Below are 131,016 nucleotides of genomic sequence, written 5' to 3' on the forward strand. Positions count from 1 at the left end.
CATCCAGCAGAAACGCCTCTGGCACTGCACCCAGGTACCCTGGAGCATTTGGGCACCCTGGGGACCTGCCCAGGCTTTGGGTGGTGCTGGGACATCCATACACAACATCCTTTGGTACCAATGTCCCTGGAATCTGGCACCCTACTCACACCTTTGAAATGCTGCCTTAGCAGAGATGCACAGCACCATGGGCAACAAAAAGCCACATCCAGCAAGGGAGTTCCTGCAGGTGGGCTGTCACAGTTATACCAGTGTGTCTTTCATGGCCATAAAATGTGGCTCTTCTACACTATGACAGTGCTGGAACACCTATGTTAGGAAACAGGATGGGCTGGTGGCCTGATGCCATGGTGAGGGAGCCCTGGAGCTTTCTGCACATCTCCCTGAGCTGGAGAGCAGCCCCGTGCCTGCAGCAGCCACCTCCTGGGACTATGGGTGATGACAGCAGGGACACGTCCTGGCTGGTGGCTCTCCGAGGACTTCACTCATCCACAGGTGCTGACTTGGCCTGGGATGAAGCTTGGGGATGGACATGGCACACGGAGCCACACCGTGCAGGTCTGCAACACAGAGAGGCACAGTGCCTTCGTTTGTATCTCAGTAAACGTTATGTCCCAACTTTTAGTCTACATTAGGCTGCTTTGAAGTAAATCTCTCAAACCCTGCTGTGTTCTGCAAAGGGCAGGACAAATCAAGGTTTCTTCATTGGATTCTTGGATAGACCACAGCGAATTATACTCTGGTGGTACCGACCTCTTGATTGATCATGGAGGTGATATTTTCCATTTGATCTCTCCTATTTATTAGGATCATTTGGCATTCCAGCCCTGTCCTCCAACATACTCGCTGTCCCTTCCAGCGAGGTATCGTCTGCAAATTCAATAATCATCCTTGTTATGTCATCATTCAACCGTTAATGAAAATATTGAATGCATTTGCCCCCAGGAGAGCCCCTGTCTGGATGCCCACTCAATCCATGCATCTGTTTTGACAGGGAGCTGCTGATAACCACTCCCTGGGTACCTCACCAACAGGTTTTTCACCCATCCTACAAGAGCTGCATGTGGACAAAGGTCCCCATGAGACAAAACCTCTTTGGTGTGACCGTGTTTGACACAGACGGGTCCTTGTCCCTGCGCAGAGCAGGGCTCCCGTTCACCAAAGGACTTTTGATTGATTTGATGCCTCAGTTCTTGACAAGTCTGTCAGGACCGATGTCCTTGTTTCCTTCAGGGCGCTTCCAAGCAGTGTGATTACTTCATCCAATATTTTTCTAGTTATTAAAGCAAATTGGGAGGCTCAAAGCACCCAGGTTCATCTCTTCCCACCTTCTCAAAGTGCCTCCACAGGTCTTCAAAGGGAACAAACGCTTCCAGCTGGCTCAGCCAGGCTTTTAATATGTTTTACTGGCTTCAGGTGGTTTGAAAACATCTCACCTTGGTGGCTCGCTCATGCCTCAGGTCCTGATTTAGCGCCTTGCCTGTATCCGTGCTTCTCTGTGACTCGGTGAGCCCTTGGGGCTGAGCCTTGCCCCATGCAGACCTCGGTGCCAGGTTTGACCTTGTTGCCTTCCTGCTTCATCGTCCTCCCCCGAGCACAGGAACAGACATGGGAGCTGCTCCCTCCCATCCTCTCCGAACTGCTCATCGCTCTCATCCTCAAGACAAATCGTCCCATGTCCTCCAGTTCCTTTTCCCAGACATTGGGCAAGCAAATTGTGAGAGCCCACATCATCAAAGTGCCTGAAAAGCCAAGCCCAGCATTAACCCTTTGGCTTGCTGCTATTTAATTCTTTCCTTTGAAGGCTGAGAGCCTCTTCCCACTCCATCTGGAGCACGTTAGTACCAAACAAATCATTTCAGTGCTTTCAGAACTCTCTTAAAACAGACTGGAAGGAATTGCTGTATTTCAGCTAATGAGCTTGTCATTATTGCTTTAGGGTTATTTATTCCTATCTCGGGTTCCAGGAGCTGCATATCAGCCAGGTCTCCCCTCCCCAAGCTCACTCTGAGCTGGAGGCCTCATGATCAGGGTGTTTTACCCCTAAAACAGTCATCTTTGGCAACACATCTTTTTAAAGCATGGACTCAGTGATCATCCCAGTTACTGAAGACTTTGGGGGCAGGTTGCCCAGGCAGTGGTGATGATCTCCATGCTCTTTCCTGTTCTGGGCTGGTACCTGAGGACCTTTCCCAGTGGTGTCCCTCCACCTATCAATTTGCAAAGTGAAGCCTCGGATAGGTTATTATTCTTGGATGCCCAACTCATCATGGAGATTTATGATGGGTCACTCACAGGGAGCCCATTTTGCTGAAAAACAAAACAAAACAAAACAAAACAAAACAAAACAAAACAAAACAAAAAAACACCACTGGGGCTGTTTGGGGTCATCCTCCCAAATCCTGGGGGGCTGCAGGGGTGCTGCGGGAAGGGAACTTTTCCATACAGCTGTTGGGGAGAAAAAAAAAAAAAAAAACAAAACAAAAAAAAAAAAAACACAAGGAATGGGGGTATAATTAGAGCCTGTTCCAAGCCTCCAGCCCAAATACCGACACCTCCCTGTGAGCAGTTATTCCCATAGCTCGTAGCAGCAGCTGGCTGAAGTCACTGCTGCTGGGTCTGGGGATGGTTTGACAGCCCGATTGGGTGGCCCTGCTGAATGTGAGATGCTTCTGGAGGCAATGAGACACCAAAAGTAGCTCCGAGGAGTGCACAGGGGCTGGGGGTGATGGGGACCTGCCAGGCTCCCCAGCCCGCACCAGCAGTGGCATTGCCCTGGTTCTCAGCATCGCTGCTGCACCCGTGGAGGTCTGTCCTCTGCAATGCAAGAGAGCTGGTTAAACACAGCCAAGACTCCTTATGGAGGCCAGCACATCGCTGCCAAACCTCTCACCACGTTCGCTTCCAGGAATTGCTTTGGAAAGGAGAGCGGGACCTGAGGCCAGCAGGCGAGGATGCTTCCTTCCACCTCCTGCTCACGGAGAGGCTCGTGGCCAGAGCAGGAGAGCTGGGCATAGCAGGGGGCTCCGAGCCAGGCACCCCCAAGGACCTGGGACAGTGGGAAGACCCCAGCAGGACACCCCAGGGATGGGGATCCCTTTTGCTGTGGGTTCACCCACAGCAGCTCCCTGTGCTCAGCCACTCACTGGTGACGGTGGTGGCCCTTGGGGACATGATGGCCCGGCTCTCGGCAGAGCTGGGGACACCCGCAGTGCTCACAGCCCCCCTGCACCCCGGTCCTGCATCAACGGGCACTGCTGGGCTGGCTCCTGCTGCTGCCGGCTCATCAGCAGCCCCGCAGCGTTGCCATGGAGACCTTTAATTAATTATCCACCAGCCCTCGCCTGACAGCATCACACCGAGAGCGAGTGACATCTCCCTTCACCCGCAGCCCCTCGGCACGACAAAAAGCCGGGGCAGGCGGGCGGCAGCAAGAAAGCAGGCGAAGCCCTGGGCAGATAATGTTTAAATGACTTTATTTTTTGTTCTTTGTTTTTTTTTTTTTTTTTTTTTTCCTTTTATAAATGGGCACAGCACAGAAATAATTAAAAAAAATAGACAGTACCATTACAGTGCTAGATCCGTTGGCAAAGATTATTTTTTATAGTCTTTTTTATTATTTTTAAAGTTTTGGCCATTGAGTAAGAACAAAAACAATTAACAAACATTTTATTTTATTTTTGTTTTTAAACAGACACTATGAAGCAATTTAAGTACTAAACTCTAGAAGAGTTATGTACATACAAAAAGAAGTTCTGTTTAAGATATGTTTCCTATTAAAAATATTTACATGCATTTTTTCCCTCCCATATTCATTGAAAGGTAAAACACTCGTAGTTTTCTTCTACTGTTAAAGATTTTTCATTCTCCTATTGGGAATTTAAACCAGCTCCAAAGAAAAAGTAAAGTGGGGCTCACTTGTTAGGTTTTCCTTTTTCTTTGAATTATTTAAATCTTCTGGAAAGGGATATTTTTGGACATATATCAATGGATCTTTTTTTTTTATTTTTTTTTTTATTTTTAATTTATACAAGAATGTCTCGTGTTTATTTACAGAAGAACCGATGGGCGGTGATTTATCCTGGCAACATGGTGGTGAGCGTTAGTGAGAGATAAGCACGTGATTTTAAAAAGTTCTATCAAACTGCAATGGATACGTATTTTTTCTAAAGTCAGCATTTCTGTCGGGTTTGATTGTCGGCTGTACATTTATGACTTAGACCAGGGGGACCCAGAAAAGGGTGGTTGACACATGTAGAGTCACTGGTACCCTTGAGGTCTTTGGAAATGCAGCGATGGAGCTGTCTGCAAGGTGTGGGGGGTTAAATCTGGGCATTGCGCGGGCGTCTCCTAGGGTGAGTATTTTTTTTTTTAGCAAAATAATAAAAAGTTATAAAAAACCAAAGCCCAAAACTATGCGTGCTCCAGACTGAGACGTCTCTATGGAGCCGGAACGTGGGTGCGGCCGTGGAGCTGCAGGCACAGGTACGTGGGGCAAAGCAGCGCAGCCTCGCCGCCCTTCCTGGGGCTTCGCTGCCCCCTCGGGCTCCGTTTCGGCTCCGGCCAGGGAAAGGGGCAGGCGGCAAAGGGCTCCTTCCCCCAGCCCTGGCAGAGCCCAGGGGGCAGGATCCGGCCCTCACTGCCATAGCTGGGGTGAAGGAAGGAGCCGGGAGCACAGGGACAAATCCTGCACCCCCAGCACTCCCTCCTCCCCATGAGGTGCAGTTTGCATTGAAGCTGTGCACGCGTGCGTGCTTTGCACACACACGTATATACATATATACATATATATTAATTACATACACATATATATACATACATACACGCACGCCACACACATCCCCGCCGCCTCGAGCGCAGCCGTGACACCGGTTAATCAGACAAATATTTCAGTGGTGGAAACCCCACGTCACTTTGGGAGCTGCCGGAGCCTCCTGGAAAGCTCCAAGCCCAGAAACTGTTATAACCATGAAAAGGGTGGTAGGGAAAAAATAAAATAAAATTTGTTCTGGTTTTTGGTTGATGGGTTTGCTCCCGGCACAGGCTCCGTGTTGGTGGCTCTCAGTAGAGGTTGGATAACTCTTGGGAACAGGAGCCAAGGTTTGCGTGGAGCAAAGATGGGTGGTCTTTGTCACCCACCCACCAGGCAAAACATGCTGGAAATGGGAAATTTAGAGGCAAAGCAACATGTGTCAAGTCCTGCTGCTTATTTTTGGAAGGTCCAAACACAAAGAGGTTGCAGAGGAAGGAGAGGGGTGACCCACTCCCAGGCCTGCAAAACCCACCTGGGGCTGGGTGCTGCCACCAGCTGGGGCCACCTCTGTCCCCTTGTTCTCCTAAAATTGAGAAGCTGGCACAGCAAAGGGTCTTCCTTCGGCTCTGCCATCTCACAGGCACACTAAAGGCAGGGAAAATCAGGAGGAACGTCCCTCCTCTGCACCCCAGGGCTCTTTGGGGCGTCCTCCTACAGGCGCACAGCTGGAGGGATGAGCACGTCTGGCCACTGCCCCAGCTGTGCTCAGGGACACAGCCCCACGGGGACACGGGACTGGGGACGGGGCAGAACGGCCACAGTGGTGCCAAACTGGCCGGGCTTTGGCAAGGGGCTTATGGACGAGATCCTCCTGTTACTGTTGGAATCAATTCCCCTAAAAACCTGCTCCATGGCCAAACCAACAGCTGCCTCCATACTCCCCCACCATGCTTCCTCGCCTCCTCCCCAGCCGTCCTGGCAGCAGGAAGCCCTCTCAAGCCTTGCAGAAGCTCCTGGATGGGGCAGCCAAGCCCTCCCATCCGCCTCCGGCCACCCCAGCAGCAGCAGCAGGCACCTGGGGTTTGTTCATCCCCTTCACAGAGAGCTGATGGAAGCTGCAGTTTTTGGAGCTGGGCTTTCCCCCCAAAAGCAGAGATGCTGCAGCCCCTGCTGGGGAGCCAGGCAGCAGGAAGGGCTCCTTTGGGGTCAGCTCCACACCAAAGCAGACCCCAAACCCCAAAGGACACCTCCTTGAGACCATACAATTCCTTGAGCAATACAGCAACTGCGTGGAAGAAGCAGGCAATGAACTGACTTTGGTCAATTCTAATTATTGGTTTAATTGACTTCACCTTTATTTCGCCCATGGTGGTCTCCTGCTTTTAATGACTACGAGGAAGCGCTGCCCTGCCTCCTCTCCCTGCCTGCCGTCCTCACTTGTGGAACTGTCACGGATTTAAGTGCCAGGATTACAACTTAACACCAGCTGAGCGAGCTGAGGTTAAGCTTGAGTGAATAAAAAATTGTATTATAGAAGTTCAGACTATTAAAGGAGAAAAAATGGAATGAAGAAGATTAGAGAAGCAGCTAAGAAAAGCAGCATTTAAAAGATTAAGCTGGGAGTTTGTTTTTTTTTAATGCAAGCTCACAAGATAAGTCCATGTTATTCCAAAAGATGGTGATTTGGGGTGGCCTTGATAATTGCCATGCCCAGCTCACGATGCCAAGAAGCTTGATCCTGCCACGCACCAAGAGCTGGGGCCCTTCGCGTGATCCCAATGGGACCAGACACACACAGCCATCAAACTCTCCCCTTCCAGCAGCTCAGAGAAAGCAGCCTTGGAGCAGGCACCAGCCTTCCTCAGCCACATGGTCCCCTTTCAGAGCATCCTCATCCTCATGCTGGCACGCACGCTGCCTCTGGGCGCATATACACACATGTACACCACCCTTCACCTTTCAGCATCACCATCCCAGGCATCCAACAGGACAGTCTTCCCCAAATTCAACCAAAAGAATGACTGTTTTGAGGCTGACATCTCCAGATTTGGCATTATTAAAGCTGGCCTGTGCACAGGGACTCTGCTCCCTACCCTGAAATCAGTCCAGGTTGGTGTTTGGAGCTCAGGGACCGAACGCCGATACCAAACCTCAGCTCGGCACAATCACAAAGTCCCTCCCAGCCATCAGATGCAGTGCAACGAAAATTTACAGGGATTTCATTTCATATATATATATAACTGTGTATGTATGTGAGTGTATATATATATATATATATATATATATAAAATATATGCGTTTGGCCCGTCAAATTCCTAACATGACAAGAAGCTCTGCTGTCTTGCAGCCTCCACCAGGGTGATAAATCCCTCTATGCCCCGAGGGGGACCAAGCATCTCTGTGTCTGTGCAGTTTAATTCTTGGTGCAACAGAGTCAAAGTAACCAATTTTTTTTGTTGTTTCCCAATTTAAATTGCTCTAAGGGTGAAGCCAAGGTCTCCACGGGACACCACTGAGATCGCAACCATCATTAAAACCAAGAGCCTTGACTGCACGGCGAGCAGTGCTTCAGCTAATTAAAAGCCAACTAATTGAAATATCTAATTGACTTTTCTGCGCAGAGGGCTTGCTCCAAAACCCAGCCTTTCTCAAAGGCACAGCTGGGGGGTCTGGATCAGGCCCTGCTGCTCTGCGCCCCGGGGACCATCGGAAGGGAAACCACTGCTCGGTGATGGTGGCTCCCAGCGTCTGCTGCCGGGCACCCCGAGCTGAGCCCCGGCCCTGTGGCTGGTGCTGGGAGTTTGGCAACAACAAATGGAACAGAAACGCTCGGCACTGGGGCTTGCCGAAGCAGAGCAGCAGCTGAGCTGCCCCACTTTGAGCCACCGCTCTGCCCCGCTTGGTGCAGACCCCCTGCGATTTATTGCCTCTGGTTCTTCCTTGCTGCTGTGTCTCATGGCTGGCTGAGCTGTGTTAGGCATCGCCCCTGCACGAACAGCTTCTTTGCTTCCCCTTTTCCTCCCTGCCAGGCCCCCACCGAGTGCCATCCCGTGCCATCTGAAAACCAGAGCCGCTGGTGGGGCTGCGCAAGCTGAGGTTTATTGGTCACAGTGAGAACCCAGCAAAAGCACGGTCCCTTCTCCAGCCACCCAAAAGCATGGTCCCTTCTCCACCACACCCCTCCACCACCGACACCATGGAGCCATCAGCTCTCCAGCCGTGCTTGGTGCTCTCGAGGAGGGTGGCGGTGGCCAGGGCGATGCCACATGAGGCACCCAAAGGTGGCTCCTTGGTGCTCGAAGAGGCGAGCTGGCTCCATTGCTCCTCCTGTACTGGCTGTGGTGGTGTTCATTTTGTCTTCCCCCACTCCAAGAGTAAAGCCCGGGGCTGCAGGTATTCCGGCCCCTTGTGCTTTTTTCAAGGTTTGAAGCGTATCTGAGAGTCGCATCCTCTTGTCAAACAGAAGCAGGGAGCAAGGTAACTCCTGCAAAGCAACCAGTCCCACTGAAAAAATAATAAAAAATAATAATAAAAAAAAAAAAGAGAGAGAGAGGGAAATAAACCTCCCTCCTTTCCAACAGGAAAAAAAAAAAAAAAAAAAGATAAATCCAAACCAACCCCCCTGCGCCCCAGGGCTGGTACAAGGTGTCCGGATCCCAGAGTCCGATGTGGTGGTGGGAAAAGCCCCGTGAGCTCCAGCCGCCGTCCGCAAAGCGGCACGTCCTTCATGCCGAAGATGCGGTTTCTCCTTTTGCATTTTTTTTTTTTTTGCTTTTTAAATTCACAGTCTGATCCAAAAGAGAGAGAGAGAAAGAGAGAGACGGGATGGAGGAGAGGAGAAGGGAGAGTTTGGAGCAGGAAGGGGAGCGCGAGGCACGCCGGGCTCTTGTCCTACGCGTAAAACTCCTCCTGCTTGTCCGGCTTCTGGTAGGTGACGTTGGCTTGCTTGGGTTCCTCCAGCGTGTAGCTGCCCTCGTCCTTCTTCTTCATCCGGTAGATGAGCAGCATGACGAGGAAGGCAGCGAAGAGGGCTCCCACCACGCCGCCCACGATCACCGCTGCAACAGAAAGGTGGAACGGCCGTCAGAGGTGGAACCCAGCCCAACACGCAGAGCAAACAACTGGGGAACCCTGCTGGATGCTTGCCGTGTGCTTTGGGAGATGAATCCATGCTCAAACTAAGAGTGAAGGTGTTGGCCTCATGCAACAGCATGATTCAAGGAGCTAAAACAGTTTCGTGATGTTGATGGATGGGCAGGACCCAAAGGACCAAGGCACCTCTGTCCTCTCTTGTGGTCAGGGTGGCCGGTGGCATTCAGCCATCACCATAGGACATCTTTTCCCTAAAACATCCAATTTCTTCCCATAAAATTCCTCCTAGCAAACACAAACTGTGCACAGCTCCGTGCCCTCCCTGCAAGGACGGGAAGACCCCAGGGAGCCCCCAGTACAGGCACTCGAGGTGTCTACTTCAGCGGGTGACAGGGGGTTACCCCAGGCTCAGCACTTCCCCAGCACCCTGCTGAAGACCAAGCCCTCTCCTGGGGTCTGTCCATCCCCCCACCAGCCCACGACCTCCGCTCTCACCTATCAACACCTCCTTCCTCTCCAGGATGTTCTTCTGGGGGAGCTGAGCAGCCGAGCTGCCCGACTCTATCGTGTTGTCGATGAGCCCCGGCTCCGCATTCCTGCCCGGCCCCGGTGCCGATGGTGGTGTCACCACCGCCACCACCTCGTTGCCCAGCTCAGGACGAGTTGTCTCCTCCTCCTCCCGGATCTCGAAGTCCCCACTGGGGCCACTGCTGACCGGGACTTCCAGGTCGCTGTCGAGGACCGTCGACACCTCCCCTGGCTCCACCTGGGAGAAAGGACAAAGTGGAGCAGCGGACAAGGACGTAGGGGTGGTTCCTGCCTCCAGCAGCACCAATGTGGCTAGAGGAAGGACACCAAAACACCGGTGATGGGGTGGCATGGGGGATATCCCTTTGCCGTGTCGTTGCAGTGGATGGTTGGATTGCAGAGAGCACCACAGCCCCACAACTTGGCAGTCACCAAAAAGGCTGAGCACACCCGGCCTGAGACCATTCTGGCCTGCCCCCACCCAGGTGCCCAGCTCTCTCCTCTGGCTTCCTCCAGAGACCAAAGGAGAGTCGGGGGAGGCCAAGTCCCACACCCTTGCTTGGGCTCTGTCCCCAGCACAGACCAAGAGCTGGCTGCAACATCTCAGACGCCTCCTTGAAAGGCAGGAGGTGGTGCAAGGCTTCGTGTTACAGCACCACAGCAAGGCTGAGGGTTGGATGCCATCAGATGAGCCCCCCCAAGCCCCATGGATCCCCTCCCTCTCCTTCTCTCCCTTCATCCTGCTCTCACGGCTCCCTCAGACCACTACAAATGCAGACGAGCAAAGAGCTCCTTGGGGATGAAGCTGGGGATGGCGAGACGGGGCCCTCTCCGTGTCACACTGCCCCTGTCATGAGCGCACGGCTCGCTGCTTCCGCAGGCACGCGGTTTTGTGACAGAGATTAATTGAAGGTCAGCGGGAGCCCGGAGCGCTACACACATATATACGTACCCAGAAAAGAGGGACTAGTTTAGACAAATCACTCCACCTCTCAGTCAAAGCGGTTTTCAAAGGGCCCCTCAGGGGCTCGGAACGAGAGATGGAACAGCGGATTAAATCCCCAGCTCAGGACCCCCGGCGGGCTGGAAATGCTCCATCACGCAGTAATTGCAGAGCATTTGGGACTCCCAGCGCCAGGCTGCGAGCCGGGCTGCAGTAGGATGAGCTCAGCAAGTGTGTCCAGAGGAAAGCCCCTCTCTGCCCCTAAACCCCAGAGGAAAGCCCCCAACCTCCGGCCCTGCTCCCCCTCCTGCTTCCTGGTGAAGATGCTCTGGAGCAGCAGTCCCCCATCAGCCCCATCGCTACTCGTGCAGGAGCTGCCCCCCCCTCCCATCTCCCCTTTCCATCTCCCCAAATGTTCAACTCTCTGCAGAGATGGGAAGACCCCAACCCGGCTTGACCTCCCGCTGAGCTGCTGGCTCAGGATGGAGCCACCCCAAAAGCTGCCCGTCACCATCGCTTGGCTTCAAATGTGGTCCACGGGCCCTTCACTGGGCAAAAAGGGCTCCAGGCTCCTACCTGGGGGGCTTCTGTGGGTGGCAGCGTGGTGGGGCTGGAAGGCAAGGCAGTGCTTTTTTCCGTGAGGTCTGCAGTCCTGGGGGTGCTTGGTTTTGGCAGGGACCTGGGCTTGGCCGTGCTGGAGGGGACAAGCTGTGTCGTGGCCACCTCCGTCGGCGTGCTGGTTTCGAGGACAGCCGTGGTGGGCGTCTCCAGGGTGGTGGCCCTCGTGGTGGCCGCCTTGGTGACAAAGGGGGGCAGGAACCTCCGGACGGTGGTGGGCTTGGCAGTGGCCACGGTGGTGGTGCTGGTGGCGGTGGTGGTGGTGGCCGTGGTGGTGGTGGTGGCAGCTGTGGTGGTGGTGGTGGTGGTGGTGGTGCTGGGGGCCTCGCTGGCAGTGGTGCTGGTGGTGGTGGCCTTCCAGCTGGGGATCACCGGTGCCTCCGTCACCCTGGGGATATACGAGGCGCCGGTGGTCTGCTCGGGGACGGTGTCCTCGGTGGGGGACGTTTCAAAGGGGGTAGCCACGGGCTGCACCGCGGTGACGGGCAGAGCGGCTGCCGTGGTGGGGAGCGTGACGGACGTGTCCGTGGTGAGGCTGACGGCCGTCTCCAGCCCCGATTCCTGCTCGAAGTCTGAAAGGGGGGAGAAGAGCAAAGGGTGAGGCAGGCGCTTCCCAGGACTGACACCAGCGTGGCCTCAGCACCCAAAAACCAGGGGGCATGGACCCGTTGTGGGTTCAGGAGGAACCAAGGGCTGCAAATTCCCAGGTGCTGAACAAAGCCCCCCTCTGTGTTCAATGAAACCCCTAAAGCACCAGCACAGGCTATCAGGGGAGGGCTAATCCTGCCTGGTAGGGCTGGAGACCTAAATGGGAAATGGAGTCACTCAAGCCCAACTTTTGGGGCCATTTCCTTTTGCTTTGGGCCAGGAGAGGGCAGAAAGGCTGCTCTGGAGAGGGGCAAGGGGCAATCCACCCCCCCAGCACCCAGGGCCAGGCTCCCCATGGCCCAGCACCCTTCCCCAGGAGTCCTGCAGCTACTCACAGCCCGAGCCAGAGCCCGAGTAGACATCATCCAGTTCATCGTCCCCAAAGGGGTCATCGTCCCCGGAGCCCTCCAGGTCCACTGGCCTCTCGTAGTTCTCATTGCGCCAGCGCTGAGCCTGCAAACAAGCAGGGAGAGCTGTGTTAGCTGGCCCCAACGGGGACAAGGGGGTCACCAAAGTTAGGCTGGGCCCTGCACGGCCCCCCCGGGGTGGGTTACATGGGACAGGATGGGGACAGCAAGGCCAAGAGAGCGGGACTGCAGGCAGTGCTCTCCGGCTGAGCTGCCCAGAAATGTTTCTTTCCCCCCAAATAATTCTCTGTTGCAAATCTTTCAGACAAGCTGACATTTTGTGGCGAGTTCACATTGGCACTGATAACATTTCCCATGGAAACGAGCCCTCTGGAAAAGGGGAAATATATGGTTTTGGAAACTGTTAGAGAACACATTATTTTAGTTCTCCAGCTCAGTATTGTTCTGTTTTAAACGATTCTCACTTAATTCCTGGCTTAGGTGTGACAGCAACGCACGCTATCAGCTCAGAAAGTCACAGTATGAAACAATGTCAGACTTCAGATATTCCACGGCTGCTAAAACTTGAAGAGCCCTTGCTAGTAGGGCTCTTCAGCATCTTGTTTTGCAGATCAAAGTGTCTGCTGTTTGTGTTGCAAGGAAGCAGTTTGACACTTCATTACAACCCAAACAAGGAGGCTTTGATCTGTGAGATAGCATCAGATGTTTCAAGACGTAAGGAGCCAGGTTAGTGCTTAAATGTAAAACAAGGGGGTAGAAGGGTCCCCCCTCCGCTCCTACAGGGTTTTACCTCTTGACAACCACTTCGAGTTTCTTTGTTCCCATTCCAGATTGGAACAAAAATGATGTTTGAGACGTCAAAAGGTCTCGTGATAGAGAAATGTGGGGCTTGGCTCAGGCTTTGCCCCCATGTCCCTTCCCCTGGCACCCATCAGCTCGAATAGAAAAGCCCCAGCTGCCATGGGGGAAATCGAGGTGTCGTTGAGGGGTGACAAGTGACATGAGCTCCAGCAGCTTCGCAGTCCTTTCCTCTGACCCGTGGAGGACCGAGCGCCAGATGCCGGAGAGGAGATGGTAAAAGCAGGGCAAAACTGATGCTCCAAGGACCGGTGCAAATGGCTTTGCTAAATAAGCGATGTCTGACCTATAAACCCGTGCCTGACCCCACAAGGACAAAACTGCCTGTGTCTCGCTCTGGTTCCCACACGGAGCACTCGGGTAGGGATCGGAGCATGGACGTCCTGCAGAACCTCGCATCCACTGGCCTGGTGGTGGAAGCTTTGTGTGTGCCAGAGGGGTTTTATGAGCCAGGTCTTGTAGTCAGGGCTGCGAGGGAGCAGCCTGCCCCTTCCCCAGGTGGGATTTCCCTTTCCTTTTTCCAGCCCATCCACTGTGACCAGCGTGGAAAAGCAAAGGGAGAGATCAGGAGATCACAGGGGACAAGACAGGGGCTGGTTCTGTGTCTTCTGAAGACTGAGCTGCTGCAAACACAGCACAGGAGGGCCTTGGGAGGCACTGGGGGTTCTATTACTGCCCCCCAGGCATCCATAAATTATGGGAAAGGCCACCAAAATTGACGGGAGGGCAAGGAAAAATTGCAGGGTTTGGGAGTCGGGAGAAGGAACATTTGGAGCTGCTTTTTTTGCCTTTTGATTTCTGTGCTTGTTGGATACGGCACGGTCAGACATCAAAGCTTTCCAAAGAAGACAGAGATGCCCAGAAACTTGCATCTGTCTTCTTTTATGACTTTTTAAAATAAATGAGGACTAATCCTGTCATTTAATCCCAGACCTTCAGCCAGCTTTTATTCTAAAAACATCAAGGCTCCCCAAGAAACAAGGGGCTCATAGCACAGGCGCTCCCCAGCCACCCCTCAGCCCTGCCGGCCGATCCGGGCGAGCTCCCCGAAGGTCACATTCTCTCTGCTCGACCTGCAGAGCCTCGCCGTAATGGGAGCCACATGGCCCAGCTCCGCCGAGCTCCCTTAAATTGGAACCAGACGAGGCAGCTCCAGCTGTTGGCTCCCCGGCTCCCCGTGCTTGGATGGGGAAAGGAAAAGGCAAAAGGCATGGACCCAGCATGCCCCCACCTGTCCTTCCATCCATCCATCCATCCATCCATCCATCCATCCATCCATCCATCCATCCATCCATCCATCCATCCATCCATCCCATGGGAAAGGAGAGGCTTGGCGTGTGCCCTGGCCGTGTTTTGCCCAGGAGAAGAGGCAGGAGCAGTGCAGTGTGCCACCACCCTGCTGCAGAGAACCAAAGCCAGCCAAGCTTTGGGTTGGGAACATCAAAGCAACTCTGGCAGCTGCGGGTGCTGTTTGCAGACTGGGCTTGGTCCTGGCGGCCCCGTGGTGACAAATCAGTGGGGATGTCCTGGAGATGATGGAAATCGCTGCACATTGCCTGGGCCTGGGTAAAGAGGGCAGCTGGGCAAAGAGTTCCTGCAGCTGATCACAGCACACAGCGCAGCTGAGCCCCCTACACCCCACGGTGACAGAGACAAATTACCCCTCGGCTGTGGGATGAGCCTCATCCACGCCATGCCAGGGCATGCCTGGTGCTCTCCCTGCTCCCCATGGCAAAGGAAATGGCCAGTTTACGTCCAGCTGCCTAAAACTCCTGCCTGCCTGGCCCACGTGGGAATTTCCCAGCCCCAAACCCAAAAGAAGAGCTTCCCATGGGAGCAACCTCACTGCACTTTGCTCGGACAGCAGCCGAGCCCCCTCCAGGGAGTGGGATCCGGAATGGGTGAAGGGCAGGGATGCTCCAGCTTCAGGATCTGAAAACCCTGGGGCAGGGAGGCAAAAGGCTGGCCCTGCCACGAGGACACCTCCAGGTGTTCCTGGTATAGAGGGGGACGTTCTGGGGACATGGTTGTTCCCCCAAAGCCCCACACACACCTCTTGATACCCACCGTTCCCCTTCCCTTACATAAAGCCCCTCCCGGCCTGAGCTGCCCCCTCTGCAGCGCTGACGCCATCGGTCAGGCTCATGCAATAAATCTTGGGGCCAGGCGGTGTTTATTTGGATTTATTGCTGCTTAGACTGTTAATGCTCCGTGTGTCCCAGCCCCCCCGGCATCGAGGGGGGACACAGCTGGGGGGAGCGCCGATTCCCCAGCTCACAGAGGATGAGGGCTCCCAGCCTGCTGCTCAGCAGGGATGCAGCTGGCTGGATTTGTCCTGAGGAAGAAATTTCAGCCAGGCTTTATTGCTGGTGCTCAGAGTAATGCTGTGGGGCCGGCTGGCAGCACCCCTGGGTGTGCTGAGGAGACACAGGGATGTCCCCGTGGTGGGAAAGGCACCCCCGGGCTGCGATGCTACCTGAGGTCTACAGCACGCCAGGATGGGGTGTACGACTGCCTGGCAAGCCTGCTGGTGGCTGGGCATCGTGCAAGCTGCATCCGAACCCTAAAACATCAATTTAGGGATGGGGATATGTGCACAGCCAGCTCGAGCCAGGGGCCAGGAGCTCCCATCCCTGCAACTCCAACTTCTCAGGCCTCATGTCCCTTGGCAGGGGGCTCACCTACCAGCTCAGCCCTGCTTTCCTGGGGCCCTGCTTTCCCTTTGGCAAGGTCTGGGGCTGTGGGAGGTATGCACTGGTCAGCTGAAACCACCCCAAATCAGTGCCAGGCGCACAGGATTCCTACATCACCAGCTCAGAACACAGAGATTGTAAGGGAGACATCTCCCTCTGCCCCCCTGAGCCCAGGGGACCCTTCTGCTCCCGCAGCCCCCCACGGGCACACGCCGATGCCGACCCAGCCTCGTGCTGTCCCCTCGATGCCTCCACACTGGGGCTTGGCTGGGCCAGCTGGGATGCGCAGCCAAGGGGCAGCAGCAGCAGAAATCACGGCCAAGTCTGGCGCTAAGAGCCTTGGAAAGCGAGCGAAAGCTCCAGCCCTTTGGCCTGGCCCCATCAGAGCTGAGCTGGGGATTAGAGAAGCTTCGGTCCCTCCGCGGTGCCTGTGCGCAGCAAACCCCCAAGGGGCAGGTGCCCCGTCCTCTCCCTTTATCAAGGTGTGTTTATCATGGTTTTTCACACAGAAAAATGTAAAGATGGGGAAGAGGGTCCCCATGGCGCACACAGCCCTTTCCATGCACAGCAGTTCTGGGTGCTTTGCTGGGGAAACCATGGCATGGAGGGGACCTGCCACCTCCTGCGGGTGGCCACAGAGCTCCCCACATCTCAGAACATGTCCTGGGGAACCAGGATGGCTGGTTCGAGTCCTCCTAAATCCCCCACACAAACTCCTATGCACACCCTGCTGCATTCCCACTCCATGGTGGGGTTTTTGGGGAGCCGGACCCTCACCCCAAATGCTCCCCCAAAAAGTGCTGCCATGGCAGAAGCGAGCTTTGCCACTCAGCATCTTGCAGTCACACCGGGTGGAAGGGAACCTGATAAATCAATCCATCTCTAACGGCAGGGAAAGGCTGGCGAGCCTCCTCGGGATGCTCTCGGGTCCTTCTCCGGTAGCCATCGGCATGGCAACGGTCGCCAAGGAAACCGCCTCCATGGCGACGCATCCCTGGATGCAGGCGATGGGCGATGTCCACAGGCACACACACCCCAACCCCGGGCTCTGCTTCCCCAGGGGGGTCGTGGGGAAGGGAATGGCACTGGGGGGGGCACAAGGGGTGAGCTGGGGAAGAGCAACCCCAAAAAGCACAGAGCAGCTCCCAGGCAGGAGGCTCTGTGAGCAGGGAGATCCCGACAGAAAGCCCCGCACACGCTTTCCATGGGATTTAGGAGAGGGTCAGGGGATCTCCCCGCACCCCTGGATGGGGTGCATCCACCCCAGTCTGGGTGCCTGAAGTTATTGAAGACTGTGGATGTGTCTCTGGACTTGAGAATTTCCCCTGAAGGAATCAGAAGGGAGATAAAAACTGAAACGTGGTGGTTTCTGAGGCAGCTGGGATGCACGGGGACAGGGCTTGCAGGCTTGGTTCATGCCCAGAGGCTGGGCTGGCAGCAATGGGGACGAAGCTGCGTGGTAAAATCCTTTCCCCAGCACACACCTGAGGCCCATCAGCAGCGTGCACAGCGAGCGGGGCTGAGCAACCCCAGGGGCTGCGTGAAGCAAAGCCCAGGGGAAGGGGTCTCCCAGCCCAGGGAGCCCACCTGCATCCCCCACAGGGTCTGGCCCCAGCACCTAGTGTCACGTGTGGGGTTTGGGATGGGAAGGGAGACCTGGTGCAGCTGGCTGCAGACAGAGGTGGTTTTACCCCAGAATTTGGATGTCCACGGCCATCCAGCAGCCTCTGGCACAATGTGGGGCACAACATGAGGCCGAGGGGAAGGGATGCACGTGGACGGCATCAGCAGGGGTGCAGGGGACCAGCCCACTCCATGTCCCTGTGGGCAGGCATTTAAAAAGGAAAAAAAAGATTGAATCGGTGGGAAGCAGCCTGGAGAATGGGATGGGGTGGCGTAGGGGAGCATGGGGACTGGACTGTCCCCTCCTAGTCCCTTGGTGCCAAACAGAGCTTCTCCTCCAGGTCTCTGCATCCCATCCCCTGCCCATGGCCAGGGAACTCAGCTTTTGCTTGCAAAATGAATGGGAAAAAAAAAAAAAAAGAAAAAAAAAAGAAAAAAAAAAAAAGCCGAAGGCCACCTGCTCTTTGTAAGGGTCTGTTTGCACTTCTACCCAGCGGCAGCCTCAGGAACCCCCAACTACCTGCTCCCAGCAGCAGTCCCCAGCCCTGTGAGGGGCGGGACGTGGGCAGCAGCCTCCCCTTGCCAGGATGGAGCGATGCACGGGGAGGTGGCAGCTTGCAGGAGCATCACTGAGCCAGGCAAAAACAGCACCGAGCATCCCCCTGCTGCCATCCCCACGACAGGGGCACAGGGACCTCTGGATGAAGCCGAGCTCCGTGTGCCCCCTGGGATCCCACAGCACCCGGGGAGGGTGACAAAGCCAGCAGTGTTGGGAGGCTCAGGACACAGCCCCGGTCACCAACCTGTCCATGGCCGAGCACTGTTTGCTCCAGGGAAGTGCACTGAACTGAGAACATCCCCCAGGAATAGCCTTGATTATTTCTGAGATATTTTCCAGAGAATATTTTCAATTAAATTGCTCCTTGAAAGCACCTTTCTGGTGCTTTCTACGTACAGCCTTAGTAACTCATTCCAGCACATGATTTAGCGATACTATAAACAGTTGAAATAATATTAACTTGCGCATAAAGCTGAAATGAAAACACTGTTCCTGAACCTTAAAGACTCCACGATTCTTTTCCCACTACAGAATCGCTGAATTTCCGTGCTTTGATCCAAGGCTGAGTTAAAAATAAACCTGTTGGGAAGCTGCTGCTGACAGCAGGAGGACTGGTGCTGGAGACCATCGGGGCTGCTCGAGGAGAGCCGAGGAGGCCGGGCAGAGGACAGCGGGATTTTGGGGGTGCAGGATGCTGGTGGGGAGCAGAGGGGCCGATGCTCACGGCCGGCACAGATCCACCTCGCGAGCCGTGGAGTGAGCTCAGTCGAGCAGCAGCCAATTATTTTTTTTTGTAACTTTATTCTTTTTCAACCTAATTAAGCCCCCGAATAACAGCTGCCTAAGCCCCGGCGCATTTTGATTTAATAGGCCGGTTACTTTATGCGAGTAAAATAATCATTAGCAGTTACCAAGTGGCAGCAATTATTCTGGCTCCGTACCGGCTCCGCACCGAGCAGGGTGCGGGCGCTGCCCAAACCCGAGCCCTGCACGTGTGTGAGCGCTGTCACCGCCGGGTGCACAGCCCCGGAGAGGGCTCAGCTCCTCCACCAGCATCCCCTCCTGCTCCTCAGGCTGCCTCCAGCAGCATCTTTTATTCCTGTTCCTCAATGGATTAGTGCCAGAGCTTACCCCGCTACACAATAAATATCCCCGAGCCAGGGCTGGCATGAAAAATAGCAAACCTCTCGACGTAAATCGTTGCTAACACCTCATCCCCCAGCACGCTCCGCTTTCTGCCTCTGGGGAGACGGAAGGGAAAAAAAAAAAAAAAGCAAACACAACAAGCCACAAACAAAGCACCACCTCCTGCTGTATGCAAAGCGCCAAACCATGAGGTACAAACGAGCCCAGCGAGGCCGCTGCTGATGGGATTGCATCAGGCACTCGAGGATGATTCCCAGGGATGGATTCACCCCAAGCGCCAACCACCCCAGGGATGATGTGTTTTTGGGGAGGGGAAAAGCCACGCTGGGCACTACGCCCCCCCACTGATGCTGCAGCCAGAGCACCAAGCTTTCTGCCCACTGAAAACCCCAAACCTCTGGTGCCTCGGTTCAGCTGGAGCATCCTGAGCTGCTGGAGGATGAGGGACCCACGCACCCACATCAGTGCCCATAAACCAGCACAGAGGGCTGGGGAGATGTGCCCTGCATGGGGAGCATCAACAATTCCCACAGGCAGCCCCAGAAAAATCCCAGCACGTGCTGTGATCTGGGGCTCGTCCCCAGGCTGGGGTCTCCCATGGGAAGAGTGCGGCGAGCTCATCCCCACGAGGTGGGCTCAGGGCTGCTCCTTCCCGGGCTCTGCACGTTGGAGATGGCCCCGGCGGCTGAAATGCACCGTGTGGGACCTTCCCCCCGCAGCCCAGAATTGATTTAATTTGCTCGGCTCCATAATCCTATTGCAGCTTAGCATGCAAAACCGTCTCGGGCTTTTCTCACCTTCCACAAAGGCACATTTCCAAGCTGGCTCTCCGGAAAGAGACGCAGCTCTCCAAAGAGCTGGGAAATAGGACTTCAGATCTGTGCCCCCTCCTTCCGCAGACACCACCCTGTCTGCTGAGCACCTCCCCAGCACCATCCCTGCTCCAGGACCATGCCCTGGGTGTTTTGCAATTTGCATGCCCCTGTCACTCCTCCAGCTCCCTGGGGAGTCCCCGCAGCACGGCCAGGCCCCAGGGGCTCGTGTTACCCAGTCTGGGGAAGCGTTTGGGTGGGACAAGTGTCACCCAGGAGCAGGGAGATGACCCTGCTTAAATAAATGCAATGTTTGCCTGCACCAGGGGCTGCAGCAGGGCTCTCACTGCATTGCCCAGCTGATTTATTGCTCCAGCCCCCTGCGTGCACACAGGTAACCCCAGCAAGGTGGAAGCAGCTAACAGCATCTCTCTTCCTGAGCTTTATCGTCTTTTATTTCCTTTTCCTTTTCAGTTTCCCTTCTCCATTGTTTTTTTGGCAAGTCTGTAAGTCCCTGCTGCTGCTGCAACAACTTCAGGCACAGGAAAACAGGCATTTGCTGCTTTTCACCCCAAAAGCAGCACAATTTTGCAATCTCTTCCTCTGGGCCATCTTTTTCTTGGCCGGCTGCTGAAGGTTCAGCTTTCACACAGCCTCCAGCAGCGCCGGCTCCAGCAGCATTTTGGCGAGCTGAGTGTTTTGGCCCCAGCTCGCGATGCTCCACGCATCCCAATGTCCCCAGCCAGCCGGTTTTGGCTGCTGACACGCTTGCAGGTTACACCAACACCCCCCAGGTCCACCAGCTCTCAAGTGAGGAGGAAATATTTACCATCCCAGCCTCAGACATGGAGGCTTTTGCACCACCAAGGCATGCAGCAGGGCTGGGAAAACATTACGGTGCCTCCAGGCTCCCAACGCAGTGATTTAATGCCTGGGGATAAGACCCCAAAACTGAGCCCTGAGGGGATGCTGATTTGAGTGCTCCCAGGGACAGGCACTGATTTACTGCCGTGGTTTGGGACCGAGGTGGTTTGGGACCGAGGTGCCGCTGTCACAAGAGGATGTGCCCAGGTTGGGGTTAACCCGGCAGCGCTCAAACAGCCCGCAAGTGGCGAGTGTTGCTTGCCTGACACTTTGATATATGAAGTTTTTGCACCTTAAAAATAGACTGATGCGTGATCAGATACAGAGAAACCTGGTGCTGGAGCTGCAAAGGTGGTGTGAAAACCCCCCTCGGGTTTTTCGTCTCTCCCTCTGCCCAGACCACTCCCAGCAATTGCCCCCAGACACCCGGTGTTCCTGTGCCCAGGGCCACCACGGAGCAGGGTAAGGCCAGGAGCCAGCCTGGGGCCGCATCCTGGCTCTACCCAGCCCTTCTGGGTCAGACAGCAGCGGGTCCCAGCTGGGAAATTCATTCCAGCTGCATCCTTTTGGCTGCGAAAGCAGCCCGCCTCCCTCTGCACGAAGCGCTCGGGAGCAGACAGACGTTTCCCACCCCCAGCAGATTGCCACCGGAGCTCCTCGATTTAGGGAAAGAAGAAAAGAAAAAAAGGTATTTCCTCTTTCTAGTCCACGCTCAAAGAGCCGTTAGGCTATATTTATCTGCCCTGAACTTTATCTGCCGCAGTTATTCATCTGGAAATGCAATCAATCTCCTTTCCGATGGCACCGGCCCATCCAGCCCCGCTCCCCACTCCGCATTGTGCTTTTCAGCAACCTCACGTGATGTGCAATAAAAAGTAACAGAAATGCAAGTAGGAGAAACCCAAAAGGCAGCTCCCCACATGGAGCAGCTCAAGCACTGGGTGAAACCTTGCCCTTTTGCAAAGCACGGGGGGGGCGGGGGGCTGTGCAGCGGGGACCACCCGAAAGGCGGCCCCCAGGGACCCCGTCTGCAACCGCTCGGGCTCTGCGCCGCGCCAGTAAGGCTGAGGTTTCCAGATGAAAGGCAAACTCCCGAACACAACCGAGAGCGGAGTCTTGACCCCGGCGTTGCCTTCTCTGGTTACCTTGCCCAGGAAGCGCCTCCATCCCCGCAGGGCTCATTTTACTATGAAAATAAACGGGCAGGAGGGCTCGAGCCTTGGAAACGAGCAAAGTTTCTGCCGATGGACAAAAGCGACCCAAGCTGTGGCCGAGCCTTGGCTGAGTCCTCACCAGGCACAGGGGATTTTCAGGATTTCGGCACACGATGGGAAAGGTTTCAAGTTCTCCCCTCCGTGTGTGTGTGTGTGAGCAGGGCTGCGGGCGCGTGCGTGCGCGCATGCACACACGAGGGGTTATGTTGCTGGAAAGCACTCTTCAAATATTTATACAGCCTAAGCCTCATTGTTTCCTGCCCCCAGATGAAGTCCTTTTAATGAAATGTAACTAAACAAGCCGTTTCCATTCTGCCTTTCCAATGATAATTACGGCTGATACACTAAAGGGATGGCAGAGTTTCAACACCGCGCTGCAGAGAGGAAAACCAGCATCCTCGAGGCAGCTTCTCCTAACACGCAGCTCTGGCCCCGGGGCTTTGGGAGAGGGTTTAAATTTGGGCTGTGAACAATCAGAGCAGCCCACGTGGACGGGATGCTCACAAGGCTGAGGTGGCATCACTGGTCCTGGGGCAAAATCCTGCAGGAGATGTAAGTGGTGGTTTTGGGAGAGCGATGCACGCAATGATGCCCATAACTCCGGAGGGGAGGAAGAAGAAAAAGAAGAAAAAAAAAAAAGATTAAAAAAGAAAAAGAAAAGAAATATCCAAGCTGCTTCAGACCCTCCTGGGACAGACCCTGCATGGCCGAAGAGGGGAGGGTACAAGGATGCTCTCGGTGCTGCAGGTTAACCCCAACACCAGCAGTGCCCCGATTGCTGCTCACCCTCTTCCCAGAGCCCGTGGGGGATATCACCCTAATCACAGCGGGCATTTCGTTTTGTTGGGGAATAAGCAGCTGGAGCAGTGGGGCTGTGGGCAGGAACGGGGCTGGAGGTTGCAGGCTTCGGAGCTGGTCTTCATTGAGCTGCCTGCAGTGAATGCAATGCGGGAGGAAGAGCATCCTGCTGGGCTTGGTGGGTAGAGGGAAACTGAGGCACAGCCTTGATCCTTCACCTTTCCTTCATGGGAAGTCCCGTGGGGAGATGAGCAGAGCAGGAGCCCTGCAGTGGGACTGGGCATCATCTGGGGTCACAGCAGTGCCCAAGCACCACGCAGCTCCTGAGCTGCTCCGTGCCTCCAAACAGTTGCCAAAGAGCACAGGGTTCCCAAAACCTCTAATTTCCAGGCTAAAAACACATCGGGGCACCCAGCCCTGCCCCACAACCTCAGAACAAACCAGGCTCTGGGAGGCTTTTGCTCTGCAAGGATCAAAATCTGCTGAAAAAAACGCATCAAGAAAAATGAGAGCGAAGCCACAGGCTTGTTGCAGCATTTTGATATTGATTTCCTGGCTGACATCCTCGATTTGGGCTGAAAAACTGCAGAAAACAAAGGGGTTACAGACAACCCGAGGCATCCGCTGTGCTGAGAAGGTCCAAGGGAGCTGCCCAGGTGGGGGCAGCCAGGCTCGCAGGGGAAACTGAGGCACGGCGCTCCCAAAGCCTGCAGCCACCTGGGAGAGCACCCGGCACTGCACACATCAAACCCAACGCTTGTGGCAGCGACAGGGCTCCCCAGCAAACAAAAAAAAAAATGTGGAAAAGCCAAGAACACAGGCAAAGCAACCCACAAACAGACTCTCAGCCCACCGCTATTTTTTTTTCCAGCTCTAAAATTGATTAAAATAGCCCCCGTGATCTGACTTAGCTGTTTCTATTTAGGACCCAAATAAGGACTTGTGAGCCCAAAAGCTTATCTGCTTGGGAGTATTTTTTCCCCAACTGTATCAGTTGCTCTAATAAAAGCTGTGACCTCTCCCTGCAAACCTCCCGTGCCCGTATCCTTCTCCTGGCACGGCTGCAGCCACCCGGCCACCACCACGCCGACCTCTCCGCCGTGCCCAGGCTGCTGTCAGAGGAACGACAAGATTACAGCTGGCCCAACATTTGGCCAGCCAAAAAAAATTTAAAAAGCCAAAAGTTTATGCCTAGAATCTGCCTCCCTCTCCCGGTTCATTCCCATGCTCAGCGGTGAGACCTTCCCAGCCTGACACATGGCTCAGTACAAATCCTGGGTGCCCGAAGCGGTGCTGGAAAATCCCCCAGGGATGTTTTGAAGCAAAGGAAGCAGCAAAATGTGGGTGTAAGCACGTTGTGAAGCCACGGGCAGAGCCCAGACCTGGCCACAAGCATCTGTCTCGTGGTGTCCGGGTCCTCTTTGGCTGCTTGGTGCAGGTGGGGACCGCAGGGGACCCACATTTGGGTGCTGGGACCCCTCCAGCTCACACAAACCCTCGCCCTGCTCCGGCAGATTTCGGCTCCATCGCTCTGCCAGGGCTTCTTGGAGAGCAAACTGGGAGCACTGGGCTCGCTCCCCCTCGGTTCAGCGAGGGACAGAGCCGGGATTAAGGCTGCGAGCGCAGGGATTACCGCAGCCCTCGGCCGGCTCCCGGCAGATTGTGCGTGCCGTGGGGGAGGGCAGCACAAAGCCCCAGTGCCTCTGCGTTTGGTGGATTTCATGGTGTAATAAATGCAGGATTTACCTGGGGAGGCTTTAAATGCTAAAATTACACCACTGGGGCGCACACGCCGTGGCAGAAGCGAGCAACTGGTTCGCAATGAGTGGGCAACGCTCGACCAAAGGATCAGAAAATCAAAGGAGCTCTTTTTCCCCGGGAACCCACAACCCAGCCCCCACGCCAAGCAACTCCCCACCGCCAGCCCCTTCTGCCCCAGGGGAAACTGAGGCACAGGGCAAAGCCCTGGCTGGGCTGTAAATCCCCTCTGCCATCAGCATCGCCACGAGCAAGGGGATGAGTGGGTTTCCCCTGCTGCTCCCTGCTGCAGCCACAAGCACCAGCCTGAGCCCCACACCCCATAAAGCTCCCCAACACCCAGCTGGCACTGAGCAGCCCGGGCTTTGTGATCCTCCCAGCTCCCCTTCCTGCTCGCTTCCCAAAACACACGCGCAGACACAGCGCTGTTCTTGGCACCCCACAGCAGCAACCTCCTGGGCTCGCTGCCACCCGAGGCGTCCCCAGGGACACGTCTCAGGAGGGTGCAGCAAACACTGGGGTGGGGAACGCACGCTTCCCTCAGCCAGAATAAAAGCAAGGAAGGAAATCCTGGCATTGCACGAGAAGGTGGTGCTCAGCCCAGCTCCATCCCCAGCCCCCAGCCCAACCAAGCCCCCCAGCACTTCCCCAGGTGCCATCAGGGTTTCCAGAGCCACTTGGTGCATACCCAAGGGCTGACCTGCAGCCCACATCTTCACTCAGGACAGCGATATTTGCACAGGTGGAAGCTGGGGAGGTCTCCATCAGGGCATTTCCACCCACCACACAGTGGTTTCAGCAGTGTGGGTGCAAGGAGCCCTCAGCCCTGCAGCCTCAGCGGGGTGGGAGCTGCCCCAAAACCACCAGGGTGGGCACAGCTCAGACAAACACCAGGGAGTGGGTGCAGGGTTTCCTTCTCCCAGGCGTGCTGGGTTCATGCTGTGGCAGGGATGCTGGAGGACACTCAGAGGATGCTCAGAGGATATTTGGCTACTCGAGGCTGCTCGCTGTGCCTGGCTCCACTCCTTGCCCAAGGAGCAGGGACCCCACAGCCAGGCTTTAGCTGGGGAGGTCAGGAATGCTGTGATCCCCCCACAGATTGCTCCTCCCTACCCAAAAAGATGCTTTTCAGTGCTGGCAGCCATCACCCTCTGTCCCCCAGACCAGCCTTGCACGGGGCACGTCCCCAGTGGGCGACGGTGGCAATCCAGCCCCTGGGGGTGACCTGCCCAGTGTCACCGGGGGGATGCCGATGTCACTCAGGGGGGCCCAAAACCTAATTACAAGAGTCCCAACTGCTCACCTCACCCCCAGGCCCCACCACCTCCCTCCGTGCCTCCTGTCCCCGTGGTTTATCTCCCGTAAGCCGATTGCTCCCCGCAGCCAGCCCCCGGTGCCCGCCGGCCCCAGGTGAAGGGGCGCTGCCCGCAGCCAGCCCAGCAGGATTACAGGGAATTAATTACAGCCGAAACGCGCCGGGGGCAGCGGGGCAGGAGCCAACGTGCCACCCCAGAGCATCCTCCCAGGGCTCCCCGTGGAGAGGTGGCCTTGTTCTGCACCTCATTCCCAGCCACAGCAGGAGGGCCAGATCCAAACCCTCCTGGAACGTGGGTGGGAGATGTCCCCAGGGGGTTCCCTCTCGGTTTCCACAAGCAGGAACGTGCCCAGCACCAGCACCCATCCCTGGCACCCACTGACCACGTCCCCAACATGGGACGTCCCTAATTACGGCCCCAAAAGGTTTGCTGACCCTGTTCCCCAGGGGTTGTGGCGAGGCAGGGGCAGAGCCGGGGCTGCTCCTGCAGGGAGCAGATGGCTCAGGAGCCAAATCCTGCCCAGTGGGGGCGAGGAGGGGTCCAGGACCTCATCTCCTGGAGGGAAAATCCCCAAGGGGTAGGAAGAGCCCAACCAAAGGGATGGCACCAAACCGCAAATCTGGCATTAAATCTGGAGAGGAGGATGCAGGAGGAAGGGCTCGGGGTAAATCCCTGCCCTGGGGGATGAAGCAAGGGAAAATCCACGGGGAAGCTTCCCCAGGCCGAGCGCTCCCCTGCGGGGCTGGCACCTGCCCTGTCCCCAGCCAGGGAGCTGAGGCCACTGCGAGCTCTGGCCACGCACCCGCATCCTTTGGAGGAAAACCAGCCCCTGTGAGCCACGTAACCCCCCTGCCCCATCCCATCCAGGCAGATTTGATGCGTGCCTGCTCTTTTCCAGGCTTAACCCCCCCAGCACAACACATCCCACCCGACCCACGCCTTGGGATGGCGCAGAGGGGACGGGAGCTGATGGACGAGGCTGGAGGTGGTGCTGAGCTCGCTCCGTGCCTGCCACGTGTCCCACCGTGGATTACAAAATCCCCTGGTGTCCTCCCCCAAATCACGGCCACAGAGGGTTTGCCACACCGGGGACCACTACAACATGGGGTGTGTGAAATACGGGTCAGCCGGCGCTGCTGTTAAACACCTGGACGGTTTCCTTTAATTAAGGGGGAAAAAAAAAAAAAAGGAGAGCTGGCTGGGAACCAGCTGGGGGGGGTCCAGCCCCAAAACCTTGCAGGTCCAATAGAGCAAAACCCTTCCCAAAACACTTCCAGGAAGGTCAGGAGCAGGAAAAAAAAATCCCAAAGCCCAGATTATTGAATGTGGGGTGGGGAGCGGGCAGCCACCAGCAAGCCCATCCTGGTGCTTTAGCTGCACCACCTCATCCCCTTCCTCGCTTCCCAGGGAGCACAATGAGCAATTGTTTTCTGGCGCCACCGGGGAGCCCAAAATGACCTCACTGCTGCTGGCGGGATGAGGTTTGGGGTGGAAATGTGCGGGCACAGGAGGGGAATTATCCACCCGTTACAGGACGTGGGACCTGTGTTTCCAAACTCTTTTCTGCAAGGCTTCCAACGAGGGGATGCAAACGCCCACCTCGGAGAGCCCTCATCTCTGCCCCATGGTTAGCTGGGGACATGGGGACAGCTCCTGCCCCCGGGGGGGATGCAGCCCAGGGGCCACACGGTGCAGGTGGGCGCTGCAGGGGCTGAAGCGCACCCGAGACCCCCCCTCGGGGGCTTCACAAAGAAGGGGCACGGGGTCGGTGTGTGCCTGGGGCTACTCTGCCAAAACCACAGAGCAAAAAGTGCCTTAATGACCACAATAAGCAATTGTGGGATGATTTTTTAATACCGTTTCATTTTCTGGGCTTGGTTTAATTGTGGTTATTTAAAAGCCACCAGAAAGCCCTGACACCAGCGGGCTCAGCACCGCTTGGGGGATGCAGGAAGCATCCTGTTCCAGGCTATAGAGCAAGCATAAAAAAGGCAAGAAATTCATTTTTTTAAAAAAAAAGGACTATGAGGGGCAAGGAGGGCAGCTTTGTCCATCCCACATTTAAGCACCTTTTAAAGGAAAAAAATGACCAGTGTCCTGGGTGAAGCATGCCACGAGAACCATCCCGTACCTGCTCCTAAAACTGCTGCAGCTCAATTACCGGAGCCCCGCTGCCCCTCCCAACCTGTTCCCATGCTGAGCTGTAGCTAACGAACCTCCTAATAATGATTAATCAGGAACACATCAGAGCCTCCTGCACGCAGCTTTGCTGCTTGGAGCCTTACACAGAGCCCCCGTCCCAAACTGCAGCTCCCCCGACCGCTGCTGGAGGAAGGGGGGGCTATTCCCAGGCCTTTCCCAAACAGCATTTAATTAGGAGTAATTAATCCAGGGGGTGCTTTGCTGCCCGCTGTCCCCAGCAGTAGGACGCGGCGTTTCTGAGCCTGCCTGCTCTCCGCAGAAGGAGCTGTGCCCACCTTCCCCGGAGTTGTCATGGAAATGGTGATGGATGGCGAGGATGCTGCGCCTCCAAACCCCTGCGTGCCGCAGCCCCGAGCCCTGCGCTGCTCCCCCAGGGACCCGAGCAGCTGCACTCACCCTGCACCGGCACAAACGGGCACCCCGGGGGGACACGGCCGGCTTTCGGGGATGGGGACGCAGAGGGAAACGAGCCTGGGCGGGCTTCATGCTTTGCAAATGCATCTTTAAGGGGATTTATTTATTTTTTTCAGCCACGTCACTCAGAGAAATTTTTTTTCCATGGGGAAAAGTGGCGCTGGAGATGTGCAGCGCACCTGGGGTGAGGAGGCAGCAGTGCGAGATGCCTGATCCCACAGCCCCATAAGTAGCCCCGGGTTACATCCCTGTGTTACAGATGGAGGACGGAGTCAGCACGGCTGGGAGAGCCCCACGGGGGGACCGGGGCTCAGCTCAGCCCCTCTGAGCCTCCCCAGCACCAATACCCAGGGGAAGGGGCCAAGGGGCTCTGAGCAGCCACCAGTTTCCACAAGGGAGCTCAGGATCCGGCCCCACTCGTGTCATGAGCTGCAGGGGCTCAGCCAAATCTTTCGCACAGCAGAGCACAGAGCGAGGAGCTCCTGGAGGTGCCTCTGGGGTGCTCCTTCCCTCAAGGACCACAGAAAGTGGCTCGTTCCCATACGAGTGCTGCTTTTTGCCATTTAAAAAAAAAAAAAAAAAGACACAACCTGCTGCTGCCACGCATTGCCCCGCTCGCAGGCAGGAGGGAGGTTTGTGCTCCACATCCCTCCAGCAGCAAAAAGATTCAGAGCAGCTTTCGCCTTCCCCAGGAGAGCCCCCTCCCCGGCACATTCAGCATTACTCAGAGCTGTGCAGTGCTCCCAGGCTCTGCTGTTGAAGAAAAACTTATTATTGAAAGGGGGAAAAAAAAAAAAAAAACATAGCTCGCTCTCAGCTTGAGTCACCGCGAGCAGGTGAGGAACAAACGGCAGCTGCAGGAGGCTGCTCCTCGGCACCCCTTGTCGGAGGCTCTTTTCCACACCCAGAGCACTTTGCTTCACTGCCCGGCTGCTGAAAGCACGAGAGGATGAGACAAGAGGAAAAAGAGATGGATTCTGCCTGGCTTGCCTCTGTGTCATGGCCTGGGAGGGGAAGAAATGAGTCTTTTTTCTGAGGGTGGGCGGTCAGTGCACTGACAAACACAGCAGCATCCCCGCGTGGGGACTGCCAAATCCAGCAGCATCCCTGCATGGGTTGGGTACCAGCATCCCACCAGGTGGGCTGGTGGCACACACCAGTGTCCCCACGCCAGCCACAGCCAGGACACGGCCTCGCCACCTCCTGAGACCCGCTGCTGTCCTCGCCACAGCCCCCAAATTGTCAGACCAGGAGGGAAACCAAAGCCGGGAGACCCCAGCGCTGCTTCTGCCTGGCGGAGCTTTGAAGGCACGGCCCCAAGGAGCTCAGAGCCCAGAGGGGGAAGGAAACGGAGCCCAGGTCTTGGTTTCTGAAGGAAAATGAAGGGGGTTTCACACACTGAGGGTTTTCAGAGAGCAGCTGTGACTGCATGGGAAAGGCGCAACGCTGCGAAAGCAAACAAAGTCGGGACGTTTATTAGCCTGAAACTCCAACCAGCCCCGGGTTTCGTGTCCCAACAGGCCACCTCGTCCTCATAAAGGGCTCTTTTTTCCTCCACTTCCCCACACTTCAGCAGCTCAGCACCATGACTTTCCAGGCGCCGGGTAGCAGCGGGCACCATCCCAGGGACGTTCACACCTCCCTGGGAGCCCAGGGGGTTTCTCCACATCCCCGGGGGGGGACACAAGCTTGGGTTTGCAGGCCTGGAGGTGCTGGAGGTGGGAGAGCTGGGCTTGGACCTTGCCCCTGCCTGCAGGGCACGGGGAGCAGGGAGGCTGCAGCCCCTGTGGATGGGAAATGCCTGGAAAAGAGCCGGGCTGCAATAACACAAACTGAGCCTTTTTTTTTTTTTTTTCCTCTCCCTCTAATTGCTCCAGCTATTTTAACCGAGACAGACATTTCCTTGACGATTTTCAAGGGCTATAAATGTTTTATGCCCCTTTCCTCTCCGCCCAGACACCAGCCTGGTGCTGATGCTTGGCGCAAGCGGAGACCCGGCGCGGAGCCACAGCCGTGCCACAGCACGGCACGGGGACAGGGGACACGGACAGCCCGGCCACGTCCCCTTCTCCTCCTCCTGGAGGGATGCAGGAGGTGCCACCACCACCCGGCCTCCTCGCAAGATGTCTTTCTGCTGCAGGGAACTAAATATAGCGCCCAGAGCCTTCGGGGGGCTGCTGCTTTCCGAGGTATTTATAGCTGCAGGCGAGCTCCGAGGACACGTGGGATGGAGCGGCTGGAATCACACCGGGAAGGGCAGGATGTGGCCTGCGCCTGCAGGAAGGAGGCACAGGGGGGACCCTGCCTGGTCCCCAAAATTCATCCACCGGGGAGCACAGCCCCATCTCCAGAAGCTCAGCACCCATCCTGCTGCTCAGTGGGTATCATCCCAGGGGCGATACGGAGGAGCCCGCAGCCCTTCCCCGGTGACTTTAGCCCAGAGCAAAACCAAACGCAAATGCCCAAAACACCCCAAGGAGACAGCCCCGGCGAGACCCCAAAATTCACAGTTTTAGCCCAGAAACTCACTCCTCCGGCAGCAGAGATGCAGGACACGGAGCCCTTCTTGCTTCCTCAGCCCCAGCTGCGCTCCCTTTGCGGGCGGGATAAATCCCAGTTCCTCCCCAGGCTGAGCCCAGCTGAGGCTGGATGCTGCACACACACAGCCTGGCTGGGCTTCGTCCCCTCTCTGCCAAAAATACGCGAGGAGCCTCATCTGCTCCAGATGTGGTCGGCACTGCCACTGAGGGGAAGCATCCATTGGGACGTGTGTGCCCCTCTAGGGACAATGCAGCCCCTGGTAGCCCCTACAAGCCCATAAATGCTCCTCAGACCCCCACATGCCAGCTGGCACTTGGTGGGGTCCCCTGATTCCCCTCTTCACCTCCCTCCTCCTCCTCCTGGAAAACAAAGGGATGGGGGCAGTTCTGCAGCCAGGACTCGTCCCCCCACCCCACATGGGGAGCGCCCACATCCCTGGGGCTTGCAGGCAGGGTGGCTTTAAGGGCATTTGGGACCCCCGTTGTGGGTCCTACATGGCTCTAAGTGCCACGGCCAGGAAGTGTCTGGGGTCAGAGGAGCACGGGGGTGCTGCAAGAAAAAAACAACTCAGCCCTGAATTTAAGGCAGGAGGGGGGTGAGGGAGGACTTACTGGGTTACCCCAATTACAGCTGCTAATTAGCACTCAGACTTCTGCAGGCCTTGCAACCCACAGCCCCACCGATGGCTGGAAACAGTCCCTGACCAGAGCAGTGCTGGGGACACCCCAATACTGGGGGGGACACCCCAATACCAGGCAGAGGGACACAGGGACACCCCAAGAGCCCAGCCAGCTCGCCAACCCTCCCGCAGCCCTCTCCAGGAGCCTAATTGCAGCCTGCCAGGCAGCTAACTACCAAGTTGCACCCAAAACAATTATCTGCTGATAAATGGGGAGAAACAGCTCCTTTCAGTGCCGGGAGCAAACAAAAACAACCAATTACGGAGGCCGGGCGCTGCGAGCGGAGGCAGCCGGGTGCTGCGGGGCAGTGCCTGGAGCTCACCTCTGGGTCCCAGCACCTCCAGCGCCTGTGTCCCCGGTGGGATGGTGACATCCCACAGCCACCAAGGCCAGCTCAGGACCCTGCTGCATCCCAGATCACCGCCTGTGGTATCTTGAGCCCCGATTTATGCCCCGTCTGCAGGTGGGTGCCAGCACGCTCCCACCGGTGCTGATGGATTTTAACCCACATCGGGAGCCCCCCGAGGTCTGCAGCCCTCCTGGGATGGAGGCAGTGGTGGACACACGTGGATGTGAGCCTCCAGGCACAGCTCAGCCCCTCGGGCAGTGACCTGCAACGGCTTGTGGCTAATTAGAGCCTGATTAGTGCTCACGGTGCAGAAGGAGCTGGTGGTCCGTATCGCAGCCCCGCGGCACAGCTCGCTCACCCGCCTTCCCTCATGGCAGGGAGAGGGAACAGCTCCTCCCCAGCACCTCCCCAGCTGGAAGAGGAAGAGGAGGAGGAGGAAGCAGTGATGCTGGTTCACAGAGCCACAACCCTGGCATTTCCCAGCCCCAAATCACCCCGATGTCCTCCCGGCACAGGTCCCCTCTCCGTCTGTCCCAGCTCGCCACAGCGCCAAAAAAGGGAACCCTGCGCTCTGCCAGGCACAGACGAGAGCATCGCTGCACAGAATCACCCCCTTCCAGCAACAAATACCTGGCAGCTCCGCGATTTTCCACTGGGACAGAGCCAGGGCTTCAGAGCAGGCTGAGCACCATCCCCAGCAGGCCCCCACCTCCTCCCCATGCCCCCCAGTGCCACCGCCGCTGTCACCCTGCTCAGATCTGCAGAGCCCTGTCCTGGGGGTGGGGGACCCCCACGAAACCCTCACCTTGCCTTTAGCAAATGGACGGGCAGCCTGCACAAGAGGGAGAAGGAAAATTAGAGGTTGGGTGATGCTACTTGCCAAAAAGCCTCCAAAAGAGGAAAAAAAAAAAAAAGTTCTACATTTCCTGGAAAAAAAAAATTAAAAAAATTATATATATATATAAAAGACCATTTTTAACCAGAACTCCCACTCTCCTTTCCCAAAACACAGCCCTCTGGTGTATTTTGGATGTTTGCTAACATGAGCATCACTTAAAAAAAACAACAAGGCGAGCACGTGCTCGGCAAGGCATGCCCTCCTCACAGCAGTTCTTCAGCCCGACCAACGCGGCTCACAAAATAGCTTCGGCCTCCTCCTCCAGAAAACAGCATTTTTTGGCAAAGAAACCCTTTTGCCAACAAGTTTTGCTCAGAGCTGCCCGAGGGACGAGGCTGCCCCGGCTCCAGCCTCCCCCAGCTGCCTCCACCCCGACTGCAGGAGGTGAAAGCGGCCGGGGGCAATCCTTCAGCAAGGATTTCCCCCCCCCTTGTCGCTAAAACCAGCCTCATTTCTCCCTTGGCCGGGAAAGAAGCAGCAGCCCCAAGATCACTGCTGTTATTTTTATCTGGAAATAACTCCTTTGAGCCACGTCCAAGCCTCTCCAAGGCAGGGAGATGTTTTGCAGCGCGGCCGCGGAGAGCTGCGGGGACGTAAACACAGCCGGGGCAGAGCAAATGTCCCGGCCCAGAGCAGGCAGGGCTCGAATCGCTCGTTTTGTGGGCTCAAATCGCTCGTTTTGTGGTGCTGAAGCACAAGATGGGGGATGCTCGGTTTGGGGAGCACCCCCCAGGGCAGGAGGTGGTGCCGCTGTGCTCCCCATTGCTGCCCACCCCCATCCAATGCCGCCCCCCAGCTCCGGGCACTGCTTGCAGCAGCACAGCTGGGTTAAATTCGGCTTTAACCAGGACTGGAATTAGCTTAAATCATTTTTTTTTTAAACAAAACAAAAAAAAAAGCTTTAAAATAACCAGCTCTGAAAACGCTTTCCCCTTCAAAGCAACAACAACAACAAAAGGCATCCTGTGCCACCCCCAAAACCCATTTCTTCCCCCAAACCTCACTGTTGGGGGTTGTGGGGGGGGGATGCTCCGACAGGACCGGGTTTGGCGACCCCAGGAGCTGCCCTTCGCCTTTGGGGGGCCCCATCCTGCCCCGCGGTGCTGGCCACAAAGGGCTTTTGCCCCGCGCAGCCCTGCACGGGCAGCTCGGCGTAAATGTCACATTAATTAACTGGGCGAGCTCTCCGCGCCGCCACAAAAAGCCTCTGTTCTGTTCTGTTCCCTCTGTTCCGCCCCGGCTCCCTGCCTCCCACCCCTGCTGTCCCCGGGGATGCTGAGGCTGGCAGCAGCCCTGCCGCTGGGTCCGCTCCTCCCGGGGGGAGGAATTCCTGCTCCCCCCTGTCAATGCGCATCGAGGGACCAGGGAAAGGCACAAAGAGAGGAGGGAAAAGCTGGAAAATGCTCCCGAGGCTCCGCTCCTCCCTCCACACACAAGCTGAGGCTCCGTCTCCAGCGCCGCGGTGGGCACAGCGACGTAACCCCCACACAACCCACCCCAAAAAAACCCAGCCCGTCCCTGAAGCCGTCCCAGGAGGGGCTGGGAGGGATGGAGCCAGAGCAAGGAAAGGTGACCACAGCCCTTGGCTGCTTCCTGAGACCCAACACGTGTCCATCTGTCCGTCCACCTCGGCAGGGCTCCAGCAGGGACACAGACCCGAGCCACCGGCACCTGCGAGAGGTTACGGCTGATCTGCGCCCTCAGCGATTACGGTGCCGAGCTGATCCCTAAGCTGCGGGCTGCCAGAAGGGGCCAGGACAAAATCCTGCCCAGGGGATGGGGTGGCAGGGGCTGGGGGCTCCTCTCGTCCCATCCCAAGCCGGGACTCCCATCACGGGGACGAGGCCGACCCGCTCCTCCAGGCGCCCAGCACCGGTGGCACCATGGTGCAGGGGTCACCCTCACCAATTAACACTCATTAACCCACCCTTTGCCTGCAGCACCCAATTAATGTGAGCCTGAGGAAGCAGCCCTGGATGCCACTTGGCTGCAAAAGCCACAGCTCTGCACGAGAAGAGGAGAAGGAGGAGGAGGAGGAGGGAGTGATCGCCAGCCAGCCCTCCTGGCACACAGCAGCCCCGGTGCCAGCACCACGCACGGCGTGCCCAGTGAGCTCGGTGGCCCCGCTCCTTCCCATCTCACCCCCATCTCACGCCCATTTCCCTGCCTGCCTCCACCTTCCAGCTGGGACCGGGCTCCTTTCCCTTCTGCCTGGCTCCCGGGGCCACGTTTGGCTTCTCAGGTGACTGCTACGGGGTTGAGCTGGTGGCCCCATGAGCAGGGTGTCCTCTCCGCCAAGCCACCTGGATTTCCCAAACAGTTCCAAACCTTCATCCTCTGCCCAACAGGGACAGAACCAGCTCCAAAGCAAAAACACGGGGCAGGGAGTGGGCAAGAGCAGCCAGAATCACGCTGCCACCTCCCCCAGCCTGGGGCCACCCACCCGCCACAGCCGGGCTCTGTCCCAGCAGGGGGGACAGGACGGGGACCCCGCTCCGTGCCCCGAGCCCAGCGCCCCGATGGTCCCATCCTGGGGCAGCTCCTCCTGGCACCCAGCCCGGGAGCTGGAGTTATTTGTCGGCTCGCTTGGTGCAAATATTAATTTGAATTTTAATAAACCTCTTCAGGAGAGCTGCTTCGTTAGGGATGACGGATGCTGCTCCGGAGAAGGCGCGGGCAGGGCTCGCTGGCACAGAGACAAAACAGGACGTCAGCAAACATCCGCCGGGCTGGGGACGGGGCAGGACACGGCGTCCCCAGGCTCGGTGTCCCCGGGGACAGCCGGGGCTCAGAGCACCCAGCCCCGCAGCATTCAGGGGATGGGGATGGGGCGCTCCATACCCAAGGAGGATTTCCATCCAAAAAGCATCCTGTGCGCACCCCGCGGCTCTCACACAGGTTGTGGCCCCGATGCCACCAGGCAGGTGGGGACCAGGATCCAGCAACAGCACAGGGACGGGCTTGTGGGCAGCCTCACGCTGTCCCTATGCACAAGAGGGTCCCCAAATCCATCTCTCAGCCCCCTGACACTCGGCTGGGGTGCACTGGAGCTGTTCCAAGTCATTGCCCCCATCCTGGAGAACCTGGGGAGAGGGGGCGGGTGAGACCTTGCCCAGCGCCACCAAACAGCTGTAAAGTGACCGTGAGGAGCAACAGGGGAGCAGCGAGGCCTCGGCCCCCTCCAGCTGAGGATGCTCCGTGCCCCCCAGGTCCCCAGCGAACCCCCCCAGCCCGGCAGCTCCAAGCCTCGCGTTTAACGAACCTGCGGCCCTTCCTCGCTAATTATCCTCAGCAAATGGCTGCACCGCCACCCGCCAGCTGCAGATCCCCAAATGGAAGGAATTAAGATCACCGAGGGGGGAGCAGGAGGCACACACACAACCGGGTGCTGGAGATGCAGCGCTCGCCACCGCGGGCACCCAGCGGCAAAAATGGGTCCAGTGGGTCCTTGGCTGTGATGGGCGAGGGACTGGGACCACCCGGCACTGCATCACCACGACCTGTCCCAGAGCTGGGCCTGAGCCCCCACCACGGCCCCCCCCGGGTTGGAGGCTGAACGCCTTCTTCCCCAGTGCGATGTTGGGTGCGATAAACGCCCGGTGCGCCGGGACCGTGCGGCATCGCGCCCGGAGCCACGCAGCGCTCGGGGCTGCTGGATCGAGGAAATCACAGCCCTCGCTCGGTGTGTGCCCGGCACAGCCTCGGCAGCCCCCTGGGAGATGCAGAAGTTGCAGCTGCTGCTTCGGGGAGATGCAAACGCCACCGCCACAGCCCCGCAAACGCCCCCGTTACAGCCCCGCACAGCCACTGCAGCGGGAACGGGGGTACCGGGACCCCCAGGGAGCAGGGCGGGCTCCGTGGCATTAAATCCAGCATTAAATCCAGCAGGGTGCCCAGCACCGAGCAGCCAGGCCCTGGGACTTTTTCACGAGGGAAGGGAAAGGCAGGGCAGGCAGCCTGCATCCCTCCCTGCCTGCTTCCCACACCCCGAGGAGCCGTGCGGTGCCACCATCGCTCCGCGCGCAGGGAAAGCCCCGTTCTGGGACCCGGCACGCACAGCATCGCCCTACAGCCGCCACCCCAAGAGCCACCCGGGTCCCTCAGGTGTCCCCATAACCAAACCACGGCACGGGGAGTGCAGGGCACGGGGAACCTGCTCGAGGCTGGCTCCGGCATTGGGGTTCCCCTGGCTGCACGGGGGACGGGAGTGCCACAGCCCTGACCCCTTCCCCCTGCCCAAATCCCTCTCCTGGGAGCGGGGCTGGAAAATCCTCCTGGATGGGGAGCCGGGAACCAGAGAGGGGATGGGAAACGTTGGGATCGGGGGGTCTCAGCCCCACAGGGGGGGCAGCACCGGGGCAGGGCTGGATCTTTGCAGGGTCGGGGCCAAACCCCACAAGTTTCTCTCCCCCTCCAGAAGCGGGGAGGGGGCACAGGTGGGATTTTCCCCCCGGCCGCCCATCGGGGCTGCTTCAAGGCGTGTTTCCCCATGACCTTCAAACGGCATCTACCTGCAGCCCCCCCCCGCGCACCCTGGCACCCTGCGCCCCCCCCTCGGCTGCCTGCACCCCAAAAACCTCAGCCTGCACCCGGCTGGGGGCGAGCATCACTTGGGGGGGGGGGGGGACACATCCCTTGGGGACAGGAGCATCCCTTGGGGCCGGGAGGACACACGCTGGGGGGAGGAACACGGCTTAGGGGGGCACCCTCTGAGGGGGGGGGCATCCCTTGGGGTTGGGGGGAGCATCCTTTGGGGGGGGGGGACTGTAGGGGAGGAGGTTGTAGGGGGTGTGGGGAGAGGTTGGGGTGGGGGGCTGCTGCTCTTCAGGGGGGCTGCAGCGGGTGGGGGGGGTGGGGGGGGGCTGAAGATATTTTTATAGCTTCGCTCTGCCCCAAAACTCCCCATCACCCCCCCAAAACCAAACCAAACCAAACCAAACCCGAACCCCACCCTCCAAAGACCCGCGCCCACCCCCCGACATCCAACATCGGGGTCCCCTTCCCCTCACCCTTACCCCCCTAAACGCCCCCCCCCCCCAGACCCCTCGCCCCCCCCCACACTCACCGCGGCGGGGCGGGCTCCCCCCCCCAGCAGCAGCAGCAGCAGCAGCAGCGGCACCGCGAGGCCCCGCGGGCCCCGGGCGGGCGGCGGCGGCGGCGGCTCCGCGGGCATCTTCGGGCAGCGGCGGCGGCGGCGGGGCGGGGACGGAGCCTTTGTTGCCGCCGCCGCCCGCGGGAGGCGGTGTGCGAGCGGGGAGGGGGGGGGGGCCGCCGCCGAGCCGCCCGGCACAGCCCCAGCCCCAGCCCCAGCCCCAGACCCTCCCCGGCACGGCTCGGCACGGCTCGGCCCTCCCCCGGCCCGCACGGCTCTGCCCCGCCCCGCCCCGCCTCGCTGAGAGGGGAGGGGGACGCCCCTAAAGGGGGGGGGGTATGGGGTATGGGGGGGTGTGGGAGGGTATGGGGGAAATTGGGGGTGGGGGGGGTATGGGGGGTATGGGGGGGTTGGGGGAATATGGGGGGAGTAAGGGGAATATGGGGTGTGGGGGGGATTGGGAGGGTTGGGGGGAATGGGGGGGTTGGGGGAAAATTGGGGGTGGGGGGGTTATGGGGTGGCAGGGGGGAATGGGAGGGTGGGGGGGAAATGGGAGGGTATGGGGGAATCTGGGGGAATCTGGGGGGTGGGGGGAAATGAGGGGTTAGGGGGAATATGGGAGGGGTTGGGGGAATAAGGGGGGCAGGGGAAATATGGGGAGTTGGGGGGAATGGGGGGTGTGGGGGGGATTGGGAGGGTTGGGGGGGTTATGGGGGAGTTGGGGGGAATGGGAGGGTGGGGGGGAAATGGGAGGGTATGGGGGATTCTGGGGGAATCTGGGGGGTGGGGGGGAAATGAGGGGTTAGGGGGAATATCAGGGGTAGGGGGAATATGGGGAGTTGGGGGAAATGGGGGGTGTGGGGAGGATGGGGAGGGTTGGGGAGAATGGGGGTTTGGGGGGAAAATTGGGGTTGGGGGGTTATGGGGTGGCAGGGGGGAATGGGAGGGTGGAGGGAAAATGGGAGGGTATGGGGGATTCTGGGGGAATCTGGGGGGTGGGGGGGAAATGAGGGGTTAGGGGGAATATGGGAGGGGTTGGGGGAATAGGGGGGCAGGGGGAATATGGGGAGTTGGGGGAAATGGGGGGTGTGGGGGGATTGGGAGGGTTGGGGGGAATGGGGAGGTTGGGGGAAAATTGGGGTTGGGGGGTTATGGGGTGGCAGGGGGGAATGGGAGGGGAGAAGGAATATAGGGGGTAAGGGGGAAAATAGGGGGTGAGGGGGAAATGGGGGGTTAGGGGGAATATGGGACGGGTGGGGGGAATGGGGAAATATGGGGGAAAATTGGCAGTGGGGGGAATGGGAGGGTGGGGGGAAAATGGGAGGGTATGGGGGAATATGAGGGGTGGGGGGGGAAATGTGGGGTTAGGGAGAATATGGGAGGGGTGGGGGGAATGGGGGCTTTGGGGGAAAAATTGGGGGTGGGGGGGTATGGGGGGTTGGGGAGAATGGGCAGGTAAGGGGAATATGGGGAGTTGGGGGGATTGGGAGGGTTGGGGGAATGGGGGGGTTGGGGGAAAATTGGGGTTGGGGGGTTATAGGGTGGTAGGGGGAATGGGAAATGGGGGGAATATGGGGGGTGGGGAGGTTATGGGGGGATTTGTGGGGATATGGGGTGGAGGGGAATAAGGGGGTGGGGGGGGGGGAATGGGGGAGCCGAGGAGTAGATGGGGGGTATGGGGTAAATAGGGGGATGCGGGGGTAGATGGGGGGGCGCAGGGAGTATATGGGGGGTATTGGGGAAGGTGGGGGGAGCCAGGGAGTGCAGAGGTGTGGGGGCTATGGGGTTATGGGGGTAGATGGGGGGTGTGCAGGGGTGTATGGGGGGAGGGGGACCCAGGGCGTATATAGGGAGTATGGGGGCAGATGAGGGGGTGCAGGGACAGATAGGGGATACGAGGAAGAGGAGGAGATCAAGGAGTGTGTGGGGGTTATGAGGAAGGTGGGGGGACCCGGGGGTAGATTGGGGGGAGGGGGGAATTTAGGGATTATATGGGGTGGAATGGGGGGAGCCCAAAGAGTATATAGGGGGGGCATGGGGAAGATGGGGGGACACAGGGACAGATAAGGGGGGCATGGGGAGGATGGGAGGGAGCCAGGGGTAGTTGAGGGGGGTCAGGGGGCACATGGGGACGGACACGGGGGGGGGGGACGTGAGGGTAGATGGGGGGCACCCAGGAGTAGGGAGGGGGAATGGGGAAGATGGGGGGGACACAGGGGGTGTATGGGGAGCTTATGGGGGCATCTGGGGGGACACAGGGGTTAGTGGGGGAAAGTGGGGCAGAGGGGGGGGACCCAGGGCAGAGAGGGGGCATGGGGCAAAGTGGGGGGAACGGGGGGAGAAGGGGGAAACCTGGGACAAATGGGGAGGTGCTGAGGGACCCCGGGGCAGCTGGGGGGGACCCAGGGGTAGGTGCGGGTACTCAGGGGAGATGGGGGGCAGCGGGCAGCTGGGGGGGGCGAGGGGCAGATGGCTCCAAAGGGGACACTGGGTCACCCCGACGGGCAGGTGGCAGCTGGGGGAGAGGTGGGAGCAGGGGGAAGGACACGGGGGGGGGTTTCTCTCTCGGGGCAGCCCTAGCGGGTTTCACACCTTTCCCGTGCAAATCTGAACAAATAAACCCACAAAAACCCCCGTCCTGAACTCCAAGCGCTGCGGTGAATGAATGCGGGTGAGGAGCAGCGGCCTGACCTGGGGTTAGAGGGGAAATCAGGCAAAATCGGCTAAAAAACGAGCCCCGGCCCTGGCTGGGGTCACTCCGAGGAGGGGTCAGAGCCCCCAGCCTGATCTGGGGGGCGTCGCTGCCCCTTCTGCCCCTCCTCATTGTGCAGTAATTAACGGGATGATGATGATGATGATGATGATGATGATGATGATGATGATGATGATGATGATGATGATGATGATGACAGCAGCACACGGAGCCGCGCTCTGGCCGGGCCGGGCCCGGTTGCTGAGGCTGCACCGCCCCGCTGTGGCTGCCGCGCTCCCTGCAGCCCCCCCGGCCCCGCCGCGTCCCCAAAAGCAGCCCCCAGCACCCCCGGGGGGGCACCCAGCGGGGGCCCCGCGGCTTGGCTGGGACTCGGGGGGGTCCCAGCGGGGTCCCCGGAGGGGTCTGGGCGCAGCCGCTGCCACCGGCCCCAGTCCTCGGCCCTGCTGCGGCTCCAGGGGCAGTGGGGATGCCGACCCCATGGGCATGCCGACCCCATGGGGATGCCGGCCCCATTGGGGTGGGATGTGGCTGAGCTGGGGGCTGGGTCAGGGCTCCTGCACCCCTCAGCCCCACGTCCCTTCCCCGGTGGTGGCAGCAGGGCCCCGTCCCCCCGCAGGGTCCCCATCCTGTCCCCCACCAGCACCCAGGGGCCCTGTGCCGGCACCCACACCCTTCTCCCATGGCTGGGTGTGGAGCAGAAGCCCGCAGGCCTGGGCAACACCAAAACCCCCAGGGTCGGTTCCTGAAGTCCCGCAGAGCCGTGCTGGGGAGCGGGGTCAGGGCCAGCACCGAGCCCCCTCTGTTTCTGGGGTGGGTCCCAAAGCTCAGGGACGCGGGGCCCCAGCACCACCCAAACCTCGTGGCCCCAAACCTGGTGAAAATAAAGGTGTCCAAGAGCCAAACCAGCGCTCAGCTGAGTTTAACGAATTTAAGGTGTGAAAACTGATTAAAGGCACTGCTGGGCCACGCGGGCACCGCCTTTTGGTGATGGGAAAGGGGCAGCGTGGAAGCTGCAGGCATTTGACACAGAAAAAGTAAAAGCCCCTTGAAAGGAGCGGGTGTTACTGGAGCCTGTGCAACCCTTCCAGCAGCATCTGCGCTCCCGGAGCAGCTCCGTGTGCTTTTGGAGTCAAGTTTGGTGCAGTGAAAGCCATCACACCGACGTCTGTGCTGGGCATCAGTTCTTTAAAAATGCTAATTTCAGATGGAAACAAGCAGCATCACGTTCTACGACAAAGATGTAAATGTTTTAACAAGCTAAATCAAAAATAAAATAAAAAAAAAATCCCACAAAATGTGACTTTTCCTCCCCTCCTCCATCAGGGGCTTTGCACAAGTGCTTTGAACTTCATCAGGATTTCCAGCGATGCTGATGGCAACCTTCAGAAAAGGGTTAAGACCCAGCAGCCCCTGAAGTGCAGCAGTGGCAGGGAGGATCCTTTATGCTCGTAAATGAAGAAAAATTGGTGGTAAGCAGAGGCCAATTTTCTCTCTGAGCAGAGGTCGCAGTCGGAGTCCTGCGGGGATCTGCGTTTGGGGCGGGCTGCTCAAAGCATCCAGAAGGGATCTGGCAAAGGGGATGGGAAACAGACACGGGGCTGCCTTGTAGCACTTAATTAGGGTAATAAAGGACCCTGAGGAGCCGCACAAGAAGCTCCCAGGGCTCCGGGACAGAGCAGCTGCTGCTGACCTCAGGGTCGGGGTGAGGAACGGTGCTGGAGGAAGAACGACCCCAGCGCTGCTCACCCAGCGACAGGCACGGGGCTGAACGCGGCCCCTGGGGAACCAGATCCTCAGAGATCCTCAGAGCTGGGGAAGTTTCCATGGAAACACGAGCTCGTGTTTTGTGTTTTAGCTGCAGCCACAGCAACTGCAGGCTGCTGGTTGTGGCGATGCTCAGCAGCCCCGAATTGCTCCTCGCACCGCTCCCTGCCCTTGGAGCGTCCCCACCCTGCCTGCTGGGCACAGCCCATGGTGCTGCTCCCCTGACCCTTCCTCCTGCACACACAAGCCAAAGATATGAAAAAAAGTATGAAAAAGCTTCTGCACAACTAGCAGCTCCCTGGAGGGACAGTCCTGGACTGCAACAAGGGCAGGGTGGAGAGGAGGATGACAAAAGCTGAGGAAAGTATGTGTAGAGTACAAGAGGTAATGGGGAAAATTATTCCCTGCCCTTCTCAGCAAGAGCTGCAGTGCTTAAAAAGCGACCAAGAGGCAGTTTACCTACAGAAGGTGGTCGTTCGGCTTGAACTTACCACCAGAGGATGGAAGTTGCGTTTGCTTTGAGTTGGTACAGGCTCCAAAGAGGTTTAGAAATCCCAAGAGCACAGGTCAGGCGCAGGCCAGCGAGCCCCAGACAGCAGCAGGACGGGTGCCAGAAGGGGGAAGCAGCACTGAGCCAGCACCAAGCACTCACTCTGCTCCCTCGTCTCCACACGGTGCTGCTCACAGAGGAGCTGGAGGCTTGCAAAGGAAGGCGAAAGCAGAGAGGGAGGTGTGGCGGTGGCACTCCACTCAGAGCGGCCAAAGAAAGCACCAAGCCAGATTCCAAAGTTCTGTATTTTTCAAAATAAAGATCACACGTTGTTTAGAGACAATCTACACAAGAGTTACAAAAAATAGTCGCCCAGGCATAAGCATACACAGGTTTGTTAATTATACACATATGGTTACAAGTGTGCTTGCAAAAAAGTTCATTGGAAATATACACAAGGCTCTGTAAATGTACACCGTGTAGTGTTACAATTCTATATTCAAACAAGGAAAATTGACAGTATGTTACATTCACTTACAAGTAGACAAAATGCAAAATACAGTTCATCTTCTGTACAAAAAGGGAAGGTGATTCACACTTTACAAGGTGAAAAGGGACTCTGATTGTAAGGAAAACTAGGGGATTCTGTACTTTTGCACTTTTTGTTTCTTACTGTCACAAAATAAGCAAAACATTACTTTTTAAGATTCAAAAAAACACTATTTTGAACTGAATCATTTTGTATAACATTTAGAAAGGATCGCTACTGTTCAACTAGGTGACAAATAAAACCAAGCAATTTTTTTTTTAAACATTAACTAGGCTGTATAAAGAGAACATTTCCTTCAAAAGAAAAAATTTACTTCTGGTTGAAATTACAATTTACAATATACAACACTATATGCTACGACCATAAAAGGTGTGAATATACACTGAAATGCACAGGTTTTGCTAATTCTTTTTTCTTACCAAAAAACGGGTTTATGTCGATTCAAACTTCTCCACATTTACATTACAGAGGTTTACAAATGTACAATTGTACAGTCAGAAGTATGTTCCACTACTAGGGTACATTATAGATACAGATCAGACATCAAAACAAGAAAATACTACAAATTTTTATATATGTAAAGTCTACACCAAGTATACACTATATATTTATAGAAGCAAGACCAAAGCCGAGTTGGATTTTTTTTTTCCTCATGCTAAATAATCAAATTGTGTCTCTCAATGTTAACAGAACAAACTGAGTAGGCAGTAAACAAGTACACCCGCCCCCCGCCCCCTTGCTTTAAAAACTTTCTGGGTGTGTACGTTTTCTTCCAAAAACGACCACTAAGCTACCTCCTTTAGCATGTTATACTCAAAAAAACAAAACAAAAAAAAGCAATTAAAAAGTTTCAAAAACTTAATTCTTTTTAAACTGAAGCTTTAGCAAGTTGAATTTTTTTATATTTATAAACAGTGTTAAAGGCATCCTTTGTGCCATTTAACTAAAATTCAAAAATTCTTGCTGACTTTTGACTAAAAGGAGAAAAAACAGGTATTTGCAAAAAAGTTGCCTGCAAGGCAGATGAATTAAAAACGTGTTTGTTTTTTTCTTCAAACCAACCACCCTGAAAGTTTCCACATTTGGAATATAGATACAACAGTGAACAAAAATGTGGCCTTCCATGTACATTTGATACCTATGTACAAGTATTCTATACACCAGTAAAACAGCAGGGCAATTAGTTAATTAAAAAAAATAATTAGTACATGTTATGCATAATAAAATTAAAGAAATTTACAAAGGCTTTTCTTTTTTTCTTTTCCTTTTTTTTTTTCTTTTAGTTGTTTAGCAACCACAGACCGTTTTCTAACTGTACTGGAACAAGGTGGGTTGCTGGTTGTGAACGAGTGCCTGCTGGCAGCGAGCCCCGCAGCGCGCCGCCTCAGATGATGCCGTTGGGGGGGCCGCAGATGGGCCCGAGGTCAACCCCGTTCTTCATGTAGTACTTCTCCAGCTTGGCCAGGATGTGTTTGCCGTAGGTGTACTTGCGCAGGGTGGCGATGTGAGGCCGGATCTAGGAGGCAAAAGAGAGGGGTTGGGGTTGGTGACCTGACCCACAGCCACAGCGATCCCGTCCCACGCCACGGCCCGCGCCAGCACAGGCGACCTGAAAATGCCTCAAACTGTAGGGTGCCTTTTGCTGTAACCACCTCAATCCGTGAACCAAATCAACGTTTCGTAACTCGCTGATGTTATTTTTCAGGTTAATGGCAAAATGAATTCCTGGTCAAGCAGGTGGGATCTTGAGGCCTAATACAGGATCAAGCTGAATCCCTGTCTCGTGGATGAACCTAAAGTGTTGTCCAAAGCAAGGCTGGCAAGACAGGGCTCCTGGATGCGCGAGCTTCCCAAGGGTGCTCTGACCCCCTGCCCACCTCCACCTCTCTGGCATGGGGGCAGACTGATTGCTACCACAGAAAATACACTGCAAGGGGTGGCTCAGCTGAGCAGCTTTTAGTGCACCTCAGCAGCCCCGAGAAGTGAGGCAGCTGAGCAGGGCCTCACCCTCCTTCCACGCTCAGCTTCTGAAGGGCTCAAAGCCCTGAAGGGCTCCCAGTATCAATTTCAGCAGTATATTTGGAGAGATACTGGGAAAGGCAAACAGCTGTTCAGCCCAGGCTGCTTAATTTCTGAACCTAAATACACTTTTTTCCCTTATTTTTAAGCAGACTTCACACAGTCATACTATTTCAGAATAAAAGTCATCTGCAGCTCCACCAGAATTCCTGTAGCTGGAGTAAAGCCACTTTTACTGGAAGAACCAGATGAGGAAAACCTCTGTAGTAGCTGCACTGACATCCTTGTGCTGCTGAAGTTCGAGACCTAAGAGCCATTTATTTTCATTACTGTTAGTATCCCACACCACCAGCAAGTTCCTCTGATAAGGCAACTACTACAGACTTTTTACTGCACGGTGGGAAGTGCAGACAGGACGAGGAGCAGCCAGAACACGACGTACAGCCCTCCCCTCTCCTCCCCTGCTCCTGGGGCGGACACATCACCATTGCTTGCCCTAGCCAGAGCTGACTGAACTCCCATGGGAAGTCCACCCCATACTCATCCTATTCCATCAGCTCAGTCACTAGCTGTTTGAATTCTTACTCGACTTCAAGAACCAGTTTTGTAAAAATTGGATTTATGTCTCGGCCCTCCCCACATCGCATTCCCAAGGAGGTCAGGCTGCTTCGCTGAGGTTACGGAACAGAGAACTTCCCAAGTCCAACAGTACTTTCTTTGTTCATCTTCATTTCTAAACCTTTTTTTTTTTTTTTTTTTTTTAAATGACAGAACTGACTGTTAAGATTATTTTTATTTAGAAAAAAGTGCTGTTAAAAGCATGATGCAAACTGCTTGTTTGCACTACGAACAATTTTTACAATCCCAAACCAACAGGCAATGCACTCAGTTTTCCCAGGCTTTCATTCAGCTCGGTAACGCAGCTAACATCTTCACATTCAGCCAGCCTTATTTAGCTGTCATCCTGCTTCTATTTTTGACAGCCACACTGATAACCTAATTAGCATATTATTCAAAAGACTCCGCTTGACAAGAACAGGAACGTGTCGGTAAAGATTTTAAATGTATGTGCACACATCTCACAGATTAGCAGAGCTACGGGTCATTTTGCTCCAGTGAGGCTGTACACTTTTGTTTATTTTTCTTCTGGACTAATACAGGCTTTGGTTTAAAATAACTACTGTGGATGACTCCTAAACCTAAGAAGTAGCCTACTTGATTATTTCAATTGCATATTTGTTGTTTATAAAGCAGGAAAATGAAGACATCACCTGATGTTTAGAGCCTCCCACCCTTGGGGAGCAGCCCTATAAGCCCTGGAAGGCAGGGCTGGCAGCAATGCTTACTGAATTCCCAAATGTCTTCATTTTTGACAAACAGGAAGTCCTCAAACTGTTACACACTCCAACACTGCAGCGTGATGCTAATCCCTGGAAGTCTCTCGTCAAAAACATATCCAAACCCGAGAAACATGGGATTTGATTAACGAATCCGGGCTCAGCAGCTACAGGAACACCACGCGTGCCCCATTAGCACGATGGGGACGGCTAACCTGACTTTCCTGATCAGCGCTGCAGAGCTGGGACACGAAGTGACAGGCAGAGCTTGGCAGCCCTTCGAGAGGCAGCCAGCAGTTCTGCGTTAGTGCTTGAGGTGCTCCGAGGTCTGGCTCAGCTCCGCTGAGTACATAACACATCTCTCATTAGCAAACGCTCTTCTCAGAGAGGGCAAGTGTGTCATCATTGCCAGACTTTCAAAAGGCACCTCGCCAGGCACCAAATTGGTGGCACTGCTACAGGAGATGTCTTAGTGTTTTTTATCATCGCTCACTACGCCATGAGTGCAGAACTGGGTTACTAGGTCAGAGAAGATTGCTAGAAGCAACCAGCTAGTTTTAAGTCCAAACGGCATCTCATTAATTCATATAACATGAATATATTCCAACTACTACTTTCCTGCAACTTTGAAATACCTGGGTCGTTAGGAAGTTCTAAAGGCAAAAACAATTATCTCAGCCTTCGTTTCTCCCTGCAATCAGTGTGGCAGTGCCACTTCTTCCAGCACAAGCCCTGTACCCTTATCAATCGACAGCAGCTGCTTACCTTGTGCATGACAATCTTGCGCTGAGATGGCTCTGCCACATCGATCATCTTCTGTACCACGTAGTTGGCATACTGATCTTTCATCATGGTGTATAAGGCACTGTGAGGGCCATCATTCATAGTGCACACCTCATCGATCAACATGGCACGCTCCGTGCGGGAGGCATGGGTAACACATTTCTCCACAACGTTGCTGTAACAATAAAAGGACGAGCACTGAGCACGCAACATCCCTACAGGGCTTTTCGTTCCACCCCAAGGAGATCTCCTCAAGCTTCTAAGGAGGGCAGACCATTTGGGAAAGACACATGTGCTGGTGCAGAAGTTGAGTAATGTGAAACAAACAGGTCCAAGGACCTCAGGATCTGAGTGAGAATTTGGGTAGAGGACCAATTCAGGTTTTATTTCACCCAGATTTATTTGTCTGTCTCTACAGTGACGCTGTAGTGGAGATCAATGTCTGTTCTCACAGCACGCCCATCAGAGAAGCAGATGCACTGCTCTTTGTTTGGCTTTCTCAGTAGTGGAGCTCGGCAGGAACAGAGGTCCAAGGTTATAACAACAGGGAAATATGATTCAGGAATGAAAGAACTTAGCAAAGAACTTCCCAAATTCCTGAATACATTAGATGACTAGTCTCTGCTCTCCAGAGAGCAGAGTTAAATAGGATATACGAAAGAGAAAAGAGTTTTGCTAGCCTTATCTGCTGCACCCCCTGAATCATAAAATCACCAAGTGATTTGCCACAACTAGCGCTCAGCTTGGGGGACGTGATACGCTAATTAACACTCCATCTGGAAAGAAGGTTAGAAAAAAGAGCAAGGCAAGTCGGGGAGAAAGAGGCTGAAATAACAGCGTTCAGACCGCACTCTTCTAATTCTTGTTAATGTTATACTTCCCTCGTGCCCATAAGAATTAAAGCACTATGTTACCCAATGCAAAGAGGGAGGTGTGTTACGCCTTTTAAGACATCAGCCTTCATGTTCGAATGGCTAGGAACACACACAAAAGGAATTCACAAATGTGGGAAGCATTACTCAGTTTTTACATCCATTAAGGTACCTGAATTTTGCTTCTACCCAAGACTAGCTCCATAGCACCTGGTCTAACAAGCTCAGACTGCTTCAGCTTCCCTAACAGGATATCCTCAGGCATGTATCTCAGGAAGGACCACAAGGCGTTGTGTAAGAAAAGCAGGATGAAAAAGAACTCTTGCTACATTGATTTCCTAAGCTCCCTTGTGGCTTGACACAACATCCCAGAGGTACTGAAAGGCTCTTAAAATGTTATCATTCAAGGGATAGTGATCACTTAAAAAAATAAAAAAATAAAACAAAACCACACACCACACAAACTGTCGGTCAAGTTCAGGAGCCTGAATTGGAACTACTCTTTTGCTTCTTCATCCTTCGTTACAAGTAAAACTTACCTTGCAGGTTGCTCATCCCAGTTTTTAAGCAGTTATAAATCACATTCTGCTGTTAAAAAGTTATTTATCAACTCCTTTCACCTACCTACACCCCACCTCTAACTTTTGCAACTCTAGCACACGGCCATGCTCCCACGGGCCATGAAGACTTTAAGAAACAAATTCATACCTAGCAAATTTATGTTGACTCAACACAAGCACGTTGCCTCTAATTTCTGCTACAATCTTGCTCTTATCCTCGGGCCGACCATGTTCTAGTACATGCTGGATAACGTAATTCCCATACTGATCCTGTTTGAGAGACAGCAGAAGTGTGAGACAAAATCTGGACAGGAACCATTAATACCAAGCTAGTTCCCAATGTGCATTAATTAAATCTTACAAACTTGGACTAAACACTAATTAAAACATCTACTGTTTAAATCATACAAATACTTTATACTTCTACAGAAACATGCACCCTAGATTTTCACCAGGAGGTAAAATACAACATCTTTGTCCTGATTATAAAGCTCAAAACAATTTCCTTTAACATGAAATGCCAATACTCTGCTCCTTTCAAATTTTCTTTGTTCTAGCTACAAGATACTGTTCTTATCTACGTTCATATTCTAGACATGTCTATATTCAGATAAGATACATGTTTATTTCACTCTTAATTCCAGAGGCATGCCTTGGATGCCTCACCTCCACACCCAACCTCTTCCCACTATCCACATGCTATGTATGAGCACACAGGACAGGGTTTGTTTGATGTTAGATCCACCATGCCCCAGTGCATGAACCCAAAAAAAAAAAAAAAAAAAAAAGGGGTTCTCAGAAGGACTGCAAAGAAGAGAAAAGGCAGGCAGGAAGGGATGTACATAAAAACACGTTTTAAGAACCCCTTCTGAACAGGATCCAACTCCAGCTTTGATACCTGCTGGATATTTGCACGTAGCCAGAACAATTAGTGACGATGCATTTCTTGCCTGCCATTTTCCCTTCCATCCCCCCTCAGGAACAGAATTGCTATGTTCACACAGCCCCACCAACACCACAGCTACAGTCTCAAATGTGCTGTTACCTTTCCTAATACAAAGCAGCACCCACAAATCTCACAGCACCCACATCCCCTCAGACTGACCTGCACAAGCTGCTCGGTGTGTTGGTGGAGTTCCTCCAAGATGGGAAGAGTCTGCTCAGGAAGACAGTGCTCTAGGATCCTCTGAATCACACGACAGCCATATGGATGTGTAGACAACGCAAAAACCTGCGTTCAAGGAGACAGGCAAGCACAGGCAGCAACACATCCGTTAGTCTTTGTGGGTCCTGGAAACCTTTCTGAATTAAATGAACGCGTGGTGGTTTTTCCTGGGCATGGTAGGCAATGCCAGCAGCAGAACTCTGCTTGCAGCACCAGGTAACGAACTGAAGCTGGATCATCTCGCTGCCCCAGGACTGCCTGGGTGACCACAGGCACATCACATCCCCACCCCTGCTTCAGCTTCTCCATCATGAAACAGGAACACAAGCAGCAAAGTGTCTTGATTAATGAAGAGAACACTTGGACAGCCAAGCATTACTGGAAGCAGTGTTAGAACAGTTTCAGAGGAATAAATCCAGCACATAGTTTGCCGGTTACCTAATTACAGCTATGTAATGAAAATGTAGTATGAAACAGAAAGGTTAAAAATGCTCAGACAAGGATTTTCCTCAAGTACCCAGATTTGTTTAAAAGCCTTAACTGTGCTTAGCAGAAGCGACAACAAGGAATCTTCTTGCTCATTTCTAGAGGATTATCAAATCTGTCGGTAAGAACACCTTATTCATTTTATTATTGCTGTGCAATTTTCTTTCTAAAGCACGAAGTCCTATCTGCTTGCTTAAAATAAATTAAAAAACATAGCAAATCCAAACACTGAAGTCAAATAGCCTACAAATTTTTAATAACCATTTTGAATAAACCGTGCAGGAAAACAGGACTTTAAAATGTAATTAACCACCAAAAAATGTTCTTGAGGTGATAAGTTTAATCTTGCACATGAAAGTTCAGATGGAACTGGGACAGCCAGTCAGAGAAATTGCAGTGCCATCAGCCAAGTTCCCAGATGTATTTCTGCCTTGCCTAACTCCCTCCTCGAAGGTCCAAAACTAAAGGTTAGCCAGCAGATTTGCTGAGCAAGTTTCCAGCCAGAGCCCTGCTTGTTTTGACACAGCCAAGCAAGTCCACACTACCACAGCTGTTCCAGGAGCAGCTAAACTAATAAAGCCTGGTTCCTGCTACAATAACCCCAGGCTATCCTCACATCCCTGTGGCAAAACCCTCAGTACTTCAAAGTCCCCCACCAAAGCCAATTAAGCTGAAGCTGGAAACACCCAGAACATCACTTTTGGAATGGAAGACAAGCCAACTACCACCAGAATAAAGGCATTAATACCCAGAACATCAATTCACGAGGGAAAATCAAGAAGAAAAAAAAAAAAAAAAATGGAATAAAACAAGTAACTGCCCTTTGCTAGATGAAGCTTTTGTTTTGCCCCTGGTCTGGGATCCTTGGGAAACAGCAGCCTGATAATCCACTCCCACAGAGCAGATCTTAATGAAAATTTCCTACACCCACCACAAAACACTCTGCTCACCACCTTTACTATGAAGATGGATTAGTAACAGACTTGTGTTTCCCCCATCAGTCAAAAATACTATATGTTCCAGAAGAACAGACTTTTGCAAGGCTGCTTTGCTGTGATACACCTGCATGAAAATGACAAGCAGAGATGTGACCGAAGAGTTCCTAGGCTCACTCACATAGCTGCATAACTCTTTCACCCAATGCTTGCTAAAATTTAAATTCCCGAAGATTTGAATGAGTTACGGTCACTATTGTGCTACTCAAAGCAACGTAAGAACACGAAGAATGAGACTTATATCTTGGTTAAGAACTTACCTGCCCCTTAAATGCATCAATGATAAACTGCAGGGACTGAGGCTGCACGCACTCGATGCACTTCTGCACCACGTGGTTACCGTTCTGGTCTTTCACACACTTCAGGACATGGCCGTCCAGCTCCCGTACCATCTCGTTCTATTAGGAGGAGAGAAAGACAAACAGAAAGCACCACCAGGACTCACGGCTGATAAATGCAAAGTTTTCACTGCTACACACGGTACAGGAACACGAAAGGCATGAAGGATGCACTGATGTATTTCAGTTATCTCAGTGAAGTTTTCCAGTGGCTGAGAGCTGAGATGAAGCCTGCTGTGCTACAGAAACCATCTAGAAAAATACTACTACAGGAAGATGAAACACTTTTCATTAACTTTAAGAGGACACCCATGTGCAAATATAAAATTTAAGACTTTCCCCCCCAATACATAGCTTTTTTTTTTTTGTGTCCCTCATCCCCTCATAAAGAAAGAAATCTGAGATGTCCAAACTTCACAAACTTCCCAGGTATCAGCTTCACACCACTCAAATGGAGTCAGCACTGGGATAAAAACTTGCTGGCATCTTACATATGCAGGCTAATATTACATGGTGATTAAGGAAATGGAGCAGCTAAGTTTTAGATATGACTAATGTGACAAACACACAGGCTGAAAGCAACTGGAAAAGGGTGGATGGCACTTGGCTAATTTAACAACACTACGGAACGGGACGATGGACTTATTCTACTGGTACAAAAACGGGCATTTTGGGAACACACAGCGCTCCAAGACAGCTTTCTAGAAGAAGACATTAGCAAATCCTTGGACCAGCAGTGCCACAGTTTGTGCCATCACACTGTTATCCAAAGCCACACGTATTGCCAAGGCAATAGGTGCGCTCGGGCTTGACTCGGAGGCAACACGCATTTCTAAATCCTGTTTCAGCTTTTTAACTTAATAACCCACATTAAGATTCTTCTATTGTGATTCCTAATGCCTTTATTAGCTAGCTTGCGTAGCATATTTTTCATCTTAATTCATTGCTAATAAAATCCTAGAGGAACAGCTTTATTAATGAGCTTTCAGTAGAATTTAGGCTATTCTCCACCTTTTCCAATGCTAGGCCTGGCTCAGCAGGAACCAGGGGCTCCTCATTCTCCTCTCTCTGTGGGGAAGCAGAATATTGACCCACATATCAAAGCAGCAATATCTCCGTGAATAATAAAGGTAGAACTCTGGCACTGCTTACTTCAAGGGATTTAAAATATCTCCTTATTCACTATTATTCACAATTTCCCCCTCAGCCAGCCTACATAACCTGACTGAAGGGAATTAGTGGAGAACCAACACCATTAAGTGCTCAGTAGGACAATGAGATGACAACGAGACCCAAGAACATATCACACACTTACCAACCACAAGAAACATAACAAATATACCATAAACCAAACCAAAAGAACACAAGCCACAAACAAAAGCAAGAGTAACAGAAGTTTGCAGTCCAGGTCACCAAACAGCAAGGAACGTTAAACATCAAGAAGAAAGTTAAAATTGAAACTTACAATTACCTGCTGGTCTGGGGGAATAAACTCAAGGGCCTTCTGGATCACCCTACAGCCGTACATCTGCAAAGCCAGGGACAGAACATGCCCACGGATACGTTCTGCCAAGGCCAACTTCTGCTCCAGGCTGCCGAACTGGAAAGATTAAAACCAATCACTACAGACACAAAACCCTCACGCGGCCAAGCAGCACAGCAGCCCTCCCGTCCTGTTGTGCCGAAGTGTTAAACAAGAAACACTGCACCTACTGAAAAAAAACACCAGCCATAGCTCAACAGATCTCACCAGGCACAAGTGAGATGTCTGTTCTGTCTCTGACATGCCTGACATGTTTGAAACAAATTCCAGAGTCAAAGGTGCTACAACCACCAGGGCGACGTGCCAGTCTGCTAATGCAGCAACCCTTGAGACTGGGGCTCTGAAGTTATTGGATTCAAGATAAATAAATAACCAAAGCTTAGTGTAGAAGGAACAGACCAGTTTCAAGAAAGAGGTGGCTGTCTGCTCACCTTCCTTGTACAGAAATGCATGTTTTCTGTCAGTGAATGCTGATTGTTGTGTTTCTAAATACATGAGTACTGACTGCTCAGCACAGCATCCTTGGAAATGGCCCTAAATCTCCTGGATGCACTGTTATTTATTCCTATACCTTTTGCACCTCTCAAAGCAAGGATTTACTCTTCATAAGAATTTTTGAGACCCCATTTAATTTCATTCACCCCAAGAGGAATGATGCAGCAGCATGTGGGGATGAGATGACATCAGCACTGACAGACATCCATCCTCTTAGCCAAATGGCGAGGCTTCTAGGAGCTCATCCTGTGCCTCAGGACAGCAGGAAGAATGGGAGTTGTGAAGAAAGGAATTAAGACTTACTTCAAAGAACTTCTGGATAACGTAATTTCCAAATACATCGACCATCAACTGATAAGCCGCCTGGAGGATCTCGTTGAACACAAGCTGGCGTTCTGCTGGGGTAGCACGCTCCAGTTTCAGCTGAATAAACCTGAAAAATAAGGTTGGTATGATGCCACTGGCACTTGTGCCCTCAAAGCACTAATACAAATCCATTCATAAGGCTCACACACTGAGCTCTTACAGAACAAAGATCTTTAAATCACAGGTGCCCCGTACCACAGGGATCTGAAACCTTGAGTGGTGGCAGTCATGAGACCCATGTCTACATGTCATCTGTATCCCAAAATCTTAAGCAAAGCAAATCATAACACAGTAATACAGCAAGGTCTTGCATCCAGGCAAATTTTGAAGCAAGCAAGCCTATCTTTGGAGAGGGGAGTCATGCTACCAGGACTTGTCCCCAGCCTATAAAAAGGAAGGTCTGAGTGTTACACTACTTGGCTTTGTCTCTTCACACCCCCTTTCCCTCTTTACACCCTCCTTTTCCCTTGCTTCAGGACGTGACACAAAGTGCCAGCTACGCTAAATCAAAGAGCAGCCGTTGCAAAAGCTCCCCACAGCACAACGTTCTCAATCCCACCTGGATCCATGCTGATCCTGGGAGAACTCCATGATGTGCCCGGCAATCTCCCTCAGCTGTAAATTGGGGTACCGGTTATTGCGAAAGTCTTCGAGCAGCCTGCTTCGGCCAGAGGGCATAACGTCAGACATCCCATAGCGCAAGCGAGACGAAGGGAAGAGCGTACTGCTGGGGCTGAAGAGGCTGGAGGCACTGCTTGCGCTGCGGTACTTGGCTTCAGCTCCAGGAGCAGCAGAGATGTAGCGGCCACTGCCGTTTGTCAGCCCTCCTGCAAGGCATAAAAACAAGGGGGGTTCAAAAGATGAAATAAAGCGGCCGAGGAAGTAGTTTACACAAAAGAAGCACAGCCTCTGCATGCCGTTTTACTTCTAATTACTCCTCTTCCACCAAGATGGGTTGAGCTACAGATTTCAGCACAGAACAGGCTGGAACAATTGCTGTTCCTCGCTCTGTGTTCAAAATGCCTAAAACTGACAAGTGTCAATCCCACTGCTGGGATCTTTTTGCTCACGTGAAGTTTCTAATTGCTTTATCCCCCATCCTCACTCACACAGCCTGCCCTTCGCTGCTGCGCAAAGGACTGAGTTAAACAGAAGCCCACCGGTGGTAGGGACAAAATCCAGATGAAATCAGACCACAAAAAGGCAGCAAGAAGCAAGAAAAGTTTAGAGATTACAGAAAATCACTATTCAGTAAAGGTTAAAAAAAATAAAAGCATAAAGACCACAAAAAAAACCCTGTGCTTTCACATTGCCCTAAAGATTTCCATCCATACTGAGAGCACTTTGCTACCCAGTGATGGGGAACAGTCACAGTCAGCAGACTGAGTGTTGATAGGAACCAGCTAAACCTTTACACACCATTTCCCTGCCCGTGATTTCTGAGCGTGCAGCAGCACTGCACAGGGCTCTTCCCTTTTCTGCGAGGCTCGGGATCCCTCTGCTGGCCAAAGGCCGCAAGCTACTTGGGCAAGCGGGATTTTTCCTGGGAGGAACTGGGTTCCCACCAAAAAAATATTTTTCTGGCTTAGGGATCTGCCACCTGAGACCAACACGAGGCAGCAGGGGCAGGTCACCTGAAAAATCATCAAGGAATCTTTGCAAAGGAAGAGAAGGAAGGATCTTCGAGGCAACGGGCTGTAGGTCTGTCCACACGAACAGACCTCCTCCTGGCAGCCACGCAAATGACAGTGTCAAAACAGATTTAAAAATGTTTCAAAAAGGAGTGAACTGCAGTCCTCTGCCAACAATGCCTCGAGGAAGCTTGCCCGCAGGAAGCACTAGGTGAGAACTAAGTATCCGATACGGGGCTAATTAAGTTTCCCTGTCTCTGAGCTGGGCAAGCATGTTCCGACACCTCCCGAGCTGGTGCCAAAACTCGGCTTTCTCAAGGAGAAAGCGACCCGAGAACTTCCTCTTTCCCTCCTTCCTGGGCTGCCTTGCCAACGGCGTGGCCATGGGTTCCTCCACCTGCCTTCCTCTTGGAGCCACAGCTCTGATGTGACACAAATTCCTTGCTGCTGGGAGGAGCGGGATACCCGAGGTAACACTGAACCAGCAACAAAGCGCGGGGTACTGGCACTCTGCGCTGCATCCGAAGCACTCAGAGTTAGCGTTTGTTTTCAGAAGCCTGGAGCAGGTGAGAGTCAGAACACTGAGACACTAAAATGACAAACTGTGTCCTGAGCAGCTCCTGCAAGCAGCTGTACAAGGGAAGGGGTCAGCACTCCGTTCCCATCTGTGCCACGTGTCTGAATTCAGAGGGGAAGCCTCACCTGCACGTGCAAAACCTTTGTGGTCAGAGGTTTGCCCAGTAAGGGCTTCAGATCGTTTTGGAGATCCCAATTCGGGCACTGAAGTTCTGCCTCCTCCTGCTGGAGATGCTGACCCACGGTCTCTCCATAAGGGTCAGTGCTGTACTGGGAATTAGAGACTGGGGGGGACAGGTTTCCTAACAAAGCAACTGCTTCTGAAACCCATCTGTCACCACCAAGGGCAAAAACCCTGGAGAAGCTCAGACTCCTCTATGCCAGCGGGTGACTGGGAGCACAAGGAGACAGGCAAAGGATGCTCGTGTGATTTTACCAGTTCCTACAGAGAAACAGCTCCTCTTCGAGAGCAGCACGGGCTGGAAGCAGCGCTGCTGAGGCTCATGGGGACACTAAGCTAGAACAGAGGGACAAAATCCCAAAGAACAGAGATGCCTCCTGCAAGATGCTGGCACTGACAGTTTCTCCTGTGTCCTCAGCCCCAACAAACCCCCAAAGCAGCTCTGCGAGCTGCCTGCAGCCATCCTCCCGGTCACCAGGCTGCCCACGCTGAGCGCCACCCCTCCGACAGGGAGCCAGGACACAGAGCTGTGCAGTCACAGCTGTGGCACGGTGGTCTCTGAACAGACCAACAGGGGAAGACCGGGTTGTCTTTACAGTGTCTGGGATATATACAGAGAAATCTGTATCTGGGGAGCAGCACGTGCACAGACTTTATCCCAGGACTCCACTGCAGAGGAGATGCTCGGAGGCCTGCTGCAGCCCTAACAACTGCTTCCTATTTTCAAACACCATGTTATCTTCCTAGTGCTTGCTGGGACACTTAAGACATATGTTAAATTAAAAGAACTACTGATTTCAGGAAAAAATAACAAAAGGATGAGCAAAAAAATAAAACACACAGGGGAAGAAACATAGAAGCTGCTTTGTCTTTCCTAGGCTGCTTAGGAAAGACAAAGAACTTCCTAAGCAAGCTTCCAGTGGACTTTTGCAGGGCCCCCAAACTGCTCAGAAACATGGGATTTGCCTGCATGCACAGGGGCAAAGTGGTGGAAAACAGGAAGACAGACAGACAGCTCCAAGACAGCCAGCAGAGAAGAGGGCCAGGCTGCACTGCAGCTCAGCACCAGGCAGGTCCCACTGGGAAGCGCAGGAGCCAGCAGCCCCCGGGGCACCCCCGGTGTCCCCTGCCCGTACCACCCAGTGCCCCTGGTCATCAGCGACAGAACTGCTGCTGGCACTGCCTACATGAACTGATGGAGCTGTAACCTGGCCAAAAATAAATGTTATAATTCATTTATTTTTAAATAATGTATGTGGTGTTTCAGAATTTTGATCAGTACCAGGAAAGGAGAGGGGCCCTGCTGCCACCAGAGCCCCTCAGCACGTACTTACCGACAGCTGTACCCCAGCTGCACGTGGTGTGCACACCTTGGAGCTTAAAGCATGCGTTTAGCTCCGACTGCCTCCTCCTGCAGTACTTATAAGAACTGCCTGCACGGCTATTTCAGGTACTTGCAATTGCCCAGACATTTCACAAGGTCACTTTACAAGCCCAGAAAACACCAAACGCGACAAATACACACCGCTTTTCACAGCTATGAGCCTTCAGAAAGCCAGAGGAGCAGGAGCTGAATCGTTACTACTTCCACACAGCACACAAGCCCAAGAAATGATCGACTTTCACATCCATGAGACAGGACAAAGTCAAATCCACGGCTTACATGGCATTTAATTGTACATCTGCTGATGGTGAGCGGGATTTAACGGCAGCTTACCTCACCGTGTACCCCCGAAATCAAACAGCTCCCCTATGTCGTCTGCCCCCACGACACAGCGGCAGGGCTGTTCTAAACCTGGCCGCCCTCATTTCCCTTTCTGCAAACACCACATTCGCGTGTTCCCATCTGTCCTTTCATTTTTAGATATTTAGTAACTCTCCTCAGCCTCCATCACCGACTTTTGATATCACCCCAAAACAGGAAAGGGGCCTGCCTCAAGCTTCTTGTAGGGTAGTAGTGTCAGGGCTGTTTTTACAGCATTAAAACTTACTTTAAAACCAAAGGAAATGGTGATTACGTTCAGCACTAACATCTTATGCTATGGGTGGAAGATAACCTTAATAAAGCGACCTCTTACAGATTTCCAGGTAAAAACCACACAGAGCTACGAGATGTCTCTCCCAGTAGCTCCCAAGCATGAAGTCAGGCACAGAGGACCCGTGGCTCCAAGGAGAGGAGCATTTTGTCAGAGTGGGAAGACCCAGGCTCACTGCTCGGGGGCACGGGCCATTTATGTAAATGGGAACTCTCCTTCCTTCCCAGTGTTTGTTCTTGGAACAGATTAACCTTTCTCTGATCCAGTTTTTAAGATTCATTCTTCTGTTTGCCTGCAGGGACAACAGCCTTTTCCTAGTGCCAGAATCTGAATCTGGTTAGTCTTCAGCATTAATTTATTGTAGCTATTTAACTGTCAGCTTAAGGACCATACAGCTGCATAAATAAAGCTAAAAGCCCTTCAAATTCTATTAAAGCTCTGAACAAGAGATGGTAAATCTAGAAATCATATTTGTTACCATTTCATGCAAACTTTTAGCCAGCATCAACACTGAACACATATGCTTGTGGTAAACAAATCTATCTGATGAGTAATAGCGTGTATGCATCTAGGAAGCATTCTGATCACCCACATCCAGACTGATGCTTGACAAACAAAAAGTCATTTTTTAAACAACTGCTAAATTATTTGGTGCAAAGGCAAAGAATTACCCATCTTTTTTGTTTATGAGGCCCTGGAATGAACACTTCAGGAAGCTCAGATGAGCACTGCTCTGTTATTTAATATGTCCTTTATTCATTCTAAAAGATTTACTTCATTGTATGTAGCTACGAGTTCTGGACCAATTGAAATTTCAAATGGAAGACATACATTACTTTATGCAAGTGACTTTACCAAAATTAAGAAAGCCTCTGCCATGCACTAAGCTGCTTTTGATAAGGGCATACTGATGGGAATTTCTGAAAAGCAAACTCACAAAATCCTCAGCTAAAAGTTGCGTATCACTCCTGATAATGTTACCTATTTTGGTTAAAAGAAGCTGTATCCTAAGCTCATTAATTACTGAATGGATAATTTAAAACATTTGACAAGTTTAAGGGTGAGTCCTACGTATCTATTCAACCCAAGGATAACAAGCAACTGGTGCTGGTACTGAGATCTGTGCAAAAAAAAAAAAAAAAAAAAAGCTTTTTAAAGCACTTGTAAATGTTATCCTGAATTTAGAAATGAGGAAGCAAGCGGGCCATGCGTGTACCTTCCTGTCTGACAGCTCAGCTATTCAGAGAGGCACCGACACACAACACAGGTACTACAGATCCTGCCTCAGTGTTTCACCTACTTCTGCAAAATCAGGGAACCTCTCGCAGGACTAAGAGCAGCGACCAGACCGCAAGCACCTCACCCACCCAGCAGCGGGGGTGTTTGTGTCTCTGCCCGGCAGGAGAGCAGACCAGCAGCAACGTGCCGTGCTGGGGCAGCGGCCCTGGGGCTCTTACCCAGGTTTAGACTTGAAGAAGATCCGTGTGAGGATAAGGAAGGTGGTGGAGTCTGAGAGTGGCCAGGTCCTTGGCTGGGCAGAGGCATACCCACAGGTCCAGGAGACGAGGAAAACCCAAGGCCATTATAAAAACTGTGTCCTATGGGTGTCAAACTGCTGGATGTCCTCTTGTACAGGTCACTGCTCCCTGTGAGGGAGTCTCGGCGGGAGCCGCTGCCAGTGTTGGAGTTAGCAACTGGAAGGAGGACAAGAGCAGAAGTGAGTGAAGACAACAAGGGCCCGAGACAACCGGAGAGCTGGGGAGGCGTGCAAAACAGGCAAAAATAGAACAGCACCTATTAACAACGCCACTGCAGCAGGCTGTTGTTCTCCTACAGGTGGTGTATGAGCCCATGTGAAATGCATTTAATAAAGTCATGTTGCTAATGATCAAGCAGAAATCTTCAATTTAAATAATTAGCTTGAATCCTGTCTGTCTCGTATAGTTTAAGAGTTTTCATACTGAGAGAACACTTCCAGAAAAACAGCCCCAAAAACCTAAAAGCCAAAAGATCAAGAAGATACAAACTACCTAAAGGAAGCGACAGAACGAGAAACAACAGCGAGCATTTTGGCTTTTGGGCACAACCACTTGCATTTTGCATCTGAACCCTCAAAAGAAAAGTCTGTGTACTTCAAAGGGCTTCTTTCCTACGCATATCACTTAGTACAACATAAGATACTGCATCACCCTACAAGCAGTGCCTCATACTTATCCTTTGGCCGTTAGAGCTCAAACAAATCCAACAAGAGATTTTGTCTATTAATGTTTAAGATCATGTACAGTTTCTTGGATGTTTACTTGGAATCCTTATTCTCACCTTTCACTGTATTAAAAGAGCTGAAGAGTCATTTCTTTTTACTCATTTGCATCCAGCTTTATTGAGATGGTAATCAGAATTCAAGTTAAACACCAAACTAAGATTTTTGAAGAGTTTACTTGCTAGCCAAACAAAAACCTCTTTACAAACACTGTCTACTTGAGGAAAAAAAAGTCATTTTTGCATTAAAATCTGGTTTAGTAAATACTGGAATTGATAATAATTTTAATGATTTTTTTTTCCATGACTGTAAATAATTTCTAGAAGCAACAGCCTCACATTTTATTCATGGATTAAGGGAAAACCGGTTTGTGCATCTTGGCTTTGGGCAAACTAGTCACTGAATTCAATTAGTTGAATAAACTGGAATGGAAGAAGCGAATACTGCATTTACTTCATCCAAGATGGTTCACATTGGGATTAAGAAAAATATTTAGAATAAATTTATTTAAAATTGTGACTTGATGCAGTGACACTGTCTTTTTTTTGATGAACCAGGTTCAAAAGGCATGTTTTAACTTCCCCTTCAGACAGATGAAAGCAGGAAAGTTCAGGACATAATTACTACCTCTAAGACTAAGCAGCAATTAAAACAATTGTTCTACTTAAAAGGAAGAAAAAAAGGAAAAAACCCCAACCCATAAACATCTTTCTGGGTTGGTTTTATTCTGAAAAATCTTTGTCTCCAACTGGCTAACAAACAAATCAGAACAAATCTGAACAAAGAAATGAAGTGCATAATACTTCTTGCAACCACAAAAAGTGACTGGTTTCTGGGTGTATGATAGAAATAATGACCAGAATAAAGCACAGAAACCACCTCAAATAAAAAGAGTCTTTAAATTACAAAAAGCAAGTTACTTAGCCATTACTCTGAGGTAAGAGCTAGCACACACAGTTACCCCTCCACAGCCCGTTCCTGTCAGTCCAGTATCTCCACCAAGCACATGCAAGTAAAGGCAAGGCAACCCAGAGCTGTTTAACAGCATCTGTAGCTACAAGGGGATGGCTGATAATGCGCCAAACGCATACAGCAAAATAACAAACTTGCCATGTTACCTCTACCATATTAGCTGCCAGAAGAAGTTTCAGCAGCCTGGACTGCCCATTTTTAAAGCCAAAGCTGTGACGAAGCTGCAGCTCCTACCTGCTGTTCCAAAGCCTCCCAGCGCCGACCCCAGCGTGGCACCGAGAGAGCTGCTGCTCCCAAACCCCAGGGAGGTGTTGGCAGGCTGGGCAGAGCCCTGAGAGAAGAGGGAGCTGCTCTGGGAATTGCTGCTGAGAGAGTTGTTGCCATAAAACGAGCTGGAGGCCAGGTTGTTGGTAGGCTGCTGCTGAGGCTGGGGCTGAGGCTGCTGCGTTCCCAGAGGGCGAAATGGTCCGTTTGTTGTTCCTGCCAGGCCACCAGCTGCACCACTGGCCGAAGCTGCAGCTGCTGCAACTGCTGTAGAGAAAGTAACAGCACGCAGAGTTTGAAAAATGTGTTTCTGTATCCATTTTGGAAGTTAAACCTGAGCAGGATCCTTTTATTTCACACAGATTTTTTTTTTCCCCCCTCAGCAAGAAAACCTCCCTTTCACATCAAAAATCTGTAAACATCTCTGTACTTTACACCTATGCTCCACAAGTCCTGCACAGAGACACCAAACAACAACAATGCAAAGTTGTTATTACTGCTGGTGGTATTATTGGAGCTACATAGATCTAACAAAGTTCCCTTTCTCCTAAAAACTGAGATTCAAATCAATTCAGCCACACACAGAGTAATATCTAATCAAGAAACAAGTTTTGAAACAATCAGAATTGCCCTTTGCTACATGAAACCAAATCCTGCAGCGTTAAGAACATCAAAACCAAATACTTTTGTTTTCCAGCCAGTTCTGAAGAAAAAGAAAAATAAGAGCTACAAGGAAACAATTAAAAAGCCCATTTCATAATCTGTTACCAGCACTGGCAAGGACTGCTTACACACAGATTCTTGCTGAAAAATTCCTTTTAAAGCCTTGACCTCCCAAAAGAACCCTAATAAAATCCAACAAAACTCATGGCAAAGACCAGGCACATAACACTGTATGCAAGTAAGGTGATCATCTGGGAGTTTCACACAGGCTAAAAGCCTTTTATTACGTGGGAAACTGGATGCCAGCAGACCAGTTTAAATAACTGTCACGAAACCCTGCAGAATAACACAGTCTAAGCCATGCTACCTCTCAGGGGGATTTCTCGAGGCTCAGCCCACAGTGAGTCCAGAGGAAGTTCTCAGCAACAATCCCTGCATTGGATCTCAGTGAGGGCAAGTGGATCATCATCGCCAGCAGGGCGCGGGGGGGCTCGGTCCCACTCCCCGCAGGTCGAGGCAGATTTTCACCTGGCTGGTCTGGGACTCACCTGCTTGTGCTGCAGAGGAGCTGATGATGACGGGCGCGGGGGCCACGAGACGCACAGGGGCCCCCAGGCCATTCCTGGCTCCTGCGTTCACCACGAGAGCACCCGTTTGGTCGTAGTACGCGGCAGGAGCCAGCACCGGGTAACCTGGGGGAAGGCACAGCACAGAGCTCACCAAGCAGCACAGCACACAGCTACCATCCGACAATGACTGTTCAGAAACATTGTTAAAGGAAGATCACAACAGATAAAGCGAGAGAACAACAGTTTTGATTCTTGTTAAGCAAGACTGTTTAATTAACACTTATATCCTGAATTATTCCACAACTTTCATACCTCCATTTCTACCTTACTAAGTCTTTCAGTTAGGGAAGATTTTTCCCCCTGAAACTACTACACTAACATTATCCTCTGTGTAAATTCTGTTATCCAGAGAAAAAAAAAGTCTTAAAATACTACAGCACTATTTCTTTCCTCTGACAAGTACAGCCTGTGCTGGCACTTGTCACATATGTGAGCACACCGCACTTCCAACTCTCCCGCTGTATGCTGGAGGGGCTGTGTGCACACGTGCAAACAAGACACCAAACCTATCTAAGGTGCATTTTTTTTTTGAAGGTGCATATTTATAATAAAGCATCCTTCAGTATTTATGAATACTCTTAAATATGCTGGTAACACACACAGCAGCAGACTTTCTATAGAGTACAACTGTTAATTTAGGTACCCAGCTCCAGAATCCTATAGTTTAGAACACCACACACACATAAGAAACCCACATTCACGAAAAAATGAAATCATTCTCCACAGTGAGGTCACAAAGCAGAAATTATTTTGTGGATATTTGTTCTGAAACTACGGCCCCCAGAACCTCAGAAAAGCAGATTTAAGAAAATTCACAGATCACTTGAAAGCACATCTGCTGCTACTCACTTTGTAACTTAATATGGCAACATTCTTTTTTAGCCATAAAACAACCATGAAGCAGCTCTGTGACACTTCTAGAGGGAAGGTCTGAGGCCAATATAATCCCGTTTGGTTACATTTGACCAACGGGACATACTTGCACATTATTCAAAAAATACTTACGTATGCCCTTGGTCATTACAACCACATCCTGTCTAACCGATGTCTTACCATTTGTACAGCCTCACGGATCAGAGCTAAGGCTTATATTGCAGCTTCTCTCTCACAGAACAATAAATTATAACAAACCCCTGCCTTTGTCTCTTTTTCTCGTTTTTTAAGCCACCAGTTTTTGTCTGGAAGAAATTACGAGGAGGAAGTCCTTAATCTGTTAAAGTCTAACACCCACCAGGATGCAGAGACAAGGCTAATGAGCACGACTAAGGTGTCTCGGTGGTCTTAAAATAAAGATCACATAAGCTAGCATGAGCCACAGAAAAACCTGAACACAACTTTCCATAGAAGCCATCAATTCTTTTGGGTAGGCAAGCAGCTAACATGCCAGTACAGCAATCCAGTTGATAACATTTGTTTCATCTGTGGCACAGGGACCCGAACCCTGCTTTCACTTAACTGCGGCACAGGTAGCTCTGCTCGCATCTAACAGCCTCTCCAAAACGCCCTGGATACCCACAGATTAAAACCTACCAATACTGTAATAAAAACAAAACACTGCTGAGCGCCAGGCAAACATGACACCATGCAGAGACACAAAATGTAATTTTCATGGATCTCGCTGGGCACTGGAGAAGTCACAGCCCCCTCGGGCTCCCTACCTGGCATCCCTGCTGCCAGCCCTTGTCCAAAGGCAAGGGCAGAGTTGACGGCTGCAGCAGCCACCAGCGGATCAGTCTGCTGTCCCTGCTGGTTCTGATTTGGGGTCAAAGGACGCTGACTGGCTCCTCCACGGAGAACCTGAAGAAAACAGAGGAAAATCAGTCTGTTTAGCTCGAGCCTCAGGAGTAAACCACGATAACCAGACACTTGCAGGACACCAGCAGCAACCTACTTAAAGTTCTTGCACGCAGCAGCAGCTGTGTCACAACCAGTGTGTGACAACCCCTTCCCTTTACTTGGAGAAAACCTGCCTTCTCCATCAGGACGTTTTAACACCATCACCATGGGTAAATGCATAGGACCCGATGGAAACAATACACCCTTTGTCAGGCTCCCTGAGCATAAACTGGAAGAGCTTCATCTTCTGACCTTTTTCATTCCGTGACATACCTCCAACACTCATCCTCTGTCAGAAGTGTCTGCGAGCCTCTGTCCCATTACAGACAGCATTCGGTCTCTGCCAGAAAGGCCCTCTTGAGCAGAAACCTTAAAAGCCTGACTTTGGAGCTGTGGGCTGATGACACGAGGTGACCTGGGTTTTTCCAGCCACCATAGAGAATGGTGACCCAGTGACACGACACTTACTCACTGGAAATAATGACCAGAGATCACACACTGGCTTTGTGTATGTAGCTCTTGTGGTTTAAGCACATGTTGCTCTCAGAGGGGAAGATGGCAAACTGACCTTTCCTGTAATTACCTGCGACAGGCTTTGTTTGCAAAAGCCTTTTACTCAGTGGTGATGCAAGAGTCTGCACCCACTCGCGAGGTCAGCTTATTAAAAAAGCTGTCCTCTGGTACTCAGCACGTCTGGTTGCAGAAATTAACATCATGTGTGTTACCCGATAAAGTTATTTCAAGGAAAAATTACTCCGTGCACAGAGGCTGGGAGAGGATACTGAAGCTAATAGATTTGGAGACATCCCAGAGTCAGCTATGGCTGTCAAAGCCTGAACGTGAACTCCTAACCTGGGAGAATTCCTAGGCTGGGAACGAGCTGCAGCTCTCGGTAAGCAGCACAGCACACGGGCACTGCAGAACGTGTGTGATGGATGACGTGCTGCAGAAGTGAAACGCTGGCATGTTTATAAATACACCCCCCTGTGTAAGATGTCGTGAGCATCACGAATCGACTGTCCATAATCATCATTCTAGGTTTCTAAAACACGTGCCTCAGCACTTCTTTGAAGAACTTCATCCAAAATTACCCACTCATCTTCTTACAGAGGGAAGGCCTGCATTAAAAACAATATACACGATCCCCACTCACGCCTGCTCCGTGGCTATGAAGTAATGACAAATATCACCAAGGCTACTATGATTGATACGTACTGTTTGAATAGCTTAAGCCTGTGCAGAAGCTGTCTTAGCACATACCTATTTAAAGGGGAGAGGCTCCCAGTCTGAATGCCAAAGCATAAATGTGCCACACTCTTAACTCCGTTTACCTGGGTGCATGGATGTGTGCAGAAGGGCTGCTCCATGCGCTCCTGTCAGTGACCTGCCAGGTGGGGAGGTTTGATGATTAACTTTGTCAGGAGCAAAGTGTTCTCCTTCTGGTCCCTGGTCCAGAATCATTGGTGTGAAAACATCACTGCTTTTATTATCTGAAAAGGCCTTATAATACTACACAACCACTTTTTTGCTTTAGATTTTTTTGTTTTGAAGCAGAAGCTAATAAATGCAGTTACCAATTGCGATCTTCTCCGAGGGCTGAAATCTCCAAAGTACAAGCACCAGAAAGGAAGGCTCTGCGCTGCTACGACGCAATCTCCTCGCTTTTCAGCCAGATAATGAACCCATTTTGTTTCCAAGCAGGAACTACTGTGGGACAGCAGCTGATAACACTGTGTAAAGCCAGCTCCAGGAGGCCCAGTGCTTTAACCAAACAGCAGACAGCTGGGCAGCAGAGGCAGCCAAGTAACAGGAGCCCAGGCCAGCTCCTGACACCTGCCCTGCAGACCCCTCCTTTGGCGTGAAAGGGGAGAAGTGGAATATATCTGAGCACGTCTAATGGGAGCGCAGCCCAACGCAGTGACAGCACAGCGCCTCTAATCCTTTAGCACCTGAGTTAACTACAGAGCTTTAGTAACAATAATTACACTTTTACCATTGATTTAGTGTGAAAGTTTTTTGTTGTTGTTGTTTTTGGTTTTTTTTAGTGCCAATATAAACAGCAACTTGACAATTTCTGGAGGGATTTTCTTTAGGGTCCCAGGATTTGGACTCAGTGATCCTTGTGGGTCCCTTCCAACTCAGATATTCCACGATTCCATGGTTTTATGATTTGCACTCCCATACTCTTTAATGAAAAGCTGAATTACACTTTTATATTTTTTATATATATAAATTGTTCTGTATTAATTCTCAAAGCAGTCTGATTTTTCACCTTTTCCTCCAGCAGTTGCTGAATTCAAATGTCATCTGCAGAGTTACAACTATGATTAAATACCAGACTTTCAAAATGCTTATTTTACTTAACTGAAATTAAGATTTACTAGGTAAAAATTAAGATTTACCTTGGTTGATTTTTCTAGTTCAAAACAAAAATGGACAAAGAACTACAAAAAACGTATTCTTTTACTCTTCTGTTGGAAAACATCCAAGCTATGTAAGCCAATATTCTACCCTTGCCAAGAGATTAAGACAGAACAGTTGGATGGTGCAAACCCCACCAACCTCATTTACAAAGCGTGTAAGCAGGAATGTCCCCTCATCAGCCCTTCATTGCCTGTTTTGTGAAATGTAAATGCCATTTAAACAACACACACCTACCTCTATATTCAACTCTAACATACTTACAGGGTAACAACTGATCACACCAAAAAAATCCTTAATTTTGTCCTTTTAGGTGTTAAATTTTTCTATTTTTGTATGACTAAAGCATAACAGCTGTAGGCTTAGCCTTATAAAAATAGCAAGTTCAGTGTTTTCTTTTCACACAACTTTTGTTTCCAAGTCTTCGCACAGATACCAAACTAATTCATTTTGCTGTTATTTTGACCCTTTTAAATCTAGTCTTGACGGGAAAAGCATCATCCTGAAGATGAGAGCACACCACTTACTGACAGCTAGTATTTGACGGGCATTTTCATCCTCTCTGGGGCCTTCACCATGAAAACCGAGTGTGCGGTGATGATTTCTGCTCGCACGCCAAGGACACGTGTTTGCCAACAAATGGCTGCAAATGACTTCAGGTGCAAAAGCATCCGCCCACTTACCTGTTGCTGGCCCTGCTGGGTTTGCTGAGTGGTCTGCTGATTTGCCGAGTTAGTTGCGGCGGCAGCTGCAGCAGCTTGCTGCTGGAAGAGACTGGCAGGATAAACTCCCCAGGGCGTAACTCCATAGTACTGGTGAGGGACAACCGCGGGGCCTAAAACGCCAAGGGAATCAGTGAGCTTGTGGAGTGTCACAGCCGTCACACAGCAAACGGTCACCAAAAATACCTGCACCTCATGCTTGGTTTAACAAAGCCTATTTCAAGGTGATCTGCTTTAAATCCTTTGCAAATACGAAGGCATTCTGCCATTTGTATTATTCATTTTAAGAGAGCTTACAAGTCAGACCTGAGATTTCATCTTTACTCGCTTTTACCTTACCGGATGAAGTCCAATCCTGCTGCCAGTGATCCTGCTGAAATTCCACGTTTTTATTGTTGAACCCTAATTACATAGTGAAGCACCAAAACTTTTTTTTTTTTTAGTCTCTAACAAAAAAGAGAAGGAAATTTGTTTAAGCACAACAGAGACGTGCAAGTCTCTCCTGATCTCAGCTGACACTCACGGCTCAGTAACATCGATCATTAGATCTCCAAGAAATAAATTAAAAAAAAATCCCTCTTCATAGCTGGATAGCATCAATTCGCAAGTGTCTAAAATGCCATTCTTCTAGCCACCGAGTCCTACCTTGTATTCACAAATAACCATGAAAGAGCCCAGAAGATCCTGTATCTTTCCCTATTCCACTGTCCTTGAACTGCTGGCTACATTTAAGGGCCTTTAAAGAAAATATATAATAATCTTGGAAAACAGAGAAAACATAAAACACAAGGAATCTTCCGAAGTTCTCAAGCCTCAGGACATCGTACCCTTAATTTTGTGATAATAAAACAGCAGAACATATCCTTAACCACTTCTGGGTGGTGAAGAACTGCGTAACATGGCAGAAGAAACGAGTCCTTGGCGCTGAGCAGCGGGGTCCCTCCCACCAATTAACACCTATGTGAATCTAATAATATTTTTAATATGCCTGCTCTGTATCTTTTGGAAAGGTCAGCGGAGGAGAAGTATTTCCTTCACTTTTCAAGCACAACACCTATCCCATGGTGTGTGGCTTCTTTCCCCACAGCAAAAGCACCTTACAGCAGGGGAGCCTTTTAGGATAGTGCCACGTGGTCAACACTGCCGAATAAACAAGTAGTTAGTGAATTTGAACCACAATTGTTCTTAGATGAAGAAAAAAAAAATATTTTAAGAGAGTTAGCATTTGAGTTCTAACTAAGTCATTTAAGTATCACTGTTAGTTATGTCTTACAAGTCACTACACCAGAGACCAGATTTAACCCCACCAGCCCTGCCCTTCCTGACCTGAGCAGCTCCAGACACGCAGTTAATCGATGGCTCACACCCTGTTTGCATCCAACACAGATCAGATGCAAAACACTGGGGTGGTTCTGCACTCCAGAGAAAACAGTTCTAAGTGCTCCGTCACACGCAGAGAACTGGTTTGCCTCTGTCCTTGGGCTACTGGGAGGTTGCTGCGATACACCTTACCTGGGCAGAATTTGGGCAGCTCTCTGGGTTATTTTAATCTCTGTTTTAATTATCAAGCAAGCATAGTCTAGGTTTTTTATTTTTTTCCCTCCTAGTTAGTGATTGCTCATCAGATCTGCAAAAGCCTTGGGTGTTTAAAAGGAGAGGAGACGAGTCCTTTGAAGTCTGCAGGTAGCTAGGCTTAAAAGAGCTGCAGCTATTTCTGCAAGTCTGGCTCAGCTGCGTACTTGGTGAGGTTCTCATTACTGAACCACGTTCTCAGTGAGGGCAAGTGTGTCATCATCGCCAGACATATAAAACCACGCGAAGTGTTTCTCTACTGCAGGAGATGTTACACCTGCTTTTACACTTATTAATGATACACACACACGAGAAAACAAAAGCCATTTAGTGTCTTTGCAATCAAATGTTCCCACTACCGTGTCTCACTTACTGGCCACAGACACCCACAAATACTTCTTCCAGGAAACACCAGGAAAAACATATCAAAGTGTGTTCGGGGCAGGTTTTCCCCTTTTACTCTCGGCCTTCCCTCTCCAGTCACTTTAAGCAGAAGCCGTAGCTGCTCTCAGCAGAGCTGCACCCGACGTGCTGGGCTTCCTGGCCCGGGTAAGGACCTAGCAAGCACCCAGCTACAGAGTACCCTCAGGTACCCCATGTCTGAAAACGTGAGGCTGCAAACAGCAGCTTTATCAAATATTTACAGCTTGTGGGCTGACGGCTTCAGAATTAACAGTAGGGCAACCGCGGACATCCCAGGAGTGGTGACTTTTTAGGGAGGGAGGGAGGAACAGCTCAACTCCAAGGCTCTTGTGCAGTCCCGTGCAAACCCTCTGGGGCCAGCACCGATCCAGACCAGGAGAAGCACCCTTGCACGACCCCGTGCCCAAGGCAGCTGGGGAAGATCCAGCTGTGCGTGCTCCCCAAAGCCCTGTCCCAGGCGCTATGTGCATGCGACCATACCCGCTTCCAGCTCCAGGCTGGCTCTGCAAGGGACACAGCTCGGCACCAAGTGAACGAGGCTTCCAAGAAACCCAAGCTTGAGAAGCCCGGCACAGGCACATCCGAACAGACTCTACCTTCAGTCTAGGAGCACTGTTTTTCCTGCGTGCAGATTATTCCAGCATCCACTTTTCTACGAAGAACAGAAACACTTTTCTACCTGTAACGTATCACCTCAGAAGGAATCAACATTCCCCAACTTAGAGGGAAAATCTAAAGGCAAAATTTCTTTTTCTGTTGTTGACATCTCTCTCAAGTGACAGATGGCAATTTCACAACACTTCCTAAAGCCAGCAGCATCTTCCCCAAAGTCTAAACTCACAAGCTATTCTCCTAGGTCTAGGATGCCCTTCCCTCTATTCAAATTTGCTCTTCTTTTAAGTGCTGCTATTGTTGAGAAGAAAAGGGTATTATCACAGGGCTGACAGCCTTACAATCATGAAAAAGCTGCCATAATGATCGAATCTTAATTGGCAGAATCATCTCTGCCATAAAACACACAAAAGTTTCCCCTCCACTCTTAAGAGAAGCTGCGAACAATAGGCTACCGACAACTCCAAACTCATTTCTTCCATCTCATTAACTTCTCCAAGTCTTCCCAATTTAATGCTCCCATACAAATCAGGAAGGCTGTCTGCTAGACTTGTAACTCTGAACAGCTAAATAGTTCCACCCCCCTGCAGTGCATCACTCACTCTTATTAGAGAAAAGGCTTTCCAAACAGCTCAGAGTCTAGACAGAAGAGGTGCCTTCGCTAAAACAAACACCACCCAGAAGCAAAGTTTGTTGCATTGCCATTTTTAGCTGAGTCCAAAGCCCAACAGGACAGACCAAGTAACTCACATCTCGGAGCTGTAACGCTGTGAGCACACTGCAGTGCGTTACACACTTTCGCTTTGTTTTCAAGAGCCATAAAGTTTAAAAATTATTCAGGTCGAGACTTTCCTGCCAGTTTTTGGGAAGCTTCAGATATCCGGGGGGGGATCTTCTAGTCAGATTTATACGGCCTCAGTCAGAGCTTCAGGCATTTGCAGCTTCAACACTGCTGAGAAAAGGGTGGGAGGGAAAAGGGGGGGGGGGCTGAGAACACCCTTGCCATTTCCTAGAAATCCAGCAGCAGTTACACGTGGTCTTTCTATGAAAAGAAGACCCTGTCCTCCTGCTCCACTGCACTTCAGTGTCCTGCTTAAGAACAAACACCAACTTTAGGCACATTAAGGTGACACAAAAAGGCCACCCAGAAGCCTCTTCCTATAATACTTCCTTAGGAAGTGCTCCACAGCACTCTGCTGACTGTAACTGGCCCTGAGCCCGTTCCAGCACCCTCTTCCCCAGCAAGGCAGGCCTACAGCTCCCTACATTTTCCACAATGAGTTCAGGTCATTCATTCATTGTTATGCTTTCTTCGTCACATGCTGATTTATTGACTCCTGGACTATTAGAAATATCCTTGTACTCTAGCTCTTGGCTTTCCTCCATTTAATCACAGCATCATCTGTTTGCCCACAACACGCTGTTACTTACACTTATCTTTCATTGCCATTATGCAATCAGCATACAAAATTCACAACAGCCAAAGAAGTCCAAAGCTCACATCTTTGAATTACAAACTCGATTCCTTACATACTTCCCTGTGATCTATTAAAAATGCCATACAAGCAGGTAGCACTTGCTAAAATCCCATTTCCAAGCCTGACCTGATACTGGCCCCAAAGCTCAGAAGCTAAGCAGCACGTACCTAACAGCTGCTAAAGCCATAAGGAGTCACAGCCCAAACCTACAATGCTGTCTGACAGAGCGCTCTGCTCAGGTACACCCAAGGTTTCACAGTTCCCATTGGGCACAAACTATCTCAGCAGAAGAGGTTTGCAACGAGCAAGCAAGCTACACGCAAGTGGAACGCAGCAACGGTGTGCAGCCTTCACTACAAAATAACCACTGCTCTCAGCTAAGCGGCTTCTATTTAAAACTAAGGCGGCTTCCACTCCAGGTGGCTCAAAAAAAGTGAAGCATGATTATAAAAATACTCTTCTGAAAGTACATTCTTCTTTTGTCCTCACCGCTAAGGCCAGAACTTTGTGGCATATGCAGTAGAAGTTCAACGTGCAATGTGTTCTTCACACCGTCTGATAAGCTGTTTTCCCGAGCTGTCATCTCGAGATACAACAATTTTGGCTACGACAGTTGGAAAGAATTTGGAAACTGATACTTGAACGTTTGGGAGAAAGATCCTGCACAAAGCCTAGAACCACCATCTTTGCCTGCCATCTGGAAAGCGACATACTCATCGCGTAAGCCTCACAGCAGACACGGGATGTTTTCACCTACACAATCTAAAAAGCATACATTTTTAAGAGGCAGCTAGCAAAGGGAAAAGATATCGTTTGCAGGATACACTGCAGTAAATCAAGCTGAGTACCAACAAGATGCAATATTCCTGGCAGGAAAACACATCCTCCATCTTCATAGCATTTAAAAAGTGTATTTATAAAGGTATCTTTCACTACTGTCAGTTACCAAAGCATCCCAAACATGTAACAACATTTATCTCTGCAAGTGCTTCACTTCAGATTTGCTCTGCTTGTTTATCCGCAGCAGAAAGAGAGCCCACAGCAAGTGCTATACAAGAATTATCACATTTAATCTACAGAAAACAGGGTTTCCAAGACAAATTCCGCTTCAACTCCACAATGATATACAATTATCTCCCTGCGGAAGTTACAGTGTACTAATAATTTATTGCCACAATCAGCAGAGTCTCAAGAACAGTTTTGGTACAGAACATGGCAAGGAATGCACAGACAACTGGAAGTACCTCACCTAACGTTGCAGCTGCTGCAAGTCCGGCTGCGTAGGGATCCGTGCCTGGAGGAGCGGCGCTGATGATGTATGGATTGGGGACAAAGGCAGCAGGAGCTAAACCTGCTGAAAACATACCTGTCAGTAAAAACAGACTTACTAGAACTGAAGCCCTACCAAAATACCTCTGGCTATTTGGCTGACAAATTGTCTGACTGAACAGTGTGGAAGAAAGGCTCATGTTGCTTTAGTATTTTCAAGCTTTTTATACGTTGCTCTCTATAGGCAGTGAGTAGCCTCTGTGTTTCCTAGAGTCTTATTATAGCAAACTACAGAGAATACGGTTTACATTGAAAAATCAATCTAATTCCAACACCGTAGTGCCCCATAAGGAAGACTAAATTGACAAAACAGTCTACATATAGTACCCATACCTGCTCGGGTACCTCTGCAGTGCAGATAAACCCTCACTGTTTAAGTGATTATTAACAGCAGCTAGATATGAAGGCTATCTAATTGCTTGTTTTGAGTAGCAAGTTAATCAAGAACCAGTTTAGCCTACTTTCTGAGCCCCAGGCCAACTACACAATACCAGCACTCAATGCATTATTTTGGAAGGAGCTCAGCAATGTATGGACAGCATCACAGCACTGACAGTGCCTGCAAGCATTACCCTCCTCTGCAGGGAAAGAGTTAATCATTAGAGAAATTACTGGTGGCCACGTAAAGGTGAAGAAGAATAAGTTAAAGCCACAGAACTTAATTCAGCTCTATCCCTGAACTCCAAAAACTACAGAACTGCATAGCACAGAGCTGAGAGCCACAACACATTTGTATTGGGCTTCTGGGTATCAAGAACTACCGATAAATTTGCCTATTGTGCTAAAAAAACATTTAACCTTGAGATAGTTCAACTCTAATCATCCAGGAGTAGACCCTTTCACAGTTCTCTTTCTCTGCAGAGGATCAAGTGCTTTCTTCCCAGTCAATCCATACTGTTTTAATGATACGGATCATGTGCTTGCATAAATTACAGCTTTAAGTTAAAGTCAGACCCCAGGCAGCCTAAAATTCTACCCTGTGATAATTTAAACATGAGTTTTACAGCTGAACCACAGGAAGCACATTCAGGCATCCACTGGACTGAGCATTTTTCCCCTCACTTCACTATGCTGCTCAGCCCAATTCATAGCAAGCAAGCACTTCAAAATGCTCTCATTACTGAACAGCACTCTCAGCAAGAGCGAGTGTCGTTCCTTCCAGACAAGAATGCTCTAGAGCTTTTAAAGTGCACAAAAGACATCTCCAGAATTTTTCAAGTATATCTTCAAACAATATTCTTCTGCTTATACGTCAAGTACTTACCAGTTGCAAAAACATGTTTAGGATTCTCTAAAATCGGCCCAATCTTTTTTCCTGCCGTTTTCCCAGGATGTTGAGGGCTAAAAGACATCTAGTACAAGGTAACGTATCGAGTGCTAGACTTACCTATGTGAGGCTGATGGGCAGCTGCCAATGCATATTGCTGCTGCTGGGCTGCTGTTAGTTGTTGGACAGCAAGTGCATTCGGTCTTTGGAACAACTGAAGGGACAAAAGAACAAATAGGATCCTTTACTCATGCACAAAAAGCATTCTCTCAGTGTCTTTTAAAGCAATCCCTTTATACTAGATTTATTTCCACAGCCACAGCCACTCCTCTTTAACAGGAAACATCTCAAAGTGAAATGACAAAACCGTATTTGAAACCAACTGCCCACGATAATCCACCTAAACAGAAAGCATTTCTGAAATACAGCTGAACCCTACCCCAGGGTTTTCTCTGCTCTCTGCACGCTGCCCGAAAGCCTCCCCTTCCCAGCTCCGCAGGCACACGCACCCCTCACTGCAGCCTGGGGACCACTGGTGGCTGCCACAGCCTCTCTCAGAGCTCCAACAGCACCAAGTACACTGAGAACACAGCTGCAGCACCAGGCAGCCCGAGCTGCTTTCAGAAATGCTCTGCAATGGCCAGCGAGACACCAGCATGGTGTAAAGCTTGGAGCGGGAGAGATGATAGACTCGAGACAGCTTCAGAGGTCCTCCAGAGTCAGGAGCCCACAGCCCCTCGGACAATTGAGGGACAAAATTATTTTTTCTTTCCATTCTTGCCTTCATCCCCAAAATCACCTACATAAATCCAGGCGAGGAGCATGAATTCTTCTTTGCCCACAGTCAGAAAACAGCCCCTGGGACTTTCTGGTTAAGTCACCCAAGGCACATACAAGTTTGCCAACTTAATGTTCACTCCAGTCTTTAGGAGCGACATGCAGCGTTACTGAGACACTGCATAAACTTGCTAAACTTACTTCCCCTTCTCCTGTACCCAACTAGATGTCTCTACACAAACATAACTCCCTGAATCAGAACCTCAGCAGACCACTGCTCATCTCCCGTAAAAACATTTAAAGCACATGCCGACGGCCACTCGGAAATAGCCAGAAGCAATGTTCATACCCATTTATTTCCAAAAGTGATCATTTTTGAAGTGTGAATGACTCCACGAGCTGCTGTGATAAGTGTTTTCTCCCTCTAATCACCTGGAAATAAAAGGGGCCTAAACGCTACAGAGTTTTCACACCTATTATCTCTGCCCTCCTTTCAGGTCTCCAGCAAGACAGCCAAGCTGCAGTTGTCAGAAGCTGCAATAACAATTCCGCCCAGATTTCTGGCAGAAACTTGCAGCTATCAACAAGGACAGAATCAGTTCGGAAGCGAGGGGCTTTGTAAGTGAAAATTGGACACGGTTCTCCTAAGAAGATAAGCAACTGTGCTTTTTAAGGAGAAAATGTGTGTGGGGGGGGGGGGGGGGGGGGAAAAAGGTAATAGTCTATTTTAGGTTCCAAAGGAGAAACAACATGCAACAGATAAGTCCCAGATTTAAGAACTGGAAACTCAATACCTGGGGGGTCACAACCTATGCCTTCCCTAAAGGCTGCTTACCCCAAACACGCCAGGATGGCTCCGCGTGTCCAAGGAGGGCCCTAATGCTGCTTCTGGAAAACGCAGCAAATCCATGGGTCTTCTCTCACCTCCCCAGGCCTAACCTCAGACAGCATTCCTAGCAGTCTTTACTCAGAAAACATTCCCCCTGCCTTTCATTTTTTTTTAATTAAACACCATTCAACAATACTTCATGCTTACACAACGCTGAGTGCTTGCAAGGGGTGTAATCTTCACTAATATATCATCTGTCATTAGCAGCTGGATCAAATACTTAGTGACATCTCGTAGTTAAATAAAGCAAGCACATCGCGGACACCGTGACCTCCAGGAAATGGCCTGAAGGGTAGCGGCGCTGTAGGAGTCTCCAGCAGCATGTCGCTGGGATCAGAACCAGCAGAAGAGTTTAAAAACAAAACAAGAAACAACCTTCAACTGCTTCATTGCTCTAGACGCATCTAGAACAGCCGTGCTTGCTTTTGTGGTCTGCTTTTGGGCTGAATTCAGTGATCAAATATTCTAGCTTTCTTCAGCTGCAAAAGCCTGACTTTAACTTTTCATGCTCTTTTCATGCTCTTGCGTGATCTTCCATCACGCTAAGCTGGGTTCTGTCAAGCGAACAGTGGAAGAAATGGCTACGTAAGTGGGTTTTCTTTTTGCCCTTCGGATCAGCAGCTCGTTGTCTCCTCTGAAACGAAGTTGTCTTTTGCCCAGCCTACACACGCAGTGATTTCTACACCTCCAAAATGCATCTCAACAATTCATTTTTAAATTAGTAGTAGCAGTAAAAAAACTCAAAACATAAATATTTGACCTGATTTTTTTTCTTTTTATCATCATTGCTGTCTGCTCGCCCTCTCTCCCTCTTTGACCACAGCTGATCACCGCTGGATCTGACCTCCAGCCCCGCAGGTACCCCCGTGCATTGTGCTGTTGCTGAAATGAAGGCGCAGTGCCCAGCGCACCCTGCAAATGGCTGCTGCGACAGAGTTCACAGACCCAAAGATAAGACAGAAAGGATGCTCCTTTACCTAAAGCTGCAACTGGTGCAACAGAAGGGAAGAATATGGAACACAGTGGCAGGGCACAGCCCTTTCATCTGCTTCAGAAAAAAACAAATGAGAATCTCTATATCTGCATCCTAAGCTGAGTAAGAGAACTAACGATCTGGCCCCAGCTTCGTTACCGTTACGTCCCCAGACCATGCTCTTGAGCTTCTGTAAAGCCACGGGCAAACACTCGGCCGCTTACACTGCGCCGCAGGCAGGAGGAAGGGCTGCATTCCTCCTGGCTGCAGAAAACCTCTCCAATCTGTTCGGAGTTTCCCTTTCAAAGGCAGAACAGGTGAATGTTGAAACCTAAGCCCTGGACCCTGGCAGTGTCAGCCAGCCACCTCTCTCTCTCCCCCTGTATGCTTTAAAAGGCAGTTTCTCTACACCTCCAAACCAAGACTTGACTTCCCCAGGTGTGTGAGCAGCTAGAGCTCTGTGCAGCTGGGGCTTGTGCACTGCCTGTACCATACGCAGGGGAGCAGAGCCAACACTGTCAGAATTTCAGGCCGTGCTCAGCCAGCTAAGCCCCTTCGCCACACGAGCTCTGGGAATCATCAACCCGATGTATTTAATGGCAGCGGTACCAGGGCCTGGATGCACGGTCTCCACCTGCTGCCAGCACAGCCCCGTGTTCCAACAGGTCGCAGAAGACCAAAGGTCAACCTCCAGTAAAAGATTTTTGTCATCTTACTCAGAAACTTACATTAAATCAAGGTTAAACTACATTTCCACGTTAAATTGTGGTTTCCAGTAAGTGGAAAGAAAGAGGAGAATACTCCTTGAAGAGCCATTAGCTGGAATTCACACAAATCCCCACACGGAGCATTTTAACCTCTTACAAATGGCATTTGGTGACAACCCACGAACAAGTGACGTAGCTTTGGAGGGGTTCAGCAGTGTCATTTGACATTTCAAAGACTGAGGCTATTTCCTCTCTCACACAGGTATAGGAGTGAAGCATCTCCAGCAGCGTGCGGGGGAGCTCAGAGGGACTTCCAAGAAACCAGAACAGCCCGGCCTGTGGTACACGGTTATGGAAACACTGCACTATTAGATTTCTGTAATCCAGTTTCTTCTGCAATATAAACATCTGACATCCCTAATCAGATTACACGTGATTAAGACCTTCCCTTCTTAATATTGCTTTTAGCTGCACTTGCTTGTAATCCCTTCAACGTATGTGACGCTTCCCAACGGACCAAGAAAGACACTGTTAAAGAGATCTTTTTGTTCAGGATACTCGGGATGTGTTTCTGACAAATGAATGGAAAAAGCCCTGCACTTTCAGAAGACAGACCTCTTTCATCCAAGCTGCAGCAAATACTAAGGAACCCCGGCTGCTGGATAGAGCACATTAAGGAAATGGGTCCAGCTCTGAGCCAAGGCACGCTGCACTTACACCGGCGTGCAGTGAGAGGTCGTGTGGCAGTGAAAAAAAATTAAGAATGATTTTCTATCTTAATGCAACATTCATAGTTACAAAAGCCTGTCATTCGCGCTTACTGTCGTTGTGAGTAGCTGTTGCAACAAAGCTGGAATTTTACAGTAACAGCCCGCACTGAGCCTGCCCTGCCTACCCTCGGCGTCTCCCAGCTGAGCGTGCCAGACCCTGAGCCACCCGGCCACACTCAGAGTACCAGGACATCTCCTGCTCTCCCACCAAATTTCGGTTTAAAGAAATGACAGAACCACAGCTTCACAGGCAACACAGAAAAAAGCTTTACGGATGATTACATAGAGATTACATCAGCTCCACACCGCTATTACTGTGCACTATACAGAGAAAACACAGGCATGTCTACAGGGCCATCCAGAGCCTGAACCCAGAAGTGCAGTTTGGTAAAACATGCTTCCAGGGATGCCTTGCTTCAACAGTTTTTTTTAGTCCTATTTTTTAAAGGCTAGGAAAAAAAAAACTAACTTGAACCAACTTGTAAATGAGCCTTAAACAGAAAACACTGCCAGACAAAATAGAAATCACAGGCTTCGCATCTCTGCGGTTGTTTTCCTATACAGGATGGTTCTTTAAAAGTCAGATAGCTGCAACGTGTTTAAAAATAAGCAAAACAAGTTTCATTGTTTAATTGCTTAAAAAAAAAGCCAAAGTAAGTTTTGCATTCAAGGTCCTACACCTGAGTAAGACAAAGACTTGGGAACAGCTTGCTTTTTTCTCCTTTCTGAGCTATACAGCAGCTATTTAGCTTAATCATTAAAACATTCCTCCATTAACCTCCCCAATGTGCTACATAAGAGAACAACCGACTAAACTAACGGTTATTTACATTGCCTTTAAGACTACGATAAGTCTCTGAAGGCAGGGCTTTCGTATAAACATGGCAACAGTCCCTCCTCTGTACTCGGTGTCAATCAGGCTGTTTTGCTAAAAACCGATCAGATATTTCAGGAAACCCAGGGCCAGTCATATACTGCTGCAATAAGCTCCAACAAAGGATTTTATTCTTCTTTGAAGGATATTACGCTTACAAAAGGAAAGCAATAAACATTTACAGTCGTTACCCAAACGGGCAGGAACAGGAGCAGATTACAAGTCGATCGTTGGATCTAGGCCCAGCATTCAAGAGAGGCCAAACAGCAAGGCCAGGACTCGCCTTACTTGTCCGGGCTGAGGAGTCTGGGCTGCTGTTATGGGAGAAAAGGTCAAACAAACCCACCGGGCTGAGATAAAGTTCTGTAGTGCTGGACTCTGACCCCGGGTTTTGAGCCATGCTCCAGTAAGATCGAGCTGATTCAGATTCACCATCCCTTCAGCCTCCTCTGATCAGTACTGCTGAGATCCCAAAACGGGGCTGCAGCACCCAGGCTGAGCAGTGGTTTGGCCTCTAAGTCACGTTAAGGGCTCAAGGGTTTTTTTGCTTAGTACACCTCACTAATTAAACGCTCTTCTCCAAGGCAAACTCACTCAAAAGCTACAGATGATCGATCACCAGCACCCTGCTGTGTCTGATTGTTGGCTACAGGCCCTTCCACCTGCCGCTCGGACCGCAATTAACACAGGTCTCCTGCGTCGAGCTGATGAGGAGGCTACGTGCAGCACGCTGCAGACACACGTATGGCACAGGAACGACGAAACCATCCTGAGTCTTCCTCCGTAACGCCCCAAGGCGAGAGCCTGAGCTCACACTAACCCCAGGATGCCTCCGGCAGAGGAGCCCTGTTGGTACGTTACCTGCTGCTGGGAATTGTAATCGAAGAGCCCCACGGTAGCTGCGGCTGAGTCCACGGGTACTTGAGTGCCAGAATAATCAAACTGCAGAGGCTCCATGCCAACGTGCTCCATGGGATCCAGAGGAACACTCTGGGACTCTATGTTGGAGAAATCTTCCACCGGCTTGGCACCATTAGTACTCGCCAGCTGGGCTAAGCCCTCGGATCCGTTCTGGTTTGGACCCAGCAGATCTACTTCACTAGCAGAGTTCTGGCAATTACCAGGTGTGCGGCTACACAGAGAGAAAACACATCCGTCACTGGGCACATCCATTTAATGCTCTGTCACACAGCATCAGCTCTCAGCAGCAGACACTACTACCCAGAGATACTCAAAGATGGTGGGAAAAAAAGAAAGAAGATGTAGGCAGCTATTCTAGACCCTCCTGGTATGAATTCTACAGAATAATTTGTGTATTTAAAAAAAAAACAAACACCACACACACCACAAAATCCCCAACCCTCTGCACTTCAAAGACCTGCTACAGTACAAGTGTACAAGTACTCTTCTTTTTTCCTCCTCAAGTGAGGAGAGAGCCATAACAAGACATTTCAGAAATGGCAATGTTATTTTTCATAAAGCCATTCCATAACTACTAACAACATAAAGCTCTGACACTGTATCACACTTGAAACCTTTCTGAAACAGCTGCCATGGTTTCCTATTCACCTAACATAAGCACTGGGCTGAACTGAGAACTGGTTAGTCTCTATTCAAGGGCCAGCAGTATGGGCTCACGGTGTATTTGTTTTCCTTTTACAGCTTTCCTACATGCCAACACAAGGCTCAGCAAGCAGGTGAGCTAGCAAGAAATAGAAATACATTCTTTGATTTTATCAATAGCCAGATTTCACAAGGCCTTAATCTTGAGAGCTACGAGGAACAAGTCCAAGAACTCAACTACAGCTCAGACCAGTCTACAGGCAGGGTCAACATCTCCGTAGGTGTTTCCAGAAGAATCCCATGCAAAGTAGCTAAAACTGCATGTGAAAACAATCACAAGACTACACAACATGGAACCAGGTGTGCGCAGGCCATCAGTTATCCTCCACCTCCTCACAAGCACGTCCCTGCATACGCTATAGTCCTTAGGACACTGCTTCAGTGAGCCAACAAAGGCTTTTCACTACTGTTCCCAGAGCATGAAAGATCTTTCAGAAAAGTGTGACACTGAATAATTATTAACTGATGGTGCACATACCTGAAGTCTTTGACATCTGTGTCGATTCCATTCTGCACAGGCAAACCATTTGTTTTATCCATCACATCCCCCTCCTCCTTCAGATCTCCTAATTTATCGCCATCAAATGTGCCCTTATTTTTCTTATCCCCTTTGTCATTCTCATCATTCTCTGCATCCCTTGGCCCCTAGGCAAAAGAGACAATATTTTAATAAGCTTAGGTTTCAGATCAATTTTGCTTTCGTTCCAAGACATTAACAAATCAAAGAAACATGTCACAATCAAGTTAAGTTGCTTTTGAGCATTAGTTCTTACAAATAAAAACATAAAAAGAGCAAAATCATAAGTCATAATCAAAGAAACAAGGGAATCAGTTCTCATTCCCTTCCAAAAGAGGTTTCAGCTACCTGTCCAGTTTTTCCATTCAGTAAATCAGGGTCCAACTCTATCAGCTCTAAAAAAATCCCACCCCAAGATAATTTTAAAGAGAATTTACCCAAATCCGCTTTAGAAATGGGACCTGGGCACACTTTAAAATTAACTCAGGAGCTTTTAAACACAACAGCATGCACGGAGGTGTAAAAACTGAACTAGAGCCTCTCCATTGGTAATGCCTCCGCGCCAGAGATGCAGGAACTGGCTGGGCAAGTGCATGCACCCAAGCAGAAAATGAGCGAACAGGAGCACCACGCAGCTGCCTCGCTTTTGGGGGGCATTACGGGGATTTGCACAGGGAACTCCACGGTGCAGCTCCTAAGAGCACCTGAGTCAATGACTAGCTCAGATCATGTAAACCTACAGCACTTTTTGCAGGGAAAAAAAAAGAAAAAAAAAGAAAAAGAAAAAAGGATTTGATTTCTTGTTGAGCGTTTTGTAAGTGGCATGGCATCTGCAGCGTTCCCACCCCTAATGTCTGCATTTTATTTCACTTGGGAGAAGAATAAAGGGTGATTATGCCAGGGGCACAATTTTGAACAACAAAAGGGAGAGGAAAAACAACAAAATTTATGATAAAAAAACAGCAAGGGGCATATAAACATATTTATCATAGATAGTTTTGGTGCTGTCAAAAGACAGACACTGAAACCCTCTCTTCCACTTCAACAGAGGGAAAAACACTCCGCATACACACCAGGGCATTTGGACCCTGTATCAGCTAAATCATTTTTCCATTCTCTTTTTTTTGTTGTTGGTTTGTTTTTTGTTAGTCTTATGGGTTGTATTGTTTTTGTGTTTTTTTTTTTTTGAGGGATGGAGGGGTAGCTTTCCTCCCATACTTAAAAAAAAAAAAAAAAAAAAAGATCATTTTAAAAGTGACCATATTCTGATGTTTCTTAAATAAAATCCAATCCTTCTTCACTGATATTAGAGAGCAGAATTGGAAATGCCAATTACAAACACAAATTCGGAGCCCTATTTTCACCCACACAACATGGTATTTACAAATTTTCCCTTTGTTTCAGAACTGACATCCTGGCCACCAGTGCTGTAGAGCCTCCCTGACCCCAATTCTGGATGATAAATCTGCTCCCTCCACTGACTGCTCCCCTCCCCCAAGTCATCTTTCCTAGGCTCTGGATTCAAGGAAGTTACCAGGTGCCCACTAATGAGGGTCAAAACTAAGAGGATGGATGAAGGAGGCCACAAACCATCTCCCTGAAGGGATGAGCACGGCAGTCTTCCAACAGTAACAAACCCACTCAGCTTTTCTGTTCTCCGACACTGACCCAGCACCCGGCTGACGAGGCAGAGCTGAGATGCAGCTCTTTTTTCCCCCAGTATGGGGACGGGACTGGATGATGCCTCTCCTGCCACATCCTTCTGTTAGAGGCAGCAGTGACTGCACTCTTCCCCACCCCACCGAGCACAGTGACTAATGCCATTCCTCCCCAGGAAACAATATGCCCTTGACAGCATTCCCAACCTGCAGTGGCTTTTGCAGCTACGTTACGTGTCTAGCATCATTACATGGAGCTTTCTGTTCTTAGCCAGCAACAAAGCATCCACACGCTCACTCAAAAACCACGCTGCTCACTACAGGTACATCTGCATGCTCTCCCAACCACGCGCTCAGCTGGCATTACTGCAGGCGTGCTTATCCTCAGAGCTGGGAGCGCCAGCAACCTCCCCGTCCTCCACAGCCGCCTCCCCCACTGCACCCCTCTGTCGAGAAGCGTCGAACTGCTGAGCTACTGGAGCACGTAAAAGGAAGAAGGAACATCTGCCTCTAGGGATGGATTAACAAACAAACAAACCAAGCAGCAAATGGAGAAAACAACACAATGGGAACTCAAAGTTCAGAATCAGGCACACTTACAAATCCTCCTTTCCTTAGGCAGGAATCTCCCGGAGATGAGCTCAACACATACTCCACCATGCTAACTCCAAGTCCTCCACTCTCTGACCGTGGTGAAAGCACTGAGTTGACTTCACTATTCACATGAAAGCCCTGACCAGGTCTTCTCTGAACCATAATTGGTTGGGAAACAGAGTGATCTGGAACAAAAACATGTGCAATTCTTATAAGCAGATCCAACTATTCAAAGGAGACAAGTCATTAATACGTACTCTAGTGTCTTAATTGTACTAAGAAGCGCCAGCTTTTTGACTCTGATGATGTCCATTGGGAAGAGAAGGACTGCTCTCTCATTCAGAAAATACTAGAATCTGTAAAGCTTACAAGTGACAACTGCATTCGAACTCTAAAATCATAAAATTTCAGAAATTTGCGTCTAAAGGATGTAATTTTTAAAAAGTTTTATTAAATGTAAATACTAGAACTCCTGTGTTAATACAGTGGGAAAAGCAATCAGTCTCTGTTTTAACTGTCATCCCAAGTATCATCCTATGGTTACACCAGCTGACATTTGTTTTCTTGGTCATATGAGTTCACATTCTCATAACTCACGATCACAGTTTCTCTTGGCTATTATTTCCTCAAGGAAAAGTTTGAGAACTTCACTTCTTCCTCTGGCCTCCTGCACCAGCCCCACCCCTTTATCCCCTCTGCAGCCTGAGGGTTTGAGATCCTACCAGAGCTGACTAAGGAGAGATGTCTCCAAGTCCTAGCAGGCTCTGCGAAAGCTGCTGCCTGGGCAGGAGGTGACCTTACATCCCAGCGAGGGAAGGGAACGTGTACTCAGCTCCTGCGTGTTATGACTGGTAGCAGCCAGTAAGTCAAAAATTACAGGCAGAAGACATAGTAGGTGCCCGGGGATGGTGGCAGGGACACAGGATGTCATCGATACTGTCATTTTCTTGTAAGGCGTAAGCCATCAAGAGAAGAAATTCCATCACTGCTCCTAGCTGCACTCCCTGCCTTCTCTCTCAATCCAGCACGAGCATCTTTGTGGCCGCAAGTAAAGCGGGGCTGAGGAGGCTTCTCTGGGATAAAGCTAACAAAAAGAGGAGCTAGTTTTAACCTAGATCATTTCCCCCGCAGACTTTATCACATTGCTGCGTAATTAATTGTACCACGAGGAGAAGAAGAGAGCAGCCTGCATCAGACAGGACTGTTTCTTTCAGTGGTACTGGCTTTAAGTGTTCTCAAACTACCACAAGCTAAAGCAGCGAAGAACCAAAGCCGTGTGGGATGCCTGCAGCACTGGGGACACAGACAGAAGGGGAAAGGGATGCAGCAGAAGGCCGGGCTTCATCAGTTCCACTGCTCGTGGAACAAAGCAGCCTGCTGGCCCAGGACACTTCCACACCCCACCTCCAAACCGTGCTCCTCACTCCCCGGGGTCACTGCCAGACCACGGCTGTTTCTTCGTTTTAGATGAGCAAAAGGGGAAACTGTGACCTCCCTGACTCACAGACAGCAGCGCAGGTCATGGCTCAGGAATAAGGGCTGCAAGGTGCACAGGACTAATTGAGAATAAACAAAGGAAGACATGAGACTGAGGGCTTTGACTCATGGAGATCTGTGATCAGCCAGCGTAGGAGGTTGCCTCCCCCACGTCTACCCTGCTTGGCTAGTGGGTGCAGCCAGCCCAGCAGGGGCAGCAAAGGAGAAAGTTTCAGCTATTACTGTAGAGTCTGGCTCCAGCCCTTTTTAATCCACCCTCAGCTTCAATTTACATTAATACAAGCATGCACAGGCTGTTGTTGAGGACTGGATGCACGTGCTGCTAGGGAGACCCCTTGCAGGCAGGCCAAACAGCTGGAGGCTGCAGCTCCCCGAAATCTCCCCAGCACTCGGCGAGCCTGCAAGGTTCAGCCGAGAAGGTTTTGAGAAGCTACAACCCTTTTTCACAGCCATTTTGAAATTTAAACAATAAAAAATGCTCTTATCACATAGTTTACTAGAATAGTCTTTCTATCCCAATGCCTTTGCTCCAATAAGGATATTTTTGGCAGGCAAAATAAAAAAAACAGTAACTAAAAAAAAACAACAGTAAAGTTGCTCTCCTCTGGAGCTGTAGTTCTGCACAGTTGTTTGGAAACTGCCCAGGATACTCAGCAGTGTCTAAGGAGCGTATTCAGTACACATGGAAAGCACAAAAAATAAAGAGTAAAAGGTTAGCATTTCAAATTCAGCACATGCATGTGATTTTTTTTTCCCATTTAACTAAAACAAACCTGAATGCTTTCCCCTTTAGTTCAAAATACAGGATGGTCTCTCATCCAAGAACAAAATTCTTGGCAGATAAACTTCAACACAGCTAATTCAAAACATCATTTTATTTATTTATTTTAAAATTTATGTTGTTGGGCTTTGGTTGGTTAAGTATTTAAAAATTGTTTTTATCCCCCCACTAATCTTGTTCTCTAACATCTTTGTTCAAACTTCAATCCATCCTAGGGCAGGAAATGCATGAGAAAGTTTAAATTCAAATTTGAGTTGCAATCTAAAATTTTTAAGCAGATAAACATAAGGGTACATACGTTCATGTTAGACAATTTCTTTTTATAGCTATGGATATCTTTTTAACTCTATCACAAAGCAATGTGGGTTTTTAAAGTTTTCTATCACATAACACAAGATTTTATTTTTTTTTTTTTTTTCTTAAAAACTGCGTCGTCCAGACTGGCCAGCAATTTTGAGTAGATGAATTGCACATTTCTATGTTCAACCCCAACTACATTAAGTAAATAATTGAGCTACCTGATGTTCCCCAAGCACTGTCTCTCCACTGATCTCCCAGAAATATCCCTTTTGGTCCATCTTTGCTGGAATCATCAGATTCCCAAAACTTTTTACCCGGCAACAGCTGCTGCAATTAAAAAAAAAACAAAGCATGATTAAAATAAGTATAAAATGCAAACATAAACCATAAGCGTCTCCCTTCTAAACATGAGTCAATCATTAAACACAAACTGATACATGCTTTATAATCAAAATATTTATACACTCCTAGGGCGAAAGCCATACAACTGAGACAGTAATTCAATCTCAGCAATCCTCTTACATTCTTAAATGCTTTATGAACAACACACACGTAAGCGCACACATACAATTTGCATTCTCCAGCCTCTTAACACGAGAGCTACTTGCAAGAAAAAATATTAGCAGAAAAGCTGTTCTGAGCAGAATATTGTTGTGACTTCCACCTGAGCTGCACAGATACCTCTCCTCTCAAACTACCCCGCATTTCCAGCGGGAACAAAACCCGAGGTTGTGATGCCAGCAGGGACAGAATACATCAAGAGGTGCCAAGAGCTCTCACTTCTTGCTTATTTAATGACTGCTGAGGACTCTCAATGCTCTGAAGGTTATTTGTAAACGCTAATAAGAGTGAACAGTTCTGGGCCACCACACCTGCTACGCATGCATTGCTCCTACGGGAGGAGAGGAGAGAGGTTATGCACTTACTGAGAATGAGACAAAGACATCCTTGGCTTGGATGAATCCAAGGAAGCTCGCACTGAAGTCCAGAAGATGGCTAAAAGAACAATGTGCCCTATTTAGGGGATGTGCTTTGAAAATCCCAGCCTCACAGAAGGAACACCTGCCGTGTGGCATCCACATATGGCAGAAGGAATTTCAAGCCCTCCTTAAGTGCCTTAGATGTCAAGTGTACAATCTTCAAATTAAATCTTCAGGCTGAATGAGATGTGTGCAATTCAGACGGCAAACAACAGCGCATTCATAGCAAATTAACAAGATAAATGAGCCTCGCCTGCTGAAGTTGGAATAAAACTAAAGGAACTGGAAGATTAACAAGTACTCACATCTGTACAAAATTACCATAGCACAAACAAGAATCATTAGATTAGTCAACGTCTTCTATATATTATAAGTGCTGATAACTCCATACTCCACCAGCAGTCGTGCAAATTTAAGGCTACAGCAAACAGGCTGCTGGATGAGGACAAGGAGCGTGAACAAGTTCCCAGCTCACAGCGTTCACAGCACACTGGCTTAACACCGACAATCAGGGAGGTTGTGCTCACTGTTTACTTTTTACTTAAGGAAGATCTGTTTAGTCAGAAACATCCTGTGAAGCAGGTCTGTGTGTGTGAGATACCATCTGAGGTACACGGGTTTGGATAACTGGAACGATTACACCTCAAGTGGGTATCAGAACGGGAACACCACCCATCTCAGCCAGCACGTGAGAAGCAGAATTCCTTCCCAATTCTCAGAAAGCCCCACCACAGAACAGATAAGAGGGAGACTCCATCCGGTTATCGAACAGACACTCCAAGTTGCTGCTGCCTGTTAACTAAGAGTAACGCTGCTTTTGCGCAGAGAACAAAATCAATCCACAACGAACAAGCACAGGGAAAAAATAGATAAGCAAGCGTGATATGTTGGGAAAGAGCTCGTGCAGCCACGAGATGGAGGACAGCCAGGCCATCTGAGCAGAACCCGGGGCAGAAGCTTTCGGCCATGCCCCAAACCACTGGCTCCACGCAGCGCTGGGGTGGCTGAAGCTCGCTCCCAGCTCCTCGTGCCGGCCGCACGCCGCAGCCCGGGCACAATTCGTGCACGGACACCTGCGTGTGGGCTCTGCACGCTGACGGGAACGTAAACCCAAGCAATCCGCACCCACGCGGGGCAGATCAACATTTCCAACCGTAGCATCCAGGAGGTCACATTTTCGGAGGCCGCGTGCCAGCAGCGCTCCTCCCAGCGGGCGCAGCAGGAGCGCCAGCACAGCGCCAGCACAGCGCCGCGCCTCCGCCCCCAGCCTCCCGCTGCCCACCCACTGGAGGAGCCCAGACGCTCCTGGCAGGGCTGGGAACACCACTCACGTCTGCACGTGCGGACCCTAGCAAAAGGAGACATCGTTTGCTGCCACAGTGCTGCAAAAAAATAGTTACAGATGAATACAGCTCAACAACGCCGCAGTTTCTCTCAAAACATGCGCCTGTATGAGCTGTTTCCCCGCCGTAAAGCTCCTCTTCCAGCTCACGCTGTTGTCACAGCCTCCCATCTACTAATTCAGGAGCAAAAGACTTCGGAGCACAGATTTGAAGTAAAGGATGAGATAAGCTCATTCACCTTTTCTATGTCTGAGCACAACGCAGCACACTCCAAAGTCCTTGAAGCGATGTGACACCAAGCACAGCCGCACACGTGCCCTGTTACCTGTCTGTCCCTATGGCAGGGACAAACGCTTCAATACACGGATTTATTAGTGCCAGGAACACACGGGACGCAGACCCACCTTGCTTCCCAGCAGGTATTACAAACGCCGTGTGAGAGGTCTCTCTTTAGCACACTGAAGGAGACAATGGCCCTTTCCCAAGTTTCGAACTAAACACTGGCTTTCTGTACCAAAAAGCTGCAATACACAAACACCAAACTTTTGCTATTCCCAGCTCTTCGACACAGGGCACACCACCCACACCCACGAACTCCCATCCTGCACGCAGTCTGTCCAAGCGAGGCCATTTAATGGCCTGTTTGCCCTACAAGGTGTCCCAGGCTATTTTCAAGCTCTTTATTTGGCAGTGAGTCATTTCCACCCAAACTTCTCAAGGAGGAGGAAAAAAATACCAAGAAGGCATTGTAGTCTAAGCACTAAGCTTCCTCTGGGTTTTATCGTCTTCTTTTTACTGCGAGAACAAGCCTCAGCTTGTTATTTTAACTCTCAAACCACTAAGTAGGAAGCACAGTGTTTTTCCCTGGCTGCTCCTCCTCTGCAGGAACACAAGATACCAGCAAGTCACTTCTTTTTAGGCATCCTCCGGTGATTTTAGGATCTGTTATTGCATTGGCAACACAGCAGAAGCCTGCCTATAAGGCTCTCAAGCCCAAGGAGTACCTGCGCTGTGCCCCTGCAGTTCTAACACAACGGCAAGGACGAGATCCACCCAGCAGCGAACGCCTCTCAGAGCCCCTGGACCTGGCTGCCACCGCCGAGGAGGTGAGGCAGTCAGGTTGGAGGAGGTGAGGCAGTCAGGTCAGGCCTTTCCAGCACTGATATGCATAAACACACATCACGCGTTACAAGTTCATCGTGGGGATTTTTGTTTCTTAAAGCCTCTGCCATTCCTGGATGTCACAGGACGCAGCTTTTCCACTCCTGCTGATGCCGCCCCACCGTAGCTCCTCTCCTTCCTCGCTCTCAGGAAGTTGAGAAGAAAGCAGCATGGAGCAATTAAACTAAACCTCAGCTGCAGCTACAACTTCTCAAGCCCTTTAACAATACCTCACAGTGTAAAAGGATGAGAGCTGTTTGGCAGACAAACCTGAAATAAAAAGATGAGGAGTGTGGACTTGCAGAAAGGAGGCAGGAAGAGCTGAGCAGAACAGAGTATTTTTATCCACGAGCATCATCTCGTTTAGAGGAAAATTAGGCTCCTACCATAAGCTCTTGAGTTTCCAAATGTAAATAAATTTCCCTTGTATGCTCCAGAAAGCAATAGCAAATTTTAAGTTTACAAAAATTATTTCTATTTTAAGAGAAAAAGGGAGTTTAAATTTAAGCTAAAAAAAAAAAAAAAAAAATCAAGCAGGAGGGGAAATTGGCATCTGTAAAGCAGCCCAAGGATTGCCGGGGAGCCCAGGAAGTGCCTGGCCCGTAGAGCTGAAGCACTGTGGAATCTCAACATTTCTACAGCAATCCTAAAATCTGAAGCAAACATGATTAGGGGTTCAGATTATTAGGAGTAGCTCCTTCTCCCAAGGAAGCCTGTTGCAGGTAACTACGTTCAGTCTCCATTCTTGGTGCTTTTCAGCTCGCTGCGTTCCCAGACAATATCAGCAGCGGCAACAAAATGAGATTTTTCATCTCGCAGAACTTCAAAGCACTTTCTCACAAAATGCTCTCAAATTGCAATTATAAAACCATACAGTGAACACGTGGAAAGGGATATCCACAGATACAACCACCATGTTCACATGCACACCTGGTACACAGCTGCACGAACGAGGTGCACTCACAACTGGAAGGTAAAGGAAGAGAACAACCCCTCCCATGGAGACGTGTGAATGAACCACAGCAACAAGCTCTGCCATGAAGTGCCACGTACTGAGCACGCTTTTATTTGCATTCTGGTGGCTTATAGAATAAACATTGCTATTTTCTTGAAAATCCAAACTGATTCCCTACCACACAAGGTTGCAAGATCCTTTCCTCTAGCTAGAGGATGAGCTGAGACTGAATCCTTCATTTCAACTGCCTTTTACTCCGTTAAGTGGTTACGTGCACGTGTTTTTAACACTTCACAATGCGATCCTGAAGAACTGTACCTGAACACCTTACAGTTCTGTGCTGAATCACAAACAAGGGGCAGAAAAAACATTCTGATACTCGCTGTGCCACTGCACAACGAGCAAACCACAATTCTGCCCCCTGTAATTTCCTCTTTTCCCCTAGAAGATAAGCATAAAATTTCAGACTGAAAGCTCTGTAACATTAGCAGAAAGAAACAGAATATGAAGGTTTAATTTACATATGTATTTTGGATGTATTTACTGATATCGGGGGGGGGAAAATAAAGCAAGAGACAATTTAAACAGATGGCAAGGGGGTCCTTGCTCTGTCAAGTAGTGCTCCATCCAAAACTAGAGGTTTAGCAGGCAGTAATTATCTTGTACTGAATTACACAACAGGCTGCCAAGATGATGAATTTTTCCTCGGGGAAAGTTGTTAGTTGCAATGGAGAAAAAGAAAACTTGTTTAAGTAACAATAATCCAGTTTTTCAGGTTGAAAATTAAAGAGAGAAAATGCAGAGGATACAAGACCAGTTTATTTGTTCCCTGGTGATTTTCTTCCTATTTATTTATTAAAATTGACCCTATCTAGTACAAAAATAATCCTTCTAAGCCCTCTTACAGAAGACTTACAGATTTAGGCCAATATTCAATTTAGCAGAGGGGGAGGAGGCGAGGGGGGGGCGACTTACACATCAACAAAAGCAATTCTACGATCAACAAGTACTGAGCCTGGGCGTACAGACCCCACCGAGATGGGATTAGCAATTAGACAAATTAAGTGAACTGATCCCCTTCAGACAAGGGGAACGCTACGATCACAGAAGCCACCTGTGCCCCACCGCAGCAGCTGGGGAACTCAGCTTACCCGCAGCAACAGGTACAAGGGGGCAGAGCTCACGGTCACACTCGGGCAGCAGCGCAATGCTCCCAAAACCAGCCACGATGGCCAGACGCGGTGCACAAGGAGAGCTGGCGTCCCACTGGCAGTGCCACCCCCCAGCTCTTGGTCCCTGACCCCAAGCAGGGGCAGCCCCTGCCAGCTCCCACCTCGCAGGGCTCTGGCAGAAGAGCCTGCACGTAGCAGGAGGCAGGATGTCACGTCTGGGAACACTGGGGAAGGTTAAACAAAAAAAAAAAAAAAAAAAAAATCAACCCTGCCACAACGTGCTGTTAACTGCGTGCCACCAAACCCACGGCCGTGAGCAGCAGCTGCCAGTCTGCACCAGTTTGGGCCCCCCATCCCTGCTGGGCTCCTGCTCAGCCCCTGCACCTGGGCCACCAGGTGCTTACAGACTGCTTCAGTCCTCCTGTTCCTCACGCTGCTAGCACTAGGTAGCTAAAACACTGCACAGAAACATTATTCAAACCTTCCAGTAGTCCCCAGCCCAGCTCCAGCAATGACTCGATGAGAAGGGAGCGATCACTGCTGGTGAAAGCAGCGCCACGTGGGCTTTGTTTGCTTTTGTACCAGATAAAAGCAGCCTGGGCCCAACATTACAACCACGGTGATTCAGAAAAAGCGCTGCTCACTGCAGGCAGGGTCTTATCGAGGCCCCAACCAGCTGCATCACAGACATGGAGAACACAAACTGCCTCAGCCTCTGCCATGTACGATACCTGCTGCAAGGCACCTCGGGGCTATTACCTCAGATATTCTTACTTGGAAATCTTTGGTTCAATTCTTGGCAGGTTTGAAGCTAAGGGCCCACCAGCTACCCCATGTCTTCCCATTCCCATTCCCCTCCCACCCTCCTGGATTACGTTACAGCTCGCTGCTCACCCAGCTGCTCAGTGCTGCAAGCTCACGGCCCAGCATAACCGCCTAGCAAACCAAGAATGCTTCTGCAGCTCAAAACTCGTGTAATGCACAATGACAAATGCCACCTCAGTCTCTCTGCACTGTCCACTACACCAAAAAGACACTGCACAAATACTCAGTATTGCTAAGCTCCAGATAAGAGGGATTTATGTGAAGAAAAGCAGACATCCAGCTCCTTGTCTTGAAGGCCTGAAAAGAAAAAAAAACTCGCATAGCTTGTGTTAAGCTTCAGATAAGCATCACTGCTGCATGATCAAAGACCTATGAAGACAGCACAAGAGGCAAGGACACACATTCTGGTCCGTGTGCTAAAGCAGCAAAGCCAGGCAGCCCCTACGTGCTCTCTCTGAAATGCCTTTCTCCATCGTTTTGCTTCTGGCTTCACCAACTGCTAGACACCGTCTCTTTTATTACTCTCCAGTGCAACATCTGCTGAGAAGCAGAGTTGGATACAGATCCAGTGAAGACTTCAGGATGCTTCCATTACTAGCAATCTGGACCAAGTGCTAGAAGCATAAGGAGGAAAATCAGATGTCCCCTTTGGAAGATGACTTTTAACATTACTGACCACATCTGCTACACATGAACCAAACCGTTTCCATTTCAGAGCAAGGCAAAGGGGTTTTCCACAGATCTTTTCAGCTTCACTTCCAAAAGCACCGCGCTGCCACTGGCACAGACAGCGAGGGGGCACAAGGCCAGCTGCAATGGGAGAGCGGGATTCTGAAGATTGAGAGAGATGCACTGCAGATCAAAGCGGTGGTGTTTTTTTTAAACTACTCTTAATTTCCCCGGATTAGGATATCTGTTCATCACAAATCAAAAGTTATCTGGATTTTGACAGCAGCACAGATAAGACATTAAATGTTTGACAGCGCCCTTTTAAAAAGCTCTGATGTGTTCAGAGGCAGAAACTCCTTAAACCACTAAAATTATGATATTGCTTACTGAGAAGCAAGGCAACGGGAAGATAAAAGATACACTAAATGCCTTGTTTTCCCAGATGTATAAATAAACACTCTTTTTCACATCGTTCTCCTCCAGGGTTTTCAATATCAACTCAAAGTACAAGATTATCAACACTTCCTGCAGGTAAGAATCAAAAGCACAGATCTCGGCTTACAGTTCCTTAAATTGGCCAGCTGGATGTGTGCTGAAATACCTCAGGAAATACAGAGAAAATTCAATGGATAAAGAAAGGAAACTGTGGTGACTAACAGAGAAAAACCTAAGAGGAATAAGAAATGGTGTCTTAGCTCAGACAAAGAAAATGTGAAATGTCACCTCTCCTGGAAAAAACAGACACGCCAGAATGGGGAAAAGCCCAGTGACAAAAGGATGCCATCTCCAAAACTTCCAGTATCACAGTAACAAGAACAGAGAAGGAAAAAAAAAAAAAGAATGAGTCATCATTTAAAAGATCCAGTGAAGAAAACCTCAGATCCAACACCCCACCCCCAAAACCCGAAATTCACTTCTCTCCAGAAATCACTCGGGGCTGGTAGAAGCCAGCATGCTTCGGAATGCTTTTAGGCGTTTCAAGTGGCACGATCTAATGCTGTATTAAGCACAAAATAAGTGCTATACTTACTCTTAGCAGGCTTTCGAAGAGCCTGTACACTCTATATCTGAAAACTAACGTCTTGCCCCAGTGAGGTGTTAAAAAAAAAAAAAAAAGAAGAAAAAGAGGATTCACAGAACATTCACACCCCTGTCATTCCCCGGCATGTTTCATATGGAGGCACATCAGCTGTTTTTCAGCAGCTTTAGATGGATTTTTTAACGTCGTGATTTCTCCTTTCCAAATCATCTTCATCTACTCTTAGTCAAGAGTCTCCGTGTAGGCTAATGTAACCAAGAGAACCAAAGGATTTTCCTACCAAACAGCACCACACTGAACGACAATTCAGTATTACAATCTTGCTGAGAAGAAAAGAAGAGCAGAGAAGCCAGGCATCCAGCACCAGGAACTCACAGAGGTCCTTCACCTGACAGAGGCACACTACCCAATGATGTTGGTTTTGTGTTTCCTCCACACCAATTGTTTCTGGATTCTACAGACTGCTTTTTAACCTGGTTCATAAACTAGGCTGCAGAAATAGGATGCACTCGAGATGCAGAAAAACTATTCTGAATTTGCCAGACAGGAGCACAGGAAGGAAGCCTCTCCAACAAAACAGACCTGTAGCAAGCTAGAGGCAGACCTGCTGCACATCAATCCTCTCCTACAAGACATGATTTTCTCATCTCTGTTCTTCCACAAACCTCTGAAGGGACTGGCTACAAAGGAAAGCAAAGAAGTCAAGGAAAAGAAGCGTTTACATCCCACTTCTAGGAACCTGGAACAGCTAACTGAAGTAACTTGCTATTCTTCCAAGTCACCGTAAATAGGCAAGTTCTTTCTTCAAAGAAAAACCAAAGGTCACATTCCCCAAATCTGCTGCTGCTCACTGCACTTGCGAGATTCAGGTAATTCTTCCTGTTTTGCTCTGAAGCTGGAACTGGAGGACCCACTATCTGACAGCTCCTGCTCAGTCCTTTGACCTGTCCGAAGCACTTATCACTTCTGCAACCCTCGATTATGTTGCCCAGCTACTTCAAACACTAAACACAGCCCTACGCTTTATGGCAAGAGCCAGAAGGTGGCCAGCAGCAGAAACCGGGCAGCAGACAATGACAGACAGCTAAACCCCACAACATTACGGGGTCTGAGATCACCGGATCCCAAAATAAACATGCTACCAGTATTGTAACACTTGTCACAAGACAGATTTCTAACTGTTCTTTTACAACCACCATTTTGCTGGTTGGTGATACAACAGGTGGAGGGCTTAGCTGTTCCTCCTACTAAGACGCATTCTAGCCTGACAGGTTTTTATTTTGTTACAGCACACACACACAAGCTTCACAGCCACAATGGAGAACTTTCAAGTTCAGAATCATACCAGCACCTTCAAAAAAACTCTTATTTTCCCCCTCCCCCCCAAAACACAAGATTTTTTCTGTATGTCTTTCACTTACCTCTCCCATAGCCCGTCCTTCCAGAGCAAGCGCTTGGAAATCATGGTTCAGTTCATCCATAGAACGCACCTATTTAGAGATGGGTAAGAAAAATACATCAGGAAATGCTTTTTTTTTTTCTTCCAATGACAATTATAGTTTACAGCCATTTCTGATACAGACTGGGCAACGTTCTACATCGCAGCACACAACAAAGCTGCTGAGCTCTGAAAGACGACTTACCTTTAGAAGTTCCAACTTTTAGTGTTATTTATACATGCACAAAAAGGGCAAAATTAGCAATTATTTTAAGACACAAGGTCTAACACAACTGCCTCTGCTCAGTTTATAATAAAGATTAATATTTCACATCGAGTTGCATAATTTTGGGTGAGGGAGTCAATGTGCAAGCAAGTCGGGATCATTTCCTTTCAGGCAAGATCAAATACAGACTCACAAACCAGGCAGGTTTATATTCCACTTACAGCAACACAAAAGAGAAAGACAGAAAGCAAGTTAAGTGAAACAGAACTGTGTGAAGTGGGAGGCTGAGGATGAGGAGAACAAGTAGTGTCTCGAGATCAGCTGCTGTTCATTACTACACACGTACCAACGCCTCAAACCACGAGCCCCGAGGCTCAAACTGTACCCCAGGGGTGCAGGAGGCCTTGGGAAGGCTCCTGATGGGGCAGGACTGTTCCCTCCTTCCCAAGGGGTGTGCACAGCAGCCACGTGGTGCCACGGCCATACCAGGGGACCAAGGTGTGCAAGGAAAAGGGCAATGGCAGAGGGGTCCGTCCAGGTCCCCACAGGGCATGGGGAAGGTGCTGGTTGGTGCCCTGTGCACATGGGAGGACCCACGGCCGTGCATTTACCTGAGCAGTTACCTGAAGTGCTGCTGCTGCAGATCATGATTAGATGACAACAGGTTCAATGAGAACAGCAAAAAGCAGCAGAGAGTGCTAGCTAATAAATCATGGTGCTGAAAATGCGAGAAAACTTTTCTGATTTGCATCCCCAAATCTCACCGGGCACACCCATACACATGGAGCCACTGAGCACATGTGCAGGAGAAAAAAACAATAAGCAAGAGCCCTAACTAGGGACTTGAGGACGAAGCACCGAGGTTCAGCTACGTGCTAGAATTGAGGTAGAATAATCCTTGCCCTCGCCAGCCACCACGCCGTCTCGGAGCAGGTTATTACAGCAGCCACAAGCCCTTCGGATGGCACCCCAGCAGCACGACGCGCCTCCTACTCCGTGTTTACATAACCCTGCAACCCAACAGATCTGATACAGGTTTCTGCTGGCGCAGTGGTAAGAGTTTATAAAACTTGTGTTTATGAGTAACCCACGCGCTGCTGCTCACTGCGGTCCTCTACAGGAGCTCTCTGGGACGCTGCAGACTGACAGTGCTGAGCCACGGCACCGCCACAGACCTGCAGATTTGGGCACAGCCACCCCCAAGCCAAGCCTGGTCAGTTATGGCACCTGCTGGGCAGTTTGGGGCACAAAGGGAAAAATAATGGTTTAGCTGTTCAGCGCCCCACCTCACTAATGGGCTGGTGCCATACGGTTACACCGTGTGCACTGAGCTTAAGCCTGACCTTGGCTCCTGATCCTCGTGCTACTATTTCCAGCAGAACCAAGTCAAGACGTCGCTATGAGCATGCTTTTGGTTCTACTTTAAGATAAGGTTCAGTAGACATCATCTGAGAATATCAGATGAGGAAAGCAAAGCCCCCTCCCGTGTGAATTCTGTTACTATTCGGTGACAGCACCGCTTTGCAAGAGTTTAATCTCTCTCTCAGTTCAAAGGTGCTTCCAGTTTTGCCTCAGCCTCGCCTTGTTCTGCGGTGAAGCACACTGCGAGCACGCTCGGAGAAAACAGGACTTCGCTTTCCAGAAACTACAGCACCAGACAAGAAAGACTCGGCTCTGCTGCCAACCCCACCGCTCATCTGCCAGCTAATGCGCCTCGGCTGCCTCGTGCAGGAAATTCTGCGAAGCGTTTCCAGCCGAACTCGCGGAAAACGCAGCAATCCCCAGACACACTAAGCCACAACAGCCCATCAGTAGCACATTATTATTTGGATGAGACGTGAGGAATCGAGAGGCTAAACAAAGATTTGGTGGGTGATGTGCATTACCCTCACTGCTAAAGCAACATCCCAGCAAACCACAGATGCAGCCACGGTGGCACCGATCCAGGACTCGCAGGGCTGTAGACAGCGACAACGCAGAAAGAGGCTGCCTTGTGTCCCCCCTGCTTCACCAAAACAAATGCGCTCCCAGAGGTGGATATTATGCTATGGGAACCTCAAAAGAAAGCTACAGGAAAGATATGATCACTACAAGTCTTCAGATTTCTGCAAGGAATTTAAGAGACTTTTTTATTTTGGTCACGTCCCAGCCCCAGTGACTCCAGGCTGCTGACATGAATTCCCCTCCCCAGCTTCAGCTGCACGCACATCCCCAGTGATCCCTGCTCAGGTTATGAAGGTAATCTTGGAACAAGAACTCTCCTTCTTGCCTCAGCCCCTTTTCTTCCCTGCTTTTTTACAGCATTTTGGTGTGTTACAAGGTTGCTTGTACTCTACCAAACGTAATTCATTTAAGAAAACGCTAGAATCGCTGTTTGGTTTGTGTTAGATGCAAGAACATTTTCAGAGGTGTCTTGTTTGAGCATTTGTCCTGAGTAGGAAACCATGTTATCACCGAGTTAAACCAATTACAGCAGCACGAGGACGTGATTTACATCCGAGTGGGAAGCCACGCTGGCTGGATTCGCAGCAGAGAAGCTAAAGCTGGTGCAACTGTTAATACCACCACCTCTAAAATGGTGAACACCTTCAATGCAAGCTCAAGGTCTTCCACAGAGAAACATCAGCTGCTACATTGTCATGGTTTTTGAAGGGCTACAGTCCAGTAAGCATAGGTAGCTCTCCTCAGTGTTGCCCGTTTGTCCATTTCCAAGTGGAGAAGCATGTTTGTCTCCAACAGAACGCTGCCATGAGAGCTGTAGTGGGTTTAGCAGCACCGAGGGATACAGGGACTGAGCTGAGACGAGTGGCAGAAGGCAAAAAGCAGAACCACGAAAGCCCAGTGCCTGCTTCACACCTGGTTGGTCTGACTGCACACCTAACTGAGCACTATTATTTTTACTGCTGAAGGTCTGAAGGAAGCCTTCTGTCAAACATCTCACAGCCTGCAGATCCCAGCCTTCCCCATAAAGTGATACATGGGGAACATGGGCTGCCGCCACGTCCTTCCCAAAGCTGCTCCAGTCACTATTAAAAAAGGTTTCAGCTTCTCTATCTGCTGTCAGATATACCAGGTAACAGGAGAAATCATCCATTTCAGATATTTATGTCACACTCCTATGATCAATCCTGCCAATTATGGATAAAAGTATTTCCTAAATCAGGTCCCTGTCTTGACTTCCATGGACCGGCTGCGCAAACAGCCCATTACCACCAATTTTGAGGCCCCCTCTCAGTCACATCATTCCTTTCTCTCTCCTGATCATCTGATTGATTTGTTTGCAATATAGTCTTGTTTATTATTCCACTTGCAAAGACCTCTTTCCCGCTTTTACAATATCAAACAGCAACACCTCTTCACCCTGTTTTCTTACATGACGTGCACAAATAGCAGAGTTCCTTTATTTCCCTGTCAAAGAACAAACACCTTCAGGACCAGCAGAGCTTAAGACCAAAGCCACGAGTGCTTACACCTTCGTATGCCAAGAGGCAGGCTGCACCCTGCTAACTGGAACACACAGATGGCCTTGCACCTCACCGGGATCTATTCCTGCTAACTCTCCCTGGCCTAGAACGAGCACAGACCTGCGAGACAGAGCCACGATGGTGCAAGCACTGGAAGCGAGGAGGTGCACTGAGGCAGAGCTCATTCACAGGTTAGCACTGCTGCGTACGAGATTTGATTACCATAAAGTCTGGTTCTCTGGTTCTCTCACTGATCTCGAGTTTTGAAAGAAGTCCAGCGGGCTGTGCCAAGATAAACTGGCTGCCCAAGGAAGCAGTGCCCTGCTATCTGTGTGTGACATGCTAACCTGGTTCCTTGGAGGAAGAGGTGACCCCGAGAAACGTCGGGAATCGCACAAGGAGAGGTCAGGCCTCTACCACAGCCACCGTGTAAGGGATCCTACACATCCAGCCTCTGCTCCCAGCCCCACGGCAGCCTCTTCGCGGCACCGTGCCTCTGCGGAGTGAAACAACGTGCCTGTCCTTACCAGCCCCACAGGACAGACACCTCCTGACCCCCCTCTGAGGAGTGCTTCCACTCTCTGGTAGCACAGCAAACCAGCAAGCTTGCTTCTGAAGCCAGCTCAGCACCACTCAGGCCGTCTGTCAGAAGCACAGCTCCTGAATGAGCGCTACAACGCGATGTCACTGCGCGGGAGCGCTCCTCACCTTCACGCTGCGCTGCCTGCACGCTCAGGAATTATGTAAATCTCAAACTTAATGAGGATCTCATTCAAGGAGAGCGATTTCCATGCACACCAATATACCAAAGTGTGTCACTGGAGCACGCTCCAGCTCACAGCTGCTTCCTCGAGTGCCCCAGACCGTGTGCCCTGCTGAGGAGCTACAGCAAACCCCAGGGCTGCTTCACCCCGGCCTCTCCAAAGCCTCTTAACCCATTTTCACCTTTGCTCTGAAAAAAAAAAAAAAAAAAAAAAAATGAAGCAGGATTCAGCTGTATGCCTCAGCACACGGTCACTCCAGGTCACACCTCCAGTTCTTGTTTTCAGTCCCCTGAATCAAAGCCCCTTGGTCTCAGCCACGTGAGGCCGTGGAGGAACCCCGGCCCTTCCAAGTTTCCACAGTGCTGACGCCCACCGCCTGCTTTGGAGAGGACAAAACAAAGCAGAACGCTTTCTACTCTTTGCCACTGCAGATTTCAGCAACGCAAACCTATTTATCTCTAGGTCAATGGCCACTTTCAAAACTCAGCCTCCTACGCAGCAGCAGAGCCTCCCGGCAGCCCCACGCTGGGCTCTGCATCCCCTCGAGCAGCTCGTCCTGCCAGGGAGCCAGCTCACACAGGGCAATCACTTATTTTTTTCCCCTCTCAATTAGATCCAAGGGCCTCATCTCTGCAAAACTGAATGACAACAACTCCCAAGTGACCGTTTCCTCACTCCCAAACCACCCGGACACCAGTCCCTGCCTGTACCTGGAGCACTTCACTGCATGGACACAGCAGAAATGGGGGCGGCAGCGAACCAGCAGCAGCGCTCTGCCATTTGGTGCCAGACCCGGCACGCACAAACCCAGGCAAAGCTCTCTTCCCTGTCCCCAGGCCCCCCAAAAGATGCTGTCACAGACCCAGCCGTGGCACAGCTCTGGCACAAAGCAGTGCTGGGGAGCTGTGACCCCAGGAGCAGCGGGCAGGGTCCGTGGGTTCCCTGCAGAAGCATCGCCCCCAGCAAGTTGGGTGCAAACCCACCCGAAAGCCAAGCACCTAGCGGGCACGCTGTGCTGCCAGCTCAAACCTGCTGTTAAATTTAACCCAGCACACAACAAGGCCCACAGTGCTAAATGGCACTTGTCAAAAGGAATTCTGCAGTCAGCTAAATTAACAGGAACCGGGGCCCTGAACTGTCCTCGCGATTACTAAACAGGGACTTGAAGGACCTACCAAATTAACAGGAGGGCACCAGTGTATTTACCTTCCCCATCTCCAGTGCCAGGAGAAATGGCACTGCAGCTTCTAGAAATGCATTCCAGAAATGTATTTTTCCCCCAGCAGTGATAGCTACCAGCAAAGTAGCTGAATTGTAATTTTAAGTAAATATTAGTGTCAATAATCCGAGGTAACACCGTGCCTTACATTAAACAAACACGGGCGCTACAGACTCCTCAGGTAACCTTTACATACAAATGCAAATGTAATGCTGCACCACGCTCCGGGATCGCACGCTGGCCTTATAGACTGAGGAATCCTCATTTCTACAGAGCTTATATTCACCGAGACTGACACGCTGCAAAACTAACAAAAGCTAAATTTCATCCTTAATCACACTGGAGAGTCACAGGATTTCTTCTTCCTCTCCTCATGCAAGGAACATTTCCCGATAAGAGGGACTGGGGTTGAATTAAAAAAAAAAAAATCCATAATGGAAAAAAAAAGTTCTTTGGTGGAAAAGCAGCTTTCTCTCTGAAAACTACCCAGACAGTTACTGCCAATGATCCATAAATAAATAAAAATCATCTCTAAAGAGCACACCATGAAGCTTGAGGGATTGGTTTTTATTTTTGTGCGTAGCACGATGTTAAAGAGATCAAATGCCTGCATTATTAGCAGCACCGGTGATTGAGGAAGATTTAAACCATCTATTCCTATTAAGCCAATTACATTACATTGGGTAACCAAAGCAAACCAGCAGGCTGCTTCTGCAAGCCCCAACTCCAGTTTCCCCATTCCCCCTCCCCCTGAAGCTCTGCGGCCCCATTTCAAAGGCTCCCTTTCTCCTTCCCCAGCACTTTCTTAAACCAGGTTCCTCCACTCCTCCTCGCCTCTGCCCCGGGTCACAGCTCTCCTTCCCCCTCTGACCAGCAGGCAAGCACCCAGGCCTCCATCTGCTAAACCCTCGCAAGGCCGGGCACTGCGAGGGCAGGACTGGGCTGTGCTGGAACACGCCAGTGGCCGCTTCCAGAATATCTTTGATGTGCAGTAAATTACAGGGCTGACTGCTGCCCTCAGCCCTGCCAGCCAAGCGAAGGAACTCTGGGGCATCCCACAGACTCTGCCCTAAGCTCTGAGCACTCTGCCCAGAGCCCCTTATCTCCCGTCCTGGCAAACAGCACAGGCAGAGGCAGGGCCCTAGGACCACAAATCCATGGGAAATGCTCGGCCTTTGCTGCTGTGCTCTCGGCGAGCCTGCAGGAAGCCCTCCAAAAATTGTATTTTAAGCTCTGCCCAGTGCTGATGCACCGACCTCCTCCCTGTCCCGAGACCACTTGGTTTGCTCTTCTACTCCTGCAGAGTAATACATGAAATCACCTTACTGCTGTACTTGGCAGGAGAGAAAATTGTGATTTCTCTGCTCTTAAAATGAGTAGTGTTTGTTTGTTTCTGTGAGAAGATAAATAACATTCCAAGCTCTCAGTCTGCACAGGTACCTGACAGGTGCTCACATAACCTCAAAGTGTGATTATTTCTTGGATATTTATTTGACTCATGTGCAAGTATGAAAAGGCAAGTGTCTTGAAAAGTTTCCATTCGTTAGGTTCCCACAATTTAAGTCTTGCTCAATTTGTAATGAGGGGAAAAATACTTTTATTTTCTGCTGAAACATTTCTTGAGAAAGTAAACATTACTCCACGAATGCCAGGATTAGGGCAGTAAGGACAAGAAACAGAAATATTCAAACAGCTGCCTGATTAAAACATTCTTAGAATGGAGAGAGGAAAGGGGGCAACAAAAAAGGTAACTTCAAGTGGTTTAACAGCCTAAATACTTTGTAGCACCTGATTTATACACTTACAAGTTGTTAAAGACTTTTAAATTAACTATCACCAAGGGTTTACAAATTTCAGATGGAAACAAATGTCTCTTGCTCAGCTGTGGGAGACTGCCTGCATTTGTCTTGTTTGAACAGCTCTTGTAGCACGTTATTTTAAAAAAAATCTGCTTTGCCTGCATGCACACTATATATAGTACCTAGGAAAAAAAAAGTATTTACCAGCTGACAATAAGAAAAGCAGCACACACTCAACAACAGGCTTTCCACTAACAGCTAGATCCAGGGTTAAAATTTGTTGTTCCACCAACTGATTACTGCACTATTTTTAGTCCTCTCCTATAACAATAGTCAGTAAAGAGAGAACGTGAAGTCACAAGTATTAGGCAGGATTAGGTGGTTTAACTACTATTTTTGTAGTAAAGGGCTCATCGTTAGAATTGCTACTACCATTAGCACTCGAAGCAAAAAGCTATTGAAATTACAGATTGGCTGATGCTTTGCGTGGCATGTAGCCAAGATGATTAATGATTCAGGGTACAGAAATAAACGCAAGAAAGGCAGCCGTTCAGCATGGCGCAGCTTAGTTAGCTAATTATGTTTTTCTTCACATTTTATTCACTGAGGGAAGCACTTCATTAACGTGGAATTTAGGTTACCCTCTGATGTCTTGGGCACGTATTGTTGGGGCACAAATCTCCAAAATATTAGATTACAGAAGGGGCGACCTTAATTCTGCCCCGCTGGAGCTGGCTGTACCTGGGGACATGCGCTCAGGTCGGTGTTTGTGTGCAGGCACTCAGGGCCCCACAGAGGGCTGCCCCGTCCAACCCCTGGAGGGCTCTTCCTTTCACTCTCACCTTCTGAGGTTTAAGTTCAGAGAGGGAAGAGGTGTAAACGAGGGACCCAGCGAGGTGTCAGTCCGGTGCCAAGCTCAGTACTGCTGTCAGAAACAGCCTTAGGCAGCTGCTTGCCACACTGACTGCTTGCAGCAGGGCGAGGAACTCACTTGGGGGGTTACAACCAGTCGAGTTTTACCCCACTACAGACTCAGGGGCTGAAGCAGAGCGTCACTATGAGACAATAACAAAGGCAGATGCTCCCAATAAAAACAACTGCCTTAGAACAAAAGTTGCCCTTAACAAAGGAAGAGGAGTAACACAGTATCTTTGAGCAGATCACTCGAGGAGAGGGAGTGCAGCATCACATGATATCCGCAAACAAAGGCAAGTTTGTTCTTCACAGACCTGCAAGAACATCATTCGGAGAAGCCAGCCTTAAAATCCTCTCACCGTCCACCTAGACACAAACCTGCACCAGTCCTCAGAAGCATCACCGCGTTCAGTGCTCTGGAACAGCTCTGTTAAGGAGATTTCTGATCAGCGGTCAAACTTCACTGTGTACATTTACCACTGCGGCACTCCCAGGGATGGATTATTCGGCTGCCATCTTGTGTGAAGTTTCTGTTCTGTAACAGGCACCCATTTACAAAAACGCTACGGGTATCACAACCTGCTCTGCAGAAGCCCAGATAGGCCACACCAACTCAAACCACAAGAGAGCAGGTAAGTGGAAGCCAAAGCTGGATACAGGGGAGGAAGAAAACAAGTAGAAACCCTACTCCAACAAAGCTCTTTTCAAAGCACGTTTGGGCACCACGTATTAACTGAAACACCTGAAGTCTTACTGAAGCATTGAAATCTGCGAGTTCAATAGTGTGAAAATCTCTTGCTCTTCCTGAGCTAGCGCCACAGCAAGGAAGCGACCACAAAGCCGACACAGCGCTGCCGGGCTGCTCACACCAACACGGCTACGGCCAGACAGCTTGCAACTGCCTGGCAGGGACAGCCAGACCCCCAGCTTCAGGGGGAACAAACTCTTACAGTGACTTCCTGAAAACGTCGGGGTTGTTTCCCACTCCCCTCTCCCCGACAAGTAAAGGATTTCCCAGCGCCCAGCTACAAACACAGAACGTGGCCAGCTACTCATGCCCCCGACCCCAGCAGGGGTTTCCAAAGGGCAGTGTAACGCAGAAAACTCAGTTAAATGCTCTGAATCCCCTCCTCCAAGACACCCCTCTCCTTCACTAGAGAGAAACACCATGAAATACATCAGCCAAACTAGGCATTTAAGTTCAGGAGGGCACTGGTCTGCATTACCTGGTATCAAAGCAGCACGGTCACCCCCGCGTTCACGTAAGAGAGGCCCTCACGAGTTGATTGTGATACCTGGAGCTATCGCATCCAAATTCAACAGCCTTAATGAAACCTAGGTGAGAAAAGGCCCAGGAACGGAGCCATGCACTGTGCACCTCTCACACATCCAGCTAGCCAAATTATTTAGACCACAAGGGTACCTTCCACAGACAGATGACAAAATCTGGTCACTGAAATGGGATTCACTTTGGAGGAAGGCTGTGGCTTCCATAGCTTCCACGATCATTGCAGAGGGCCCTGCCACGACTTCAAGGCATCTCCTGGTCACGGTGCCAGCCAGCAGGCACCCCAATGTTAGGTGCCACCACATCCAGATGTTTGCACAGCACCACAGCTGGCATAGCTGTGCTCTATGAGGGCAGCTGCCAGAATCACCTTCTGTCTCCACTCCAATGCAACTTCTCGGTTCAGAAGCTGCAGCCACGTTGCCAGAGGGCAAATCCGAGCAGAAAACCCGGTTCCAGCCGTGTTGCTCTCACTATTCTTCACCAACTGCATGTGAAAAATTCCCCGCATTCAAGAAGATGATCCCTGCAGAGTTCTATTGTCTCAAATTATTAATTAAACATGCTCTCAAAGAAAGTTAATCCCTCAAATCATTTGCTTCTACTAAGCAACTCCCATATTACTCTAACTGCAATTCAGACAGTCTAAGTATATCCATTTACTGCAATTCAGGAGGGACCACCACCAGAGAAACTCTCTTTGCTCCAGTTCAAGAACATGCACGCACGCAAACAAGCCACAGGAGACCCCATCCAAGAAAACCCACCCAATTTCCCTAAAAGCCTGCTCGGTGTTGATAACTTCTCCCAGCTGAGCGTCTCGACTGCCTGTTCATTTCCCTCAGGAGAATGTGTGGCTGGCTGGATTTTTAACGAGACAGGCGACTTCCATAAGCAAGTCAAATCCAAGCTGGGCCCTTAGTGGTCAGGAACCACCCCGCACCTCTCCACTCTCCCTGCAAAGGGAAGTTCAGGTCCCCAACCATTTTCTGCAGGACAAACAGCATAAAAACACCCTCGTGCAGCTAGCCGAGCAGTCTGCCCACACAGCCTGAAGTCGTGAGGCACTGCAGATGAGTTACAGCCTTGGTTTGAATCTCAGAATCACTGGCAGACACTGACACTCAGCCTTATCTGGCTGCTTCTGGGGGAAAAAAGTATGTCCTGCAGCCAGGACCCAGCTGGCAGAAGGGTCCTCCATGTAAGAGTCTGACAATTTCAATGCCTGTAGCTGCAGAGAGCTGGAAGTTTGTTCAGGAGTTCAGGCATTCAAGTCTAGGAGAAGTCAAATTTCAACATCACCTCTTTGTTCCTGCTGAGGCTGAAGGACTTACAGCGCAAGCTATTTAGACAGAGGCCGTGTCTCTATTAACCAAATATGCAAAGTGACAGAAGTATCTTCAATTCCTAAATTTTGTATTACCATATAACATTTTTCCTTTTAAGGAGAAGGCAAAAATGCAAAGGGAAGATAACTTTTTGGATAAGACATAAAAGAAATTGAACTTTCCTCCTGTTTACAACAAGAGGACATTACCTACTTTCTAGGGAGCAGAAAAAACACTTTCTTCAGTCATCACTGTTAAAGACATTCACAGCTCAATTCTCAGAGCTGCTAGTCAAAGGACAAACAGATGAGAGAAACAGCCAGCACAATAAAAAATGGAAAGCAAAGATAGTGTAAATAACTTCTGACTCATAGCACTCAGGCATTTAATAACACATGATGAAATACTATCATTTTGTAAAACCACTGGAGTATTATCACCAACAGACAGGGACAGATGCCTGTCTCCATACATAAAGAAGAAAACTGGGATTCAACAATTAAAAAAAATCCCTCTACCTTTAATTACGAGGTCCTAAGCTCTAGGCAAACATTAACCTATATTACCCTATAATTAGTTTTTCTGACTTTCCATTATCTTTTAGCTACTGATTTTCTTAACCAGTCTTGAGGCAAGGAGAAGGGCTACAGTTGCAGTGTATTTGGAAGTTTTAAATCAAGTGTCCAGTAATACAAACGTATCCTGATCTCCAAGAAATCAGGACCCAGCAGACCTCCAGAAGGATGCCCCACCTCTCTGCACGTTGCACCACTTCCTTCCACTTCTTCTGTTCTTGCAGGACAAATTCAATTCTACCCTGATTAAGCCCAGATTGAATTAAACCATTTTGTATGCATAAGACTAGTTCCCGCTCCAAGGAACTTATAATTTAAGAAACACATGCAGAGGTGGCCAGAAAGTCAAAAGGAATGGCAGTATCGGGATTACATGTATCCTGCGTTCTGTTTCCCATGAGTAAAACCCTGAAGCAATGAGAACTGCAGAAAAAAAGGCACCCGAGCAAGGCTGAAGCAAGAAATTTGTACTTAAAAAGACCAATCACTGGTGTATACAGCATAAGACACCAGCACAAAGGGTTACTGCCTCATCTCAGAGCTAACTTCGAAGAAATTAAACACAAAGATTGGTTTACGGATGGACACTGAATGCAAAACACCAGGACTGAAGAGCAAATACATTACAGCTGACGGACAAACCCCCAGGAAATAGGACAGACGGTTCCAACTTAACTACATTAGGGTGAGTATTGCTTAAGCATCAGGTCACAGAACATGTGGAAACAAAAAAAAAAGCACCACGCACAACATCTGGGGCTTAATCTTGCAGGTATATTCCACCCAGACAATCTTCTCAGAACTGTTCTGCCTTCAAAGATTACGTGCATGGTTTTTTAATGTTTCCTCAAACTGGTGCATGCTGTTTTTTCCCCAGTAAGTGCCACAAGTGGTTGTATCACTGGGTTCAAGAACCTTCTGAATAAAACCAAGCTGAGGAAAAGGAGCACATCAGCCAATGTGAGGACAAGGCTTTCTAACAGGTAGCATCATTTCAGGGAGAGTTTTTAAGTCTCCCGACTATAAAAGAATGCAGTAAAAAGAGTTCAAATGCCAGCGCAATTTGTAATGCCTGCGAGGTCCACCCCACCTCACCCCCTCCACCTCCCATGAGTCCTCTTTGCTTTTAGTGGTTTTCAGAGAAAGGAAGATGAAAGTTGGAGTTGAAGGAAAACAGAACTAAGAATTTTATGACACATCTTTCAGTTTATAAAGTCATCTTTACACAAATAACCAAACAACAGCAGCTCCTGCCTAAACATCTCCACATCAGACCACAAGACAGTTTTTACTTTAAAACCTACAAGTTAAAACCACTGAGGAAGAATTTTTGCTTATTGCTTCTTTTGCTTAAAGCACATTCAAATCTCTTCCATCTCTGTCTCTGGAAACAAACTGTACATTTAGTGACTGAAAGCTTAGTTAACTGATAAAACTGCATCTCATTTCAACAGTTATCTCCTGTGGAAGGATAACTTAACTAAGCACTGTGCTTCCACAGAAGGGAATAACTACAATATTCTTCCAGCTGCTTATTTCACACGGCAGCATTTTATATGGGTTTTCTTACAAAACAAATTAACAGGGCACTTGGGCTTTCTTCTCTATTGATGTACACACTGACTTCAGTGAGGTTGCAAAATTCCCTGCAATGTTTGCTTTTAAATGCTCCGGATGACAACACATCCCCTGGGGAGGCACAGCAGAGGCACAAGGGCTTGATCATTTTTATTTTAAAAATTAGAGGCAGGAGATATTAATAAAGGTTGCAAAAGCTTTGTGTCTGCTGCTCTGAATAGATTTGTGGGAATCATACATTTTAAAAATGTGCTTACACCTTGGCTCTGCTCTCGTGCCACCCTCAGCAGAGGAAGCACGTCTCCTTAGCTCACTGCTGTGTTTGACGAGTTCCTTACAGGTCACAGTCGGCAAGCCAGAGTGACTCATGCGCTCGCTTAAGTCGCAGCACATCTGACAATGCAACTACTGAAAGGACTTCTAGTAAACACTACTACCAAGGCATGTTTTGGCCCACTACCCTTTTAGAAACGTTAAGTCCCTGAGTTAGGCGGGTTTGTACAAGTGCTGTTGTTTCATGATGTTCTTTGCGCTGTTCTCTTCTCAGTTCAGCTGAGCACACTGGTGGCACCTTCCCCTCCCAATTAGAACATTAAAAAAAACAACCCAAAACAAACAAGCAAGAAAACCAGAGAAGTACACACCACGAGCAACGTCCAGAACTGTGTTTTTCGATATTGGGAATGGTAAAAGCTCAACCTAGATGCATTGGCAGTTTTGTAATAGCATTACATAAGAATTATTTAACTACAGCAACAGATCTGAAAAGCAGCAGCAGTCACTGCTAAACTGGTTCACACATACACACAGAAACAAGAAAAAAATCAATAAAGAGAACGATAAATTTTGCAAACATGCATTCGACTGTCAGAGAGAGGATTGGGATTTCAACACCGTCTAGAGCAGAAACATTTCAGTTTATAGCTAGCAAGGCACTGCAATCCTGAAAAGAGAAAACAAGAAGTAGGACTGTTGTAATTCCAGCCACACAAAAAACACCTTAAGCTTTTTTATAAAAAAGAAAGTCATTAAAAGCATCTATCACAAGCCCGGTGCGTTCACGTGCTCGGTTTGGAAACATTTAACTTTTTTTTACCTGATGTTCTGCATGAATGTTATCCCCAGTAGGCCAGCGATGTTTGCTGTTATTATAGCCGCCTCCGCCACTTCCTCCTCCCCCAAGCTGCTCACCATGCTGCCTCTGAAAGAAGTAATCCACCATTGCGTCGTCCTGGGAGCGGCCTGCGACTCCTATGGATCCGGGAACAGGGCTGGAGTGCGTCCCCGCTGCAAGTGCCTGATTTGCAGCTGGCTGCGGCTGAGCCTGGGACCCTGCTCCAGATGTCAGTACAACAGGCATGTTGGGATTAGCTGTGTCTTGAGCGTGCTGTTTCAGGTGGGGGCTGAACGAGTCCTGCCAGAGCACTGCTTTTCTCTTCAACACGCACGCAACGCTCATTCCACCAACACCTACGGGGGTGAGGGGAGGGAGGCGAGACAGAGAGAAAGGGAGAAGGAAAAGGGAACATTAAATCCTCGCAGCTTCGGCTTCGTACACTCAGCAACACAGTCCCCTTGGAATGGAGGGGAATGGCCACGAGGCCACGTCCGACTCCTAACAACACCGTCAGTTGCTCTATTAACCTAGCAACTCCACGTGACACCAGGTACCAACACACAGAACTCCCACATTTTGTGCTCTCAGGTCTCATCAGCTTGCGTGAGATCCACGTAAGGCGCCCGTGACACTGAAAGCAGCACATCGCTTTATGCGATGGACAAGACACCGACTGAAGTGCTGCCACAAAACTAGGAGAAAAAAGTCCCCAAGAACACCGCGTGACACAAACTGCACCGCCAGTGCCTGCCGTCCTTGTTTACACCTCGCAAATTACAAGGCAGGTCCTCAATCAAGGCAGGAGTGCCACTGGAGTACCAGGCGCTCATTCAGCCAACACAAAGTATCCTGGCAAGTTTTGTTCTTTTTAAATGCAAACTTAAAATTCGTAAAATTCTGGATTTCTGCTTATTTGCTTAATGAGGTCCCGAACACTATGGGAGCTGCCCTGCTACCTCAGCTGTTCAATCTGCACGCAGCTCGTTAGGAACTGCACTGCTATAAAAATCACGTCGTCTGAGCCTCCAGACAATCTCAGACAAGATCCGGTAAAGGTACTACGAATTTCTGCACAGGCAACTCCTACTCCAAGCAGCTTCCTCTTTCGTCGAATATAGACGAGGCAGCTCTAAACAAGAGAGAAAACTTGGCAAAGGAGACATTTTGAAAGGGAGCAAAGGGGAAAGGAGCATTCTGGGTAGTTCAAGTTTAGTTCCAAGACGTGTTTTTATAGAAATGCCATGTTGAATGTAGCAGACAGCTGAATACTGTCATTCAAAGCGCACAGAGCATCAGAAACACGTTCAGTCACCTACACAACGCACATTCATTAGCTACCCAGCAGCTGCAAGACCTACTGCTGCAAAGAGCTAATGGCTACCAGGGCCCTTTTCATTTCCAAACTCTTAGCAAAAATATGCAATAAACCTCTCCTGCATAAACAGCTCCCCGTGAAAAGTTACACATCTACAAACAAAGGCAGAGCAGTCGGAGATTTTGAGAGAACACGGCTACAAAGCACTTGAAGCAGGCAGCTTTCCTTTTCCCCAGAAAAAAAAACCATAGTATGTAAATAAGCTGCTCTGTGTTATCATTACAAGGCAAATAGTTTAGATTATGAGACTCTCCACAACCAACAGAACTTCGCAGACATCACGGAGCAAGTTTGAAGTGCGAGCAGCGACGTCTCCCCGCCAGGCAGCTCCGAGCCGCAGAGAGCCCAGCTTTGTGCTCAGACCCCGCCGCTTCTCCAAAAACTCCAGGCAATGTTAAAAAACTCACATCAGCACCCGAGGAGCGCTTCAGGAAGTTAAATCATGGGCTAGGTGAGAGGGTTTCAGTGATTTTTTTTAATTTTTTTTTGGAAAGTTAGGCTGGAAATTAAAGCTGCCTACCCATTGTTTGAGAGCCGTGTGGCCTACAAGAACTTTTAACGTTAAAGCTTGTGTTTTCCTTAAAACCCAGGGAGACCCAGCAGGAAGTGGGTAAATCGATAGCCAGCCCAACTGCTCCAGCCACCATTAAAATATCGTAAGATAAATTCTACCCCTTACCCCCCCTCCCTCACTCTTAATAAAGGAAATTCCTTACTCATGATCTGTCTAATAAAACCTCTGCTCAGAACAAAGTTATTAAACACCGACCAAAAGAAAAAAAAAAAAAAAAAAGGCAACAAAAACAACAACAAAAACGCACCGAAACAGAACAAAAAAAAATAAAACAACAAACCAAGTATTTCTCCCGATGGGGCGCAAAACAAGAATCTCCTGTTAAAAATCGCAAGCGTGTAATTAAAAATGGCCAAACACTGTGATTAAGAGAAAGCCAGAAAAACAAGCAGGGGGGGAAAAAGAAAAAAAGGAAAAGAAAAAAAAACACCGAAAAAAAAAAAAAAACAACAACCCCCCCAGGGTCACCCAGCACATCCCAAAAGTATTGTCTGGATTTTTGCTCCCTCCCCTTCGTCCCCGCTGCCTGTTAGGGCCCCCCAGGGCCCCCCAATTCCTTCCAGTTCCTCCCCAAACCTCCCCAGCTTCCCCCCAAGCCCCCCTAATTCCTTCCGATCCCCCCCAACCCCCCCAATTTCCCCCAACCCCCCCCCAATTCCCCCTTAACTCCCCCCCACCCCCCCCCAGCTCCTCCCCAACCAACAAAGCGGGGCCGCGGCCCCCCCGGGGAGGGACGAGGCCCCCCAAAACAACGCCCCCCCCTCAAAACAACGCCCCCCAAACCCACACCGGGCCCCGAATCGCCGCCCCCCACCCCCCCGGGGGCCGCTCCCCGCTAACAAAAGGGGCCCGGCCCCGACTCCCGGCCGAGGCGCCGAGCCGGCCGGGGCGCCCCGCCGCCACCGCTCGCCTTCGGGGCGGCCTGGCGTCGCTCCTCCCGGCCCCCCCGCCAATATGGCCCCACCGGCGGCTCCGCTGGGCTTCGCGGCGCGCCGCGGGCCCGCTCCGGTGCCGGTACTCACGGGCGGAGCGGTAGGATGAAGATGGATCTCGGCCCCCCCCAGGCCGCTCGCCGCCTGCCTCTCCCCCGGCCTTTCACTCCGACAACATGGCGGCCCACTGGGGACGGGCGGCGCGCTGCATGCCGGGAAGGCGAGGCCGGCCCCGGCTGAGGGGCCGCGGCCCGGGGCCGGCTCCGCGCCGCCCGCCGACGCCATGCGGGCCTCGGGGATGGCGACCAAAGCCCGGGGATGGCGACCGTGGGCTTAGGGGTGGCCAACGGAGGCCGGGGACCGTCCCGCACAGCCCGTGGAAGGCGGCCGGCCCCGCGCGGCGCCGCCGCGTCCCGGTTGTTGCAGCTCCCCGCGCCGGGCCCTCGCCACCCGCTGCTCCCCAACGCCATTTTCCGTGTTTTTTCCCCCAAAATGTGCGCACTCCCTGCCAAACACCTTCACGGGCACCACCTACCTGGAAATATGAAGCAGCCTGGTCCCTGAGTGCCGACCCACAACGGGTCCCAAGCATCGGCTGCGTGCTCTGGGCCCGCCAGGTGGGAGAGGCAGCGTGTGGGGGCACCTCCCGCACCCCCGCTTCATCCCCACATATTTAATAAAATACACTCACCTTTCGCTGGCAGATCAGCGGGCTGTCCCACACAGAAGCGCTGCAGCGCGTGAGAGATGCCTGTGTGCGATACACTGGGGTATCTGTTCCTGCCCCGGCACGGATGCCGTGCTGAAGTGCCTGGCATTTCCCAGCAAAGCCCCAGTTTGAGAGCCCCCAGTGTTGTCTCCGTTTTACCAGCAGTCCCCAGCCCCCTGCTCACTTTTTTCCAAGCCTCTCACTCAAGCACTAACAGCAAACGAGGCCCAGCCCTGGGTGGGGGCTACTGGGGGCACAACAATGTTGGATTGGAGCTGGCTCAGGCGTTACTGCCATTAGGGCAATTCCTTGCTAGGTATAATCGTTCATTATTTGTATTATAAGTATGGTCATTAAAACAATTACTACTGTAAGAATATTTTGCTTTTGGTGAAACTGATCAGTAAAATCAAGTGCGTGCAGAGTTCGGCTTAGTTTGGGGCGGCGAGGTGATCAGAGGAGCCAGATCTCTCCAGTTCCCAGCTAGGTACTTTAATCATTAAACTTTGCCTTTTCCCAGGTTTGGGCAGGCACGAGAGGTGAAAGCACAAGCTGTCCTCAGCTCTCCTTCCCTGGCAGCGTGGCGCTGAACTCTGCGTTATTGACACAAACTCTGTTTATTCGCAGCACTGCCGCAGGACTATGCTTTTCACACCCGGTGCCCTTCTGTGCTCCCTGCCAGGAGCCCGTCAGACCCCCCCGAGCCCCTTCAGAGACCCACGTTCCACTGTGGAAATGCCTGCGGGCAGCTGCAGCCCCCGTCCCCAGCTCTGCGAGCCGGGCTCACCCTGCCCAAACAACAAACATCGGCTTTGTGCCGGGCCTGCCCGCACAGAGCCGGAGGGGATGCAGCCCCAGACTGGAGGTGCATTAAACAGACAAGCAGGTGCAGCAGAGGCACTCTTTCTTGCTCTGTGCATTCACAAGCCCAGCCCTAAAAGCCAGGCACAGCTTTTGGATGTTCTCCCTTTGTTCCCCTCGCTCCCCTTCTCTGAACTGCAGACTACGCGCCCCGGCATGCAGCGCTGCCTCCCCGGCCAGGCTTGCAGCCTGGGCATAAAACAAAGCGCAGCACCCTGGGACCAGTAGTTTCTGCCACAACACCTCCATGTTAAAGGGGCAGCTCAGTCAAAACCTCCCAGTATCGCTTCCGAGCCCTCTCCCCAGTTTTGGTGTTCCCCTTGTACGTTTCGGGGCAGTTTGCCACCTGCACCCGATGCTTCAAAAGGATCATTTCCATCCCTCCTCGCCGGGCAAGCGAAGCACGCCGGCGGCAGGAGGAAGCTGCCGGCGCGGGGAAGCGGCACGGGGCATGCCGCCACATGCACAAAGTAAGCAAACAAACAGCAGCACGGCACAGCCGCTGCGGCTCTCACAGGGCTCTGTCAGGCAACGGCGTCCTTTGAGCTGCAGAAATCTCAGCCGGGGATTTTGCGTCCCCAAAGCGTGAGCTTTTTGGGGTCGAGCTTTTTTGGTGTGGTTTCAGCTACAAGAAGTTAGTCTGAGCCCCGTTTATCACGGGAATTAAGCCTGAGCGGGGCTGGATCCAGCTGCGATCTGGCTGCGTAGCTCAGCTCGTATCCATTTCCTCACCGAATGGCTGCCGGGGTGCCGGGCATCCAGCCCTCTGCTGCCACGCTGCCAGCCGGGCACACTGTGCAGCCACCAGGCAGGGCTCGCAGGGAGCGAGGCCTGATCCCGGCCACCCCAAAACCCTGGGGAGACGTGGCTGCAGCCTGGGAGCTCTGAGTACCCCACGCCGGGTGTGACTGGCAACTTTTGGGCTAAAGAGAGCTGTTAGAAAAGGGTTTCACTGCAGATACTGTTTTTAAAGCCAAGCCTCGTATATCCTCCCAAAGCATTCTTCTGCTGGAGCTGGTGTGGGTTATTCAACCTAAAGCAGGGCAAAGTCCTGCTGTAATGGATTCAGCTCGGCTTTGCTGGGTTCAGCCCCGTTTGCCGCAGGAGCACATTGCCCGTACAGGTGTGTAACGTGCAGCACCGAGCCGGCTGCTCTGCTGACACGAAGCCCTGACGGGCCCTAAGCACCCTAAGAACTGCTGCCAGCATGGATCCTGTGCAACGAGTTCGCGAGGCCGGGCCACCCCGAGGCTCTCTGAGCCCTTCACCAGAATAAGAACATCAGCAGGTTCTTCTGGCAAGCGTTCCTAATGAAGACAGCTAATTCTGCAAAGCTGCACTGTCCTGCTGCAGGAAAACCACATCAGTGGTGCAGTCAGCCTGTCAGAAGCACAGCTGTGCAGTGACCCCATGCCGATTCTCCAGCTTCCAGTCGGTAGAGCCCTAAACCCAATTCTGCCGTGTCCTGGTGCCCCGTCCAACATCCCCAAGTGACAGCGGTGTGAGCAAGCCCAACCTCATGGTGTAACAGAGCCCCACGGGAGATACCGACAGTAAAATCTTGCCATCTTGGCACCAGGGGAAATAAATCTGGCCACACACCCTTCTCCTTTGGCACCCCTGCAAAGCGGGGTTGAACTTTTGCAACAAGCCCTGCACGGCACTGATATGTTACGATCCGTCGGCGCTGACTGCCGGGTCACTGATATTTGGGCTGGGAAGCAGCCAGAGCCGGGGCAGGAGGTGTTTCACAGTGTCCCCACCACACAGTCCGGGAAAGGGGGGCTGGTGGGACCCTACCCGCTGCTGCTGGCCAGTTTTGGGGCACAACACATACAAACTGGCCACCATCTCACTGGTGGGGCCTCGTGGCCCAGGGCTATCGTGCCGCCGGGGGTGCAGGGGCCTGCGAGCACCCGGTGTGGGTCAGAGATAACAGCCGCACCGCAGCGGGTTTGCAGCACACACCCAGGCTGCAGCAAGTGGCTTGCTGACACTAGGAACGGGGTTTGTGTTAATTACACCTGGGATAATGGCATTTATGCCCGTGTAATGAGAGGGGGAGGGAAGGAGTCTGTCTGTGGGTGAAGGATTAGTGGTTAAAACCCAGTCAGGTCAGCAGGTGGGTTATGCAGGTTGGGGAAATGGCACGAGGCGGGCCCCTGGGCTCAAAGCCTGGGTTTGGGCCTCTCCTCCAGCACCTCCCTCCTGCCAGCAGCCTCTTCTGCCTCCCACCCTCAGCCCCTGCCATGAGCCAAAGCTTGTTACAACCCCTGGGAAGTTCCCCATGGCCCCGGGGGATGTGCCCAGGCTCTGGGGCTGCAGCAGCAGGAAGCACCTGGGACCCGCTCGTCTCCTCCTGCCCCCGTGCTCCCTCGTGCTGCTGGAAGTGCCGTTGTTATTTTTATTGTCTGTGGTGTGCTGGAGCAGGGGGATGGCAGAACAGCAGCAAAGACTTCCAGGCATGAAATGGGGACAGGGAAAAGGACAGGGTTCCTGCAGGTGGATGAGCCGCGAGCCACCAGAGCTGTGCGGCACCAGGGCCTCCCCTCGTGCTGTGCTCACCTTCCTGAGGGAGCTGTGGTTTGAGGGTGCCTTGGGCAGGGTGATAAAGGGAAAATGTGAGCCTTTTATCATGACACTAAATGGATGCTTGGGTTTACTCAGTTCCTCCAAAGTGAGGGCCTGTTCCCCTCCCGGGATGTGATCAAAGGCTGGAGCAGCATTTTTCAGCAGAGACCGATGACCGCTGAGCTTCCCACCTGGGCTCCTTCACGGTCACTGCTGGAGGGGCTGGCAGCCCTCTGGTTTGGGATAATGCTGCCGGGATGGAGGTCTGACCTGGTTTCCTCAGCCAGATCTCTCCCTACAGCCTCAGAGCGTGGAGCACCAGCAATAAGAAGCACGGAGCCCTGACCTCTGGGTGTGGGGCTGCGAGCTGGCCTGGACAGCAGCAGCGTGGGCCTGGGGCTTTGGGGATGGGGCTGGCGGCACGGAGCTGAGCCCTGCCTTCATTTCCATCCTGCCCGAAGTCGTCACATGCATCCCTTCCCTGCCAAACAGCAGAAATAACTTCAAGCCCCCTTGGAAAGCACCTTGGGACTGCTCAGTGGATCCAAACCTTCCTCTTGCTCCTCTCGGACCTTCCTCAGCAATAGCCAGGTGGAAACCAGCTCAGGGGCAATGCTGCGGTCCCACAACATGTGTGATGCGATGGGAAGCTCAGGGTGCAGGTGGTGCTAGGCAATGAAGACCCATTTCTTACCAACGCTGCCCCACGGCTTGGGCCTGGGAGGTGGAAAGGGCCTCCCCTTCTTTGTGTCCCCACTGGACCATCACAGACAGCCCTGGCACCACGTCCTGGCTCACCACCCCAGCTGGCATCAGTCACCCTGGGCTTCGTCCCTGGTCTAAGAAGAGAAGGCAGCCCCCAGGAGGTGCCTGCTGCCGCCCCGACCCCTGAAGCTCTCCCTTGAAGTTCCTTTCTCCCCCCATGGGCTACAGGGGGGGCTTTGTGCACCCTTCATCCAACACCCAGCTGATGTGTCCAAATCCAGATCCCCCATACGTGCTCTGCCCAAATCTGTTCCTTGCAGTGTGACGCCCAGCACAGCAGTAGCTGATCTTTGAGAGAGAATTACAGCAAATAAACCCAGCACTGCCGTGATTCCCAGTACCAGGAGCACAGCTTCCCACAGCCCCATGGAGGAAGCACGTGCACGGGACAGGGAGTTTGGATGGAAAAGAAAATGGACGGAGTGATCCCATAAATCATGGGTGAGCAGGAGCTGGGCTCACGACCACAGCTCCCTCAGCGTCCCCAGGCGGATCTGGCCCTGCGCAGCCTTGGGGACATGAAGGTGGGGCGAGTGAGCACTTTCATTTCAAGGCCAAAAGTGCAATTTTTTTTTTGTCTCTGAAATTAAAAGTGAAATTAGAGGAAAGAGCATTTCTCCCTGCTGCAAAGTTCTTCTGTGGGGCAGCAATGTTTAGTCAGGCACACCATAAATAAATAAATAAACAAATCATCTACTGAAATAGTTCGTTGTTGTTGTTGTTGTTGTTTGCTTGTTTTTTGTTTGCTTGTTTGTTTTGTTTTTCCCTAAACATAGCCCAAACTTGCTGAGATCTTCACGCGGCATGCTTTCAAAATATGCTTGACCAAAAAGCTTTAGGAGCCGGTTACACCACCCAGCTTCACCAGTGGGACAGCATTTCCTCAAACCCGGCTGCCTTCAGCCAAAAAAAAGCAGCAACCAGCCCTGCAGCTGGGCAGCTCTGCTACTTTTTCCCAAACGGGGGCCATGTGCCAACACATCGATCGCCCCATCAGCAACCTTGCAAAGACGGCCAGGGTCCTAAAACTGTGGCCAGGAGGACAAACCAGCTTCCTGGCAGGTAGCTGCGGGCACCCCATAGAAGAAGCATTTCTCTGGGCTCGCAGCTTGCCCGTTTCCAAGACGCCGACAGCTTCATCTCCAAGAAACAGCCGTCCCCGTTCCTGGAAACGCCGCTGGGCCAGTCCTGTCCTGCACGTGTGGGCACGGGGCATGCACGGAGCTGCTTTCGGGGCTGGACCTGTCATCGCTGGCAGACCTAGACGGGAAACATCACGTCAGTTCTGCAGCGTCTTTCCACCATCAGATAAAGCACCGTTTTTGCCGGCGCTTTTCGCCTACAGGTTTCCACGCTCTTGTTGAGAAACAGCGCAGACGTTTTCGGGAGTCAGCAGCCAAGTGTCTGAAAGCAGCTGGTGGAGTTTTGTGGTTCCTGAAAGCTGAAAGAAATCCTGGCTGCAGACCCACCTGACGGCAGTCAAGGCAGAAAGTTTCATTTTGGCTCAAAAAATCACTTTTTCTTGCAAAAAAAATACACCCCCTAAGATGGAAGCAGCTCCTCCCAGCCTCGTGCTGTGCTCAGCCCAGCCCAGATCCCCTGATCCTGGGCACAGCCCCAGCAGCCAGGCTCTGGGCGATGTCTCAAGGGTCTGTATCCACAAACCCAGCTCTTTTCTCTCTCTGTGCAGCGGGGCAGCTGGCGAAGCACTGACACACGTCCCACGGTCAGAGAATAACACCCACACCGTGCCAGTGCCTTCCTCCGCCTCGCTAGGTCCGGGGATGGGAAGGATGAGAAGAGACATATAGGACTTCTTCCCACTCCTATGGGGTCAGGAAGAAGTTTTCCCCACAGACCAGGAGGTGATAAATGATTTTTGTGAGGCCGCTGGCCACTCGAGGCACACAGGACCAGGGGACCAGGACCCAGTCCGTGCAGGGCAAGGTAGCAGAAATACCTGCAGAAAAACAGCAGCAGAAACCACTGACAAAGGGCATAAACCAGGAAAAAGGAAATTCTTGTTTCTTTTTAAAACCACATGGGTTTTTCCGCTGGACCTGGCTGCTGAGCAGCATCGCTGCAGTGAGGAGTGGGAGGGAGTCGGGGCTGTCCTGTTTCGGGGTGCAGGTTTTTTGGGGTGCAAGGCTCGGTGACCCCAGCTCAGCACCACAGGGCCAGACCCAGAGGATGGGGCCCTGCTCCATGTCCCCACCCTTCCATCAGGCATCTCGGAGAGCTGCTGAGCCACCTGGAGCCTGGACAGAACAGGAGCTCAGAGAGATGCTGAGGATAACAAAACCGACCGTTTGGGATGGAAGCGCCTGTTCCCCACAGAGAGCCGTGCATTCGGGCAGGACCACGCTTCGTGGGGACACTGGGGTGCTCCCAGGAGCAGGGGGGATCCCCAAAATCCCACTGCTCAGCAGGGCAGGGGGGTTCAGGTGGTGTCACCGTGCTGCCAGGCAGGCGATACCCAGCTGGGCAGAGGCTCCGCGGCTGCTCCTGGCTGGCTCGTGCCAAGCTGGAGCAGGGATTTGTCCTGGCTCGGGGGCAGCGAGGTGGGGAAATGCTGCCGGGGGGGTTTTGTGTCCACCAGGGGCAGGTCCTCCCCGTATCTCATCACGGGTGGAAGCAGCACGACGGGGGGCAGCGAGATTCCCCTTCTCGGAGGATCATCCCCCACGTGGCGGCTCATCCCGGTTTCTAATCGTCAGAGCTCTGAAGCAGGAGGCTGATTAAGCTTTCCAGATTGTTTGTTATCATTAAGCACATCAGCTCTGGATTTTTCTTGACAGGCAATTACATGACTAAGCCCTTTGGAAGCTCTCTGCCTTCTCAGCCGGAATTCAACAAGTCCCGCAGCCTGATTGCACCTCGTGGGGAGCGATTTCCCTCCGTCGGCTCCGCGTTGCCATTTGCATTTCCTCGGTGCTGCGGGGTGCACGGGGGGGATGCTCCCACCTTCTGCTGCTTCCGTGGCATTTCCTGGGCTGAGCTGGGCTGGAGCAGGACCTGGCATTGACAGCAGCTGGTCCTTCCCCTGCAGACCCAGCATCGCCCACCCTGCCTACGTGTAGGCTGAGGCAGAGCTCAGTTTGCTGCTGTCTCTGTCACCCCGGGGAGGTGACACGGTGCTGCCACCAGCCCACGGTGGTGGTGGCCCCCCCACGGCACAGCTGCCTGCCCTTTGCATTTTGCTTCCTGTTACGTTCCCGGTGAAGAAAAAAAAGAAAAACCCAAGCCGTTCAGATCACCGGCCCAGCTGCAGGCTCGCCCGCTCAAATTTAGGAAATACCAGAATTAAATTTGCCTGCGCAACCTTAATTCAGCCCCCTCGGGCGCGTGCTTTGTGATCCAGCCTTTAATTACAGGCTCGCAGACGAGGTTTTTCCCACGGCGCCCATGGCCCAGTTAGTGCCCGGGCTGGCTCTGCGAGGGGGGGACGTCTCCCTGGGACCCCCGCGTCCCCTCCTGCAGGAGCTGGGAGGAGGGAAAAGGCATTGCTGACGCTTGAAATGCTCGCCTGCTTCTCTAGTCTTTTTTAACCCCGGCAATTTGGCTAAAACTCGGGGTGCTGGGGGGTTTGGTTATGAAGAAGTGCTGCGATGGAGCCGGGTGTGCTTAGCGCACAGGGATCCAGCTCCAAGGGGCTGGGGCAGGCAGAGGCTCCTCGCTGCACCCCCAAACCCCGCTGCAGCCAGCACCCCGAGCCCCCTCACCACCCTCCCGGTGCGTGGGGCTGCCTGGCTGCCTCCCCGCGTGGCTCCATGTGCACAGCCGTGCTGCTCAGCGCCCCTCCACCCACACACCCCTTTGATTTGGGTGCCCGGACGTGCCTGGGCGCTGGGTGGAGCTGCCTTTATTCCGCCTTCCTGCTCCAGCTGAGAACCCAGCGGCTCCTGCACCTCTGCCTACTGCTGGCTCCCCTGCAGGGCTGGCACCGTCCTTGCCCGCAGGGGAACCCGACTGCCCCCAGCACCCAGCCAAGGTGCCCGATGCAGCACGGGGTGAATCCAGGCTTCAGGACATCCTCCTCTTCCTCAGGGTGCCCACCTGCAGACCAGGAGGCTGAATTGTTTGAGCAAAGCTTCGATGGGTGCTGGCAAGAGCTTTGCACATGTGGAGGGGCAATGCATTGCAGAGACCCCAGGGACATCTGGCCTGGGGTGGTCCGAGGACGTTCCCCAGGAGACAAGAGCAGCCGTGAGCACTTTTCCCATTTGTTGCATGTGTGAAATCAAAGAAAATGCGTCCTGTCCACCTCGCCTGCTGAAGTGGTGTGAAACCCTCATTTCCCGTGGTTTTGAACCACCAAACCACCACTGACCCAGGGCTCTTGGAGGCAGCCCTGTGTTACCTCCCCAGGACGAGGCACAGGACGGCTGCCAGGCTGCCCCCAAGGGCTGCAAGAGCAGCGAGAGGAGCTGGGCACGGCCCAGGAGTGGCAGCCAAGGGAGGAAAACTGTCCAGCCTTCCCCAGCTGGCCCATTATTCCCCTTTTTTACACCATTCTTGCCCGTAACTGCAGGGGCTGGGTGGCAGCCGGGTGCTGTGTGTGCCGAGGAGGGGATGTGCAGCCTTCTGCTGGTACCTGGGGGACCACCCGGGACCCTGCCATGTGGCCGGCAGCAGTGTGGGGTCTCCTGGGGGCGATGCCCAGGCTTTACAGATGGAGCACGGGCAGCAGCTGCCTTCAGGAGCTTTGCACGAGCTGGACCTGCAAATGCTGCCTTTGGTGCAGGGCAGTGGGACCGGGGGGCTTCAGGAGAGCAGCTCCACGGAGGAACCCCCAGGGAAGGTAAGGAAACCATGGGGAGAGCGAGCTCCATGTGCTGGGCGCAGCCTCTCCCTGTATGCAGGGAGCGGGGGCACGGTGCCAGGACCGGCACTGGGAATCCCATGGCAACAGGGCAGGGAGACAGCTTCGGGGATGGTGTGACGCGGCTGGCACCAGCCCTGATTTTGGGGGCAGAACAGGGCCTTTTCTGCCTCCCCAGCACCCACATGGCTCCCACCTTTCTGGCACCAAACCCGCTGCAAACTCAGCCCTCACCTTGCTCTCTTTTCCCCGTGGTTTTGGCAACGGAGCTGCTCCCAGGCAGGCTCCATCCCACCCCTGGCCCCTTACTGGTGCTCCGGAGCTGAAGTCCAGGTGTGTTTCAGGACACGCTTTGCTCTGGCGGAGGCATCCCAGCTGCTCTCCAGGGAGCAAGGGGCCAGCAGTCCATATATCTGCTATATGGGCAGGGTGTTTGGGGAACAGCCAGATCCTGGGGCAAACGGGGCTGGACCCAGTGTGGGGCAGCTCCCACAGGGTGAAGGACGTGGGTTTGGGTCCTGGAGCTGTGCCTTGTCCCCATGGGATGGGCCGAGGTGCGGGCAGGGTCCCCTCGGTGTCACCCTCCAGGGAGTGGAGGTGATGGGGGTACCTCAGAGGGCTCCTTATGGGGCCTCACCAAGGGCCATGGGGATTTGGGGCCCCCATCCCCACCATGGCACGGCTCTGCCTGCACCCAGCAGCGATGTGCTGCCAGGAGGGGGTGCCCCCTGTGTCCCTGGGCACCCCGCGAGGTGCCACCCAGCTCATGCCTGGCAGAGTCCTTTGGACAACCACCCATCCCCAAAAGGGGGGAAAACAGCCCTGGGCTGTGTTTTTCCACCAATCTCCCCCCAGAACCAGGCAGGGAGGACGCTTCCCTCTGGGCGCTGTTCCCATTGAGCCCCCTGGCCCTGGCTCCTTGCGTCTCCTTCTCCTTTTATCCCGGCACCCCTCGGGGAGCAGCCCCGGCACACCAGCCCCACGTGCGGGTCGGGGCTCGGCACAGCCCTCATTCGGGGCGGATTTCCCCTCTGCACAGAGCCGAGGTTACGTGTGTGCGGCCGAGGAAGTGCGCGAAGGCTCCGCGGATCGGCTCGGGGCCCTGAAAAGAGGCTCTATGCCTTTGTTCGGCCCCGTGAAAGCAGCTTTTTTACTCCTTCACATCTGTGTCTCGCAGCGGCCCTGCGGCTGCGGGAGGGGAGCGGTGCCCCTGCGCGGGGTCAATCAGCCCTTTGTTGCTCCCCTCCGGTCCCTCGCCGGGGCTGGAAATGGAGCAAAACTGGAGAAAGCCCCCTCGCTTTTCTTCCTGCCCTTCCTGTTTACGGCGGCGTGCCGCTGCTGCACGTGACGGCTGCGGGAGATGCTCGGACTCCGTAATGACATCCGAGCATCGAGGGGATGGGGGATAAATTCCCTGCTCCCCCCGGGGCTGTGGGGAGCGGCACAGCACCCACGGCCTCAGGCTTTTGGGATGCTGAGAGCATCGGTGCTGGGGGTGCTGCAACTGTGTCCCAGAGACACATGTGGAAGCAGGGGGGGGGGGACAAGTGGCACAGTGTGTGATGGCAGAAAGCTGAAATCGCCTTTTTTCTGGGCAAAAGCACTCGTGGGGAGGGCCTGGCCAAAGGGACCAGCACCAGCACTCATATTGCCAACGAAGTGCTCATTTCAAAGATTTTTTCCCCACTGCTTCGGAATCAAATCACCTCCACAAACCCTTAGGAAGCTGATGGGGGTGCTAAACCCCCTGCTCCCCGATGTGGGGGAAACGCAACAGGTCCTGAGCCCGGGGGGAACGCACCGGGAGAAGTCTCCTCTGCACCACTGACCCACAGAGCCTGGACCAAGGGCTCTTCTTCTGTGTGCCACTGCTTTAAGGCAAACACGGGGCTGTTTTTTTGTTTGTTTGTTTGTTTTGTTTTCTTTTGTTTTCTTGGAAAGGCAGAAATGGGCTCGGTGTTTGACCATAAGTTTCACAAGGGCAGTTGTTTGCAAACGCAGCACCCCCAGCAATGGGGTAGGTGCGCTGGTGGTGGCACCCGGGTGATCCCCAGCCTGGGGTGAGTCACGGGGGAATTGCTGGGATGGGGACTGCAGGAGGGGTTTTCGGGCCAGCATCTCCTCCCACGCTGCCCAAGGACCACCGGTGCCAGGCTAGGGCTTGGGGGCCTGGCACCAGGTCTGGGTGCTGCGGGGCTGGGAACAGCAGGAATGACCCCGTTTGCTCAGCGTGGCTCTTTACTTGCAAAAAAAATAATAAAATAAAATAAAATAAAATAAAATAAAATAAAATAAAATAAAATAAAATAAAATAAAATAAAATAAAATAAAATAAAATAAAATAAAATAAAATAAAATAAAATAAAATAAAATAAAATAAAATAATAAAATAAAATAAAATAAAATAAAATAAAATAAAACAAAACAAAACAAAACAAAACAAAAAGGATTGGTTGGGAAATGCACCCCACTACATTGAAATGCACACAGAAAAGCAGTGATTCCCACCCATTTTGCAGGGGATGCCCAGGGCTGGATTTGGCAGTGCAGGAATGCGGGTGGGGGGCGGGAGCACAGGCTCTGCTTCCACACCTGACCACGGCCTCCCAGGTGCCTTTCAGCTCTGAGGCATTCAGGATCCCTCTCGTTTCCCCACATTCCCCTTTCTCTTGAACTCCTCCCAGAGAGCCGATAGCTGCTCAGGGGCTGCGGCTCCCAGGATGGATGCCGAACCCACTGCTCCAGCTCCGAGCATCCACGATGCTCTCCTGCGCCCCGAGACAAAGCCTGAGCATCCCCGGGGACCCACAGCAGGCTCCCCATCAGGGTTTCCCACCCTCCAAGGTCCATATCAACGGGATATACCAGAAAATATCCTGATGCCTGCACCAATGCTTGGATATCACACTCAGCTTGGAGCAACGCCCTCTTCAGTGCCAATTTTCCTGCACTTCAGCCTCTTTTATTTCCCCTGTAAATGCAATAGAGATGTGATTGAAAACCTTTCTGTGTTGGCTGAGCATTCCCGGCGAGCCGGGGGCTGTGCCAGCACCCCAGCTGAGCAGCTTGCTTGGCCCAGCACACAGCAGGGTGATGCGCACCTCAAACAGCACTGGGGGAAAAGCACCTGCAAGGGGAACAGAAGGGCGTGAGCTGGCCAGGAATGGGTCCAGGGTGGAAATCAGGAAGGTTTTTGGCACTGACAGGTGGCCAAGATCAGATCTGGCAGGGTGATAACATCCTCACCCTCTGAGGCTGGGGATGGGGACGGTGCTGAGCATCCTGGAGGGACCCCATGGAGCTGTGTCACTGGCTGTGCCTCTGGGATGTGCTGCAGAGGGGCTGCAAGAAGAGAAACCAAATTTTTATTTTGTTTTGTTTGTTTGTTTGTTTCAAAATTAGGGGAAAGGTGCCACGGGGGTCACCCCAATGCTGCTGCGCCAGCCTGGCTGCTGTTGTGCTGGGGGGAGCTGTGCGGATCCCTGTGTTGGCACCCAAGGTGCCCATCTCCGGACCCAAAATGCCCCTGCAGGTCCCAGCCCTTGCCCCATTGTGGGGGGATCAGTCGGTGCTGGTGGGGTTTGTGGTTTGTGGGGGATTCGTGTGGGATCACCCCGGCTTCCTGGGGACTCATCACAGTGTCCGAGGGGCCCTCGTGCTACGGGGAATTGGAGCCCTCGAATGCTGCAGCCCAAATGTCAGAGCACGGCTGAAGGTTTCCTATTGCTTTCCCTTTACATGAATTTTTGCAGATCAATATTAAGCTAAATCTTGTTTTCATGTCTCCATATCTCTTTGCCTCGGAGGCAGGCGGACGGACCTTCCTCCAAATTTCCAGCTGTGAACAAATGCAATTTATTACCTGTAAAGCAAATTTCACTCCTTGCTTCCCCCTGAAATGTCCTGCTGGCCGAAAGCAGCGAGCAAATGGCCCAAAGCTGCTCGCAAAACTCATTTTCCTGAGCACCCAGGTTGTGAAAATGTTTTAGAAGAGACCTTTCCTAGCTGGGAGTTTTATTTAAAAAGGCTTCTTTGTTAGCAGACATAAAATCTGACTTGTTATAACTCCTGAAAACCCCAGCGCAGTGTTACCCTTTGTCTCCAGCCACAGTTTCTCACTTTCCTCTTTATTACCTTATTTACGATTTTCCACGCGGTGTCAATAATAACCCCCTAAGACAAAGCAGAGCCCAGGCTGGTGGAACCCTCCCTGTGGCCGTGGCACTGCCAAGAGCCCCCAGAGCTGCCAAAAAGCCGGCGCCTCGGTGCCGCCACCATCACCTCCAGCTCACTGCCGAGCCAGCAAAACCATCATCATCCTCGCTCGGCGATGGGAGAATTTACCGAGGGGCAGTGCTCAGCCATCCCTGCCTCCGTATTTATTGCGTGCTGGGGAGCGCCAAGCCCCAGAGATACAGCTCTGCCCCCAGCCAGCCCGGTCTGGGTGATTTTAAAGCAGCCTTCCAGGAATTTTATTTCTTCTTTTCTGCACCGCAGGGAGGGCTCGGAGCTGCCTGCGGGTGCCAGGAGGCATCTTCCCTGCTGGCCGTGGTGGCCTCCGGGGCTGGCGGCTGCTGTCAATAATCCCCTGCATGGCCCTGGGTCGTGTTAGGCTGCAATGAAATAACCCCCATCGAGGCTCCCCATGTTTCCCAGTCCCACCAGGGCCATTTGCTCTCCCCAGCTCCCAGCATGAGGTCCCAGCACGAGGCACCCGTGTGGATCAAAGCACACGTGGCCGAGGGTGCCCAAACAAGTTCCTGCAGGAAAATGCACCTAAAGCTGTTAAATCGCAAAGAAATGGCTTCAGGCTCAGGAAGCTGGTGAGATGTGCTTGGCTGGGGGGGGGGACAGGGCTGGGGACACTTCTCCAGCCCCTTCTCCAGCCCAGGCCACCCCCAGGCTGCAGCTGCCAGCCAAGGGAAGGAGTCCCAGTTTTTAAAGGGCAAAGGGGACACTGAGGCTCCCAGAGTGGGTTTCGGAACCAATTCCCTCCCTTCTGCCCTGCATGGATGCTCGGGGACCCGAGGCTGTGGGACCAGGGAGTGCAGGGATGCTGACCCACAGCCACCAGGGCTGATGTCTGCTGTCAAATAGGCAGGTCTCATCTCTCCATCCCCCCTCCCCCCCAAATACTTCCCTTCCCACCTTGCTATCTGCAAGCCTTGGCACAGCCCGTGTTTAATCAGGCTGCACCAAAACACACATCGTTACCCTAATTATCCCCACCCCAGCCACCTGGTGCTGCATCATGCAGGTGCATTCCTCCACCCTCCTGGGTGACCCCAGAAACCACCTTTTGGGGACCATCATCCCCATCCCTCCTTGCAGCCCTGCATAGCACAATCTGCTGCACTTCCCCATCCACCCTTCAGCAGCTTCCCCAAATCCCATCCGTTCACAGCAGGGAGGATGAGGTGTCCCCCTGGGCCCCCCAGGTCCCCCAAGGCAGCCCAGCTTTTTATCCCCTCCCAGGTTCAGGCTCAGTGTGTGCGTTCCCACTTGTCCACCGCTCAAACCATCCCACCGTGTTGGACATCCTTGCTGGGAGAGCTGGTGCCTGAGTGTTCAGGTCGCACGGGCAGGAGATGCTCTTGGACAAGCACTGCCAAAAAAAGGAGTTATTTTTTCACAGGTTCAGCTTTGGATGCCCTAGCCAAAGCCCTCTGATAGCAGGACAAGTGGGTGACCCGGTGACACACCTGGAACAGGGACACCGAGGGCCATCGGGGACCAAACCACGGTGGTCCAGCCTGTCCCCACATCAGGGACAGGGCAGGACAAAGGGTCAGTGCCCAGCATTAATCCAATTGCTTTGCCCCCTTCCTTCTCCCATTTTATGGGAAGAGGTGGCAAAGGGGAGAAAATTCAAACGAAGTCTGAACAGAAAACGATAATGATGTCTTTGATTTAAAACTTAAAAAAAAAAAAAAGGCTTGGGATACTTTGCATGAAAATATGCTCCGAAGGGAGCTGGCGGGAGAGCCGCCCGCTGCTTCTGGGTTTTGTCATTTGCTTCAAGCCTGGTATTTAATCAAGTTCAAATTGGTACTTCAGTGATGGAGAAGGGATATTCAAGCAAAGAGGAACTCTTCTCTTCTCCCAGGCTGTAATGGGGATGAGAGCTTGTTAATGTTTCTTATTAACAGGAAGAGTAAATTCTTATTAAGTTCTAAGTATATAGAAAGGAGGAGAAAGAAGGAGAAGGAGAAGGAGAAGGAGAAGGAGAAGGAGAAGGAGAAGGAGAAGGAGAAGGAGAAGGAGAAGGAGAAGGAGAAGGAGAAGGAGAAGGAGAAGGAGAAGGAGAAGGAGAAGGAGAAGGAGAAGGAGAAGGAGAAGGAGAAGGAGAAGGAGAAGGAGAAGGAGAAGGAGAAGGAGAAGGAGAAGGAGACAACCCCTGGCCTCCCCACGCACAGGACCAGGTGGTGGTGCGCCACTGACACGTCCCATTGCTCACCAAGCAGCAGTGTCAGCACCAAGTGCTGCTTTGCTGCTGTTTTTCCACACTCAGGTGTTGGGCACCTAAAAGCTGGGGAAGAGAGCCCATGCTTAGCTCAGAAGCAAGCTGGCAGCATTTCTAAAGGGGATAAAAAAAAATATGTGAAAACCCCGCCGATTTTAATCGATTCAACTGCACAAAATGGAAACACAAAACCAGAGCAGCCTTCGGGTGAAACTCCTTCAACTTTTATAATTACAGAATAGAAAAGAAATCCTCAGTTCACGTTACAAAGACAGTCTTATAAAAAAACAAGCCAACGGAAAGAAGACCGTGGAGCACCGGTGGTGCTGGGTGGGGACCGTCCCCGCTGGGGCTGCTGCTGTCCCCTGGGGTCACCAGCGCTGGGACGTGGCTCTGGGGACAGGTGGCTGGGGCCAGAGGTGGGCTCCAATGCCTGGAAAGTGTTTTTTTTTTGTCTTGGAGGTGGGGGAAAGGGCTCGGAGTTATTGCCTGCGGAGCTCCCACCCTGGCTGGGGCGAGGTGACGGGGATGGCCGGGATGCGCCCACCCTGAGGATTTGGGCTCAGGCAGCATTTCCCTTCTGCACTTCATCCTTTGGCACTTTGTGGCTGTTTATATACTTTTTTTTTTGGAAAGGAAAAACTGCTCTGGGGCACAGAAAGAGCTCAGGCCTGTAGGAGAAGCCCTGGGGAGGCAGAAATGGCACAGTCCCGTGGCCTCTGCTTGTAGCCAAAGGTGCCCAGGCAGTTTGGGGAAAAACCCGGGGGATCTGGGACTGACTTTAACTCACCTCCATGTCACAGGGTAGGAAAAGGAGAGAGAAACCGGAGTGCATTGGTGACCCGCAGCATCTTCTTCAACTGAATGTTGTGTGCAGGGTATGCCAAGATTTTTTATTCCCAGCTCTTCTTAATCCTCAATGGAGATGCGGCTGCCCCCCTGGAGCCCACACCTTGCCTCCCTCCCCAGATCATTCCCCCCCTCCCAAATCATCTCTCCCCATTTTTTTGCTGC

At 51.2% G+C, this 131,016-nt stretch overlaps 2 protein-coding genes and 2 non-coding genes across 21 annotated transcripts; all 4 read right to left on the reverse strand.

Annotated features, from left to right (window-relative positions):
* Positions 1–7,830: 7,830 nt before the first annotated feature.
* On the reverse strand, positions 7,831–37,979 carry SDC3 (syndecan 3). 3 transcript variants are annotated; one of them, XM_038167345.2, is made up of 5 exons: positions 37,741–37,979; positions 11,918–12,035; positions 10,893–11,506; positions 9,341–9,611; positions 7,831–8,811 (listed from the first exon to the last, which is right to left on the reverse strand). In XM_038167345.2, exons 1-5 carry the CDS (start codon positions 37,846–37,848, stop codon positions 8,645–8,647), a joined length of 1,278 nt encoding a protein of 425 aa, XP_038023273.2. In that variant the 5' UTR covers positions 37,849–37,979; the 3' UTR covers positions 7,831–8,644. The 3 variants fall into 3 exon arrangements, with proteins under 3 accessions (XP_038023273.2, XP_071883433.1, XP_071883434.1); XM_072027332.1 differs by lacking the exon at positions 37,741–37,979 and adding an exon at positions 16,365–16,508; XM_072027333.1 differs by lacking the exon at positions 37,741–37,979 and adding an exon at positions 16,279–16,323.
* Positions 37,980–43,021: 5,042 nt separating this feature from the next.
* PUM1 (pumilio RNA binding family member 1) lies at positions 43,022–114,037 on the reverse strand. 16 transcript variants are annotated; one of them, XM_072027554.1, is made up of 22 exons: positions 113,902–114,037; positions 110,910–111,283; positions 96,641–96,709; positions 87,294–87,399; positions 84,504–84,682; positions 82,207–82,373; positions 80,967–81,237; positions 75,236–75,329; positions 73,769–73,873; positions 68,396–68,547; positions 65,114–65,252; positions 63,375–63,518; positions 62,134–62,430; positions 60,125–60,361; positions 54,803–55,070; positions 54,181–54,310; positions 53,305–53,439; positions 51,762–51,899; positions 49,961–50,086; positions 49,004–49,125; positions 47,406–47,598; positions 43,022–44,800 (listed from the first exon to the last, which is right to left on the reverse strand). In XM_072027554.1, exons 2-22 carry the CDS (start codon positions 111,270–111,272, stop codon positions 44,669–44,671), a joined length of 3,567 nt encoding a protein of 1,188 aa, XP_071883655.1. In that variant the 5' UTR covers positions 111,273–111,283; positions 113,902–114,037; the 3' UTR covers positions 43,022–44,668. The 16 variants fall into 16 exon arrangements, with proteins under 16 accessions (XP_071883655.1, XP_027299887.1, XP_027299892.1 ...); XM_027444086.3 differs by having other exon boundaries at positions 73,769–73,885; XM_027444091.3 differs by having other exon boundaries at positions 53,311–53,439; positions 73,769–73,870; positions 87,294–87,402.
* LOC113839817 (small nucleolar RNA SNORD103/SNORD85) lies at positions 46,968–47,053 on the reverse strand. The gene has a single exon (XR_003492416.1). It is a non-coding gene; the product is annotated as a small nucleolar RNA SNORD103/SNORD85 (small nucleolar RNA).
* On the reverse strand, positions 70,156–70,236 carry LOC113839816 (small nucleolar RNA SNORD103/SNORD85). The gene has a single exon (XR_003492415.1). It is a non-coding gene; the product is annotated as a small nucleolar RNA SNORD103/SNORD85 (small nucleolar RNA).
* Positions 114,038–131,016: the final 16,979 nt, after the last annotated feature.

The sequence above is a fragment of the Anas platyrhynchos genome, chromosome 24, assembly GCF_047663525.1.
Source record: "Anas platyrhynchos isolate ZD024472 breed Pekin duck chromosome 24, IASCAAS_PekinDuck_T2T, whole genome shotgun sequence".
NCBI lineage: Eukaryota > Metazoa > Chordata > Aves > Anseriformes > Anatidae > Anas > Anas platyrhynchos.

Coding starts and splice junctions, on each gene's coding strand:
- PUM1 (XM_027444085.3), bottom strand. CDS start 111,272: ATGAGCGTTGCGTGCGTGTTGAAGAGAAAAGCAGTGCTCTGGCAGGAC. Junction 82,374..84,503: donor GCCTAAGGAAAGGAGGATTT/GTAAGTGTGCCT, acceptor TCTTTTGCCTAG/GGGCCAAGGGATGCAGAGAA. Junction 53,440..54,180: donor TTATCCAGAAGTTCTTTGAA/GTAAGTCTTAAT, acceptor TAATCTTTCCAG/TTCGGCAGCCTGGAGCAGAA.
- SDC3 (XM_072027332.1), bottom strand. CDS start 16,493: ATGCGTCGCCATGGAGGCGGTTTCCTTGGCGACCGTTGCCATGCCGAT. Junction 12,036..16,364: donor GAGATGGATTGATTTATCAG/GTTCCCTTCCAC, acceptor GCTTGTTTGCAG/GCTCAGCGCTGGCGCAATGA. Junction 11,507..11,917: donor CTCGGGCTCTGGCTCGGGCT/GTGAGTAGCTGC, acceptor CCCCCCTTTCAG/ACTTCGAGCAGGAATCGGGG.